This window comes from Cupressus sempervirens, chromosome 2, assembly GCF_028749045.1.
Source record: "Cupressus sempervirens isolate cs-2001-9-10 chromosome 2, ASM2874904v1, whole genome shotgun sequence".
NCBI lineage: Eukaryota > Viridiplantae > Streptophyta > Pinopsida > Cupressales > Cupressaceae > Cupressus > Cupressus sempervirens.
The window spans coordinates 529782701-529926879 of record NC_143119.1 but is presented as its reverse complement, the minus strand read 5'-3'; the positions used below and the strand labels follow the sequence as shown (position 1 = coordinate 529926879).

At 35.3% G+C, this 144179-nt stretch overlaps 4 protein-coding genes across 7 annotated transcripts; all 4 read right to left on the bottom strand.

The window, feature by feature from the left end:
- Positions 1-17849: 17849 nt before the first annotated feature.
- LOC149573291 (uncharacterized) lies at positions 17850-20339 on the bottom strand. Its single transcript, XM_089812127.1, has 7 exons — positions 19806-20339; positions 19542-19675; positions 19382-19451; positions 18993-19263; positions 18798-18894; positions 18358-18700; positions 17850-18060 (listed from the first exon to the last, which is right to left on the bottom strand). Exons 4-6 carry the CDS (start codon positions 19085-19087, stop codon positions 18536-18538), a joined length of 357 nt encoding a protein of 118 aa, XP_089668253.1. The 5' UTR covers positions 19088-19263; positions 19382-19451; positions 19542-19675; positions 19806-20339; the 3' UTR covers positions 17850-18060; positions 18358-18535.
- Positions 20340-28147: 7808 nt separating this feature from the next.
- LOC149573290 (uncharacterized) lies at positions 28148-45053 on the bottom strand. Of its 3 annotated transcripts, XM_089814502.1 has the most exons (7): positions 44906-45053; positions 44517-44632; positions 40802-40853; positions 30029-30090; positions 29142-29927; positions 28670-29046; positions 28148-28577 (listed from the first exon to the last, which is right to left on the bottom strand). In XM_089814502.1, coding segments are annotated over exons 5-7 (498 nt in total). In that variant the 5' UTR covers positions 29262-29927; positions 30029-30090; positions 40802-40853; positions 44517-44632; positions 44906-45053; the 3' UTR covers positions 28148-28576. The 3 variants fall into 3 exon arrangements, with proteins under 3 accessions (XP_089670628.1, XP_089670625.1, XP_089670626.1); XM_089814499.1 differs by having other exon boundaries at positions 28200-29046; XM_089814500.1 differs by lacking the exon at positions 44906-45053 and having other exon boundaries at positions 28200-29046; positions 44517-44654.
- Positions 45054-45725: 672 nt separating this feature from the next.
- LOC149573288 (putative RNA-dependent RNA polymerase 1) lies at positions 45726-133449 on the bottom strand. Of its 2 annotated transcripts, none has more exons than XM_089814497.1 (5): positions 132832-133449; positions 131925-132474; positions 74768-76671; positions 47844-47994; positions 45726-46624 (listed from the first exon to the last, which is right to left on the bottom strand). In XM_089814497.1, exons 2-5 carry the CDS (start codon positions 132444-132446, stop codon positions 45848-45850), a joined length of 3354 nt encoding a protein of 1117 aa, XP_089670623.1. In that variant the 5' UTR covers positions 132447-132474; positions 132832-133449; the 3' UTR covers positions 45726-45847. The 2 variants fall into 2 exon arrangements, with proteins under 2 accessions (XP_089670623.1, XP_089670622.1); XM_089814496.1 differs by having other exon boundaries at positions 131925-132469; positions 132832-133418.
- On the bottom strand, positions 125799-128540 carry LOC149573289 (uncharacterized). The gene is made up of 4 exons (XM_089814498.1): positions 127392-128540; positions 126957-127253; positions 126436-126834; positions 125799-126309 (listed from the first exon to the last, which is right to left on the bottom strand). The coding sequence occupies exons 1-4, from the start codon at positions 128523-128525 to the stop codon at positions 125923-125925; spliced, it is 2217 nt and encodes a 738-aa protein (XP_089670624.1). The 5' UTR covers positions 128526-128540; the 3' UTR covers positions 125799-125922.
- Positions 133450-144179: the final 10730 nt, after the last annotated feature.

Sequence of the window (144179 nt, the reverse complement as noted above, 5' to 3'; positions counted from 1 at the left end):
AAGAGTCAAAATTATTAAAGGTATCTTTAAAATAGTCGACAAAGATTTCAGCTATTTCTTCTGAATTTTCAATTTTCTCACCTTGTGGATTCTTGATCTTTGTCATATTATTATTGTTTCTATTGTAAATAGTGTTGTTATGGAAGAATTTTGTGTTGTGATCTCCTTCTAATAGCTACTTTTCTCTAGATTTTTGTTTCCAGAATATTTCTTCTTTTGCTAGTATTTCTTCTTGTTTTAATAGGTACTCTTTCTCTAGTTGATAAGATTCATTATTCATCCCCTTGGTTATTATTTCTTTGTTTAATTTACTTATTTTTCTTCTATATCTAGTTTTTCTTTGAAGATATTTTTTAATTGCATTTTATTTCATTTTAAAAAAAAATTCTTTGATGCTTTTTAATTTTGAAACTATGCAGAACATTTTTTATCCCTAAAACTATTCTTCCTGCCACCATCCTTTTATCTAGTCCATGAAAGATTTGTCCATAAACCACATCTTTTCACATTTGAATGGATTCCTGCTTCGTTTATTCTTCTCTTTGATTTCTAGCTTTACAGGGAAGTGATTTGAACCTGCCATTGGTAGTATTTATGCATTTACTAATATAAACAGTATGTTAAGCTCACCTTTTAGGAGAAATCTATCCAAACATTCTATGATATAACAAAAGCCTTTCCTTCTATTATTCCATGTATATAAGTCATTGTTGGTGGTTATGTCAATGAGGGAGTCCTTCCGGATCCAGTTTCTAAAGTCTTCCATGGCTCTAGATACTGGACAATTTCCTCCTTGTTTCTCCTCTTTGTTTAAAACAACATTGAAATCTCCTCCTATGATGATGGTTTCATTTGGTTTTGAGTTCATAAATGTGCTGATTTCATTCTAGACAACTGATTTCTCTGATGTTTGAGTGGGCCCATAAACATTTATAATAATAAATTGTATGTTTGATTTTTTACTGGTAGCTCTACTTCCCATCCAATTAGTGTGGGCAGTTATTTCTTCTATATTCACTTTCCGAGAATTCCATATGATTCCTGGTCCTCCTGAAACTCCCTGTGGCTGTTTGAATTTTGATTTCCACTTCCTCAATTTTTGACTTAACTTTATTCCTTCTTCCTTGTTTAATTTTGTTTCTTGTATTAATGTTATGTTTGAATCAAATAAAGTGAGATCACGCTTTAATAAGTGTTTCTTGTTAGGGGCATTTAAGCCCCCAACATTCTAAGTGGTGATTCTCATTGATCCTTGGGAAGGATCTTCCCCTTCCCACTTTGTAGAATATCAAAAATCTTGGTTTGTTCCTTTACCTATCCTATTGCCTCCCTAAGTTCTTTTAGTGATTTCCTTCCTCATTTCTACTTTGTTTTCTCACAATTTGGTGTCTTCATTCCTTCCTAATTTACTAAGATACCTATCCTTTCCAAATTTTGATTCTTTAGCACTTTTTCTACTATTATTGAATCTTCTCTTTCCAGGAAGTCCTTTACTAATATTTCTTTGATTATCATCTTATTGATTTGGTAATCTTTACCTTCTGAGGCTTGGTCTTTCCTTGTTAAGTTTAATTCTTTGTTTTTTTTTCCTTTATTAGAGTTGTCCCCTAAGTCATTCCATATGATTTCCTCTTCCATAAGCATGTTTGTTGGTTCTGGGGATGTTATCCTTGATCCTGATGCTGATTCTGTTCCTTCTCTGATTATTGCAAACATGTCCTTTCCATTGTTAGGTGTTTGCCAAAATTTGTAACTCTTCTTTTTTGTTTTTTTCCTAATTTTGATGTTGCTCCATTGGGTTGAATCTACCACAGGGATGTTGACTTCTTGTTAAGAGGTCCTTAGTCGGTGGGCTTCTTCTTGAATTTTGTCTTTTGGAGAACCTTTTCCTTCATTGTTTCTTTGTTTTGTCTGCTCTCTTTCTAATTTTTCACCAAAGACTTTTGATTGTTCTTATCCTCGGGCTTCAACCTAGTTGCTCCTATTCTTTGATGTTTCCCCTATTTCTAATATTTGCATCCTTTTTCCTTTGTGTTCTTTGTGAACAACTTCCACCAATATGCTTTGATCTGTAAAATCATTTTGTAGTAGAAGGATCTCATGAAATAGCTTGTTTACGTTTTTAATGTTGAATTCCATTTCTTCTACTATCTCTCTTTCCATTTGACAATCCTTGTGCCTTTTAAATTTATCCAATGAGTGCTGATAGTTTATATTTTCCATCCAATCTTTTTCCTTCATTCCTTCTATTTCTGAAATATCTTGTGAGTATTCTTCTTTGTTCTTTGGATTTCTTTTATTTGGGTTTTTAACCTTTTCTACTCCCCTTTGACTTCCTCTGTTATCCTTTGTTATTATAGCTTCTTCTGCATTCCTTCTTTTTCCCATGCCTTTGCTTTCTTTTGCTTTTATACTATCTTTAAGGTTGTTTTTTATATTCATTTTAGTTAAATTTAGATCCTTAATTTTATCTATTTCTCCTAAATATTCTCTAAACAATAAGTTATAAATGGACCTATTGGTTATAATTTTCCTACTTACTATGTTGCTTAGATCTGATTTTACCAAAACCCCAATTTTATTAGATTTAATTTTACTATCCTTGAATCCTATGTGAGAGCCCAAAGATTCACCTATTCTTTTTATTATATTATCCTCTATAAGTTTTGATGGTATGTCTAAGCATTCCATCCATTTAATTGTTTTTATATTTTTAATGTGGTTTTTGTTAAAATTTGGTTACCGTGCTATGAAGTTGATATACTGTCCCTTATAGAAGTGATTATCAGAACCAAGAATTTCAGTTTTATCCTTTGAATTCTAAAAAAGTATGAACTTGTATTTATCTACAAAAGAGATTATGTTACTTACCTTGTCACCTCATTTCTTGGATATGATACTTACCATCTTGATTCTATATTTTGGTGGTTTGTTCCAATACATATAGATGCCCTTTTTTGCATAATCCATCCATCTTCCTTCACTGTGTGAATTACTAATGATTATTTTTTCATTTCTTTTGTTCTTGATTAAAGACCTTAGATTAGGGTTTCTCTCCTCTCTTTGATTGATTGCTACTTGGTGTTTCTTCTAGTGCAGCGGAATGTAAGCCTCCTTTGCTTGGTGGAATGTTGCCTTCCATGGATTATTTTCATGGCTGCTTTTTACTAATTCATGCATTTCCAATGTCTTCCATAATTTTTTTTGGAGCAGGGCCTAAAGGTATTTTATTGGCTTCCAAAATTGCTTTAGGCCGATTTGGATGCCTTGTCTGAACTTGCTTCCTCAGGCTAGGGTTTTGATTAGCCAGAGTCGCATACTTTGTTCTTTTGGAAAACTCCTTTTGAGTTTATATCCTTCTTTTTGTGCCATCTTTGTCTCGTTGTTGCCATCTTTCATTGCATTTTTTCCTATTCTGCACAATCTTTCATCCTTCCTCGCTTTTATAGTTTTCACTCTCGACATTATCCGCATTTCATTTTTCATGTTGTTGGATTATGGTTTCAAACCTATTTGTTCCTATTTTGGTTTTGCATAGTTGATCATCATTCTGAGAGGAAAGGGCTTTGAATTTTTTGTTGGTAATCAAAGGGTCAAATTCCTTCTTCTAATGCTGGCACTTATGGTTGAAAGGATTGAAAGGTTTAAAGTTTCCCTGCAATTTTGTTTTTATCGCCATTTTGCAGAGCAGAGCTATTTATCTAATTTTTGAATGTACATTAATATCATTTAATTACTTTGTAATGATACATTTATATAAATGTTTCCATTTAATATTTGTAGTCCTTATTTGGAAATTATATTTTCTCATGGGAGCCAACAATGGGAGAACTACCATTGGAATATATTTTTCCCAATACTAAGTGTCATGTTGTTGGTGTGAAGAGTCAAAACTCACATAAACCATGGTTAATAGCTCATGTGAGTGAGAGGTAAGGACTTAATCACAAATCATATCTTGGAAAATGTTAGTGTCCAAATAGACATTAACATTTCCATAGTTCACTCATGCAATATGCCTATCATAATTAATATTATTCAACACAACTCGTTGATGTGATGAGGATTGTATCATATGTATGCTTTTCATTTTCAATTAAGTTGAAGTGTTAATATCTCTATGTATATTAATGAGTAAATGATATTGAATAGTGTTATTAATTTATAATAATTATGTAGGATGGTGAGCGTAATTGTTTTCTGATTGGGGAATAGTGTATAGTTCAAGAACCTCAATAGCTATATGACATAGTAGGTAATGATACCTATTTAGAAACATCCAATGAGATGGACAAAAATTTAAAGGTCCAAAATTCACACATCTATTGTGAAATTTGAATGTATCCATCATAATTATACTTTGGTATGTTCACTATTTAGTTTCCTAAGGATCCCATTGAGTGGATAATGATGGAATTAGTAATGTATTCATTAATTGGCATGGTAAGACTTGTGACAAATTGTAGGATTCCAACTTCAAGCTACAAATTAGAGGCCTCAAAGACTTTTGCAGTCAAGCTAAGAGATTTAACACCCACTTCAAGATATAAATGAATTACAACCAAATTTAGAGAGAAAAAAAATTACTCTTGGATTATAATGGAGTTCTTGAGTTTAATCCTTTCTTGAAACAAACTAAATCAATTTCTTGTCTTAGACATTGAGGGTGTATTCTCATAATAGAGAAGTTCATTGAACCACCATTTACTAAACCAATAAGATGATCTGACTTGTATTTATACCAAGCCACATCCAAAACATTAATTTTCATTATCCCTTTCCTCTCTCTAAAATTTAGTAAATCTAGACACAACGTAATGAAGTTCTCCTACTTGGACACTTGGCACATTCTCATTTGTTGAGGATATGGTTGTCGCATCAACATGCTCATCCTATAAACTTGATAAATAACATATGATGATAAAAAACCCTTTTTGAACATTCAATTGTGATGGCCCATCTTCTCAATTGCTTCAAATTCTTTATGTTATAATATTTTCACTTGGCATCTTCTAGATTATGTTGATCTTGTTTTTCCATTGAGCTTGATGAGTCTTTCTTCTTTGTCTTGATATCTTGAATATTTTCTTTATAGTGTTCCTTCATCTTGAACCAAATATTGTCCTTGACTTCATGTCATTTTTTTTCAATATTTTGGAACCATCTATGATCTCAATCTTGATTTCCTTTTATCTTGGTCTTGTACTTTCCATTTGAATCCACATTGGCAAGATCTTGCTTGCACTTGAATTGACTTCAAGATGATAAGATGACAACCTCCTAATGAATAGACTTTATTGCCCAATAATTAAGGTGCCTTTAATGTTTATGCTCTATATCTGATGCAACATTTTGAATAACATACTAAATGAAACCAATCTATTATACAATTATAGAATCTGAGTCCTAAGAGTTTTAATAAAAATGTAATGAAAACAAAAAGATAGCAAGAATATTGAATTTCACAATACCTCTGTCCCCTGATTTCATCTAAATTGACATTTTCAGCAACTAACCCAAATTAAACTATCACAATTAGCTTTTAAAGTAAAATGAAAAATTGAATCTTTACACTAAACTTGGAATTAATTGGTTTTTAAAAGTCTAATTTCCAAATCTAGGTTGATTGTTACTCTGAATGCAAAGGAAATGTTTTGTAAAACTTTCTGATTTTGATAGAATTGCAAAGTGGTTTCTACTGTGAGGCCTCACCCCAACCCATCATAGCATAGATACTATATTTTTATTTTGTTACTTAGGACTAGATATCTCAACATATATTTTTGAGACATGATGGACAGTAAATTTTGATACTTATCCAATGATATTTACCTTGTGATTTCTCATTATGATATGTATTAGGACTTAATTGGCATAGCCAATGAATTAATGGATGTTTAATCAATACTTCATTATTATGATAGAAAATAGAATCATATTGTGATTCAAATGCTTGAATTGATCTTGTTAGGAAAGTTAGTAATATGTAGATTTTTGAGGTTTAATGATTAAATGTTTTATAAGCAAATGATGGGGAACAGGAAGTTAATTATGAAATGTGTTATATGTGAATTGTAGAATAATGAAATCATCATGTATCTTTACATTCATATAAATTTTATATATGAATTTTCATTGGACTATTGATGCTCGAGTTTAGTGTGCAAGAAAGGAAACATGGAAATATAACGGGGAAACAAGGTATAAACACATGTTAATATGACACTGCCAAGGTGAATCTTTAGAAGATTCCTAAACCTCGTTGTGATGTGTTTATTTTTTAAATTTGAGATGTATGTGTGTAGTATGTGTTTCATGATTAGATTCAAAACATGTCATCTGTGATGTGACGTAGTGGAATTTGTGTCTGTCACTTGACACTTGTACTCATTATGTGAAAATGACATATTCTCTTAAGATGGATCATGTGGCCACCTTATCTCAGGTTAAAATCCTTAATTAAGAATTAGAAATATTGCCTTGACTTAGTAAGGGAAACAAAGGTTAACACCATAGGAAATTTGAAATTGGCCTTGACATAGCATTATGAGGGCTAAAAAGTAGCTCCAAGGTGTATTTGTGATGAAAATTAACCTTACCCATGATAATACTTCAAGTTAGGGGGCTAAAATTGACTACTAGAGTGCCTAGAAGACCTAGGAGACCTAAAAATGAATGCATTTTTTATTGAATCCGAAAATGAGAGTTTTATATAGAGGATTGGCCAAACTAGAAACCCACTTACCCACTCTCTAACTTTAGAGACATTTAGGGTTTGGAGGAAGAGGATAAGGAGCTCTACAACAACACATTCCATTTACCATTTCTTGGAGTGAGGATGGTACCCATGATCCATGGTGCTTCTTCATTGCATTGTAGATTTGATATGGTGTACTTATGGTTTTGTGAAGACTCTTATTGTATGTGTGTTGAATGTAAGAAGTTTTATGTGATTTCTTCCTTGAATCTTTTTTTTGTTCATGTTGTTTGTTTGTGTAAAATGGGTGTGAAGCATCACTCACCCTTGGGAGGGAAGATATGCTTGGTTGAAGGGGTTAGTTGGGCTCACTCATGTAGTTGAGAAACTCTCCCATGTGTGGAGATGATTTTGATGTGTTTCAATGGGTATGGACTTCATGATTACTTACATTATTGGGAGGTATAAGGAGGTCTATGAAGAGGAAGACATTGTCAAGCCTTGGAAGGGCATGTTACTTATGAGAATATGTGAATATATGTGATTCATGGATTTGAAATTCTCCTCATGGAGAGAGCTCACCTTCACCCTATATCTTGATTCTATTGTAGAATTTGTGTGAAAGCCTTAGGATGGGTTGTATTGTGTTGTGTTGTGTTGAGATGTGTTGTTATGGTTATGCATGATATGTGAATTTGAAGGTGTGCAACCATTTGTGCCTTGTTTCTCCAAGCTCGGTGGGTAGCCTCCTTGAGGCCTAGGATGGGAGGTGAGCCTCCATGGTTCCCAATTTATGTGTCTCCTTTGTAAGTTTTACTTGATGATTCTTGGAAACATGGAGTTCATGTAGTTTTTCCATTGCATAGGAGAAGAAGACACTATTGTATTTGTGAAGGAAATGGAGAAAAAAACTCCATTTTGATATGTGATTCTATTTGTCTTTGTAAAAGTGTTGTTATTTCTCTTATTATTTTGTCAATATAGAAGTTGTGAATCATCTATGTATTGTAAAAAGGTCTTTCCATTGTGTACATTGATATGATGATTTCACTACCCTATGTTCATGCTTGACAATTGTGTTGGACGGAAGCTTGAGAGGATCATGAAAGAGAATTTCCTTGTATTGATGTTGTTGTTCCATTATCTTGAATATGAATGTATTGAAGAAAAAATAAATAAGCATCATTGTAGACATTAGTAATATGTGAAGAAAACTATCTCTTGAATCATATTATCCTCCATTCTCATAGAAACAATTAGATGCATTTTATGATCAATCTTGACTCATGTATAGATGAAGAATATGAATTCAATAGCCATTTCATTTGTAATTAGATTAAATTCATCAATGGATATCATCAATGAGATCAGAATACTTGATGTTCACGAAGCTGCATGCAAAAGATTTCATTTATGCTTCATAGTAAAGTATCTTGGAACTAAATTTTGAAAGCAATATGATAGTGGTTATGTGCAAAATATCAGATTGCTATATAGAATAGTTATTGGAATGCATTATTCAATGTTACAATATCACTAACTCAATTATAAATAATCATAGAGCATATATGAAGAAAACTAGGCAAATAAGGTCAACTCTAAAAATGAGGCCTATACGTGCATATTCACTTGTTGGAAAATGTATGGCAACTCAAACAAAAGCATCTCCTCAAATACAGTCAATAAAATAATACAATCAGAAGAAAATAAGAATTTCCTTACTAATACCATTATAAAACCATTAACTCACCCATCACAATTATATTAACTCACAAGAAATTAATAAAAAATGAAGGAACCAAGTACAATGTCAACAATTTAATAATAAGGTGAACAAGCAATATATATATATATATATATATATCTCATAAAAAAATTAATATAAAACAGATGAGATGGGAAGTGGTCCCACCACTCCCTCATCCCTTCCCACTCCTCCCACCTACTTTGGTGTTAATTCTTAGAGCCGGCTTATATTAAAGCCATGATGGTTCATGGCTCCTTGTAAGGGATGTAAGGCATGGGTAGTACATAGGACATAGGTACTTGGGAATGTAGGGGGGAAAAGTAGCTAGAAAAAGTAAAGGGGGGCTAAGACTTACAAAAAGGTGGGGTAGATAAAATAGAATATAAATTAGTATATAAAGGTAAAATAATAAATAATAAGTACATGGAATCTATAATAAATTATGGGTAGGATAATTTAAATGAAATATAATGAAAAGGTAGTAAGATAGGTAGATGGATAGTAGGTTAGTGTTGATTATTCTTAGGAAATTTTTAAAAGGGATAGTTGGGTTTTAATGGAAATGTTAATTTATATTTATTAAGGGATTTTTTTTAAAACAAAAAAAAATTAATGTTTAAATATAGATACCAAGGTTTAATTAAGAAATTGGAATAAATTAGGGAGTAGAACTAAAATAAATTTGAAACTAATTTGGTTGGTGTAATAGTTAATTTAGGAAGAGATAAATTCCTTCAATAAATTGTGGTTAGTAGTGATGTAATGAGATGATAGGTTAGTCAGTATTATAGGATATGAATCAATGATTAGTTAGGGTATCAAACCCCGATAATGAAACTAATGAATCATCATCACCATGCAAGGACTAATTGTTAGTTAATAGACATATGTAACAATAATTATAAAAGCAATTTAGAAGTATTTGAAACACGATATACATTAGGTTAAGAACAACATAACCTTACCCCGTAATTTGGATGTAATTTACAAAGGAACTACATTAAACTAATGAATGAAGTTGAAGTATACCCTACCTCTCTGATCGAAATTCAAAACAGTCAACCAATGTCTAAATTTCCATCGTAACTTGTAATCTTAGAATGCAACTGTTTCAAATTAAGTATAACAGTTTACCTTTTAAAAATTAGCCCAACCCAATACAAATCAAATTAACATCACATCATCATTCGACCCCATTGCAAAACATAAAGGTTCCTATAAAAAAAAATTGTGGTATTTTTGCCTTGTAGGTTTCGCGCATGACATTTTGGTATCAGAGCATTTGGTTACAACACTAGGAGCCTAACCCATTACGTCTAACCTATGAATCATAACTTTGTGTAGGATGCCTGCAATCACTCACAATGGTCGTCGAAGGGCTAGAGGTTCTAGAGTAAACCCAACATGTCAAGAGGGGGCAGGATAGGATGTGGGAGGACCCCCACCAAGGAAACCTCCAAATCTTGATCAGGTTTTGAATGCTATCAATAATCTTATTGGGGTAGTGTAGTAGATATTACGACATGTCATTCCACAGCTAAGACAACAGGGTGCGGAGGGGCATGGGGCCGATATCAAGGAGAGAAGTAGGAGTCTCCCACCTAGACTTGTAGAGGATCAGGGGGAAGCATCAGTACACCAGATATAGCCACTCATGCATTAGAGCAAGCACCAGTGAGAGCACCCAGAGATATTGGGGATGGGATTAGGGAGTTACTATGACTCTAGCAACCCATATTCACTGGTACCATAGACAACACATGTGCGGAGGCATGGATACAAAGTTTGTAGAGGTGCTTTGGATTGCGTACCTATTGCAGCATTCTAAAGGCACGACTAGTCATACACCTATTATGAGAGGATGCCTCCAATTGGTGGTAACAGGAGGAGACCATAGGGAGAGTAGATATAGAGACACTTACATAGGAGTCCTTTGTAGACAGATCCAAAGATAGATATTTGTCAGAGCATTTTAGACAAAGGCAGCTTGAGGAGTTCCTATGTGGCTACGATTTTGATATGCATTACATTAAGGGTAAGGAGAATGTGGTGGCAGATGCATTGAGTATGACTTTATGAGCTCACTTCCATGGTTACTGGTACAGATTTGAGGGAGTGTATTATGCACCACCTACCAGAGGATGAATTCTATACAAAAAATTTCCAAATACCCCACTCTTAGAGACCTCTTGAGGGTAAATTTACTGATTATTCATTAGATTCTTAGGGATTATTACGACATAAAGGGTGCATCTATGTACCCTCCACAGGAGACTTGCATGAGTTAATCATTTTGGAGGCTCATTGAGCACCTTATGCAGCACATCCTAGAGTTAAGAATCTTCATGCCAACTTAAGGCAACTATATCATTGGTCGGGTATGAGGATACAAATTTCTAGTATTATAGCTAGATGCCTAGAGTGTCAAAGATTTAAGATAGAACATGGACATCCAGATGGACTCTTGCAGCCCCATGAGATACCTGAGTAGAAATGGGATGCTATTTCCATAGATTTCATTATTGGATTTCTGATTTCTTCTTGTCACCATGATGCCATCATGGTGACAGTTGACACCTTGACCAAAGTTGCCCATTTTTCACCGATTTGGACTAGCTTCACCGCCCCTGTAGTTGCGTAGGTGTTCTTGTGAGATATTGTCAAAATTAATAGCATTCCTCGTAAGATCATCTCAGATAGAGATTCCTTATTTACATCATCCTTTTGGAGAGAATTACAAATAGCATTGGGCACCAGGCTCAACTTCAGTACCGCTCATCATCCTCAGATAGATGGATAGAAAAAGAGGGTTAATCAGATTTTAAAGGATATATTGCAGATGTATGTAATGGATAACCAAGTTAAGTGGGAAGAATACTTGCATCTTGTTGAGTTTGCTTACAATAATGAGCATCATTCTTCCATAGGTATGCCACCCTACCAAGCTTTGTACAACAGACCTTGCAAGACACCCTTGAGTTGGGATAGGATCGAGGACAGAGTATCCATAGGACCACAATTGGTCAAGGAAATGGAACAACAGGTGACATAGATTAGGCAATGACTCAGAGAGGCCCAGGATAGATAGACGAAGTATGCAGATGCTAAGAGGACAAATAGAGAGTACATGGTGGGTGATAGAGTATTCTTGAGGGTGCAACCTCATAAGTGTCCAATCTGTTATGGAAAGGACTTTAAGTTAGCACCTCACTTTGTTGGACCCTTCAAGATTTTGGAGCGTATGGGACTAGTCGCCTATCATCTAGCCCTATCACCTAGCCTATCACATATCCATGATGTATTTCATGTTTCTATATTGCAGAAGTATATTTATGATGAGTCTCACCTCATGGATTGGGATGCCTTGTAGGTGGAGTCAGACAAATAGATAGCCTCGGATCCTATCTGCATATTGGCTCGATAGACCCTCTCACTTTGAGGTAGAGAGTTGGACCAGGTTAGAGTCCAATGGGATTGTTATGATGAGGTCACGACATCATGGGAGGATGCAGCACAGATCAGAGCACAGTACACCTATCTTTTTGATGAACTCTAGGAGGAAGTTCATGCATGGGGGGGAGGATGTGAGGCCTCACCCCAACCCATCATAGCATAGACACTATATTTTTATTTTTTTTACTTAGTATTGTATATCTTAACATATATTTTTGAGACTTGATGGGCAGTAAATTTTGCTACTTATCTGATGATATTTACCTTGTGATTTCCTATTATGATATGTATTAGGACTTAATTAGCATAGTTGATGAATTAATGGATGTTTAATCAGTACTTCATTATTATGATAGAAAATGGAATCATGTTTTAATTCAAATGCTTAAATTGATCTTGTTAGGAAAGTCAGTAATATGCAAATTTTTGAGGTTTAATGATTAAATGTTTTATAAGCAAATGATGGGGAATAGGAAGTTAATTATGAAATATATTATATGTGAATTTTAGAATAATTAAATTATCATGTATTTTTACTTTCATATGTATTTTATATGTGACCTTTCATTGGACTATTGATTCTTGAGTTTAGTGTGCAAAAAAGGAACTATGGAAACATAACGGGAAAACAAGGTATAAAAACATGTTAATATGACACTGCCAAAGTGAATCTTTAGAAGATTCGTAAACCTTGTTGTGATGTTTATTTTGTAAATGTGAGATGTATGTGTGTAGTATGTATTTCATGAGTAGATTCAAACCATGTCATGTGTGATGTGTAGTGGAATTTGTGTGTGTCACTTGACACTTGTACTCGTTATGTGAAAATGACATGTTCTCTTAAGATGGATCATGTAGCCACCTTATCTCAAGTTAAAATCCTTAGTTAAGAATTGGACATATTTCCTTGACTTAGTAAGGGAAACAAAGGTTACCACCATAGGAAATTCGAAATTGGCCTTGACCTAGCATTATGAGGGCTGAAAAGTAGCTCCAAGGTGTATTTTTGATGAAAATAAACCTTACCCATGATAATACTTCAAGTTAGGGAGCTAAAATTGACCACTAGAGTGCCTAGAAGACCTAGGAGACCTAAAAAAGAATGAATTTTTTATTGAATCAGAAAATGGAAGTTTTATATAGAGAATTGGCCAAACTAGAAACCCACTTACCCACTCTCTAACTTTAGAGAAATTTAAGGTTTGGAGGAAGAGGGTAGGGAGCTCTACAACAACTTTCATTTGCCATTTCTTGGAGTGAGGTTGGTACCCATGATCCATGGTGTTTCTTCATTGCATTGTAGATTTGATATGGTGTAATTGTGGTTTTGTGAAGAATCTTGTTGTATGTGTGTTGAATGTGAGAAGTTTTATGTGATTTCTTCCTTGAATCTTGTGTTTGTTCATGTTGTTTGTTTGTGTAAAATGGGTGTGAAGCATCACTCACCCTTGGAAGGGGAGAGATACTTGGGTGAAGGGGTTAGTTGGGCTCACTCATGTAGTTGAGAAACTCTCCCATGCATGGAGATGATTAGATGTGTTTCAATGGGTATGGACTTCATGATTACTTGCATTCTTGGGAGGTATAAGGAGGTGTATGAAGAGGGAAGACATTGTTAAGCCTTGGAAGGGCATGTTACTTATGAGAATATGTGAATATATGTGATTCATGGATTTGAAATTCCCCTCATGGAGAGAGCCCACCTTCACCATATATCTTGATTCTATTGTAGAATCTGTTGCTAGCCTTGGGATGGTTTGTATTGTGTTGTGTTGTGTTGAGATGTGTTGTTATAATTATGCATGATATGTGAGCTTGAAGGTGTGCAACCGTTTGTGCCTTGTTATCCCAAGCTTGTTGGGTGGCCTCCTTGAGGCCTAGGATCGGAGGTGAGCCTCCATGGTTCCCCATTTTTCTATCTCTTTTGCAGGTTTTACTTGATGATTCTTGGAAACTTGGAGTTCATGTAGTCTTTCCATTGCATAGGAGAAGAAGACACTATTGTATTTGTGAATGAAATGGAGAAACAAACTCCATCTTGATATGTGATTCTATTTGTCTTTTTAAAAGTGTTGTTATTGCTATTATTATTTTGTCAATAGAGAAGTTGTGAATCATCTATGTATTGTAAAAAGGTCTTTCCATTGTGTACATTTGATATGGTGATTTCACCACCCTATGTTCATGCTTGACAAGTGTATTGGATGGAAGCTTGAGAGGATCATGAAAGAGAATTTCCTTGTATTGATGTTGTTGTTCCATTATTTTGAATATGAATGTATTGAAGAAAAAAAAATTAAGCATCGTTGTAGACATTAGTAAGATGTGAAGGAAATTATCTCTTGAATCATATTATCCTCCATTCTCATAGAAACAATTAGATGCATTTTATGATCAATCTTGATGCATGTATAGATGAAGAATATGCAATCAATAGCTATTGTATTCGTAATTAGATTAAATTCATCAATGAGATCAAAATACTTGATGTTCACGAAGTTGCATGCAAAAGATTTCATTTATACCTCATAATAAAGGATCTTGGAACTAAATTTTGAAAGCAATATGATAGTGTTTATGTGCAAAACATTAGATTGCTATATAGAATATTTATTGGAATGCATTATTCAATGGTAGAATATCACCAACTCAATTATAAATAATCATAAAGCATATATGAAGAAAACTAGGCAAATAAGTTCAACTATAAAAATGAGGCATGTAGGTGCATATTCACTTGCTCGAAAATGTATGGCAACTCAAACAAAAGCCTCTCCTCAAATAAAGTCAATAAAATAATACATTCAGAATAAAAAAAAAGCATTTCCTTACCAATACCATTATAAAAATCATTAACTCATCCATCACAATTATATTGCCTTACAAGAAGTTAATAAAAAATGAAGGAACCAAGTACAGTGTCAGAAATTTAATAATAAGGTGAACAAACGAAATATATATATATATATATATATATATATATATATATATATATATAACCTCTTAAAAGAGGTGACAGGGGGGGGAGGGGGGTCATAAATATTAGCAAGTACCTTTAGAAAAAGAAGAATTAAAAAAAAATACATTCTCCCTATGTATGGCAGCTAGGTCTTGACTATAAGTCAAATCTCATAAAAAAAAATTAATATAAAAAAGATGAGATGGGAGATGGTCCCACCATTCCCTCATCCCTTCCCACTCCTCCCACCTACCTTGAAATTAATTCTTAGAGTTGGCTTATATTAAATTCATGATGGTTCACACCTCCATGTAAGGGTTGTAAGGCATGGGTAGTACATAGGACATAGGTACTTGGGAATGTAGGGGAAAAAGTAGCTAGAAAAAGTGGGGGGGGGGCGCTAAGACTTAGAAAAAGGTGGCGTAGATAAAATAGAATATAAATTAGCATATAAAGGTAAAATAATAAATAATAAGTACATGTTCTATAATAAATTATGTGTAGGATAATTTAAATGAAATATCATGAAAAGGTAGTATGATAGGTAGATGGGTAGTAGGTTAGTGTTGATTATTCTTAGGAAATTTTTAAAAGGGATAGTTAGGTTTTAATGGAAATGTTAATTTATATTTATTAAGGGATTTTTTATAAAAAAAAAAATAATAATAATTTTTAAATATAGATACCAACTTTTAATTAAGAAATTGGAATAAATTAGGGAGTAGAAGTAAAATAAATTTGAAATTGATTTGGCTGGTGTAAAAGTTAATTTAGGAAGTGATGAATTCTTCAATAAATTGTGGTTAGTAGTGATGCAATGAGATGATAAGTTAGTCAGTATTATAGGATATGAATCAATGATTAGTTAGGGTATCAAACCCCGATATTGAAACTAATGAATCATCATCACCATGCAAGGACTAATCGCTAGTTAATAGACATATGTAGCAATAATTATAAAAGCAATTTAGAAGTATTCAAAACATGATATACATTAGGTTAAGAACAACATAACTTTACCCCATAATTTGGATGTAACTTACAAAGGAACTACATTAAACTAACTAACGAAGTTGAAGTATACCCTACCTCTCTGACCGAAATTCAAAATAGTCAACCAATATATGAATTTCCATTGTAACTCGTAACCTTAGAATGCAACTGATCCACATTAAGTATAACGGTTTACCTTTTAAAAATTAGCCCAACCCAATGCAAATGTAAACTTTATCAAATTAACATCACATCATCATCCAACCTCATTGCAAAACATAAAGGGTCCTAAAAAAAAAATTGTGGTATTTTTGCCTTGTAGGTTTTGGGCATGATAGTTTTACATTAGAGACATCTTTCATTTGATACTCATTGATGTAAAAAAGAAATTTCTTCAACATTGTATGATGATTTGTTGTCATAGAGCTGGCTTCACACTCCAAAATGGTAATTCCCAACCTTCTAAGAGAATCTAACATTGTTTGACCGAAATTGGAGGCAAAGCTCCAATCTAGAAGAAATTTGCAACTAGAGGGATCCTGTTTTATTCTACCCATCCCATTGGTTATCAAACTTGTGATTCTAATGATGAGGTTCTCTAAAATCATAAATATCTAACAAGTCTGCAAACTTGCTAATCTAGTATGGGTTCTTGACTTCAATTGATTTTGGAAAGGCCTACAATATTGTCCAGGTGTGGAAGCTCGACATGCCATTAGTTAGATTTTCATCCAAATTGTATTTGTGGTCTTAAAACAAGGTTTTAAGTGCCTATTTATACTTCCTAGACCATACAAATTAGAGGGCTTCCTTTTAATTATATTTTATTCCTCTTGTTGTTGTGGATTAGAAGCACCAAAGTTTACCTTGTATATGCCTTTGCCTACCTTATTCAATATAATTTCTTCCAAGTCTTTAAAATGATTAGATTCCTACTAGGTTTTTCCCTAACTCTATCTTGAGGGACCATCATATATGTTGCTTCAAATAAGACCAATTTTATCTCATCTTGTTTGTCACAATTAACTTTTACTAATTTTATATCTAAATAACTATCAAGTGCATAAAAAGGATGGTGTGGCATATTCTATCTTTGGTCTACCATTTTCCAAATAATCTTAACCTCTTCCCCATCTTCCCTTGGCCATCAACGCTCTTGTTATTAATAACCTTTATTCTATACTATGATTTTTGACTCAATAGGAACCAAGGGTTGGCACTCATATGAATATTATTATCCTAATACAGTGAGACTATTTGAATTTATTTTTTTAAATTCTAGTTGTCGTCAAAATTTTGACGCCTCTTAGTTGATATTTTGATGACACCTATCGTCGATGGTATGAAACACTTGTCTATACAAATCACATTTGTGTCCATATTTTGACGCGGCCTATTGTCGACTCGTCAAAAATAATTTTGTAAAAAATAATTTTGTAAACATCGATCTTTAGACCACAATGGTTGTCAATAACCATTGCATAATTGTCGAACTTTCAACATTCCGTACTTGTTGTCTAACATTGCCTTGTGACATAGATTAGGATGATTTTCGACAGATTATTCCATCAATAAATAGACAATCATGACCTACATTAAAATTTAGATGAAATTATAACAACGATACTTTTTGACCTTTGAGAGTCAAACTTTTGACCAACACTCATCGAAAAATAGGTCCAAATTTACTATTGATTGGTGCTTAGTTTTGATAGGTTTAGTTTGATATTCACTTGGTTTCGAAAAACCTTTCATATTCTTTAATTAACAAGGCCAACCACGTGAAAGTGGAAGCTCATTTTGGCCTCCCCCCCTATAATCACTCTAAATTTCTTGTTAACATCTAAGTAAATATTTCATTCATTCATTTAAGAACTATATCATTGAATCATTAGAATCACATAACATTCATTAACATAACATATAATTCATTAATACGTATAAACATTCATCAATAATTCATATCAGTCATTATAATCACATTACAATATTCAATAACATGACATAAAATTCATTAATAAGCAACAATCATAAAAAAATCATCAAACAAGATTTTTAACATTCATTTCTTCTTTTGTTTTTTCTTTTGTCAAAGATAAAGGCTAATAGGCACATCGTGACTATCTTCGACATTCTCATGTGGCTCTTATGGATCTAATCTTATGACATGAGGCTTCCTCTTCTTGTTTTGAGCATAAGGTTGATGTGCCCCTGCAATAAGAAATAAATGGGTTTAATTCTAAACATTTTTTAAATGTTATAAGTATTTCATTCATTTAAAGAACATAATAGGTATTTTTCTTTACATGATAGTGCCACATCATCTATTATCACTTTTTTTCATCCCCAACCTCAACATCCTCAACACTAACATCACTCTCAACTCTATCACCATGATGTTCTGTATACTAAAAAATTATCACAAAAAGGTTACACCAATTGCAATTTAAGATGTTAAATTTTATTAATAATTACATAATTAATTTTTAATAGAAATTGAATATGTACCTCTATCATTGTGATGCACATCAAGGCCTTTGTCATGTGTAGGATTTGTGCCTTCATCATCATGAGTAAGATCTGTGTCGGGAGTGGAAGGTTGCAGTGAAATGTCATGCGCATTGTTATCATTGTTCAAAATTAACATCAAATAGATTATTTCTCATGAATTTATCTATTTTAGTTATTATTCATTAGGCCTATTTATCTGTGTTTGAACCAATGCACCAGAATCTAATACATCTCTTTGGCCACTGGAATCTTTGCGGTGGTGGGAAACTGCTACTTTGTAGCCTTGCTTGAAGCTAATTTGTTTGACCTCTTCTATGGGTGCTGGATTAAATTCAATGTGCTGCATTTTTGCATAATATCATCAATATTGAATGAATTTCTTATTTGTAATTTTATATTAAAAAAATTGATACAAAATTTCATTTGCTGCTACTTACAAGTCGTGAATGAATTTTTATATATCCACCAGAGCCAAGATGGTGTTGACCAACCTTATCTTTTCTAGCTTCTGTAGCCTTTGATGTATCTTGCAGCCTATATAGGTAAACTTTGAAATATGTTAGAAATATGTTAGATTATATAAATATAAAGATCATTAATTTGTGCATAATTACAATAATACTACCACATACCTATTTTTGTCGGGTGGAGGTTTAATTCCTTTATCTTTTAGTCTTATCTCTTTTGCATCTTCAATGATTTCATTCCACTCTAGCTTTGGAACCATAGGAGGATACTCGTACTCTGGGTTGACCTTTAGAGCCCTTCTTTATTGGTCTCGTAGTCTTTAAATGTTTGCAAGTTTTTTTAAGAATTTGTACTCTGTTAAAAATATTTTGACCAAAGAGATCCTCTAGAGATTTTATGAGATGATCTTTTAATTCAAGGCCTTTCTCATTCCACCTTTTAACAAAAAACAAAATTGTTAGATAAAAAAATTAGTTCATGTTATGTACCTTAAATATATTACAACAAATGGATGAATGGAAAAATACTCTACCAATTAGATGAAGCTACATACCTTTTCTGTAATGTGGGCCCAAATATCTTCAATGTTAAATCAAATAAAGTTTCATAAAAAAGATTGTTTCCTACAAAATCATCATGGGATCATTAGTCGAAAATGAGTTATGAATAAGTAAACTACAATTACACTCTAAATAATTACAATTTTAAAGTACCCTGAATCTTAGGCAATTTTAATGGAATCATATCTTTCCCAACCATCAACAATGATGCCTCCAATGATCTTGTAGAAGTAATACGGGCTAGTCTAGGAAAGAATGGTAAATTATCACCATTAATTGTATCTGTTCTATCATCATGAGAAAGTGTACTTATCACTACACAGAGTTAATCAATGTCATACTATAATCAAATGAACAAGAAAGTACAAATCAAATCATATTTAACACATAAGAAAATGTAGCAAAACAAGAATTTACTAGCTCTAGTTGATGTAGGCATGGATGTTTGCATGCTCCTTGTTGTTGATCCTGCAGTCGGTGATCTCAACGTGTTAGTCGACCTCATCGAAGGAGGGATATGCATGTTGTCATGACCTAAAAAATAATCATTTATACAATTTATTATCTTTTTTTAAATATAGATTGCAAAAACATGACAACAATAATATAATACTGTCAATAATAATCATGAAGCAAATAATGGTGCAGTTTTGACTATTAATGAACTATAATAGAGAAGCATTAGTGATTTTGATGATAACCCTTCTAATAGTTGAAGATTGAAATTGCATACCTATAGGAGATGCACATGTACCCTCATCAAGTGGAACAACTGGGTAAGGTCTCAAAATATGTTGTAACAACACATACATATTTTGGTTCATGATCCATAAGTTAGTATAAAACATAAAGCTCTATTGAACTATTGTCCTACCTAAAGATTCATTGTTTCTTACTTCCAGACAACGTTCTCTATGACACAATTCATTTCTCATCACCTCTTTCTCTTCAGTTGGATTTGGATCCATCACAAGTGCAAGAATTTCTAGATTGATGCTTTTGAGGCTCTTTTTAGACATGCTTATAGGGTCACTAGTATATGTGATGTCATCATTGCATAATACTGTGTCTGCCATATCAGCAACTAATTGCTCGTGTAATTTGTTGTTTTCCCTTTCCCTAAGCATCAAATTGTGACAAAAATATTAGGAAAAAAATTTAAAAAGTCCAAAACCTTAAGGAAAATAACATAATAATATGACATTCTATAAAATTACACCAATTTTTATACAAAAGGTTAACCTACGCTGAAGAAGGGGTGGGAGCAACATCCCTGCCTCTATCATCTAATGGATCACCATGTCATCATGTGAAAAAGAATATATATAAACATAAGTACAATGAAAGAATAGTCGATTTAGCAAAAAAAATTATCAATAAAATGGTACATTGTATATTGGAGTTTTTAATTGGAAGTAATTAGTTTAAATATTACATATATAGTACTTACAAGTCCCATGATAGTAACTTTCTTTGTATCTATGTGATTCAAATTGTAATCTATTAGTAGCTCTTCCCCTACACTTATTGATTTTATCGCACATACAAAAACATGATTTCCCTCACGTGCCTTGAAAATGCAATTGTGTTGCTTATTAATTGACCTAGGTCGCAAAATAGTGTAGAACTTGATAGAAAATACAAAGAGCTATCTACCAAATAAGTTTTAGAATCTAATTATTTGGTATCTTCTATGTTTTACTAATTGGCATTTTTAGAGAATTTTGGGATTGGAAGTGTTGTCAGTTACTTAAATCATTACCCAAAAGCATAGTTTTACAATACTGAAATTAGATCTCTTCAATACCTTTCTAACAATGTAAGCAGTTTTGAATTTTGGGCACCAATAGAAACTTATGACTCCACCAAGTTGGGGTATCCAATTTCGTAGTTTTCTGGAATTTTGTAATATTGTAGTATTTTTTTTTTCTCCAAGAAACTCTTCACTTTGAATTGGCTGGAATCCTTAGTGTTGGGATTATAGATATATGTATAGAACTCATTTTGTATAAGTTACTGGGGACTTTTGATGCATACAACTCTTACGAGTTTTTCTAATGCCCATTTTGCTCAATATACTCACAGTTTCCACATACCAATTTATTGCAACTGAATTCACCATTGAATTAAGATCACTGAAGGCAGAGAACGAAGAGATGGTATAAGCCAAACAACCCAGTTGAAGCAAGAGTTTGCTGATTTAGATTTGAAAAAGGAAGGAATGAAGGTTTTAATCAAATTTGCAGGTGGCTTTTGTGTTATAGTTGCTTTTGAAGGTGGTCTTGATGTTAGATTCAAAATTTGAAGGTGTTTTATGAAGCCTACGGACTTAGACATGCAGACAATTTTCCCATTCTCTTTCAAATTTAAGGCTTATGTAAAGTTTTTGTGATGGATCAGTTTTACATTAGTTTGTGATGATTTTATCAGCCCCTATGGCTGTCATGTCAATATTATTTCAGCTTCCATTGTTGACATATTAATTCAATTGGTTTGGTATGAGTAATTTCTATTGGAGTTTGTAGTTTTTTACAATTGTTTGAAGCATTTATGTATTGCAGTGTATGTCTAAGAGAGGTTGATAATTTATATAACTGTGGTAATGTGGTGTTGTTAGAGAGTTCATTAAGGTATCTCCATCAGTGGAATTTGTAGCAATTGTTTTGTGGTATGTACAAGGAATCCCCTGCATCAAGAAGAATACTATAATGCTTGTTTTAAGTTTTCAAATTTAAGCCTAGTCAATTGAATGGATTTTGCAAGGTGTGTGTGAAATCAGAGAGAGAGAGAGAGAGAGAGAGAGAGAGATTCCCTTGCATTAGTATAGTTAAATTCACAAAAAACTAGGATTGTTACTAAAGATGTCACTCTTTTTGAGGAGTCACATTACAAAAAATGCAAAGTTCTAGATTTGTCAACTTTGCATGTTACAAAAAAAAAATGGCATTGATCTAACAATTTTTTGATTTTTAATGTCCACATTTTAAACACGCCCAAACAAGAAGCAGAATAATATTGAAGTGTCAAACTTTACTAACAGAATGCATCTTCCATTATTTAAATGAAAAGTTATTGATCAATATTTTACTTATCGGCAATCATCTACCTGACATTTGCAAAATCTACACATAAATGTTGAATAAAAAATTACTGACCACTTCATCGGTGCAACCAAATATAATTATAATTGAAAAACTTCTCCATGACCCAATATCTTACCAATAAAACAAAACTTTATACTTGGTGGTGCTTATTCTAAAAACTTCTTAATAAGCGTAACCCATGGGTCTGAGGATAAATCCACAAAATGAAAGCCCTAGAGCTTTAATATATATAAACCATGTGTATTGACCTAGCCTCCTACTACTCCCACAAGCCCTAAATGTGATTGTTCTAATCCAATGGTAGAAAGGGATTCTTCAAGTCACCACATTATAGATGCGAATATAATCAAAGATGCACTAAAAGACTTGAAATTCTAATAATTTGGCTTATTTAAGAAGTTGTAAATGACACGTGATAAGAAGAAGAGAATTCAAATTTCAAATTATTTTTTATGAGGCATGGTTATTTGGATATGCTACCTAACACAAAGATGATGTGTGTTTTAGGGATATTAAAACCAAATTTGAAGGAGTAAGATAACAAATAAGTTCATCAATACTTTTAGATTTTTGCTTGTTAGCTCACCATGGAATTTATTTTTCTTAACAAGTCAATGGGTTTGCATAGTTTTATTAGAGCTACCTAAAGTAAGGGTTCACCTACCATGTAAATATATTAGGTGGAAGTTTCTTTTTTGTCAGCTCCATTTCTGGACTTTCTTGAGTTTCTCCAATTAGTATATAAGGTGTCTCTTTTATTGGTTTCCCTATGAGTCTATGACCCTTTCCAATAACACTCTGATAATTATGCATTCTATGGGTTCCTCCTACATCCTTCTACAATTAATGTTTGTAGCTAGAGCCAATTGTTCTCATGTTCTTTGTATGGTTAAATGTTAAAACAATTAAGGTCTATTTATTCAACAAAATACATGGCTCATTTTAAATGTTAATAAATATTTAAAGTTATTTTGAAATTTTTAATTTAATTGTCATCATCATTTTATACCTTAAAAATGAGTCTTATTTTGTGAAAAACTATGAAAATTTTATAAGTTATGTAATGTTGTTCAAGATGTTTAAATCCCTAATGAAAGAAGGTTTTCAATGCTCAAAATTTGAACGCACATAACCAAATAGGTTTTGAGTGGTTGAAAAATAACTTGGATAAAAAGTACATCTTAACCTTCCATAAGCAAATATAATATTTTTATGAAAAGAATGCCTCTCCACATTCTAAAAGAAACAAGAAACACTGTTTGAAAGAGAAAACCATGTTTCCTAACATCATTTTTTCAGCAATACGTGTATTTGTCTTTTCACTCCATTGAATATTACGACATTCATTGATCTTGAATGACACTAATACCTATAGTATATGACCAAAATATCAAATCATAGCCTGTGGCTCAACTACTGAAGGTGGGTGTACAAGGTTCCATTATTACTCAATGCATGCCAAGAAATATGCAATTCAAACAGTCCAAAATAATATATGACTACAAAAGAATCTATGTATAGATAATGAATAATTTTTCATTGAATTAATCAAAGTATTATCATTTCAAAATACCTTCCAACAGATGCGCATGAATGGTAAAATAAATCTTTAAAATGGTCATCTATAACAAATTTTTCTTTCAAACAATTGAAACTTCAAAATGAACATTCAATATAGATACATCATCCACTATGATCTTCCATAGTTCAGTAAAAACTAATATTATCCCAAAACTTGTGGTGTTCCTCTAAGGTTCCAAGATAGGATACATTTCTAGAAAATTGATAAGGCAAGGGCACGACAAGGGATGAGGGGAGGAAGCAACACAAATAACTAAAAGCAACTAACGTTCTAATGATAAATACAATGTGCTAAATTTGAAGCTATAATTGGATGCATAGATATTAATGTGATGGTGTAGACATTGCCCATGTATTTTCTCAAATACAATTTAGTTCTACCAAATTTGGTTGAAAAAGATTTGAAATTTCCAAGCAAGTAATCGGTAATGAGCATATATCAAAACACAAAGACATCTTAAGATTTTATGATTGCAAGATATGTATGTTGCAACATGGATTAGAAGGATTCATCAACAAATGAAAGCCCTAGAGCTTTAATATATGTAAGCCACCTGTACTAACCTAGCCTCCTACTCCCACGGGCCCTAAATGTGGTTGTATGTAAGCCACCTGTACTACATTGTGTATACAAAACCCTTCCTTTTCCTTTTCCTTTTCTTCCTTTTCCATTGAAAAAGATTGCCATCACGCCTAGGAACAACACTAAACCCTCCCACCCGCACTTTGCCAGGTGAAAATAAAATGAAGTTTAACTTTTCTTTTTTCCTTTATATCCCGACAACATCGAAATTTCAACAATAAGCTTAAGTGTCATCGAAATTTTGAGTAAAAACTTAACTAAAAACTTAAGTATCGTCATAATTTTGACGTTATCGAGATCATTTTTATTTTTTTAAATGAATTTGACAAGCCAAATTGGCATGTCGTCAAAAATTTAGGTTGAAAATGGAACCCAAAAGTACTAGTGACCCATTTGCATTGATGTCCCTTGTTTAGAGTTTAGGGTAAATACCAAAAGATGTATTATCGTTGTTAATTGTCAATTTTGAAAGGCCAAAACATGGGTTGATCAAAAGTTGAAATTTACATTCCTTGTGATGGGAAGGAGGTATTACACACCCTAAAAATAGCTTAAGCAATTTCCAATGCTTTGCAACACATCTTGTTTTCGTAAGGAGAATCGAAGGATCCCAAATTGAACTAGTAGGTAACCTTTGCAATTCACAGTGGTGAGTCAAAATTTTGGGGAAAATCAAAAAACAAGAAGGGGGAGGATTCAAAATAAATTTTGCCCTCGAAGACCAAGATTTTGCTTAGATTTTCACAAGCATAATCGAGACAATAAAAATCACATTCCAAAGGAGCAATACTTACCTGCCCACAAAAAGAAAAGTTCCACCAAGTGATCATCCTTGCTTGGTTGTAGCCATGCCAAAAAGCCAAAATTCTGAAGCTACTGGATGATGCTAGAGCATTTTGATCATAGATGCGTGTATCCTCTTCTAATCCCAGGCGTGAGTTAGGGTTTTCATTTGTTTCTGTAACGGAAGAGATATCTTGAGCCATCTTTGTTCTTGCAAAACCCCCTAGCAAAATGGTTTGTGCCCCTATAGCAAAGGAGGGCATTTGAGATGGGAGAGGGATGGCCAAGATATTGTCAATCCTCTAAGGGAGGTCTTGATTCATAGGAGCAACTGAAGCAGAAGGATTTCTTTTGCGAAGTCTGGCTTTCTCCCTCCTTTCCTTTCGAGCTATAATGGGGGGCTAAGGTTTCTATGAATCCTTGTCAATTTTAAGTAGGATTTGCGTGCAAAAGCTAAAATCACCTTCTAGCATTTTTTTCCTAATAACTTGAAACCATGCACCATCTAGCAAAGAAAAATTTTGTTTCGAGGTAGGCGAATAAATGGAGATCTTCATCTTCCATTTATGGAGCAAATAGGGGAAGGGGAGGCAAAGGGGTTGTGAACCAACATATGCATCTTCACTATGATATCACCAATTTTCATTTAGACCATAAGCTTCATAAATATAGATTTAAAAAAATGTAATATAAAAATTATTTTATTATATTAGAAGTATAAAAATTAATTAATTTGTTGTTATAACTATAAAATACTAAAAGTTGGTAAGTTTGTATTAGTTAAATTGAACAAGAGCTCTTGTGGGAGCTGGAGTCCCTGCCCTGTAAAGAGTGGGAATTAACAAAAAAATAGACATTGAAGTATGATCTAGTATTTGACAAATAGTAAAAAGATTATAAAAAATCATAATAAAATTATATATTTGAAACATATATATTATAATGATTTCAAAAGAAAATGGAAAAGGATTGTAGATTATTTATTTATTTTTTAATAATAAAAAATTGACAATATGTATTTATATAATTAATGTTATCTATTTTAAAATATAATATATAACATAATATTGTTTTACAAATAAATTGTATTCAACGATAATCATTAAAATATGATTATATTTATGTTTATAACTTGTTTGCGTGTTGCTTTTGTTTTGTAAAATTTATAATAAAAAGATTAAATTTATAGGTTAAAAATGAAGATTACAACATATCTTAATATTACCTTTAATATCTAAAATTTGAATTTAAATTTATTCTAGGATAGTTTATTTTTTATATTTTTTATTGAATCTACAATAACTTAAATGAAAATTGATATTTTTAAAAAAAATTAATTACAAATAAAATTTTATTTATTTAGTTAATTAAATTGTACTAATACTTGCATTAGTATAATTATTAATTGTGTGTAAATGATTTGTTTGATTCTTTTATTTTTGTGTGGAAGTTAAAAAAATAAAATAATAATTTAATACAATTTGTATTATCAAGATAATAATTCATTTAGTATAAATAAACATTAAACAATAATGTAAATTGTATTTTATTTATTATTTGTAATAAGAAACAATTACAATATTTTTATGTATTTTAACTTGACCTGCAAATTCTTAATGTATAATAAATATGTATTAAAACAATTTTATTTATTAATTGCATAAAAACATTAATACAATTGGAGCTTATCATTATGATATATTAAAACTTGCATTTATAGACAACATGACCCAGCCATGAAATTGTAAGCACTCGGCAAGGCTTCACATTTCTAATTAAGAGTCAAGGAAGACAAGTAAATGGAGCATTTTAAAAGAATAAAAAATTTACAGCTTTTCATTCATTGTCAAATTGGATGAAATTTCGGGCATTTGGAGTTAAAAACTCGAACATTTTCATGGAAGAGTACAAGCTGCACTGTATAATTCGTATATGGTGATTCCAAAATTTATAGCAGAAATATGCCTACCAAGGATTGCCGCTCCTGAAAAGAAGTGAAATGTCAAGCTTCTTCACATTAAAGTTGCTGCAAAAATTTCAACAAAGAGAGAGAAGGAAGTTTGGACAGTCTAGTAGAACCATGTCGACTAGCTTTTTCAACTTGCAGATGTCATTGGTGGGCCAAACGCGGCTAGGAATAACATCAGCATAATCAGTAACGCTAACAATGACAGCAATGACTCCAACCAAACCTCTGCAAACTCCCAAGCAAACCTTAGAAGCTTGAGCAGTGTGCCAAAAAAAAAAAAAAAACTTCACAATTGAACAAATCAGAGAAGACCACAAGTATTAAAAACAGCCAACAAAATTGCCGTCTTTAATATGAGCATCAGGAAAAAAAAATCCAGTTTTTTCATTTGTTTGAAGCCATCTTGTGATTTTTCCCACTGAGTTATAGGTATCTTTGAGCAATGCAACAAGGAAGAAGCGGAGAAGAAGCAAATGTCTGAGAAACCTTGTTTTCATAATGCAGTTCCAGATTATGTAATCACTAGAGATATAAAAATTAATGCTGAAGCTATAAATAATTATATGTAGGAAAGAAAAAACAAATACAGAGCCTGTAAGGTCTTTTGATTTGTATTAAAAAAGATATCAGAAATTAAATGGATCTATAAAAGTTTTAATGATGTTTCAGAGTTCGTAATCATTATAATGTAGTTTTGCAAGGACATTCTTTAAAAAAATTTATCATCTGACTATTGCCATACAAATGAAATGAATTGGAAGTAGACTTTATAGAAGTGCAAAGAAACCATAAACCTATAACATAACAGTATACTTGTAGTATATATCAGATCTGGAACGATGTTGCTGAATGAAAAAAAATGAAAGCGTAGAGATTTGTTTCTAATATATTTCTGAGATATCAGAAACAGTTTTGGTGTTTGTAATTGCATAGAACTATTTTTTGTACAGCTATGAAAACAAAAGTGTAATGATGTCTGATATGTCAAGCTGGTTATATTTCATGTTACAAAATTCTTAAGAGTTCTGAGACATCTTCAGATCAACATCTGTTTGGTGCAATGGGTATTTGGACATGGACTGTTGTTGGAACTCATACTCCAGCAACCGAAACAAAATTTGTTTGATACTGTGATCTGTGTTGGGGTTAAGTCCAAGGACCATATTTTTCTTGCAATATGAAAAGTCGAGAAGGTTAGCATTGTAAAAATGAGGTGAAGAGAGTCTGCAAACAGATGGAAATAAGTAGAACATTAGCTTACCATTGTGTTTTCTGTGGTGATTGAGAGATGGAATTGTCGATTGCTAATGTGAATGTGTCATGTATATTGAACTTTCGCATTGTGTAGATGGCTGTAGACATTTCTTGTGTGTACTGGCTGAAGTGGATTCTGGTAAGCTCTGGGAAGTTGTCGTCAAGCAGCTTTCCATGCAGGTAGCAGTCAAGAATGCTATCCTCTGTTTCGATGACACATTGGAGATATGGCTGGAAGTTAAACGTCGTTGTTTTGCCACAGTTGGTGCAATGAACCTCTCCTGTGCTTGTGCTTGTGGATAGCGAGACTGTCTGGTGACATACTGTGCACAGCGGCTGGTATGGTGTTTGGTTGACATTCTTTGTTCTTAGTGTTTCTGTAACCTGATAATGAATAGTAGAAGTGAGTTAATGTATTTTTAGTTTCTAGACTTGTGTACATAAACTGTGCAGTGACTGTTTGTTGTATGGTTGATTACCTGCAGCTTTGTTTCTGTCAGATTTTGGAGTGCTATTTTCATGCATTGATCATTCAGCATATCAATAAATGTTGACTGACATGATCGTAGTATTCCTGATCCTCTTGAACCGCTGCGCATCACATTTTTTAGTAGTAGCAGCAATGGTGTTGGTTTTGTAGATGATTCGTAGATGTCCTGCAGGTTTTTGTACGCATGTCTATGGTTTTGAAAGACTCAGAGCTGCATAAAGTGGAATTTACTTTTGAAATGTATATCTTACAGTTGCAGTGTCAAAAGGCAGCTCTCCATCTCTGATTTGTAACTGAAACTGTTGTGCTGTGTGCTGGTGGGTTGTGACCAGAAACCCAAGCTTCCGATTGGATATGTATTTGGTGACTGTATGAGCTGTGAGATCTTTGTGTCTAGTGCTAGCTTTTGTTGCTTGCATACAGGAATAGTTTTCTGAATCCGAGTTTCTGAAGTCAGCTGTAAGCAGTATTCAATGTCACCTCGTTCGAACTCCGATTTTTGTGTACTTTGAAGTTCTCTATGTGGATGCTTGTACCAGGAGTCAGCCAATGCAAATATTTGTCAATCAATTTGTTCATGATGTTTGCTGTTATGGTCTTTTGACCATCTCTGTCAATCATTTCTATGTGCGCAATTGGTGATCCTTGTTGGCCTGACGATGCTTGTTTGCAAGCTGGTCCATATGTTATGAGTATGTTGCCCTCAAATATGCTTCTTGATTGTGTCATGCAAATATCAAATATGGTTGAAAGTTTGGGTGCTTCTACCTTTTGCCTGCATATAGAAATGTGTTTTTGTCAGAGGTTTGGTGATTGTAATATGTATGTGTTGAAATGTATTTGATCTTGACTGGGATTCTTTGCTAGTATACTTACCTTTTCTGTTTGCTTTCTTCTTGATTGCTTAGTTGTTCTGTGCTATGTTTGCTTTCCATGGTCTACAAGAAATAATCAATAGAATAAAATTAGTAACTTGTACGTTTAGTTGGATGTTTATAGGTGAAAGATGATAAGTAAAAGAAGAAGTTGCATGTTCATTTAATGGTAGGCTTCTTGTGTTTAGAGTGCATATTATGAATTTCTCTGGTGTCATAGTGAAAAGGCTATGTTCTAATGTCCAGTACGTTGATGTTGTAGGCAGTGCATTTCGGCTTTGACTTTGTTGGACAATTTTAGGTTCTGGTGTTGTAGTCTATGAATCAAGTATAATGATTGGATGTCTCTTACATGTGATAATGCAGTATAGACTAGGCCATGCTGGTAGACTCGGTGAGGGTCAAATGCGACTGCATCCATTGTTAGTCCCTGTGCTCTGTAAATAGTTCTTGCACATGCAAGTTGCATTGGTTACTATGAGCGAGTAACGATTTTTGATGTTGTTTTGATCTTTCGAGTTATTCTTGTTATTGGTGTCCATGAGTGTGAGATGGAATCTATGTATAAATTGTGCATTTGTTCTTGGCATACTCTTCCAACACGGGGATCGCAGAACTCTATCCAAATCACATCATGGGGGTGTGTTGTATGGAGTTGGAATATTTCGTCGGCACCATTAACAAGGCCATCTTGTGTGTCGAGGTTTCCTGCAATGAGTTCTATGAGGATGCCTAGTTTTACAAAGATTGTGGTTGGTAGTGTTGTTTTCTCAACTTGGTAGGGGATGATGTCGATTGTTGTGTCTGTATGGTCAATAGCTTCTAGGACATATAGTGTCGTGGGCAAGTAGTCCAAGATCGTTTTGTTGTGCTCGTCAACTGTCGAGTTGCGTTGGAATAGATGGGGCAATGTTGGGTTGTTTGGTCTAGGCTTATAGCATGTTGCATTTATGTATGACATGTCTTCATTGATTTGCTCACATGTCCTAATGCGATTGAAAGTAGATATAAACTGGTCATTTGTTTGTCGCACTACAGTTTTTAGTTCAAAGTATTTGACCATGTCAATCCAAAATCTGTATGAGATAGTCTCATTGTTAATCCTGGGTTCTTCAAATATCCAACTTTCACAAACAGGCTGTGCTTGGTATAGGTCTCCACAAAATATAATGTCTATATTGCCAAACGGTCGAGTTGGTGTGTGTTTTATTTGTCGTAGCCTTTTGTCAATGTTGTACAACATTGTTGCTCCGATCAACGATGTCTCGTCAATTAGTAGAAGCTGTAGTTGGTCGAATTTTTTGCTCAAGCTGTCCAATGTATCGGTATCCAACTATGCTAACTTGTACGAGTTGTACAGGAGGTGGAATATGGAATGTGCAATGTATCCACCAACATTGAATGCAACTTTTCCTGTTGGAGCGACTATGATGCACTTTGGTTTTAGGGGATTGCTATCTAGTTGTTTGTCATATAGTCGTATGAAGGCCTCGTAAAGTACTTTTGCTGTGTATGTTTTGCCAGTTCCTGCACTGCCAGTCAACAACAAATGTGGTTTGTGTGGTGCAAGTCTTTTTGTCATTAGTACTTCTATTTAGTATTGCTTGTTGTTTCTTGTTTAGCTTTCTTTGCATAGCGAAGTATTCTTCAGTTCTTTGTAGAAATGGATGTGCAATTTTTGCAAACAGTGTTGTTGAGGGAGTGTGCTTTACTTTTGTGTTTCGTGTGTGGATGAGGTCAAGCATAATGCCATATTGTTCTTCTGCAATTGATTGATTGCTTAAGCTAATGCAATTGTCAAACATTGTTGTCTGATTTTTTTCTATGTCAATGTCTTTTGCTGCATTGTCTATGTTGCCCCAGCTGTTGTTAGCTTGTGCGTTGTACATTTTTTCTGTATTTTCTATTTCGATTTTCCTACTGTTGAATGCTTCAGCCCATGTATTGTGGTTTGATAGCAGAGTGTTTTCGCTTACTCTAAATGGTACATAATGTCATGTCCCCATTTTTGGTGACAGTTCGATTTAATTAATTTAATTAATCTGGTTGTCTAAAATAATGAATATTTTAAGGACGACTAATTAATTATTTTAATTAAATAAATAAATATTAAAAGATAACTTTATATTTAATAAAGTGACTTGGATTATAAAAATATTTAATAAAGTCACTTGAGGGATGAGATCAAAAATGTTCTAGAAGTCTCTGGAGAGGATGGAGAGAAAAGAATAAATAGGCACCCCGGGGCTCCATTCGAATCAAGCAGTTGATTATCTCTCTTTGATTTTTCAGATTGTGATTCAATCACAAGTGCATTGTGGAACCTAGGGTTTTCGCAATTGTCACAGTTGGCCATTGAGAACGATAACTCTCAATCGGTGCGCAATTTTGAGGGTGTGAAATATCATCTGAATTATTGCAGATTGGAGGTGACATTCAGTCATTTCATCAGGGGCAGAATCTGTGGCTTAAGGCCAAAATTTTGATGGGTCATCTTGAGAATTGATTTTTAGGTTCTAAGCTATTCGCAAAGGGTTGGAGTTCAGCACTTTATCCAAGCAGGATCTGCAGCATTTAATTTGGATTGTCAAAGTGACAGGCAAGACTCCAAATGTTAAATCGAAGTTTATTATGAGGCAGTAATCTTTACAACTTGTGTGTTAGTGTGGAATCAGTAAATGCACAAGAGTCGGATTAGTCATCTGATTTCTGAGATCAGAGGGCAGAGGCGCATTTGGTGTTTTCCAACCGGCATCGATTTCCTTCGCAACCAGTTGTCTCGACTTCCATTTGCATATTGCGATTTGATCCAACATTATTACATTCGAAACACCAAATTAAGGAGAAGAAATCGTATCAGTCCCGCCGGAAGTTCATCATAGCCGACCATATTGCATGCGGGTGCCGTTTAATATTAAATCTCACCAGATCTGACAGGCGGCGATCTCATTGCGAGTTGTGACATCTTATACCGACGATCTCCATAGCGATTAAAACTGAGATGATTGTCTTCAAGGATATATCGCATACTCTGCCGTCTACACGGGTCCAAGGGAGAAGATCTCTGTCTAAGATTGCATAGCAGCCGCCAGGGTTTGAATATGAAATCAATAAACCGCAGATCACAGGACGAATCATCTTAAGGGAATAAGCACACATTGGAGGATTTGCAGGTCGTGTTGCTTGAATAGAGCCCGAACTGATTGGAAATCAGCTAAGTTCGGCATCCACATTGGAGAAAAGGCGCACCATATTGGGTAGTCATATTGCAGTGGCCTCAGCGCTTTCCTAATCTTTCCTCCTTCCCACGGGTTTTTGAGGGATGAAGGATTTCATTCAGTTCTGGATTAGACGCTGGGGACCTAGGAGTTGAAGCAGAGTTTAGAGCCGATCAGTGTTCCAAAGGAAATGCAAGCCTGTGTCTGGAGACCAGTCTTAGGACTAGAAGATTAAATATTGATTCTCCTCTTTGCCAGGTTCAACTAATTAAATAGATTTGCAAATTGTAAATCTTTGCAAGTTTAATTTAGCAAATAAAGTTGGCATCAAGAGTGTTGACATGATTGTCGTAGCTCAGTAAGTAGCTCTTTCAGACAATATTATTACAGTAGCTTCATAGCTTGATTACTAACTGTTTGACGAAACGTCTAACCTTTGGAGTTTTAAGTTTTTTTTGGTGTTAACAAAGCAATAACCTGACGAGGATATTTCAGTGGTATCAGAGCATGTTTGCAAACTATTTGACGAATTGCCACAGTACAATATTGGGATTTAGTGACCTTTATAGCTAGGGTCATTACAGTGGTATCAGAGCGGTTTTCTTGCCATCCTGTGGGGTGAGAACCGACTTACAGGAGTGATCAGCACTCTACTTCAACAAGATGTACAGGTACAACACAAAGTCTCCAAGGACACAATCTTGGACCAGTAATAGACATAGTATTCAGAGTCCGAATTGTGGAAAGTAGGACTATTCAGGCATTCAGGATGAGCTCAGAAAAATCAGACATAACATGTCTGAACTGTTGGTTAAGCACCACCGTATGATTGACAGGCTGTCTGACCCAACTAAGGTAAATAAGTCAACTGGATTTCGATTCGAAAAATCTTCTCGCAAAGCACTAACTAATACAGTGGGCGATGTTACTAAGAACCTTAATGAGGAGTTCGAGAAACAGGTATGCAATCAGCTAGAGGTTTCAGTTCAGCCTCAGGAAGAAGCGGTGAAGGATATTACGCTGATAAATAGTAACTGTCAACTTGGTACTCAAGTTGATACAGTTGTATACAGGCTGCCAAAGGGTGATGTCTCAGGTACTCAGGATGGTTTGGTTGCAACAGGAGCAGTGAGTCCAGATGATGATAAGGATGTTGATGGTGAGATACCAAGTAAAGTTGAGCAAACACTGAGTATCCATGATTTTGCTGAGAGAGAATACCAGGCTCAGTTAGATGCTTCGTCACATAAGGATGAAACTGGCAGTACTTCACATGATTTGTCCAGCCAGCTGAAGGTAAGCAAAGATAGTATTGTGGCTTCTTTATCTCATCATGACAGGATGCGGGAGATGTTAGAAGAGTACATCCAGATGATTCAGTTACAAGGAAGACATAAGGGAGTTCAGGCAAAATCTTCTTGTTGTGACTTACATGCAATTGGTGAAAGAATGGGAACGACGAAGTTGAGCTATTTACATCTTCTATCAGATCGTGACCATCTTCTAAGCCTTGCCAAAGACTATTCAGATGCCTTGAGGAGGAAGGAGGAGGAAGTTGTCAAGCTTTCTTGCGAGCTTGAGGACACTCGAGCAACTTTGGCATTACTGGACTGGGAGAAACATGGAAGTGAGCATGGCATGGAGCTAAGCTTAGTTTCATCTGGCACGTCTGACACTCAGTTTTCTACATTTGACGGATCATATGTGGTGGCTGATAATGATACAAGTTCATTTTGCATTCACATCCAGGATATAAGGACAATGTCAAACAAATATGAGGAGTTAGTTGGTATTGGTCACATTACTCAGGTAAGTAGTTTGCTTGAGTTACCAACTGTTCCTTGTTTACAGATATGGACTAAAGAATGTTTTAGCAGCGTTTGGGATTCAATTGACTGGAGAACACTTAATGGTAGCAATGATTGTTTAAATACTATCATGGACTGGATTAGCAGAATACCCGGTGTTGTCTTTCCTTGTGCCAGCAGAACATCCGATGTTGGTATTAGTTTTTATACACCGGTGTTAGGTTTGGTTCATATATGCAGACGACCATTCTTGCTAAAAGGTGTTGAAGATTTTCCATATTTGGCAGGGTATATTGATGAGTCCCAGGACCGTTTCGGCATTGATAACATCCAGGAGGATGAAGTGAACAGTTTTGAAGATTCAGCTTCCTTGACAAATTCTTTGAGTACAGGGTAGTTTAACAGCAGTACGACAAATTTTGACACTCCGGATGAGGATATGAGTTTTGGAGAGGATTTGCAAGATATGGATGACAATATTCTAGAAACCAGTAACCTTGAAGATACTCCTTTAGACAATGTGACAGAGAAGGTTTGTGGAAGTCAGTTTAGCCAGAGCCATCATGTGATTAGCCAGTTGAAAGTTAGTGAGCGAGACATTACTATCGCTTGTGAGCACTTTGATAATGCTCGTCAGTTGTTGGCTGTTACTGGTTGGGGTACTTCTATGATAGATGAGTCCAGCGGTGGTTATTTTTCTTTGACAGAGATTCATGCCTTGCGTGAAGCTATACGAATTTTGAAGCAGGATTACTTACGATTGGTAGCCGACCGTGATCATCTAGTTGAGTGGGGAAGTACAGCCTATGAGGCACTCTTGGATCGTGAAGAGGAGGTGAGTGAGCTTTCCCAAGAGCTCATAGTGACTACTGAGGCTTTAGAGGACACACGGCGGGATCTACAGAAGTCGCAACTTCAGTTAAAAGAGGTGACCATGGAGTTGGAGCATTTGAGGTCAAAACCAGCCCCAGACCCAGTTCATTTGTCTATTGAGGTGGTTGGTGGTGAGTATACTCCTGCAGTCGTTACTGAGGAGCATGTTGTTGGGACTGACACACATGTTCAGGGTTTGGAAGAAGTTGGTCTTAATGAGTTTGGGATACCGGTAGAGTCAAGTTTTCAGATTGATTCTTCTCAGATAGTTGATAGTGTGGTACAGTTGAGTATGCCACCCTTACAGGAGGACCCGTTGTGGTGTAAAGGGGAGTATGTAAATGTTTCCTCATATAATTTTTACTGCACTGAATCGTTTATGGAGTATTTTTTGGACAGTGCATGTGTTCATTTGGACTCGCATGAAGTGACAGAAGGTGTTCTCATCCATGATACTAGTGTTATTTGCAGATTGGTTGAGAAGATTATAGGGGTCCTTTCTACTATGCTACCTCACAGGGATCTCGAGGAGGGGTTTGTTGAGCAGAGTGCACAGGGACCTATCCAACCTACAGTCACTCGGAGTCAGAGATTGGAGCCATATGTTGATTACCAGTTCAGTGATGATGAGCTAGCAACAGAATTTGGAGGTTCTTACCGGCATTATACAGTAGGGTACGCTCATCATTTCTCTTTTGACACAGAGATAGAAGATTTTATTTCACGCAGATGTAGATTGGCTCCAGTTTCTTACCATCCATTAGGGGATAGATTGGCACCATCTTTTGAAAATAAAATTGGTAGTAGCAAGTTACTCAGCCTGCAGCATCGACACACCTGGAGTAGTTTTTCAGAGATTGGATTTGATGGCAATGATTCAGGTACCTATGGTTGTCATATCTACAATGCAGTTGGGTGCAGGTGTATTTTTGACAAGGGCTTGAGTTTTGATAGAGTTGATGTTTCAGTTGGCTTGAGTTCCGCAGAATGTTTTCTTCTACCGGCATCTACAGTTGGTTTTCAGATGATTTCATCAGAAGTGTCAGTTGTTTGGATGTTGAGTACAGTTTCTCAGTTACTGGTATTGATGATTTCTCCACGGGATTATGATGCGGATTGGGATGATACACAGATTTACATTTGGGATCCAGGCAGACTGATTGGTTCATGGTTCAGCCATTGCTTGGGGACAAGCAATTTCAGGAAGGGCGGACTGTCATGTCCCCATTTTTGCTGACAATTCGATTTAATTAATTTAATTAATCTGGTTGTCTAAAATAATGAATATTTTAAGGACGACTAATTAATTATTTTAATTAAATAAATAAATATTAAAAGATAACTTTATATTTAATAAAGTGACTTGGATTATAAAAATATTTAATAAAGTCACTTGAGGGATAAGATCAAAAATGTTCTAGAAGTCTCTGGAGAGGATGGAGAGAAAAGAATAAATAGGCACCCCGGGGCTCCATTCGAATCAAGCAGTTGATTATCTCTCTTTGATTTTTCAGATTGTGATTCAATCACAGGTGCATTGTGGAACCTAGGGTTTTCGCAATAGTCACAGTTGGCCATTGAGAACGATAACTCTCAATCGGTGCGCAATTTTGAGGGTGTGAAATATCATCTGAATTATTGCAAATTGGAGGTGACATTCAGTCATTTCATCAGGGGCAGACTCTGTGGCTTAAGGCCAAAATTTTGATGGGTCATCTTGAGAATTAATTTTTAGGTTCTAAGCTATTCGCAAAGGGTTGGAGTTCAGCACTTTATCCAAACAGGATCTGCAGCATTTAATTTGGATTGTCAAAGTGACAGGCAAGACTCCAAATGTTAAATCGAAGTTTATTATGAGGCAGTAATCTTTACAACTTGTGTGTTAGTGTGGAATCAGTAAACGCACAAGAGTCGGATTAGTCATCTGATTTCTGAGATCAGAGGGCAGAGGCGCATTTGGTGTTTTCCAACCGGCATCGATTTCCTTCGCAACCAGTTGTCTCGACTTCCATTTGCATATTGCGATTTGATCCAACATTATTACATTCGAAACACCAAATTAAGGAGAAGAAATCGTATCAGTCCCGCCGGAAGTTCATCATAGCCGACCATATTGCATGCGGGTGCCGTTTAATATTAAATCTCACCAGATCTGATAGGCGGCGATCTCATTGCGAGTTGTGACATCTTATACCGACGATCTCCATAGCGATTAAAACTGAGATGATTGTCTCCAAGGATATATCGCATACTCTGCCGTCTACACGGGTCCAAGGGAGAAGATCTCTGTCTAAGATTGCATAGCAGCCGCCAAGGTTTGAATATGAAATCAATAAACCGCAGATCACAAGACGAATCATCTTAAGGGAATAAGCACACATTGGAGGATTTGCAGGTCGTGTTGCTTGAACAGAGCCCGAACTGATTGGAAATCAGCTAAGTTCAGCATCCACATTGGAGAAAAGGCGCACCATATTGAGTAGTCATATTGCAGTGGCCTCAGCGCTTTCCTAATCTGTCCTCCTTCCCACGGGTTTTTGAGGGATGAAGGATTTCATTCAGTTCTAGATTAGACGCTGGGGACCTAGGAGTTGAAGCAGAGTTTAGAGCCGATCAGTGTTCCAAAGGAAATGCAAGCCTGTGTCTGGAGACCAGTCTTAGCACTAGAAGATTAAATATTGATTCTCCTCTTTGCCAGGTTCAACTAATTAAATAGATTTGCAAATTGTAAATCTTTGCAAGTTTAATTTAGCAAATAAAGTTGGCATCAAGAGTGTTGACATAATTGTCGTAGCTCAGTAAGTAGCTCTTTCAGACAATATTATTACAGTAGCTTCATAGCTTGATTACTAACTGTTTGACGAAACGTCTAACCTTTGGAGTTTTAAGTTTTTTTTGGTGTTAACAAAGCAATAACCTGACGGGGATATTTCAGTGGTATCAGAGCATGTTTGCAAACTATTTGACGAATTGCCACAGTACAATATTGGGATTTAGTGACCTTTATAGCTAGGGTCATTACACATAAAGCATCAATTTCTCCCTACAATAGTTTTCGTAGTCAATATGGCAATTGTATTTGACAAAACGTATGATTTGTGGTTTTCTTCTTTTGTGTATTGTGTTTCCCTCGTTGTAATATAGTGATGTGTACTCTGCTAGAGACAAATTGTCTAGTGCCTGTGGCCTTGCTATGTATTTATCAATTGCGGAAGCGTACATTATGTTTTTTAAATTGTCATTCTCTTTTGCTAGTAGTTTTGCAGACTTAAGCATAAAGACTCTACTTTCAAATGGTGCAGTGTTGATGAAAATAGTTCTTCGTGAGGATTTGCGTAATGGCAATGAGAGCACAATATGAACAGCTTGACGAGTGGACATTTGTTGATAGTCAAGGTCTTTGATGGACTATGTGTCGTTGAACCAATGGATGAATGATTCAAATATTGGCTCTTCGTCTATTGGTTGGTCTTCGTCATCTGATTCAGGTTCAACGTAATTCGTTGGTTGCATTTGTTCTTACGTCTTTGTTAGCATTGTTTCCCATTGTTCATTTATGCATACATTATGCCTTATGTACAATGGTGTTTTCTGTAAAGCTCTTAATGCATTCATTATACAAGCAGGCCTAATGTTACCTTGCGCATATGCATTCTCATATTGCAATTTGCATTTCAATCTAACTACAACTATTTTGTTCTCATCTACTTCCCTTGGTAGTACATGTTGGACTTTATCAATATCTACAGGTACGTTTATAATTGTTCCATTCAACCCATATTGTAAACTTTTATAGCCTAGTTGTCGGATCTGTGCAAATGCAATTCGTAAGGAAACAAGTCTTTCTTCTAGTGAAGTTAGCATTTGCACTGCATTTATCTTTTCATTTCGTCGTATGTTCCACGATGAGGCAAAGCATGGACATTTTGCACGTGAAACAGCTTTGGAGCATTCTTTACAAACAAACTGTCCTATTGTAAGCTCTTTTTCTTCATGTTGAAGAGGTAGTGATACAAAAGAGTCAATGCAAGCTTTATCAATTGTCTGTATGTTTTTGCGGAACTACAAGATTTCACGGATCTTGCACGAGTGAATTGGTGTGTCATTTGTGGCAGATAGGTAGCTTTTTATTGATTTAGAAATAATTTCTTCCTTTGAGGTTTTCTTTGTGGTTGTCTTTATTGCAGAGTTCCTTGAATGAATATGTGAGCTTAAACGAATTCTAGTAGTGGGAAGGCGGGTATTTTTTTCGTTCTATTTGATGTATTGTTGGGTCACATTTTTTTGTATTACATGTTTTATTGAACGAAGGGAACGGGGCATTTGTGCATGGATTATTTTTGCTGATGCAAAGTTGGGGTTTTGTTCAATGCTATATCTATATGTTGTTGACAATGTTCCTCTGTTGGTTGTGAACAACTCAAAATCTATGACGGTTGTATTGCTTGCATCCATTAGCTGGTTTTGTGGGTGATTTTGTAGTCAGTGCACTGCTATAAACAGTTATCTTGCTCTATCGACTTTGGTAACGTTACTACAGTATTCTCGCACATCAAGGGTGCATTGTGTGAATTTGTTTTGCTATGTTTCCTACTTCAAAATGCTGTTCATATTTTTTCAGCAACTCAAAAAATTAGATACTCTTCAAACTTCTTGTAGAATTATGGGTTTGATAAACAATAATTTCCAGCAACTTCAATAGTACTATTACTGTAACTATTTGTTTAAGGATCTAATAACTTGATAATGTGCATGAAATCAAATCAATTGTAAACATCTCAGCGTAAACTAGAGATCAATTTTTTTACCTCAATGACATTTATGGAAACAAATACAGTATAAAAGACATGTTTCAGGTAGTTAGAGAATCCTTACTGGTAGTTGAATTTAGTCACTCTTGTACAATGAATTGTTGGTATGTTGTGGTCTGCATAGGAAATGAATTTGAGTTAATGGAAAATGAGACATATGCAAAAGTATTTCAAATGTTAAGATTACAGGAAGCAAGAAGTAATTAAATGCAAAGAAATATAAATATTATATAAGTAAAAATTGTATAAATTTTATTGCAAAACAAAATAGAAAGTAACTTGAGTATTTATGTCATTCACCAATAATCACATCCCTTCATATAATAATAAACTTAGTTAAGATATAATATTATATAATTAATTCATATTTTATAATTTATATCGATATACCTTATATATTCCATATGTGTATTATATTATAATATTTGAATATAATTATTATATCTTTGGGTTCATATATTATACATTATTTTACCAATAATATTTTATAAATAAAATTCATATTATACATTTCAATAAATATACAGGACTCTCATTTGTAAAGGATAAAAATGTTTGAATTAACATTTTGTAAGTTGTTCTATAGATGTGTAACACAATCAATAGTGGTGCATTTCTTGTGGAGGATATCGATTATTATAGAATAACATTAATACATAAATTAATTAAATTTTAGATATAAATTATTAAAAATGACTTAATCAAATACTATTCTATCTAGATCAGCAGTACAAATAGCATGAAAATTTAATTGTTTTATCTTTTAACAGTATCTGTTCGTAAACCTAATATTTAAAAAATTAATATTATTTGATATACTATAAATAGATTATTATAAAATAACAAATAGATTATTATAAAATAACATTAATACATAAATTAATTAAATTTTAAATATAAATTATTGAAAATGACTTAATCAATTACTCTTCTATTTAGATCAATAGTACAAATAGGATGAAAATTTAATTATTTTATCTTTTAATAAAATCTAGAACAGTATCTATTGTTTTATCTTTTAATAAAATATATTCTATTCAAAATTGTTAGAAATATATAAGTTTTTATGTTAGTGAACCATGTGAGAAGGGCAGATACAGGGGGAAAAAACTAATTGACTACTTCAACTCCTAAAATTTTAAAAAAAAATTCTCATTATCACTTGATTTCTAGCAGACACTTAACTGTGTTACAAACATAGATACATTGCCTTCTGTAAGATGTAAACTTGTAACCTCTTTTTCGTCCGAGTTCTCTACCATTAGAACAACACAACTTAGGCTATACAGCCCAATAGGACAGACAATTGTCTCTTTTTCAGCGAAACATAGAATTTATATTTTTCAAATTTAATCTCCTTTTAATCCAATTCTAGAAGTCTCAGAATCCCTGAAACAAATAATAAAAACCTCAAGCAAGCAGTGGAACTTCGCTACTGTTATGGAGATATTTTAGCTACCCAATTTCTCAAAAGTATGAGATCTATTTTGCTAGAAAAGTTCAGAATGATTGCTCATTCACTAATTAATTATAGACGTCAGTTTGTTGACAATGCCAAAACCTAGCTAAGGTAATTTTAAACGGTTCCAATATTAAATTATTTTATTTAAGAATGCACAAAACCTTGCGCCTACCAATTTCCTCAACTAACAGGTTGTTAAGAATGCCAATAGATATTAAAACTAGTTTTACAGCATGCCAAAACTTGAACTAATTATGACACTGTATCAGGAAATTTATACAGTTAACTGGCAAACTGGCAACTGTTTGACAGGTGTATAAGTGTCAATTAGAAATTCCAAAAGCAAGCCAAAGATTTTTAATATTAATATTAATATTTAGTAGCTTCCAATTTAGATCATGTGTGAGCATTTAACATCACACTCTGTGATATAGGAAGTATTACCTAAATGTGTATATTATGTTTATCTATTGACATTATCAATATTAAATTTTAATTTTGGAGTTAAAAAATAATTACTAATAAATAATCTTAATAGTTAATTTTAATTATCCAAAAGCAATTATAAAATTCAAAAAATCATTTTTTTTATGATTTTTCTTTTGTAATATAATTTGTGATTTTTTTATGATTTTTCTTTTGGAATATAATTTGTAGATACAATAATTTGATGGCTTGAAATATTCTAATGATGTATTAGAAAAATGTAAAATATTAATTTTTTTACTATTTTTGAGATGTTCAAGAATTGTATTTTTCTTAATTTAATTATTGTATCACTATCTTTATGAGAGCTATTTTTTATAAATACGATATTATTTTTTAATAAATGTATTAAAAGATGATAATAGAAGTTTGATTTCAATATAAATTATGTTTCATTTTAAACAATAGACAATATGAATTTTAATTATTAAGTGTAAATAAAATTATTTTATTTTATTTTTAATAATAAAATGTAATATGGATAACTTTGATCATTTTTAACAATTTGAGTTCCGAACGAAGGAACATCATTTACTGTGTCAGGTTCTCGATGACACGCCAAGTTAAGGACATGTGGCAATGGCCTTCGAATTTTATCTCATTGATTAAGTATTTTTTTCTTTAAACTAAAAAGGGAAAGGATTGAAAATTTGAAGCCGTACCAAGACCCTTGCGGGCTGTTCATATCGACATCATGACTTCTGTGTAATTGTGTGCCATTGACACACGGATGAAGGATTCTCCCGATTTAAAAGGCTGCAATCTCCTGCAATTTTCTTTTTCCATTTAATTGGCATGCTTTTTTGTAGTCATATGAAGGGTTTCTCTTTGAATACCAACGATTTTTCTATTTTTTCCCCTTTGTGGGTCATGACAGAAACACATATTTTTTTCCTCTATTTGGTTGCTTCACCTATCTCCTCTATCTTTGCTTCACTGGCACTGCAACTCTCTCATTATATGGGCTTCGAAGAACTGATATCTCTTCCTTTTATAATTTTGAATGGCTGAGTCTAGATCTTAGTTTGCTGATCTTTTCCAAAATCTGTTCATATTTTTGACTGATTAGGGTTTTAAAAAAATGGTATCTTTGTTATAAATTATGGCCAGAATTTTTATTTGGATGCTATGTTAATGTTGTCAAATTTTGTAAAACCAAAAACATGTTCTTCTTGTTAATGTTTTGCCAATGCATTCTGCAACTGACGGCTCTTAATTGGCTTATGCTAGATTTTTTATTTCTCACTTGTTTGGCATGCTAATATAATCCACCTAAATATTAGTTTTCTATCTCTGAGATTTTGATTTTGATTTTTTATATCCTGAGTATGTGCTGAAGCAACAATGGGACGTTACTGTTGCATTGCTTTAAGCGCCCTTAATTGTAATTAGTTTGACAAGCCCTGAAGTTCAGTTACGAGCGAGCCAGGGCTAAATTTAAACCCCCCCCCAGTTAGGTTTCCTATCCGCTGATTACTGATTCTGGTATTTAAACGTAACCCTACGGCGTCTTATAAAGAGAGAACAGTTTAAAAACAATCTGCGCCTATATAAATCATAGGTCGCCGGCTTGAATCCCAATCAAGGCATTTTTCTGAGAATTTTTCGGTTTGTTTCTCAATCAATAAAGCTTATGCAAAAAATACATCCAGCCGGGACCTTGGGCTTTTGACGTTTTCACTCATAGGACACGCAAATCAGAATGTACGGAGGCAAGAAGATTTTCAAAAATATATATGCGGAAACAAGGGAAGCAAGGTTTTCATTTCAAACCCTCAAACGGTTGTCAAAGATAAAAGAGAATACACAATTTCCTGAAAGGAGAATGTACCTGCGATATTGAGTCAGGATACAAAATTCTTCACGAGAATCCTAAGGTAGCAGTAAACTCCGTCAATCTCTTGCTGTGACTTCACACTATTCTGATAAACGACGGCCGATGAAAATCTGTTCATGTTCATAATTGTTAAAGCTTCTACAGTTACAACAGTATGATAAAGTGGAAATGACAACGATAAAGCTTAGAGAAAAAATACATGGAGCTGGGACGTTCGGCTTTTGACGTTTTCACTCATAGGAAACCCAAATCAGAATGTACGGAGGAAAGAAGATTTTCGAAAAAAGATATGCAGAAACAAGGAAAGCAGGTTTTCATTTCAAACCTTCAAACGATTCTCAAAGATAAAACAGAATACGCAATTTGCTCAAGGAAGAATGTACCTGTGATATTGAGTCATCATACAAAATTCTTCATCAGAATCCCAAGCTAGCAGTAAACCTCGTCAAACGAAACCCAAACCTGGACAATGCCAAACCTTGTTTCAGACTTCACTTGCCAGTAATTGCTATACACCGTCTAGGCCAGAATGAGGAAAGGATTTTACACCGGGTTGCGATTTCAAGTTCTCCATGTCGGTGCCTTCTAGTGCTGTACTAAAGCCACTGACAAGCTTTAACTGTTCTTCCAGATTTTTGCACGGGCATTTAATGCACAGTAAATGCATGCCTATCTGTCTTATTGTTTTTTTCCCTCAATTTTCGTCTCCAGAAAATCATTTTTAGCTCTGCAAATTAGCTTCTACCCAATCACAAATTACAAAATAACAACCAATAATATAATTATTAAATCAGACTTTAGATTATCCAAGATACAACGCTGCCAAGGTCACGAAAAAAAAATCCAAAACGGGTCATGTGGGAACATTAGTTCCCTGCCCTAATAAGACAGAGACTAATAATACAATTTTTATGAGCTCTAAATAATTATTTAGAAAGGAAATATACAATTTACTATGTAGTACATGAAGTATATCAATTATCATTTTAAATGCCAAGTTGATGTTATAATCCACTTGAACTCTACATTGTTTTGTGGAGAACCGAAGTTTTGGTTTTTAAAACACGTCAAATTAATATCCAGACATTAAGGTTAAGATTTTTATGTTACAACATTTTACGTATGTTTTAATAGATTGTTAAAAAATTCTAAATAAATAAAAAATAATAGTTCAATAAAGCTGACATGCCTCTTCTACATCCATTTATAAAAATAAATTCAAATAAATGAAAAGCCCCATGAGATTTTTGAACAATCCACATGTGCATTCATGTAAATGGTACATCATATCCTTACTGATATTGTATTATGCTACTTCCGACTTCCTACCAGTCCTCACGTTTGATCCGCAATAACTTGTCATATATAACCCATGGGAAACTTATAAAATGCGGGTTGTTCTCATCTTTCCCTTCATAATCGCCGAAGCCCCAATAATCAGGATGATAGGTGACATGGTACCAGGCAGAAGCTTTTGCGTACTTATCATAATTGAAGCTGCTTTCACCATCATCAAACCATGACCTCGCGTCCTTTTTGAGAGCCTTCATTTCTATCATGATGGTTTCTCTCAGATCTCCAAACTTCGAACCACGTAACTTGGACAAGCTGAATATATTTCCACTGACTATTTCTGCTTCGTACTTAACTCCATAATGATACATTAAAGTAGCTAATTTGGTGTCATACCAATTTTTGTACATTAGTGCTTCATCCAGATAGTTTTCATACCCCAATACCTCCAAATCCTCATCATAGGATTTTTGGGCAACTTCCATGGTGAATGAATTTATAAAAAGGGCCTCTGTTGCAACTTTTTTAATTGCCCTGTAAAGTTTGCCAATAATTCGCTTTGATTCATACATGGGTTTATCCTCTTTCTCCATGAAATCAGGGTATTCTTTTGGAGTTAAAGAAGCCGGAATCTGAGCAGGAATGCCAGTTTTAGGAAAATCGACTGCTGTTGAAAAGAGTCGGGCCAACTCTAGACAAATCTCACTCCGAGCCATGTTGGGCTCCTGATCAGCATACACAGTATGCCTATTAGATATTATTCCCAATGTGTCATTTAGCATATAATCTGCAAAGTATTCTTGAATCTCCTGCATCATGAAAGTAACCTTGATTAGGGACAGTCCAAGATATAGTAGCACAGAATCGTATTACAATATATTGACCTTCAAAAACTACCATTTCCTATTACTACAAATGTTACTAAGCTGATATTCCAAAGAAAGGGGACTTTAATGCTTGTGGAGAGTAGTCCCGCATGTTTAAATTTTAGGATAATACATGGCTGCACCCTTTTAAAGGGATCCACAAGCTCGAGTAAAGTTACAGAAACGCATCTACTGATCAGTTCAGCAGAAAGGCCAGAGCATCACAGATTAAAGTACATGAGACCAGAGCATATTTCTTACAACAATCAGCTAAAAATGAAATTTTTGCTTGAATGTTCGACTCCATAGCAAGTGTATGTTAGTTTGGGATTACAATCTGCAAGTCCACTTTGGTGCATACAGGTCAATATCCAACCAATGCACTTAAATTCACCAAGCATGAGCTTCAATGAAACAAAAGGTTTCTAATTGAGACATTCAAAAGGTAAATATAGGGTTGAAAGTTAATCAGTTATCAATATAAAACGCACAGAGCAGGTGAGAGACTGCTAATTATAGTAAATGATGTTTCTGAATTCGATTGTGCACAAGTTTTTAACATCAATGTTTCAAATCACATTCCGTGATCCATCATCGGGGTGAGAAGAGCTGAAGAGGAAATAATGATAATTCTCTATTTTGTCAAGCACAACACTCGAGAACAATTCAAGAGTAAGGACTAAAGAGTTGGAAAGGTATTTTACATCTCATATCCTGTGGTCAAATAGGAACCAGAAGAATCAAAGGAAATGGAACATTGAGCAACCAGAATATAGAAGCCAGAACTCTTATCACACACACTATTATGAAGAAATGTATAAGGTTCTTAGTGAGGCATCACCTCAGCAATCTTTCAGTCGTATAGGGACTTAATGAAGGATGAGACCTTCCACTTGTGCACAAGAAAAGAAAAGCCATCGACTCAAACAAACAGGACAAGAAGGTGAGTTAGACTACACCAACAGCCTCTTTTGCTAAAACGAGCATACTTAATGGTAAAAACCATAAATAAATGTGTTACCAGCTATGCTAAGCTTTAAAAAGAATTAAGGGATGATAATAACAAAAGCACTAATCTGTGAATTCCATGCTTTAAATGTTGAATATAACTGCAAATAATAGCTAGACAAAGATATCTGAAATCTACATGAACCAGTCATACCTCAATTGTCACCTCATGATCCAATTCATCTGCTGGCTTTGCCACATAGTCCATCGGCTGGTCTTGTTGGGGCGGTATAAGAGAATTGTCCCAGCTTACAAAATATTGATCACCATCCAAATCACTGCCTGAACACTCGTCTGGATGGGGTCTGCATACTCAAAAAAGTAATAATGTAAAGCTTTGCCAAGTTTTATCACCTGAAAAATGCTCTGCTGTACAAAAATGAACCACATAAAGCAAAATGGAAATAGAACAAATAGTATAGAAGTTTTCAGATATTTACTCTCTTCCTTCAAGTATTTTGGGTCAAATTATCAATCCAGCAAACAACTCCATGTTGTGAAATTCATATTATGTTCTATGAATATCAGATTTCATGGTATAGATTTTCATGCACAAAATCATGTTCCACCTGACTCTTTAGAAATGCATCATTTCAAGGTATAGATAAACGAAATTTTTACAGGAATTGTATTTTACAAATCAACAGAATCCAGGAGGCCATCCAAAAATCAACTCTCAGATAATATTTGTGATTTCTCTTCACAACACTTCAAGAGTTCTTTACATAATGATTAATTCCTAGTTTGGAAAGCTTATTCTCTTCATTTAAAATTGTGTATCTCATATGAAATGGGATTTCAGACCAGAAGATTCACCTCAGATTCCTAGGTGTCACTTTTCTACTTTCCTTTGTGATAACTGTCACTGTGGTTTTGAGCAATTGATGTTAGGTGCTGCAATCATCCATTGCAAGATATTGTGTAACAGATTCAACACAGAGTCCCTCTGTCCTAAATATCAAGAAGAGTGCTTCACCAGTTTCAGCTAAGGCTCCTATGTCTGAGAGAACAAATTGCAAACTCTGAAAGTACAAATTAGCATTTATGATACTATATAGGTGGTCTGATTCATAGTTCAAAAACTTAACCAAGAAGAACCTGAGCATCCCATTCTTTTGACTAAGCTAGGGAAAAAGTAAATTAAAACGAAATCCACATATACACAAAACAAACTTGAAACATGTTTGAGATAAAGAAAGAATTTATAGAATAAATATGTTTTGGTCATAGTAGCAGTATTTAAAATCAAGAGTTCATAAAACAAAAGACTAAATGTAATTAAAAATTACTTAGAAATTAACTGGGTTACTAAAAACTGCTGAAATTTTTGTTAAAAAAGATGAAGTTTTCCATTTTGTTATCTTGAGCAAAGGAAAGGGGAAAACTCTTCTTTTCCATCTGGCTTTATGTTTGGCATTTTAAAAGATCAGAGTGGAATTCTAGGGACGGCTATGTCCAGCTAAGTCTAGAGGCAAAACCCATCATGTTCCCTAATATATGCAATATATTGTGCCATTGGCCTCTGAGAACACAATGACCTTCTGTTGAATGTCAGTTGTCATAAAAAAAAAAAAGAGCCAACCATTAATGTACCCTTTGATCACTTCACAATCAATTTATGCCGCTTAGAAACTTATTGCTGGAGACAAAATACAAAAAAAAAAGTCAGGCACATTTTTAAAGATCCGTAGCATGTTTTCTTTTCATTAGGTGAGTGTTTGCAAGAACATTTACCAAGCCTGTTTTAAAAACTCAGGATATTGCCAAGAAATTTATGATTTTCCTGCATTGAATTGGCAAGCAAATCCATAGTAAGTTATTTGTAGGCAGGAAACCTCGTGGGTTTGGTGAGAACTTGTGGAGTTTGAAAATTATGGTCTCACTTATTTTATAAGTGAGGGAAGTCATTTTGTCATAACAAATAAATGCGGGATAAAGAATAATAAGATATAGGAAGAATATCATATACGAGAGTGGGTATATAATATGCTCTTTTATCTTTACTAGGTGTGACATTGAAGGAATATTTCATCCTTAAAAGTGCCACCTTTCAAAGATAGCTTCAATTTAAAAAGTAGTGTGACTATGTGGTGATAAAGCTAGCAATTACTGTTAGCATATTATTGAGTATATTCCTAAGGGGGAGATTGTTAGCATGTTGGGGAGATGTTGAGCAATTGGCACTTGGATTAATTGCTTATGTATTGCATTCATGACTTGGTCTGTCATTGATGTCAACATATATGTATTCTGGTATATGACAGACAGAGTTCTAGTACATTGTAGAGGAAGATTTGATTAGCGAGGTTTGGGTATAGCAAGTTAAGCTATGTGGGCTTAGATTTATATTCATGGATGTGTTCAGAATTCAGATGCTACATTTTTATTCGCTTAAGTTGGTATGAAGATTGAAGTGAGTTACAATTGATTTATTGAAGATTGGTTGCAGGCCAGTGTGCAGGAAACAATTTACTGATAATTCAGTTGTATCTGTTACACAAGATGGAATGACGTTATGCAAGCTTAGATTGTAGTTGAAGACATCTTCATGATAGCAGATTCTGGAGATCATTATGTGGAGGTCACTGAAGTGTAACATGTGATATGTTCACAGGCAATCCACTATGCAATTGGAATTTATTTTGGAAGTTGTAAAATGTATTGTAGTGTGTGGAACATTATTGTAATATCATATTGAGGTCCTATATTACTCACTGTATATTGGAAAAGCCCTAAGGCCCTCAATTAGTTATTAGGTCAAGGTATAAAGGAAAGGTCATTTCTTCAGTTGTAAGTGTAATTCATGGTTGTGTGTAAGTGGAATGTGTGTTATGCGAATTCGATCAAAGCAAAGAAGCAGAAGATGTTGAGATTGGTTTGAGAACTTCAAAAAAACTGTGTTGGCAAAGAAGTTGTATTGCTCAGTTCACTACTTGGGATATGTCCTAGGGATTTTTTTTGTGTAATAGTTCTGAAGCATTTTGGATAGTGGATTCAACTATCTTCCTCTCAGCCCCTAATAGGGTTGGAATCTTCTAACAAGGATCCAAAATCTCCTAATCTGTACTAATTGCATTGTAATTGACTCCTAACTGGGTCACATCCTTTCACAAGGAACTTATATACATCATTTTGTGGGCATCATTCTCAAAGGGGTTTTCCCTCTGATCAAGGGTTTCCCTAGTTAACAAATCATTGTGTCATTGTGTGTGTTTTGTCTCATGGCATTGTTCATATTGTTAGTTATTGAAATTGGATTTGATAAGTTAAGTTCAAATTTGATTAAGCATACAACTAATTCACTTCGCACCCCACCCCCTCAATTGTATTGCTGGACTTTACTTTCTAACAATTGATATCAAAGCATTAGGTCTTTGATCAGGAGGTTTAACAGCTAAGGAGATCCATGGCATTCAAGAAAGAAAGTCTGAAGTTTAATGGAAAGAACTATGATAGTTGGAAGGACAAAATAAAGATCACTTGCTATGTGTGGGAATTGACTACTCGATGCTCACAAGGGACAAGAAGACTATGGAAGAAGAAAAAGATCTAAATTCTTGCCCTGTAGAATAGAAGGAACTTTTCATGTACAATATGTATGCAAGGGAAGCATTAATCTCTGCACTTCCAGAAGTAGAATTTGGTGAGGTAAAAGATCTACATCTTGCTCATGACATTTGGACAAGGTTAGAAGCACTATATGAAGGAGATGAACATGCAATTTGTACAATTGGAAAGCTATGATTGAGAATGCAAGAATGCGGGAAGATAAATCAGTAGAGCATTTACATGGAGAATCTCTGAGATTTTTGCAGGATTTAAAGGTTGTAGAGGATCTATGACTGAGATTGAGGTATGTTACAAAATTTTGAGATATTTGACCACCGCTTATGAGAATAAAATCTTAGCTATTGAAGAGATTATACCAGTTATGCCAAACTTTAATAGAGAAACACTGATTAAGAAATTGCAAGCATTTGAGTCAAGATTGCAACAGAATTTACCCAGATTTGAGGCTACTTTTAGAGCTAGTGTACAAAAGGATAAAAGAGTACTAACTAAAAGTGCAAGCACTAGTGGAGATTCTGCAAAGATGTTGTCAAATACAGATGTAGAAGATAAGAAGATTGAGGAAGCTGTTTCATTGGTTGCAAGGAAAGAACCAAGAGGCAAGAAACCTTTTGCATGTTGAACTTATAAAGAATTTGGTCACTTTTCACATCAATGTCCTAAGAGGGAAAAGAAAGTGAAACCTCAAAAAGCCTTACAAATCAAAGATTACAAAAGATTGCTTCTTTGCTGATGAAGATGATGAATTTGATTTTAAAGAGAGAATCTTTCTAGAGAGTGGTGATGAAGATGAAATAGGATTTCTTATTATAAAGAAAGTCCTGTAAAAGAAGAAAAAGCACTTGTATCACATGCAGAAAAGAAAAAGTCTGATAGGATAATAGATAGTGGATGCTCACATCACATGACACGTGATAGAGAAAAGTTTGTTGAATTCAAAAGTTTTGATGGTGGAGTAGTTAGAGTTGGAAATAATACTCTATGTCCTATTAAGAAAAAAGGATCTATTACACCTGATGGTAAAACTAACACTAAGGATGTCTATTTTGTTGATGGATTGAAACATAAACTTTTGAGTGTTGGACAGCTTGTAGGCAAGGAATATCCTTTGCAATTCACTGAAAAGATATGTAGTATCAAAGACAAAGATGGTAAACTAATTGGAACAAGTATAAGAACTAGAGGTAATGTATTTCAATTGAATACTATAGAAATGACTTGTTTGGTTGCTAAAAACGATGATAGTTGGTTATGGCACAAGAGATTTTATCATATAAACTTTGATAACATTGTCAAGATCGGTAACAGTAATGCACTAAGAGACTTGCCAAAGATTATGAAACCTTTTAACATGATTTGCAAGGAAAATGTGATGGCTAAGAAAAAGAAGAATTCATTTCCAAGCAAATTATTCACTGCATCAGATAAATTTGAGATTATTCATACAGATTTGTGCAGTCCTACAAGAACTAAGGCATTCTTTGGTGATTCATTGATAACTTTACAATAATGATGTGGGTAGCGTTTCTTAGAAAGAAATCTAAAGCATTTGAGAAGTTTAAGATATTCAAGACTAGAGTTGAGAATGAATCAGGATTAAAAATTAAATGTTTAAGATTGGATAGAAGAAAATTCACATCAAATCAATTTAACATCTTTTGTGAGGATAATGTAATCAAGAGACAGCTTTCAGCTCCTAAGACACAACAAAATGGGATAGCAAAAAGAAGGAGCAAGTCAGTAAGTGAAGCAGCTAGAGCAATGATGCTTGAAGGAAATGTTCCACATATCAATTGGATAGAAGCGGTTACTAGAAAAGTATACACTATCAACAGAGTTCAAATTAGACGAGGCACTGATAAGACACCTTATGAACTTTGGTTTGAGCAATAGACCTATCGTGAAATACTTTAGAATCTTTGGAAGAAAATGTTATATCAAGAGAGAAGATGACATAGGAAAGATTGAAGGTATATTCTTGATTATTCATTGAAAAGAAAACCATATAGACCTTATAATCAAAGATTGAGAACAGTTGAGAGTGCAAAGGTAAGAGTTGATGAGAAATTCAGGATACAAAAGAGGATACTTGATTATGATTATGACAATAAAGCAAGTACTAGTCAAAGACTTAACAATCAAAATGGACAAAAACAATTCCATGAGATAGATAATGATTTGCAGGTACAGATTGAGGAATCTAGAGATGAACCTGAACAAGAGGCTAGACAAGAGCAAAGGACACCTAAATATGTTGCAAGAAATCATCCTGTAAAACAGATCATTGGCAGCAGAAACAAAGGAGTGATGATAAGGAATAAGGTAAATGACAAGCTATGTTTGAGTTTACAAGTTGAACCTAAGACAACGGATCAAGCATGCAAAGATGAATATTGGATGAAGGCTATGAGAGAACTTGATCAGATTGAAAAGAACAAGACTTGGGAACTGGTCCCTAGATCTAAAGATAAGAATGTTATTGGCACAAAATGGGTATTTAGGAGCAAGATGAATGAACAAGGTGAAGTGGTAAGAAACAAAGCACGGTTGGTATGTAAAGGTTATTTACAACAAGAAGTTGATTTTGAAAAGACTTTTGCCCCTATTGCAAGACTTGAAGCAATAAGAATGTTTTTGGATATGTAACATGGGGAGTCGCACCCTCTCCCAAACCTCAGAATACCCGTCCCCAAGACGTCCCCGCACTGGGTACTTGACTACCCAAGTAACCTCATCTTCATCATTCCACAGCCATGCCGCCACTAGGATGGGTACCTAAATTTCTATTTGAATTTTGATTTTTGAATGTTACGATTGGGTATGTAATATGTTACTATATTGAATGTTCAATTGTTCTAGTTCATTTGTACCCAAGTACCCCCGCCTTCGTCATTCTGCAACCATGCCACCACTGGGATGGGTACCTAAATTTATATCTAAATTTTGAACTTTGAATGTTACTATTGAGTATGTAATATGTTACTATATTAAATGTTCAATGGTTCTAGTTCAAGTTGCAATTTTGTTATATTCAAATATTTTAATTTGATATCTTCTACTAAAACCTCATTTCATAACTAGCATTTCAAGTTCTATATGTATACTATACAACACCCCTCCCTAACCCCTCGTCCCCTGGCTGTCCCCCCTACCATCCCGAAAATAAGGCTTGTTTTCCCCCTATCCAAAAAACTCGTCTCGGCATCTCGTCATCCCGATGTACCAGTGTAACACTGGTTTTTAGCTTATGCATCTAACAAAATTTCAAGGTATATCAGATGGATGTCAAGTTATCATTTTTTAGTGGTGAACTTGAGGAAGAGGTCTACATTGAACAACCTAATGGTTTTCCCCTAACTGAAGAAAAAGACATGGTTTGAAACTAAAAAAGGCACTATATGGATTAAAACAAGCTACTAGAGCATGGTATGTGAGATTGGATAAGCGCTTGATAAGATTGGGATTCAAGAAAGGTAATGCACACAGTAACATGTACTTGAGAAAGAATTCAAATGGTTTGTTAATCATTATAGTATTTGTTGATAATATTATCTTTGTAGCTAATGATGAGGCTAGTGAGAAATTTTTGACGAAATGAAGAATGGATTTGAGATGGGTATGATTGGTAAGAAGAAATATTTTTTGGGATGGCAAATAAGTTAGAATAAGGATTGAATTTTCATATCACGGACTAAGTATCTAAAGGATCTATTGATGAGACTCGGATTGGAGAACTGTAAGCCAATTGGTACACCCATGGTTACAAGTTGCAAATTGTAAAGTAAGGATTTGTTCCTAGTGCAATACAAACAAGGTACAAATCAGTGATAGGAGGATTGCAATATCTAACTCATACGAGACTAGATATAGAAAATGCAGTTGGAATTGTTGTGAGATTTCAAGAAGATCCTAAAGAAACTCACTTAGAAGCAGTAAAATGAATATTTAGATATTTGAAGGGTACATCAAAGTATTGATTATGGTATAATAAATCACATGATTTCCTTTTATGTACATACACTGATGCAGATTGGGCAAGAAATGTGAATGATAGGAATAGTACTCGTTATGGTGCATTCTTCTTGGGAGGAAGATTGGTTTCTTGGCTAAGCAAGAAAAAGTATTGTAGTTCACAAGCTCCAACAGAAGTAGAATATGTAGCAGCAACAAACAGTTGTATTCAGATCGTTTGGATGAAGCAAATGTTGAAGGATATAGGTATTGAATTTCCATAACCTATTATCATTCATTGCGACAACACAAGTACAATAAGCATGTCAAAGAATCCAGTTTTACATTCAAAGACAAAACACATTGCTAGAAAGTATCATTTTTTGAGAGAGTTGTTGAAAAGGAAATAAGATTGGAGTATGTCACTGCAAAGGAACAAATAGCAAATTATCTTTACTAAACCTTTGGCTAAGGATACTTTTGAGTACCTAAGAGGTATGCTTGGGGTAATACCCCAAACTATTTTAGAGTAATTGATGCAAGGATTGCATCAGTCCAATATAATTAGAGCACAATTCATTCTGAACTAGATGCTTGATGCTACTCCTATGGGGGAGCAGTAGTTGTTTTGGACAGAGTTACTGAAGAACTCGTGTAAAGTTTTGACATAACAGTGTATGTTGCCACTTAGCTTTCTACAGATTGTTTTGGAGATGATTATAATAATGAGAGCACTTCAGATTCTTAGATTGGCATTATGGCAGCTTTGTCATTAATGTCAATGGGGGAGAATACTACATGAAAAACTTGTATATAGATGGTATATGAATGGGGGGCAGCAACAATATGGGAAGAATATTTGATGTTAATCGGGGAGTATTCAAATTGAAATTTTGAGATCATTTGGCATTTATGGTTTCTCATCATATGTTGCCATCAATTCCAAAGGGGGAGATTGTTAGCATATTATTGAGTATATTCCAAAGGGGGAGATTGTGAGCATGTTGGGGAGATCGTTGAGTGGTTGGCACTTGGATTAATTTCTTATGTGTTACATTCAAGACTTGGTTTGTCATTGATGTCAATGTATATGTAATATGATAAATGATAGATAGGGTTGCAATATATTGCAAAGGCAGATTTGATCAACGAAGTTTGGGTATCGCAGGTTAAGCTATGCAGGCTTAGATTCATGTTCGTGGATGTGTTCAGATGCTACATCTGTGTTCGCTTTAATTAGTATGAAGACTGAGATGAGTTATAGTTGATTAATTGAAGACTAGTTGCGGGTCAATGTGCAAGAAACATTTTACTAGTAATTAAGTTGTATTTGTTATGCGAGATGGAATGAAGTTAAGCAAGCTTAGATCAGATCATGGTTGAAGACATGTTCATAATAGAAGATCCTAGAGATCATTTTGTGGAGGTCGCTGAGTGTAACGTATGATATGTTCATTAGTAGACAACTGTGCAATTGGGATTTAATTTGGAAGTTGTAAAATGTATCGTAGTGTGTGGAACATTATTGTAATATCATATTGAGGTCCTATATTACTCAATTGTATATTGGGAAAGCCTTCAAGGCCAACTCAATTAGTTATTAGGACAAGGTATAAAGGAAAGGTTGTTTCCTTGGTTGTAAGTGTGATTCGCAATTGTGTGTAAGTGAAATGTTTGTTGTGTGAATTTGATTAGAGCATACAAGCAGATCATGTTGAGATTGGTTTGAGAACATCAAAAAAGTTGTATTAGCAAAGAAGTTGTTGAATTGGTCAGTTCACTACTTGGGATATGTTATCCTAGAGATCTATTTTGTGTAACAACTCTAAAGCAATTTAGATAGTGGATTCAATTGTCTTCCTCTCAGCTCATAGCAGGGTTGAAGTCTCTTAACAAGGATTAATTGCATTGTAATTTACTCCTAACAACATCACATCCTTTCACAAGGAACTTATATATTAGTAAATCATTTTGTGGGCATCATTCCCATTGGGGTTTTCCCTTTGATCAAAGGTTTTCCTAGTTAACAAATCATTGTGTATGTTCTATCTCTTGGCATTGTTCATATTATTGGTTATTGAAGTTGAATTTGATAAGTTAAGTTTAAATTGGATTAAGCATACAACTCATTCATGCCTATCTCCCCTCTCAATGGTATTGATGAACTTTACTTTCTAAGAATTACAAGAGTCAAAAATAAATTTTTAAAAAGCATGTTCTTTCTTTATTTAGGGTTTTTTAATTTATTTTACTCTTGCATATCATTTACAAATATCCCACTCATACAAGCATACAAATGAGACCAATACAAAATCTTTATAAGAAAACACACTAGAAATCACCTACAGAAGACCAAAATTCACAACTTAAAAATCCACTTTATTTAGAAACCATATACACATTAGAAGCCAACTATGGAATACCAAGAGACACAAATTAGAAGTTCAATGTGTTTTGAAATAGTCTTCTAATTCATAATATTTTGAACAAACTTGAGGTTGTCTAAGGAGATGAACAAGATTCTTAAGGGTGCCGAAAATAATCCTCAATCCAATGCACTTAAGAAGAATCGAAAGATAAGTATCAATGCTTGAGAAGGATAGCCATTAAAGTCTCAAAGGGAGTCATCTTAGCTAAACCATGAAATGTGTTCTACCACCGCCACTTGTAGGACTACTCGTCTTGTACACTACATAAAATTCTAACTTTATGAATATGTCCATTAACAAAAGATTTGAAAAGTTTAAGAATGGGATGAGGTGTTGAAATGGGGATGATGTAATTGTTTTCCTCGTTGTTTGATAGGGATTATGCTCTCATATGTATCTTGCTCCTTGTGGTAATTTGATGATAATGCATTTTTAATGGTGGCTAATAGGGTTTTGAGGATTCTTATGATCCAGTTGGCATTTTGCATTTCCTTCCTAGATTGATGTGTTTGAGGCCGTTTTTCCAAGTCATTATAGTATAGACCTCCTAATAGATACATTATGGGGATACATTACAGATTTAGACTCTAGTTGACAAGGACTTGATATTGTTGATTATTTGGATTTGGAACCTATGTTGATGGTGTCATGATGCCTCATGCTTATTTTATGGATTATTGACTTAGATGGTTACTATGGTAATGCAATTCAATACATACCTTCATGTGAATTGTTGAAAAATTGAAGATGAAATTCATATTAAGATGAGAAGCACTCTCATATGGAAACTTAATGGTAGGTCTTAAAAGTGAATTATTATGCAAGTAATTTTATGAGGATATTATGTTGTTAAATTTGTTATGAGCTTTGATTAACTATATGGAAACGTGGATTGGATGTTATATGCTTGATTAAGGTTACTTTCATATACTCTATATGCTTGATCATTGACAAAATTAGAGGAAATTTATTAGTATGATGTGAAACAAATTAAGGTTAATTAGACCCGACGTGTGAAACATGTTTAAGAGAAATTGATATCATTAGGATGTTGTATGATGTTTAGTTTGCATATACCTTATACCAAATTGAATTTCGAATATTGCTCTAATGATGGATGGATTATTGTGAATGCAATTAGGTATGCTTAATGTTGTTACTTGGTTATCTTGATTATATGTGTGATCTTCATGGACTACTAATCTTCGCATTTAGTGTGTAGGAAATTAACCATGAAATTAAAATCGATGAACCAAGGTTTTAGCGTTGGAGATTTCTTCTCAAATTTTAGCAAATTTGTTAATAGAAATTAGGCTTTAGTGTTAACCATGAAAGGGTGTGATATATATTGATGTGTGCATAGCATCTATATAGTGTTGCATATAGGTTGATGGGCAAACTTCAAAATGTGGCATTTTTTTGATAGAATAGTAGAGTAAGACAAATAAATGTATCACTGATGAAGGAATCTAGGACTGATTATATTTTTCTTTGAAATCAATACAAAATTGTGGGTTCATCCCACCTTTACCAATAAAAAATGTTGACATATCAAAAGAGAAAATGCATGACTTTATAGGGAGAACATGTAAAAAAATATTTTAACTAGCACTTTACCCACATAGGAATTTTTACTCGTAGAGCTTGCGTACAATGCTTTAGAGTATCCAATTGTTACATTTCTACCCTTCCACAGTTTGTAGCTTGTTCTATTGTTGTTTACTCTAAGCAATTATATGTTGGGAATGTAAACTGTTGTAAAAAACTTCTCTCCAAAATATGTCTGAAAATCTGGACTCATTAAGCATTGTTCTTACCGTTCCTTGTATAATTCAATTCTTCCTCTCAACCTTTCCATTATTCTATGGAATCCTTGTAGCTATGTATCAGCTCTTGATTCCATTATGTTCACAGAAGTCTGAAATCCTGAAACCTTAAAATCAGTCTAAGTCTGAAATCTTGAAACCCTGAAATTAGGGTATCTTATTACCTATCGACTTAAGAACTACCAAAAGGGTATCCAAATCTTCTTCTAGAACACATCAGACAAGTTGGAAAGCACCCTTTGTTTGGCCGAGTAGGTCTTCCAATGAACCTAGTACGATACTTTAAAAAATCCCAGACAATAGATCTCAAAGAGGTAGTACGAAACTTCACCAATTTTGTACGATAATCTAGATAATACTAGTACAAAACTTTGCTAGTTTTGTACAATAATTTTAAAAGGTGAGTATGATACTTATCGATTATTGTAAGATAATCCAAAAAGAAGTACAACACTAGGATAGCATCATACAGGGATGGAAAATGGTCACCCAAGATACTCATAAAGCCAATCAGTTGACTCATAAGGCAAAGTAGGGTAAGAACCTCCACGCTAGGGAGTACTAGAACCACCAAAGTTGACGAGTGATCACTCGAAAGCATAAAAGAGATCAAATAACCCTAACATACTAGAATGTCAAAATAATAGCATCTATCCATCTAAATCATAGCATCATAAGTAAGACATGAGAAAAAGCATCATACCATCTCAAAAAATGATATCAAAAGAACATAAATCACAAGGAAACATACTTTAGAAACCACATAGAATCCATCAAGCTCTACTCCTAACTAGAAGGCCAATTCTATACATCGATCCCCAATAGTGATATAGGTAGCTAGACCTCCCAACCACGTAGAATCTAGAGGCCCACTCATTTCGTATTAATGGAGATAGTGATCTGACAATGCAGTACAATAGGTCCTAGTCATACACTCTATGGGTTAACTATGCAAGGACTCTAGTGGAGTGTAAGTCACTTAGAATCAAGAAGCCCAAGCTATAAATGGTGTAGAAACAAAAACCCCTCAAGAGATCGTCGCATTGTGCCCTCCCACCGAATTCTGTAGAAGATTGGCTATCGTTTGAACCATAGTTATGGGACTCGGACTCGCCTCTGACTCGGAAAGTCAAAATCCGACTCGGACTTGGCTAGAACTCGAAAAATCGAAAAATCCATGAAATTCAAATATTTTTAAAGATTTCAAGGTTTTTTCATGCATCATTTAGTCAATTAACATCAAATACACAATAATTGAGATAAATAGAAACTACTTAACACTCATACACAATTTTGCATAGATCACATAAGTATAACAACGAATTTCTGAAGGAAAAAAAACTAAATAACATAATATAAAGTTAAACATAGTATCACTGTCAAATGTCTACAATATATAAAATTCATGGAATCAAAAGTTTAAAACATATTCAAAATATCAGCTAGAGTGTAGAAGGCTAAGGTTCGTAGTAGCCTATGCCCTCCTACGAATATGCCTAAGATAAGTTGTGGAAGACTCAGATATTGAGAAATATGTTTATTACAGCTTATGTGCGCATTGTAGACAACAACATGGTTCTCAAGTATGTCTATCAATTTGCTTGGCGAAACACAACCTTTAACGATAAAAGTCTTTTAATAACAATTATAGTTGACTTACAAATTTTTGCCAAGCAAATGATCAAGGACATAGCCAGCAACACATATACACGTAAGTCTGGAAGTTTAAAACTTTATGTACAACACTAGAGAGTTCTAAAATTCATGAAGAAGTCAAAACAAAAAAAAAGGAAAAACTCATATACATCATTATAGAATTCTAACACAAATATATGTAAATCTGAAAATATTTGTACAACATTATTGAACTCTACAATGCTGAAAGCGACTTCTTCATAATGAAACCTAGATAGTAACCAATATTGGCAGTGAGCCCCACATCATTTTTAGAATTAATGTACACTAAAAAAAAAAGACCTTCCAAAAATCTCTATCTTTTTAAAAAATAGAAAAAAAATTTAAAGAAAAAAAGATCGGGAGTCTTGGGCTCGGGACTCAGCGAGTCCCTGGACTCGGCAAGTCCTTCGACTCTGCCACGACTCGGTTGAGTCCAAGTCCAGAGTCTGATTCCAAAGGCCATGTGCCTCAGAAAGGCTGCCTCTACCTCAGACTCGCACAATCCCAGAGCAGTGGTTTGAACACACTGTCCTTATACTAGCTCCCTTGGGGTGCACAGCTACCATCCAAATGGGTAGATCACATATCTAAAGTACATTTTACTATCCCTTATTAATTTTGGTTATCACTTGTTAGAACCTCTTCATGTTACCATGTCGGCCACTTTCGGGTTGGGGTACACGACAGAAGCCACTCCATACATCTACCCCACACACTTATGCTCATCACACAATAAGTGCCCATAGGTAATACAATTTCCCAGCCCAACCCCCAAATGAATTACATCTCATCTGACCTATTTCCAAGAGTTCAAGTCTCGTAAAATCCCGTCCCACAACCATCCACACTAAATTAGTGCTAAATAAGGGTTGGATAAGAAAACAAGAAACACTAAATGTAAAAACACACTCAACCAAGCATATTGTTAGGAGTACAAATTCAACACAAATCCTAATGAAGACAAAAAAACCATGGTTGAATTGAAAACCTAGCATTTATTCTAAATCTACAACCAAAATCAATGCCAAGAAGTACTGAAGAGAGCCATGTGGCATGCAAAACGAGGCAATGCAAAAATCACTCAAAATGAAGGTTGTCAGAAATTGAAAAATTAAAACTAATTATCCAAATGGTTGCCAATCTCCCAAAACTCAAATATAAAAATCTAGTTCCAAGCTCGTATGCAAAAATAGTCGGCATAACAACTCAAAACTTACAAATTTCGAAGTTAGAACCCCCCAATTCCTCACACGCGCCCAACCAAGCCAAATAAATGTACAAAAATGGAGGGGAACACTAGTTCTCAACCTCTAACCCTATAGCAATAAAAAATAAATGCTAAAATGGGCCAAAACTATTAAAACGGAAAAGCCCTACCTCACAGCCAAAAGGGCAGACACAAAAACTGACGCTAGAAAATAGAAGAGGTGCAAAAGTCGACAAAATTCTTGGCAAAAAAAGAGTTTCGAGCTCCGAAATCAATTATCCTATTCTCATGGTGATCCCACAACCACAACTCACCCAACGAACAAATCACTAAAAATATCACAAGGGATTTTGGAGGATTTTCTCCAAAAGTCCTAAATTAAAATGTTAGAAGTGAGAATAATCTCACTTTTAGCCAATATAAGCACTTTTTACAAAGTGAAATATAAATTAGATTAATTAAAGAATCTAATTTTCTCCCTTGACCCAAATAAATCTGGCAATCCCAATTGCTTGGGAATTAACTATGGCCAATTAATCGATAAAAGAAATTAATTTAAATCAATTGTAAAATTACCTTCAATTACTTAAATTGCAAATCTTAATAACTTCCATGACTACTGTGGATTCCTAAATGCACAGACACGCTCACAAGTCTAATTAAAAATGTATAATGAATCCCAAATTTTACCAATTAACTAGAGGGTTTATTATTATAATTAACAGAGATACGTCACCCATACATGGACAACATTGGATCAGTATGAACAACTAAATCACTAACTCAATGTGCCAATGTCGAGGATATTAGTCCTGCACAATAAACAACCCAGTCAATTGTAAATGCATGATAATAATATATCTGAAGCAACAGTGTGTAAAATCGCGTAAATAATCATTTAATTAATCTCATTAAAATAATTTATTTAAATCATTTATTTGCAACATAATAAAAGTTTACAACAAGAATGATATCAATATCTATACCACAAACACATCAACTATAATCCAATAAAGTCCATCATATATCCATAAACAAGGTTTATATTTGAATACAAAACAACCAAATATCATCATAAAGCATCTCAAATGCACATAAACATGAATATCATAAAGTATCACCGAGCAAAATAGGTCATGGTACAAAATGCAAACACGGGAGGCACTGTAGGAACACTTGAGTGCTAGAATTCTAGAGTGCTTGGGCGTATGAATCATGGATCATGAATGCTTGTGGATTTCTTGATATGGTATGAGATGAGAAATGGAGCAAATGGAAGGGTTTATATAGAGCTCAAAATGGACTAAGTCCCACAAGTCGACTTGCCTAGAAATTAACACCCCACATGTTCCTACACACGGGACCCAAAGAGGAACCCAAAATAGGTCCCAATAAAGGGTGCATTGCGTCCTTGATTGGTCAAGGGCTCACTACGCCCCTGACAAATAGGTCCTGGAGCCTCTAGGATCCTTTTGGGATCCCAAAATTGGTCCCAAATCTCCAAAATTAGATGCAAAGTTTGAGATATAGTCGTTACAGTGCAAGGGGCAGATTCCAACTGGATAAATGAAAGAAAGGGAGAACTTAGGAGGATAGATCCTACATCAAGCTTAACACTAAATATGATTTTTAAAGAGGATCTATTAGGTTTTATCCCAATTCCACCTAGGATGAAGGACATAAAAGGGAAGAAGGAATGAAAGATGCAAGGAGCTTAATGATATCGGATTAAATAGGTGCTAAACCTTCACTAAATTGGACTCCGTCCAGTTTAAGATGGTACAGAACTGGTTAAGGAGATGAAGGAGATTTTCTCATAATCTAGTAATCTAAATAGTAAGACATGTGTTCTTACGAATTCCGCTATAGTGATCAATACCAAAATTGCAGAAGTTGATGTTGACATGGCTACACTTGTGAGCCAACTTGACCCTATCACTTCATCTATGATGGAACACATAGCCAAGATTGGGGAGTTTTCACTGAGAGAGAGAATTGGGAGCAGAATAAGATCATATTAGAATACAATTAATTACAAGGTATGTTAACACCCCATGTGGACATTATGCAAGTACACTTAAAGAATGTTGAAAAGCTAATTGGTAATATCGGAGATGAGTGTTGTTGACAACATGGAGGAACTTGCAGCTGATCTTAATGGTCAAATCATTGCACTTACTAGACTGCAGAAGTCATAGGAACTTCTGTTAACTGGTGCAAAGGAAAGTTCAAGATTGTTTTTGACAAATCATGAAGAGGTGAGCGTTTGTATAGACCATTTTTTCTATAGTCTTTGGCATTATTGCCAAAAAAGCGAGAGAACGTCATTTAGAAAAACAGGGAAACATATAGGAAGGAGTAACAGACTATGTACAAAGGAGGAGATCGATAGAAATAGAAATTAAGGGGTAGTTATAAACTTTTGGAGTATTAACTATTATGAACAACAATTGGTAAGGGAGCACAGACAGTTTGGAGTTTTGATTTTTTTTCCATTAATGCCAATGGGGGGAGAATTTTGGTTGGAAACTCGTAATAAGGTTATTGATGACGAATTTGGAGTGTATGGTTGTCATTGCTAGAAAACATTGTATAGGTAAAGAAATTATTGTGTACTTAGACATTTTTTAATGCCATAACCAAGTCTCCTTTGTGTCATAAAACATTTTTCTCCCTTGATCTCGCTAGCATCAAAATTTACTAGGCAAGATTACCTACTGTAGCTCACGTACAAATTGGAATACTATGCCCACATGTTTTCTACTACCATGGATTTTTTCAATACATTTTCCATTCGAATAAGAAAATGTTAATCTATAGATAAACAACTACAATAGGGACTTCTTTGGCTTAGAAATTTCATGGCATTTTCTCTACCTTCATTATTGCCTTGGGTGCCTAAGATTGAGAATTTCTTCTCTCTTTTTGATTGGCATGAACTACAAACCTTTGAAGAACTAATTTTCCCTACCTATGCATGTATCTTGTAGTGAACATTGCAATGGTCATTTTGAGACGGATATTGATCCTTGATTTAACCATGTAAAAGCTTTACAACAAATAGTGCAACACCTTTGTAATACCTTCACCCTCTGCTTGATTTATATTATTTGTAGGACTCCCACAAACAAAATTTGAACCTTTATCATACAAATTTGCAAATTAAAGTGGAGAATGAAATATTACACACTATCCAAACTCCTCCCCACTAAGTTCTCATGCCCTCATGCCTAAAAATAGCATATCACACACATTATTGCCATATAAATCATCTGATTGGTTATCTTGATGGAATTGACTAGTGTTTAGAACTTCTCTATATCATAAAGTAATGCACCATTTAGCTACTAGATTGTAGTGAACAATTATTGGCATGTAAAGATCACTCAAATTCTGGTGTAGCAAGGCTGATGCAGCCAAGATCAAAGAATCCCCAAGGGAGATGTCTAATCTTCCAACAAGAGTAAGCAGCAGCAAAAATGTACAAATAAACTCAAAAATAATGAACACAATATGGAAGAATATCACTAGATTATCATCAAATTGGCCTGCAAATGCAATTTATAGATTCAAGATGTCAAGATCCAAAACTAGCCTTCCAACTATTCTCCTCTCATTCCACTCCCTCTCTAAAACAAAGACTACTAACCTACTTATATACAAAATCGTCAGCCACAAGTCGACTTATCCAATCATTCATTTCCAAGACAAAGGAAATGCGTTACAATAGGTAAGTAAAGACCCAAATCATAAGAACAATCCTCAAATGAATATATCATTCTATGCGAACATGCAAGAGAGTCGCTGAAACGTATTAGAACATAAAACAATGTGCCAAAACACATTACATTCCATGAATCTCCATTGCAAGCCGCACCTTGCAACTTGGTCATTAGAAGAGGAAAGCCAGATGTAAAAACCCTAACTGGCTTCTAGTTTGAATGTTGATGCACAACTTATGTTTTTTGACATTTTATGAATTTTATAAATCCTTCATAGAAAATGTATCAACAACTTCAAGAAATTTAATATGCCAATATGAGAAATCAGATTGTAAATGGAAATAAAAACCACAATGCACTTTATTTGCTATTATCATCAATCAGAATTACATATTATTAAATGGCACCTAGATTGCAATATATATTTGACAGGCCATCTCACCAAATTGCCCTCTTACTGTCCACGTTAGCTTCTTATTGCCAATACCCAGCTGTATACACTTGTGTCTTCAATATAGAAGGTTGTGAGAAGAATGGCGTGCAAAGCTGATGCTGAAACGTGGCTTCCAAATACTTCACACAGAGCTGCTGGAGTGTAACACAAGGCCAGAATTCTGATCGCAGCCACTGCTGGTAATTATTGCAGCCCACAACAGTCATTTACTGGCCCCCCAAATCTGATTATAGCACCCAGATAATTAATACCAGCCCTGAATTTTTAACGGCATGCCTCCTAACAGGTAACACAAGTTTGTACTACTATCTACAGGCCCTGTAGGATAGATCGCAGGCTGCCAAACTCAATCCTTCAGTATTAACCAGCTTTCCAATACCCAGATATGCAGATAAAATAAACCCTCAAAGTCTCACAATAACAGTCCTCCAAGAAACAGTAACATAGTAATGGAAGACACTAAATTATTTCTCAAAACTTATAAATCCAATCTCCCAATCACTGGAAAATCACAAATAGGAGATTTAACCAATGAAACCACTATACATCAGCAGTGACTTCAAACAATCTTCAGAAACTCAGAGACCCTTATACTTCAGCAAGGGCTCATAATTCAAAACTCAGGAAAAAGCCACAAAGGAAACAAAAACAAATATATATTCAAGTGTGATTTTCCCCATGAAATGAGCTCTCATTTATTATCTTTTATTGGCCCCCAAAGTTTCCTAAAAACCTCCCCTTCAGAAATTGTGGAAGTTTCCCAAAAGAACTCAACACTAGAAACTTTCCAACACACTTTTTATAAATATCACTTAATGTCATTATTACAACAATATAAATATTATTATAATAATGCAACTTAATTATTAAAAAATAAATAAGAGCTCATGCAATTATTAACTTAATTTACTGTAGGTGGCAACCAACCATCGAAGCCACCCACTGCACTGCCAAAAATAGCAACTGCCAAAAATAGACCTACTAAAAATAGTAAATCTACAGCTGGTACCCCCAAAACACCCTATCAACTCACAAGGGTCGCTATGATGAGCTAACTCCATCAACTACATAGATCTGCCAAAAACAAGGACATTACACCAGAATAGGATCGGACCAACCTTAAGATAACTTCATCTAGAAAAATCAAAACACCATGTGAAGACACCATAAGTATTGCATGAGAAAACGATCCCACTGGATCTATTCTCAAGCTAAAACAACAAAAAAACTGCCCAAATGAATAGTAAAAAAATAAATTGAAAGGAAATATTTTTGGGTGATGCGAAATTGTCAATGACCCAAGGATGCTTCTGCATCAGACACCTCAAGTAAATAGAAGATGTTCCATAAAAGGAATTTATGAACATCTGACAGGATTCAAAATGTAGATACCATGAACATTCTTCACCCACTTGTCTTCTCCATCCAAAGAACAAGAACTACTTCAATTCTCCACATGATCATTACTACTAATGTTTATGCAAGTGTTCAACAAATCTCTAGTAGAATAACCTCCTCCATCGGGCATTCCATCACTACTACTACTGCTATAACCTTTGCTCTGATCAAACTTACTAAACCATTTATCTTTGTCTCTACCATTACTGCGATTACCAATTAGTGTTTGTTTCATCGCTCCACCTTTGAAATCATTCAACATGTCAGTGCATGGACCTAATTGTCATATTGTAGAAATCCTCGGTGTAATCTTTTACCGTCAAATCTTTTTGCATCTGATTTTGTAACTTCTTAAACAATTCAAGTTCATAATCCTCTGATATGAACTTATCTTGAAGTCTAGAAACTATAACCCTTCATCTAGTTATCATATGTTCTCAATAATCTTCTCTTTGTTTCTACAATTCTTTCTACCATAAGGCAACATGACTCTTCAAATTAGTCTGTGCTAACTTAACCTTATATGGATCCCTATCATCTTCACACTCAAAGTAATATTTTAGTTAATTAATCCAATCTATCAATTCCTCCAAATGTAAAGAACCAGAAAAGCATACAACATTGATTCTATGACTTACCCATTTGTGTCATAGCTCAACAATCTTTCCTCTTGAATAGGAATTTCAAATTTAGTTGTCTCAAGATCCAGTTGCTTCTTCAAATTCATCTTCGATCTTAGGGTTTCTCCTAGGCCTAACTAAAACATTTTGAATCTCATTCCTTATCACATTTCTAATTTCCTCTATCATTTTCTCATCTTCTAGGATTCAGTCTTCTAGGCGACATGTTTACCAAGATGCCAATCTTCAATTCCTCAGGTTCAGCAATCTAATCACAAGTGTTGATTTTCCTTATCCAATCCAACAATCAACCAACACAAACAATCTTCCTCAAGCACTTAGGTCTATCCAGTAATCAAAAAAACTTATCAAATTCACTAGGCTTCACAATTGCAGGTCAAATCCAATCTTCTGTCGCCCCACAACTAGGTTCCCAAGTGTGATCATCAACCTTCCAATTGTGAATCCTTCTTTTGCCACCTTCCACAAGCCTCTGGTTAATGTGGATCAAAACATCAACTTTTGTCATTCCACAACAACAAGGGGATGCAAGCCAAACACGCAATTCCAAGTACTTGCGTTCACTAACAACACCAACAAAACCTGCTCTAATACCACTTGATGCAACGAAGATCGAAGAATCCCCAAGGGAGATGTCTAACCTTGCAGCAAGAGTAAGCAACAGCAGAAATGCTCAATTATTCTCAAGATCTGAAACTAGCCTTCCAATTATTCTCCTCTCAATCCACTCACTCTCTAAAACAAAGTCTACAGTCCTACTTATATACAAGATCACCAACCACAAGTTGGCTTATCCAATCATTAATTTCCAAAACAAAGGAAATGTGATACAACAGATAGGTCAAGACCCAAATCATAAACATAATCCCCAAATGAACACATTGTGTTGTGCAAACATACAAGAGGGTCAATGAAACGTATTACGATATAGAACAATGCGCCAACACGCATCGCATGTTGTGAATTTCCATCGCAAGCTGCACCTCGCCAACCTAGTTGTTAGAATAGAAAAGCCGAAATAAGAACACACCAATCATAAGATAACTTCATCTTGAAACATCAGAACACCATGCAAAGCTAGAATAGGAAGTTCACAATGTCTAGACCATGCCATAAGGATCAAATAAGAAAACGAGCCCATTGTATCAATTGCAAAATAGAACAATACAAGAACTGCCCAATTGACTAGTAAACAAATAAACCTAAAGAAAATATTTCTGGGTGGTGCAAGATCACCAATGACCCAAGAATGCTCCTACATCAAAGGCATAGGGATTCCTTATTATGAAGCAATTAGAAAATATTTACTTGTTACTAACAAAGACTGGGAGGTCAATTTATACAAGAGACTGAATGATGTTTCAGTAGGAAACACTCGTAAAGAATAGAAACATTTTATTCTAGAAACATAAAACTAAATATTAGAAAAATTCTAATATTTACACGAGATTACAATAGATAACCATTAGATACTAAATAGAGATAATAGAAACTATCTATTATCGTAATATTCCTTTCTTTAAATAATCAACAATCCTCTATAATGGCTTCAATGAGAAGCTTTAAAATCCATGACTTATCAAATTCAAACAACTATGAAAATGAACAAAATGGAAAATCCAAGTAAATTTGCCTCCCTCAACAACACTATTCTATTACAAAACTTTTTTTTCACCACACTTTGGTAACTATTAGAGAGGCTTTGACACCATGAAAGGAGATTAAAGCACAAAGAAACATAGAAGTTACACTAAATGTTAAGTTTCCAGGATCTGCTGCAAATGTAATGGCATTGCCTTGTAATCAGGTATATGTTTTCCATATGCAACATCCTCTCATTTATATTGAGCATGGGTGAATGAATAGACATGTCTATTCAATAAACAGATAATTAATAATACAAACTTAATTATGTTATATATATATATATATATATATATATATATATATATATATCAATCAAATAGTAAGCTTATATCTCACATAATAATATATCTCATATATAATTATATGAATAACCATAGAGTTATCCAACAGAAGCTACCAAACATTAACACTCCCTCTTAGCAAGGGAGGATAAACACAAAACAAATATTACACCATTGGTAATATAAGAATATCTCAGAAGTTTTCCACAATTTAATATTGCATACGATATCAAGAGTATTGATCTCCAGAATATCAACATATGATATTCATCAATTACTCAAACAAAGGGTAAGATATCACATTTGATATCAAGAGTCTTGATCTGCCAGAATATTGACATCCAATATTCATCAAGTACTCAAAAAAATTTTAGATATCACATTTGATATCAAGAGTCTTGATCTCCCAAAATATTGACATCCAATATTCATCAAGTACTCAAAAACAAGGTTTAGATATCACATTTGATATCAAGAGTATTGGCCTCCCAGAATATTAATGATATTCACCACTTACTCAAAACGTTTAGATATCACATTTGATATCAAGAGTATTGCACTCCCAGAATATCAAAGATATTCACCACTTACTCAAACCGTTTAGATATCACATTTGATATCAAGAGTATTGGCCTCCCAGAATATCAATGATATTCACCAAGTACTCTAAGAGTAATGGCCTCCCAGAATGTTGAGATGCAAGACATTCACCATTTACTCAATTTATTTCATCTCATTATACAAGTTGATTGTAAGATCGTCACCTTACGACTTCTCCCAAATACAAGTGATGATCATTTGGAAGTCGCCACTTCCTCATGATATACATAGGGGATAGGCCCATATAAATGTCACATGGTGACAGTCCTCTTGACTGTGACAACTTATTAATCATTAGAGAAACCATCTCAGCATGGTCTACTCCCTCTTAATCAATAAGGGTGGGTTCACTAAAGGTTAACCAAATCGCATCCTCAATCTTCTCCCTCTGAATCTTAATCTCCCTCTTTTTCCTGCAAGAACATTCTCAAAGGAAAAGATCCAAGGCAAATAACTCATAGAAAAAATCAAATAAGAATATTAGTAGCTTTATCTTATTCTTGATACTAACAACAATATATCTCATTAATATATTTAGAAATTCACAATGTTCTATACATATTCATAAAGTAATTCTACTCCTATCTATATATATATAATATTATTTATATCTCATAATAACATTAGAATTTAAAATTCAAAATTTAATATTATACTAATCTTCAAACTACCATACCTTTCCAAGGTAGTGGCTATAGTCACTCCATATATTGGCAAGCTTGGTCAAAATTTCTACTATGTCCCATCATACTCCACATCAAACGAAGTCTTTTCCATGTGTTTGCGGGATGCACCAATAGAGTGTTGATGTTTCAACTTTTAATATCTTCCTCTGCTTTGCTTGTAAATCATTGTCAATTTAAGCCCCCTTAATCGTAATTGATTTTACTAAATTCTACATTTATCGCTGATTCAAATGAATGACTTTCTCTAGAATTGACACGTTTGTGCTAGTAATTTGGTTCTACGTCAAGTAGGGCTCACACACGAAAATCATAGTTGCTAGTAACAAATGGAGAAAATTCCTCCTAGGAGATAGCACGATACTCCAAAATTTTAAGCTACATATTTGATAATCCATTCAAAAACATGATAATAATTCATTACAAAGTAGCTCATGACACCAGTTCAAAGAGGCACAATATCCACAAATACAATATCTTAATTCATAATAGGAGTGTTATCTCATTTCACTAATCTAATTTGAATTGCCATGATGTTGCGACACATTTGATACACCAAAGATATAGGTATTTGAATGCATCGTTAGGAACAATATCATCGGCTGGTCAAATTGAATCATGAACGTCATTGTTATCGTAGAGGCTCAATTCACTGCAGAACATTGCCTCTGAGTTCCCCGTCCATAGCATGAGCCTCCAATACCAAGCATTAATTTATTTTCCACTAATGAGGGTAGTCTTTAAGCATGTTTCTCACTTGCAGGAACCAATCGAGCCAATGAAAGGTCTCTTACCTTTTATTGAATTCATTCTAAGACCTTTTCTTGTCGGGGTATCTTAATGTGCTCTTAGATATTTTCCAATGTTTATGTGGAAGACGAAAGCTTACGACATATTTTGTGTAGTGAAAAAGGCAAGAAATTTACAATAGACAATACACTACAAGCTCGAGCAAGGAATTTTGCATGCCTTGGTGTATCTTCATCACACTTATGATCTGTTGGGACATTACTTGCAATAATGTCTTACTGGAATCCTCCATGGAACCTTGTGTTTCTAACTTTGGTACAGTTGAACTTCTCAACATCAATTCTTCCACAAACAAGTCTGAGCATTCCTTGGTCTTAGCAACTTCTCAGGGGTTTTCACAGCCAAAGTGACATCAAAATTTTCTTCTTCCATACATCTACAGTAGGCTCTGATACCATGTTAAGTTTCCAAGATCTGCTGCAAATGTAATGGCATTGCCTTGTAATCAGGTATATGTTTTCCATATGCAACATCCTCTCATTTATATTGAGCATGGGTGAATGAATAGAAATGTCTATTCAATAAATAGATAATTAATAATACAAACTTAATTATGTTATATATATCTCAAATAATAAGCTTATATCTCACATAATAATATATCTCATATATAATTATATGAATAACCATAGAGTTATCCGACAGAAGCTACCAAACATTAACACTAAACACAAAATAATAAGTGTTTCTTATTTTCAATCAAATACATTACATATTCATAGGATTCTCATATCCTATTTCATAGGAAACTCCCACAAACAGTTTTCCCAAATAAACTGAGTTGTTTATTATCCTATTCAAAAACATTCATAGCACTTACGTATTAATTTACTCAACAAACCTAATTATTTTATGCATCCTATTATGCAATATTCCTAACATCACAACAGGGAATTAAATAATCTGCTAAACCCATATGAACTCCCCCAGTTTCCTTTTATACTTTGGAAGTGTTGATCCAAAATTGCAAAGCCTTCAACATCACAACCTAAAAGACACTCTAGACCTCATAGCTGAATTTTTGTTGGGGTACTTGTTATTTAGTAGTTACTAGTGACTTTCTAAGAATGAAAATCTTAGATACAGACATTGAAATAAAATTTATAAAATTTTGGACTGTTGTTTGATATGTTAATGAAAAATATAGCAAGTGATTTTAAAATGAGATTTATGATATTTTGATCAAGTGACCTAAGAGCAGAAGCTCTCATGGCCATACCACCGCATCTTTGAACATGACCTGATATTTAAGTATCATGTCTGATAATCAATACCATGTTGTAATCAGTCATTGTAAGTAGGCCTCCTTTGGGTCCTAATCGGAGATAAGATCTAGTGAGATATCTTGGAAAACACAAAATACCACCAGAAATTATAGGAAAGTACTAGGTTGAAATGGACACCAGATTTAGAAAATGGAGGAAAACATTCCTCTACCTTGAGGATGCTTTACCATCTTCATTGGTGCCAAAAGTGATTTTGGATGGCATCCATGTTTAAGATAATCTTTTGTATGCAATCAGTGATATTTTATGTGTAAAGAAACTAACAATATATTTCTGCCAATAAGTCCCACCCAATTAGTTACATTGTACAAGAGGAATACTATGTAGATTGATCTATCAATAGTTTCTGCCAAGCAGTAACACATCATATTTGTGTAATCAACAAGACTCTGGATAGAGAGCTAATTAAAACTGATTTAAATAAGTCTGCAAACAACAATTGTTTGAATATAAATGCAGGTTAAGTTCATGTTTGGATGTGAAAGCATATTAATCATAGAAGAGCAGCCAAAACCATCTTTGACAATGGCATCTTAAAAAGTTCCAAAACAGCAATGCTCAAATACATTCCAAAACAGCAACATTCAAATACATATTGAGAAATTAGGTTGTCTTGCTTAGCGGGATCTATAACCAATGAACGTTTGCAAAATCATCCAAAGCACACATAAATTGCTGAATAAAATCTGGTGTTTGTTGAATCATAATAATTTCAGCTATTGATAAATTGCTTAAATATTAACTTGAGTTATATAAGAGGAATTTTAATGTTACCATACTATCAGTTAATGTGAAAGTGTTGGTGTATGTAAAACAAGATAGAACAGAATACAGAGAAAAACAAACAACTCCTGTTAAATCTGTATCAAGTAAAAGCAAGGAATTTATATACTTACCTTTGACCTTGTTGTGGGAAAACAACACAGTCAACCATGTGAGCGAGATTGGGGTTGTCAACTGCTGATAGAACTCGTAAATCACCTGGGTGAAGGCATGGGTTTTTTGCAACTATCACTTTCCCTTCAATTGTCCTAGTTCCAGTATCACTGCCCCATTGTTGAGCTGCATGAAGGCCTGTATCATGAAATTGATTGACTCCTGGTGTGTGAGAAACTTGAATAAATACTTCACCATATTTTAATGTTCTACTCTCATCCAGGCAGCCCATCAAGCATGCTCCCTTTGGAACAAAAATGCGTGCCTTGCATCTTAATTCAAAGAGTTTAGATGCTCGAAATGCATGAAGAATCATTGACAAGTATGGCTCGGAATTAGGCAAATATCCAGCTGAAAGCATCCTTAAAAGGACGTTATGAGAATCACCCACGTGCATGACACGCAGGACTTCCAGGGCCATGTCTCTATTAGACAAAATTTCATCTAAATTTCTGACTGCTTCTTCCTGCATCTTCTCAAAGTTCTGATCCCTGACCCCCAATGTAGCCAAAAGAGTTATTACTTGCCGATTCAAATAGCATGGCCTGAATTTTGTCCAAGACAGAACATCAAGATTGCTATTGTTTGACTCATATTTATTCATGCTTGGCCGCAGAGAGAGTTTATATGGAGATCGAGGATCTACTGCTACAACACCTTTGTAACCACCGATCCTTATCTGAAATGCAGAGGGTACATAATCACAATTACACTTGGCAGCTACCTGTTTTGCCAGGGACAAGGATATCTTCCCAATTCCATCTGAAAAATTATATCTTTTACCTTCACTCTGAACCAAAATGTCTGGAATATCTTCAATTTCATGTGGATAAACATGAAGTGTTTCTGTAGAAGAGCTAAAGGATTGTCCCATTCTTGCTGCACATTTGGCGACATTTTTAATTGCTAAAAAGTCACCCATCCATTCTCGGATACTCTCAGCATTAACCTCTTCAGTTGAAGCAAAGAACCACACAGAACTTTCCCGTAATTGACTAGTTGAAAAAGCAAGAAAGTCAAATTTCTTACTCCCTATCACAATACCTTCCTTCAAAACTGAGAGGACACGTTTGTATAGTTTTGTAGATTTTCCTACACCATTCTGTAATTTCTGAGATAAATCAGTTGAGTACAGTCTATTCCCATTCTCATCAATAAAGGTTACACGGAGAAAGTTATTAATGTATTTAGCATACTCCCGTGTCACACGGTTGGACACATTAATTTCTGGTCCAAAAAAGTAAACTTTTGAGGGTGTTACTTGTACTCGGTAAACATACATCAAGCCATTGTCCAGAGAAGCCTCAAATAAACCAGTGTGCGTCCTGAATTTTTTAAATTTTTTTAAATTTTCATACTCCTTCTTAATTAGCTTCACCGGATCATAGCATGTGTTTCTCAAACTACCAATTTTCACAAGAGCCATGTTTATATGGACATAAGGTATCCATTGAGGGTGTAACAAATAGAAGAATTCGCTGCTAAGGCTTGGCCCACTGAGCAATCCACTCTGAACAAATGAATTCACTTGGAACAGTATTTCAAAAGGCACATTTAATCCCACGGGAGGACTTAAAATTGGCACCAATCTTGGAGAAGAAAATGAAGTACCTGAGACTAGGGAGAGCCTCTCAGTCTCTGCAATTTCTTTATAATGAGCAAAATTCTCTCGAATTTGAGAAATGTTACTGCCATGTGGTAGTGCAAAGCATAGTGATGATGACTGGCCTATGCTATAAAACGAGGTGAAGTCTGTGGTTCTTACCCATGTATCACTGCTGTCCTTGTAAAAGACAAGTTTCTCATCCGTACCATTACTAGAACATGCTTCATCCTTGTAATATATCTTTGGAGCACAAAGCAACTGTCACGAGATAATTGTATAAGATGACTAAACATTAAAATGAAAACACACAACTGACAACACTTGCAACATAACACCCTCTCCCTTATTATAAGTATAAAAAGAAAGACCATGGGCATTCATCAATGTCCGCCGACCCATGCAAAATCTATTTAAAGTAAAACTGATAGGCAATATACAAATTTAAATCTCAGGTACTTACATAATTAAGAATTTTGTTCAAAATACAAATGATTACATTTATTTTAAAAAATTGCAAAGCACTCTCTATAAGTATTAAGGACAGGTTAGGGATTAGAAAAATATTAATTTGCTCATTTGCTTGGCTTCTAGCATTTTTTTTAGATTAATCACAAGCTTGATTTGTTGAGAACTTAAGAACAAAAAAGCCAATATGATTACTCTTGAAACATTATTCTGATTATGTATCAATCTCAGTTCAAAAGATTGAGTTTAATAATAACCGGTGATTTAGTATATTAATAATTTAATACAAAGTTCATATTTTCTTGCTTATTTGGTTTTGTACTGAAGATTTTTCATGAAAGGACATTTGTAATTATAGCAACCCAAAGATTTCTATTTCCTCTAAGATTGGCATTTGTATCACACAGCACGGTACTTTTTCTTACTACAGAAGCAAGAAGACTAACAAATTATATTTATGTCTGAAAGAATAAAGTAGCTTAAAAGGAGCTCAAAATTGCATTCATCTATAATATAACATACTGGGTTAGAAAAAATCCTACAAACTGAAAAGGTGACTAGGATTGAACTAAATTACAAGTCCTTGTACTGGACAGGGTTCGGCTTGACCCATTCAGTTCATAGGTTCAGTCCAGAAAGAGGGATTGGATTTGTCCATAGAAAGCATAGAAAAATCAGAAACATAGATGTATGTGAAGCAATGACTACCACACACAGCATCATACTGCTAGGGTTGAAGAATACTAAAGGGGGAGGGGACTGAATCAGTATTCTAGCTCTTTAATTAACCTTAAACCGATTCACAAATACCATATAAAGAAAATAGAAAGTAAACCGCAACACAACAAAAAAGCAACGCAAGAACTCGTAACACCACTATTTTTTCGTCGAAACCCTCTTAAGGGAAAGACCACGGTGGGAGTTGTGACCCATGAAATTACTCTACAACAGTAATTATCCCGGTTAAAGGATTTAGTAATGATGAACACTGTTCAAGGTTTATAGAAATGCACAAGGCATTAGGTACTTGCCAGAAGCATGCTGCTCTATGACAGTATTAGGGCTACAACCCAATCAGATATAAACTATGGGCAACAACCCAATTATGAACTGTAGAGTAGCATCTCCTATGCTAGACCAGCTCTGATGAGCTTTCGCTCTGTATACTGTCCATCGCATAACAAATTCTGCTGCGATCCTCAAATAAATCACATAACACACCACATCAACAATCCTATATGTCATATTATCCATCACAAAGCAAAACTCGATCATATATATACCCACTCAAAACATTTGAACGTTTCATAGTTGTCTGCTAAGTCCCAAACAAACATGTAAAACAATCTTCTTTACTCAATCAATTTATCAATCCATATTATGCTAAACAAAAGGTAAGCTCTCCATAGTCAGCTCAAACATAATCAATAATCAAAACAATTCCTCTTACCAATATTCAAGTCCAACTGATGAAATCTTTTCATCTCTGTTTTGTTCCTGACCAAGATTGTGAATCTAATACTCAGACATGAATATCTTTTGAATTCTGAAACTCCAAGACTTGCAATCGTAGAATTAAATCCTTATAACTGCCTCAATACAGTATCCACAATTGCATAGCATTATTCTGTTCCATTTGTATGTACCGATTCATTTACTGTACCTATATACTGCTCTCTATTCCACACTTGGCTGATTTCAATCAACTCTGCATTTGGTAAGTCAAAATTCATTGTCATGATCAAGAGAAATGTATGTAGTTGTCATCAATGACAACATACCATCCATTGCAAAAAATATCTTGCCAACAATCTCCCCCTTTGGCATTGATGGCAACTAGTGAAAAAATGACTAAGTCCAGTCAATATGCCAAGAAACAAAATCATATTCACAACAATACTCACCCTTTCAGTATGCATAACCAGGCTTGCAATTGCACTCCAGACTCTGTTCAGTTACAAAGACTGAGTTTCCAAGCCATAAGACAAAACCAAATATGACTAGTAATGCTGCAGCCAAAAAGCATTTGTACGAAACAAGATCTCCTTGACTGTATAGTTTCAACAGCGAGAGACATGCTAGCTAATGAGGGGAAAAATGTCCTCACAACCCTTGCATATAATCACCAACAATATCTAAAGAAGTTTTAATTCCCAATTAGCATTTGATAATCTTCAGCATCACAGAAAAAACCAAGCTTTCCCTTAGTCGTTTTCTCCTCATGCAACATAAAGAACCAATACAGATCTAGCCTTGACAAATTCAAGAAACCTCAAGACCATGTATTTCATTGGTGTCAAGATTTTCAACTTGAATGGATTTCATCCTCCAGCCTGTGAGAAATAACCTTCAGAATTTCACTAGACTTCTTAATATTTCCAAGCATATTTTAAATGAGAACTATCACATCTTTTTAAACTTTCTCATTAGTATTTTCCTCCCATTTGACCAATGCCCTGGGATAAATCATTTTCCGTTAAAATAAAATTTCCCATTTGATGCAATAGAAATAATTTATGACATAAAGTGACTTTTTTTATTAAAATGTAATCTAATATCACTTTATATAATAAACTATATAAAATCTTCGGGCATTAAAATAAAATGTCAAATGATTTTGGAGAACTATGTGATAGCTCATTGGAATCAAGTCCTATACTCGGATGCCAAAAATAGTAAACCCTCATGAATTACTACAATAAAGTATCTGGAAACCCTGTTGAACCAACTCCTATTGACCTGTAAATGGAATTGCCTAGGTAAAATCTCTTTCTGATCTCCCCAAAGTCTCGGTTAGCCTTTGAGGCCACGATGGAAATGGCTAATGACATGTCATCTCACAATTGGCTAGAATTCAGACATCACATAAATAAACAGTATTACACCCTTTTTACAGCTTATGTCTTTGATGTGTTATACAATAAGGGGACCAATTTATTTAAAATTAAACAACAGGTTTGCAACCAGCAAGAAGGAAGAGCACCAAAAAGATCAAAAGTCCATTTGGGGAGGCCATAAGATTGCATTGGGAGCATTAAGGAGTCAATAACAACACTCCTCAACTCATTTGCAAGAGGTAAGTGTTGATTTTGTTTTTGCATCTTAGTGTATTATTCATTTTTTGTTGAACTTTTTTAATTTTCATTTGCAAATCTTGAATGTTTTTAGTTTTAGTAAATTGCAAAGTGGGCTCTGTTGTTTTGTTTATTAGTTTGAAACTTTGAGGTCTTACTTGAATTTTCTTATTACAACAACCTTAACTTTCATTTATCACAATGGGTAAGAAAGATGAACGTTGGAAATATACTGAAGACTTCCTGGAAGAATAAAATTTCAAACAAAATGTATGTTTTGTAAAGATATAAATTCTGGTGGTATATATAGATTCAAATACCACATTGTTGCTATACCTGGACATGATATTAAAATTTGCACTCAACAAGCTGTTGAGGCAAAATACTTGTTTAGTGGCATTAGAAAAATATGAACAAGATAAATTAAATAAGAAAAGGCAACTTGAAGGGTTAAGGGCTATTGGCTCCCATTCTTCCATAGCCGCATCAACATCCGCATCCGTAGGTTGTGTTGGAGAGGATTCTTCCAGGCCTCCTTTTCATCCTAGTTCTAATGCTCGTGCTAGTGTTGATGCTAGTGCTAGTCGTTCTTATACTAAGATTGAGTCCTACCTATTGCAACCTAGAGTACAGAAGAACAGATTGGATAGTTACTTTGTGCCTTGCACTACTCATGGCTCACAACCCATGCTTGAGGGCATGAGTTTGAACAAGGAGATTCATGATGCTGTCAGAAAAGAAATTTACAAATTTTGGTACTTTTGCAACATTCCATTTATTGTAGCCAGGTAATTGATTCTTTTTTATTTGTTTTCTTTAAGGTTAAAGTAAAATTTTAATTATATCTACTTGTTTTATAATTCATTGATTAATCATAGATTCACTTTACAAGCTTACATAATGATCTGCCATCTAAATTTCTAATCATAATCTATTTGTTGCAGGGCTCCTTGTTGGAAAAACATGATAGATGTGGTTGCTATTTGTGGTCCGGGGTTTAAAGCCCCAACTAAGGCTGAGTTGAGTGGATACCTCTTAGATGAAATGGTACAGAATATGAAGGTTGAGCTTAAGGACCACCGAATGGAGTGGATCAAAAAGGGTTGCACCATCATGACTAATGGTTGGACGCATAGGACGAATAGAACACTCCTCAATTCCTTGTTTCCTGTGGAGGTGATTGATCATTCTACTTTCGTACATACATTGTGAACTATGAATCGTGATTGAATAATTCAAATTTTGATTTGTTGATTACTAATTTGTTGATAATCCATGATAATTCATTGTTTTGTAGGATAAACCATGTTCCTCAAATTCATTGATGCTTCCGCTCATATAAAAAATGCCACATACTTATGTGAGGTTATTAAAGAAGTCATAGCAAAGGTGGGGGAACAAAAAGTGGTGCTAGTGGTGACGGATAGTGCAGCAAGTTATGTTGTTGTAGGTAAACTTTAAACTTTTCAAGTTTTAAAAATAAATTTATTTGGATTTTGAACTTTTTCTAATTCTAAGTTTCCTAACATGTTAGAATTTCTAATTAATTTAAAATTGTTGTAGGTAAACTTTTGATGGAGAGGCACCCCACAATCATTCATTCGTCCTTAGCAAAATGAGGGACTACATAGGAGGTAGGGAGTTAGCTCGTCCAGGCATCACGAGGTTTGCCTCGAATTTCATCACTACAATCCTTGTTGACATCAAGGCCAAAATTGAGGAGCATGTTTGTTGGGCGGGAGTGAATTACATCTTCCTATGCTACGACTACTGCAGGGGTAGATGTGGTGAAGTGAATCTTTAATGAGGATGGTTTTTGGAAACCTGCTAAAGAAATCTTTGAAGTAAATTTCTTACAATTTAACATTTAGTATTTAGTATTTAATATTTATTATTTAATTGTTTAATGATTTAGTTTTACTTTTAGTTTTATATTTAAGTTTTGACTCAAATGTTCTTTTTACACTATATGCAGGTCACTGAGTCCCTTGTATCTCTCCTACGAACTGCTGATGGGGAGAAGCCCTCTATGGGCTACATATATGAGGGCATGGATAGGGCCAACAAGGCCATTAGAGCCCAGTATGCAGGAGTGCAGGAAAAGTATGCCCCTATTTGAGAGATCACTGATAGAAGATGGCAGAATCAGCTCCACTGACCCATCCATGCAGCAACTTATTATTTGAATGCGGCATTCCATTTTTGTACTAACTTCAAGGTGAATAAGGAGGTTCTCATTGGCCTATGTACAGTGATCCAGAGGTTGAGTAGTGATGAGGATAGCACAGCTGCAACCATTGCGCTAGACAAATTCAATGGTAAAGAAGGGCCAATTTTCTCTAGTAGGATGGCCATAGATGTCTGAACAACAATACAACTAGGTAAAGATAATATATTCTTGAATCTTAAATTTATGGCTTATAAGTTGTGCATTTTAATTTTTAATTTTGTAATTTTAAAGTTGTAAATGAGACCTTTTTTTTTGTTTTCCCTTATTTCAAATAGATGGTGGTAAATGTTTGGGCCCACAACCCCAAAATTTCAAAAAATTACCATCCTTATTCTGAGTCAGCCAAGCAGCACTTTTGAATGTGAGCGCAGTTGGTCCATGTTCGAGCATATCCACTCGAAGAGGTGAAATAGGTTGTCTGTGCAGAGATTAAATGATCTTGTCTTTGTTTATTACAACCTCTGTCTTAGTATCAGACAAATTTTGGGCGCTAACTCCTCTCTGATCATTTTGGAAGAGATTGATCTAGAATCAGAGTGGCTCACTAAGGTTGTGGATCCAGTCTTCACTAAGGAAGACCATGAGTGGGTTGACTAGGTAGATAGAGAGGTTGAGGCTCTGGCCATGGTAGAGTAGGCAGCTAGAGCACGTTTAGGCACTAGTAGATGCACACGCGCATGCACAGACACAAGCCCTAGTGATGTTGTTCGTGAGCCCATCTTACATGCGGGGTCTATGGCTTAGCAATCCTCTAAGACCTACCTTAGACAGGATACTCAAAGGCTGAGGCTGAGGCTACGGCTGCGACCGAGCTTGAGGATGATGATGAGGCTTGAGCTAGAGCCTTGTTTTTTCATTTTGCTTACAAATACTGATAGACATATGTTTCATGGGTCTTCATCTTAGATTCTTACATACATTTATGATTTGATATCTTATGGATCTTCATCTTACATACACTATGATTTGAATCATTATAATCCAATGATTTCTGTTTACTTCAGCTACAACCTACAATTTAAATTTTACGTGTAACATACTTACGTATGTGATGGATTTATCATTTATATTCCTTGTTTATGTATGTTAACTTCTATTTGATGATGTTATAGTGTGTTTAAGTTATACTCAATAAAGAGTGCATGAAATAAGCTTCAAATCGTTAAAATCTCTAAATTTCAAGGGTTTTTTAAATTTGTCGATTCGTGGCTGATTTGATTTTGATTCATGGCCGATTCGTGATTTGATTCGGCCTTGCCAATTCCGATCCGATTCCGATTCTCGTTACTTTGATTTAAATACCTCCCACGTAGCTATATTCTAGCAACAATAAAGTTAAATATTTAAAATTAACTCTATAAAATAACTTTAGCAATGCATAATAAATCACATCAACTATAATATAATTATTTTGTCAATATTAGACATTTACCATCGATATGCCAACATTAGTGAAGGTATTGACCATGCCCAAATGACTTATTATAAATAGTAAGTATACCCAAAATTGTACACAGACACCTTTAAATGATCTGCAATTGAAATTGTCGAGGCCAAATGGCCTCAAAATCCCTGAAGTGTCCTAGTTAGCCTACAAAACCATGGGAAAATAGGCTAAAACAGCATCATGTTAAAAGTGTTAGAAAGGGGACATTATAGGGTTTGAGTGTTGAGAATGTATCTAATACATGTACCCATTATCTCTTTGTTATCTTTCCACTTCCATCAAAGGTTGGTAGGGAAACTTAATTTGTCCTCTAGGTCTCATGTCTTGCCTTTCAAAATGCTACCTAGCCTTGTTTTTTGCTGATTCAGATTCATTAATTGCTTTACATCAGCTAGAAGATTCTTGTATTCATCATAGGCCACCATAACATCAACTTTTAATCAGTTTCTTCCTCTACCTCTGGAATTGCTTCTCTTTCATTTTTTGGCAAATATATATGATGTATTGGTCGATCCAACCTTGTATTTGTTGTCTTATCAAGATTAGAAGTTGGTCTATATTGATTTTCACATCCGGCATCACTTTTGGTGTGCTTGCTATTAGACCTTAATTTTGTATGATCCACTCTAAGCTTATCCATGGCTGTAATCATACAATCCTGAAACTGCTGTAACATTTTTTGGTGTTGTTGGGCAAAGGTGGTCAAGAAATCATTAACATGACTATTTAAATCCCTTGGTGAGCTTTCTGCCCTTCTTACCCCCATTCCTCCAGGAATTGAGTTATCCTCAACTTTTTCCTCTTGTTCCTGTTGTTTAGCTTTCCACTTGGTGTCGTACCTGTGTGGACCAATGTCTCAAGGGTTCATAGAATCAATTCAAACTCATGCATTGTTTTTCGCTGAAAGTTGCCATCTGATTCATATGCAATAATTTAATCTGTTATGCAACTGTAAATTATGACATGCAACCTCAAAGTTGTCATTTGCTGGCAAGACTCTGCTCTATTACCACTAAGATGAACTTCCCTAGTTCCTACAGAGATTTATAAGTTCATTTCAAAAATCAAATGCTTGCGCTGTTTGTAAATGTAATCATTAATATCAGTCATAATAAAGTTGCAATGAAGTACGAACAGAAATCATAATCGAATTCTAAACTATTTGCGACAATTAACAATGAATTTATTACTGATTTATTTGTGGTTGCCAGCAAAATATTTTGACCAAACAGCATTATTCAAAACATATTAACATACTTCACATTTTGAGTCATAAAGTAATCAGAAAACAAGCTTTCACCGGTTTACCCCGAGTACAAGGTAAAGATTCTATTTTTGTTGTGGTTGATAGAATGACAAAATCTGCACATTTCTTTGCTATCACTACAGAGTTCAAAGCAGTTCAGATTGCTGACTTATTTTTCAAGGAGGTGTTCCACCTACATGGTTTGCCAAGGAACATCATTCGCAACAGAGATAGCAGATTTCTGAGCATCTTCTAAAAAGAATTGTTCAGATTAATAAGTACAGATTTGAACCACAGCACCAACTATCATCCACAAACAGATGGGCAAACATAAATTGTGAACAAATGGGTTGAAGGCTATCTTCGCAATTATGTGGCTGGGCATCAAAAGGCTTGGATCCAATGGTTGTATCTAGAAGAATATTGTTACAACACAACATATCATATGTTTATTGGTATGACTTCATTCAAGGTTTTATATGGATACAATGTTGTATCTTTTGTTGATCTTGCTTTTGCCCATAGTAATGTACCCAAAGCCTAGAATTGGCTCTAGGAAAATTGGGATATTTTAAAAGCCCTCAAGGAAAACTTACAATCTGCACAAAATTTTAAAAAATCAATGCAAACAGGAAACATACAGAACATAGTTTTGATGAAGGTGAGTTGGTGTATCTCAAGCTACAACCATATAGACAATCTTCACTCAAAGGTAGTGGAGCTGAAAATTTGAAACCCCGTTTCTATGGACCCTATCAAATTGTCAGAAAAATTATTGCAGTTGCTTATGAATTAAACTTACCTGAGGGTAGTCGAATTCATAATGTTTTCCATGTCTCTTGCCTCAAGGAGGCTTTAGGCAACAGGTGATAGTGTCTGAAAAATTGCCACCTTTAGATTCAGAAGTCAAGTTAGAAACCATACTAGAGAAGGTTCTAGATGTTTGTGAAAGGCAGTTGCATAATCGCTCCATCAAAGAATATCTTATATAGTGGAAAAATTTGCCAATAGATGATAGGACATGGGAAGGCGAACAAGTACTCCAACATCCAAGTCTTCAGTTGCTTGTGGGCAAGCAACATGAGGGAGGGAGATTTGTAATGTCCCTCCAAGACTGTCTTTTTGAAGTCAAATATATATATTATATACTATATCCTATTAATTATTGTTGATGTATAGATTAGTTGAAGAGTTATTTATAACTCTTATAATTATTCTTATGTTATATTATATATAAGATATTTGATAATCATATATATATATATATATATATATATATATATTGTTATTCTAAATATAAATTATGACATAAGTTATAATTTCATATCTATTCATATTATATAAAACTGACTAATAACTATGGGGTGTCATTTTATATTAATCTCGATATAATATCGGGTGCTTGTATTAGTTTCATTTACGCTCGCTTAGTTCCTTATATGACTCGGGCGCAAGTTTTATATTAATGAAATTTTATAAGCTGTGTCTTATCCCGACAAAATAACAGTCACGTCTAATAGACGTGACTCAAATATGAGTCACGGCTATTAGTCGTGACTTCTTTTCATCTGCCCGCATATATATATATATCTGCAATCTCCCTTGCTTTAGGATATACAATGAACACATAAAGACACAAGTCTTCCAGTATATCTAGAGCAGCAAATACTTCACTCACATCCTTCAATATATTGCAGAGCGTCGAATCTTCATACCACTTTCAGTCTTATATCACATTCTTGTCTTGAATTGCTATTCTGAATAATATTAGTATTCAGTCTTATACTTCAACATAGTATCAGAGCCAAGTTAAGAAGGTGATCTTGATCAGATTTATTAGTGCAATCAAGTTCTCTTAAAATCTACATCTGTCAAAATGGTGAACGGTATGAGACTAGAAGATAGACTCGAAGGTGATTCAGATTTTGCAGGATGGAAATTGAGAATGAAGTTAACCTTGAAAGAGAATGGTTTGAAACAATTAATTGAAAAATCCGAACCACTAATCAAAGGAAGTAATGAATTGGAAAAATGGGAAAATGATAACACCAAAGCCATGAAGCTGATTGTGGACGGTGTTAGGAACCATTTACTTCCAATCATCTCAGAGCTAGACACAGCACATGAAATGTTTAAAGCACTTCAAGAAATGTTTGAGATAAACAATACCACTAGAATTCTAACTCTAAAGGACAATCTCTCCAACATTAAGATGAATAAAGGAGAAACCGTCTCTACATATTTCATGAGGATAACAGAACTAAGGAACCAACTTTCTACGATTGGTCATATCTATGATGAGAAAGAATTAACCATGATTGCTCTAAAGGGACTGCCATCATCATGGAAGACTTTTAGACAAGGAGTATGTGCTCATTCCAAGATTCCTAAGCTTGCTCGATTAAAGGCTGATTGCATACAAGAGGAGGGCATGTTAATGTCCCTAGATGACACTTCCATTGGATGTGATGTTCAGGCTCTCACAACCCAAGTCGATAAAAAGAAGATACCCAAATTCAAAGGAAAAAGGAAACATATGGATTACTCTAAAATACAGTGCTTTAGATGTGACAACTATGGTCACTTAGCATCTCATTGCCCTGATAGACTAAAACATCAGGCATCCTTTGCCAGAGTCAGCAATTCTGATATAGATCCAGAAAGACGCCCATTCTAAAGAACTTCAAATATCCTTAACACATATGAAATAATAGGATTCAGAGGGAGTTCTCTATTATCTTATCATCTTCATGAAATAGAAAAATAAATGTAAATTGTTTTTTTAAATGAATTTAGCTTGGTAATAATTTTTGAGATAGAGTCTCAAAATACCAACTTATTGTAATATATTTTTTAAATAAAATTCACATTTATTTGTTTCTACATACTCTTGAAGAGTTATGTACCTTGATCTTTTCCTTCGAGAATGTTCTTGTAAGAAAAAGAGGGAGATTAAGATCCAGAGTGAGGCTTACATTTTAGGAAACATTAAAAGAGAGGGAGAAGATAGAGGATATGATTAAATCAACCTTCAGTGATCTACATCATATTGATTCAGAGGGAATAAACCATGTTGTGATGGATTCTTCGGAAATTAATAAATTGTAGTAATCAAGAGGACTATAATTCATATATACCTTGTGACTATGTGATGGGCCTAACCCCAGTGTACATCATGAGGAAGTGACGACTTCCAAATGATCAGCACTTGAAACTGTAGAAGTTATTGAAAGGTGACGATCTTACAATAACTTAAATTTTCTATTATGATAGATATCTTATGATATCTATGAAGATCATGATAGATTATACCTTGCATGATGGATATTTATATGGTAACATTATGAGAATGCGTGTGCACATACCTTATAAATATTTTGAGTATATGGTGAATGTTATGTAAATTTGATGTTCTAGAGGCCATTACATAGAGTACGTGGTGAATATTATACGACTTGATATTCTGGAGGCCATTACTCTCAGTACTTGGTGAATATCTTGCATCTCATTTTCGAGACCGCTACTCAAAGAGTATTTGGTGAATATCATATGTTGATATTCTATAGACTAATACTCAAATATGATTTTATAATGGTGAATATCATATGTTGATGTTATGCAGACCATTACCTTATTGAATACATGGTAAACATCAAGTGTTGATATTCTGAAGACCATTACTTAGAGTACTTGCTGATCATCATTAAATTGATGTTTCTGATAGGCCATTGCTCTTGAGAGCTTGGTGAATATCATGTGATTGATATTCTGATAAGCCAAATCTCATATTGCTGTCATATATAAGTTGATTATATTAATCTTTGACATTACATAATAGAAGTCTTCTGATCAAAGACCTCTTATGTGTGTTTATCTTACTAATCTAAGAGGGAGTGTTGATGTATAGATTAGTTGAAGAGTTATTTATAACTCTTATAATTATTCTTATGTTATATTATATATAAGATATTTGATAAATATATATATATATATATATATATATATATATATATATATATATATATATATATATATATATTGTTATTCTAAATATAAATTATGACATAAGTTATAATTTCATATCTATTCATATTATATAAAACTGACTAATAACTATGGGGTGTCAGTTTATATTAATCTCGATATAATATCGGGTGCTTGTATTAGTTTCATTTACGCTCGCTTAGTTCCTTATATGACTCGGGCGCAAGTTTTATATTAATGAAATTTTCTGAGCCGTGTCTTATCCCAACTTAATAACAGTCACATCTAATAGTCGTGACTCAAATATGAGTCACGGCTATTAGTCGTGACTTCTTTTCATCTGCCCGCATATATATATCTCCAATCTCCCTTGCTTCAGGATATACAGTGAACACATAAAGACACAAGTCTTCCAGTATATCTAGAGCAGCAAATACTTCACTCACATCCTTCAGTATATTGCAGAGCATCGAATCTTCATACCACTTTCAGTCTTATATCACATTCTTGTCTTGAATTGTTATTCTGAATAATATTAGTATTCAGTCTTATACTTCAACAATTATTTTATATTAGCCTCAACTTCATAAACTAATATTAATTAATTAATAATGAGAATTAATAAATAATAGCATTTTGGCAGTTCTACGGGAATGAATTAGTTTTGGAAGTTTATAGGAATATGTCTCTAATTTAAATCAGCGTTTTGGAGATGGGAAGGCATAGAAGAATGGAGAATTTATCAATTCTTTGGTCATATATTACATAACGTGACAGGAACATCCTCCTTTCGTTAGCTCTTGGTGACTGGCCTAATGGAGAAATTGCAGAGTTTTGGAATTGCATTGTATTCGTGGTTCCAAAGTTGGTGCAAGTTTCATAGCATAGAAGGTTCAGCGTCGGGTCCATAAACGGAAGTTGGTACGGAAATTGGAAGGGGTTGTACTAGTTGGCAATTAAACAACCTTGGCTCTATAATCGAACAAATCTAGCGGCTCTTATTTTGTCACTTAGTGGCAGAGGATTTGTCATTATCTGTGCAACAAGATAAATATATATTTCCAATTGGAGAACAGAATTTATGGAATAAACTAGTGTTCGGGAATACTAGTCATTGTGAGGCATCTTTTCATTGGAAACAGTCGCGTCCTGCAAAGAAGATAAGGAAACATATTTTGTCCTATCAAACAGTATTATATTTGGCTAAAAGACAGAGTTTGCATTGTGTGTATTTGACAGATCCTCCTATTGTTTACAGTGCAACCATCGGGTGTGACTGGTAATTAATTCAATCAGGTGACAAGGAAATCATTGTGAACAACAAACATGGCAGGATTATTCCATGAAGTGGACGTGTTTGCTTCCTTCATTAGCAGCAGAAGAAATTGTGTCAAAAGTATTCCTAACGTAAGAGTTCCAGGTGCATACTATCAATTTGTTGTGACATAGATGTGATGTTCTTTCTGCATAATATTACGATTCTCAATATTATTTAATCAAAAAGTTGCCGTATATAATATATCCAGAATTCAATAGTTGATGTGCAAATATTATGAATTTCAATTGAAATTAATAAGCAACCCAGCGTTCAGACAAGGGAATTTATAACCCCTACAATATTAAAACTAAGATTTACATTCCAAATTTGATTCTTAAAAGAACACAGAATCTTACTTTGAGCATTTACGCACTATGGGTTAGGTGGTATTAGGACTTTTGGTAACAAAAGCGCAGTGGGCAAGGCCCCAAATAACCTAGGTATCCCTATTGTTTTACAAAAACAACATATTAAGCAAAAAATATATAGATATCAAGAGGTCAATCTGACAATTAAATGAGGAGGGCACATGAAAACAAAGAAAATACAAGAGTGGTACAACTAAAGATTTAAGTGGGTTATTTTCAATTACAAATACTGCCAAATGAATTTTTATGGTGGTCTACCCTCAGGAATGGATAGAAAAGATATATGAGAGCAGGGACCTCAATCAATAGGAGTCAAACTATTTATGGAAAGGTGGATCCCTTAATGTGATCCATAGAACTATGAGATTAAGAAGCAACCCATATGGATCAGAATGTACAACCTGCCAGTGGAATAATGGACAGTGATATTTTACCAAAAATAGGAAAGAAAATAGGGAATTCTCAAGAATCAGAAGTGATCATGATAGATGAGAAGAACGGGAATTATGCTAGGTTATGCCCCAATACTCACCCATTCGCATCAGTTCCTCACAAAATTGAAATCCACATGGACTGGGGTATTTGGAAACAGAAAGTTGAAAGGGAAAACCATTCACAATCAAACCCTGCAGAAGTCAGCAATGGAAAAGAATCTCAAGATCCTTCAGAGGATAATAATGAAGTCAAAACAGACACAAGAGATAAGCAGATTGAACAAGAAAATAACAAGGAACAAACAAATCGAAGTCCACAGAATGAGTCGTCGAATAAGAAACAAGAAATAATGAACACTAAGGAACAGACATAATCAGGGGACACCAATCAGGAGGAAAAACAAGACACACTGTGACAAAGAGAAGAAGAGAAAGGCCAGGCAGTAATAATTGGGTCATTAGTTCCAAGGTTAAAGCAAATTGGCTTTTCTGTAAACCCAGCAACCGCCAGGAAGGATGAAGAACAGTTGTCAATTGAGGACAAAGCAGGTGAGGCCTTGATAGGATAAAGTGAGAAGGGAAAAAACATATGGGGAAAGGTCACAAATGAGTCGGATTCTGAACAGGAGGATGATATGGAAAATGGACAAGCAAACATCTTGGATGAACTAAACATTAAACAAACCCCCTCACAGCTAAAAAAAAGTGCCTAATAACAAAACAAAACAAAAAAGGTCAATCTAACAAGGCTAGATTGGCACTGGCAGCAAATGCCAAAGGACAGATGAAACCAAGAAACAGGAAGGGTTGTGCCCTTCCTGAGGAACAATGAAGCTTATCACCTAGAGGCTAGAACGCTAGGGGCATTAATGCCCCTAGCAAATGGCACTTGATCAAACGCCAATTAGATTTAAACAAAACAGATGTTGTACTATTACAGGAGACAAAATAGGACAAGGAATAAGTGGAAAGAGAACAAGTGTATGGAAACAATGAGAGGGGTTACTTGTGGAGTCCATTGAGGCATCAGGAGGCAATAGGATAATCTGGAACCCTATCACTGCTACCTGTTAATTGATTAGAAGAAGCCAGTTCTATGTTGAGTTAAAACAAGGAAGTATTGGTAGTTAATGTCTGTGGACCAATTTCAACACTAGCCAAGAGAATCTTAATGAAGGAGATCAAATTTGACTGGACACCGAAAATGATGCACCTATCATAATTGGTGGTGATTTAAATGCGACATTGGATACTTGGAAAAACAAAGAGGTTTACAGAACTTATCAAGAGTACAACAGGAACTCCAAGCATATTTAGACAACAACCACCTAAGAGAGATAGTATCCAAAAATGACAGGTTCACCTAGACTATTAGAAGGAAAGATTTTACCAGTGTAGCATTAAAACTGGATTGGTTCTTCATATCTGGTAGATGGGATGATAATCAAGACTTATTTGAGTCAACAATACTACCATACACTGGGTCAGACCATTTTCCTCTGCAATTATTGATCAGTGCAATTTATCCCAAAGGTGGGGTCCCCTTCATATTTGAGAACATGTGGCTAAGGGATGCATCTTAATATGACTTGGTGAAAGTATAGTGGAATGAATTCATAATGGGAATAAGTCCAAAATGTTTCAGTTTAGTCAAAAGCTCTTGCATGCTAAAAATAAACTCAAAGAATGGAATCAGGACAACTTCAAGAATATCTTCAAAGAAAAAGCTCAAGTAAAAGAGGAACTAAGCAATCTCAATGCGAGAATAATTAACTGTGGGATGAGACAAGAAGAATTTGAATTAGAACAAAAGTTAAAATCAGAGCTGACAAAAATGATGAATAGGGAAGAGTTGTACTGGAGATGGAAGTCAAGAGAAAATTGGCTTAAGGAGGGACATAGAAACACCATGTACTTCCATAAAACAACATTGGCAAAATAGTGGTACACTACTTCCAAGAGATTTTCAATCAGATGACAGAAGACAATGAACAGGAAAGGGAAGAATATTTGAGTCACATTTCAACCCTAATTAGTGAAGAAGAAAATAGCAAGATCTTTAAAGTCATCAGTTTGGAGGAAACTAAGAAAGCAGCCTTTCAATTAGGGGCAGATAGCCCTGGGACCATATGGCTTTCCTGCAAATTTCTATTAGATTTTTTGGACATCATTGGCGGTGACTTACACAAAGTTGTTGAAGAGTTCATAAGGAGAATGGCAATGCTTGGAACCTTCAATCCCACCTTCATAGTGCTTTTTCCCAAGAAGGAGGAAGTGCAAACTTTAGTACCTACCCCAATTTTCTTTCAGTTTTACTACCAAGCACTTTTAGGCCAGTCTTCATGTTATGTTATTTGATGTAGTGGTACTTGGGTACCTGGTTAGTTGATATCTTCATGTTTTGATCATATATTTGATGAGCTACTTCGTACTTGAGATATTTCATGTGTGTTGAGGTTTTCACACCATCACCCCAAAACTTTGGGGACCCCCTTTTTTTGGTCATATGGGCAAAAAATTTTGAAGTTGTCCAAAAAATTTTGATCTTAGAAAATTTTACGTCTTGGACACCTTTAGGCTAGGAGAGAGGAGATTAGGTTTATTTTTCACCTGGTTTTAAGCTTGATTTTCCAGAATGACCAATTTCATCCTTAGGCCGAACAAATTTCAAAGAACAACACTTGGCACGATAAAATTGTAAACTTTGTACTTAGACGATTTTTTTAAAAAATTTGGATATAGTTGCGTAAATTTGAATAATATTCAAAAAATGAAATTTTTGTTAGATTTGGGTTTTTTTTGGAAAATCTTGAATTTTTTCAGTGAAAAAAAAATTTATTTTGTGATGGTGAAATCAAATTGGAAAATCGATTTTAGATTCTAGAGAAATAATTTATTTCAGTTAAAAAATAAAATTGCATGGCAAAATCGATTTTGGATTAAATTGCAAAAAAAAATTGGCATTAAATGGGTTAATTTTGCCTTGAAGATTTTAAAGTCTTTAAAGAAATTAGTAATTTAAAATTGAAAAAATCAATTTTGGCTTGTCAAATCCGATTTTTAATGATATATTAATTACTAAATCGTCATTAAATGAAAACGTTTAGCATCTCCAAGGCTTTCTTAATTTTATTTTTGAAATTTTGGTCTAATCGGCAATTTAATAATGCAAATCTCATTGTGGCAAAACTAATTTTTGGCTTATCATTTAATTGGAACCAGATTGTGCACTAATTAATGTTTCTTGTTTTTTTTCCTCTCCTAGGTGCAAATCAGCCAGCTAGGGAAGGCAAGTGAATTGGGTATAAGAAGAATCTCATTCCCCTTGTCTCCTCATTCTTCCATCTTCCTCTTCCATGCTTGGAGTAGCTCTTCCTTTTTGGACGATTTTTGGCGAAGGGGCAGACTAACATACAAGAGCAGCTCTTCTTCCTTGACATTTTTTATGGGGCAGTTCTTGCTGATTTTTATAAGGCAGATCTGATTTTCCTTGCCCTAGATGATTCTTGATTGATGTCTGATTTGCATTGAGAGCTGCAAATTTTGTGGAGCTGCGATTTTTTTGGAGCCGAATTTTGTGGAGCCGAAATATGTGGTAGTCTGATTTTCTTGAGGAGCTTCAATTTTGCGTCAAATCTAGACAGTATTATTTGGCAAAGGAAATAGGTGATTAAAGTCTGATTTTTTTGGCACATGCATGGGCAATTTCAAGTGGGCAGAATTCTGATTTCTTCAGCTAGGGCATCAATATTTGCAAGGGGCTTGAATTTCTTAGGTCTGATCCGAACTTCAAAGAAGACCCGGCCATTGGTAAAGGTAAATTCAATTCATATAGAGTTGAAAGTGGTTCTTAAGCGGATTTCATTCTTTTGTTCTTGTCTAGTTTTGCTTCTCTTGGTTCTTGCATTCATCATCCACCACTTCATCATCCCATCCTAGGTTGAAGATTGGAGATTGATAAGTGTAGAATCTATGATAGGTCACTTGGAGAGGCAGAAATAAGCTAGACCACCCTAGGAATGAAGTTGGGAGATATAAGTGTAGTCCATCCTAAGGCAACGAAGAGACAGAAATAAGTGGTAGTCCCACCCCTAGGTTGAAAATTGGAGATTGATAAGTGTAGTGATAAGACTTGGCGAGGCAGAAATATGTGTAGAATCCATTGATAGAAAGAAGGTTGGAGATCGAGCAAGGTAGTCTATATCACTTAGAATGAAAGGGCAGAAATAAATGTTTAGGATGGTAGATGTTAGTGCAAGCAAGAACCCTAAGGGAACAAATACTAAGAAAGACAAAGAGGATATGATGCCCAAAACAACAATCTTTTCGAAAATGAAGCGAATAACCGATACCAATGTCGGTACAGTAAACATGATACAGGTAAAAGACAGACTAAAGGGAGGACAATCCCCCATAGGAAAGAAGATTTACAAAAGTAGAATTGGCTACACGAAGGCAAGAAGGGAGTCACTAGATCATCAAGGCTCACTGTGGCAGATTTCAAATCAGAGTATGGTGACCTCATTGGGCTGCTCAACGGAGTCATGGGCGTCTCACAAGGTATGCAATTTGAGAATTGGATGTACTTCTTTATTGATGAAATTGCAAATGGAAAGGACAAATTTGATTGGGCTAGAATTATAAGTGAAAATCTAGAATTACAACTTAGGGTAGTGCAAAACTAGAAGCAATTCCACATGGGGTTCTAGTCCTTCTATTTGATTGCAAGCTGACAAAGGTTGAAGTGCGAGCTTTGGTGAAGAATGAAATCGGGTGAAGGGAAAATTCGATTGAAGATTAAGATTCAAGAAGCCCCATAATTTCAAGAAAGAGCAGATTAGTGGAAGTGGTTTGAAAATATTTGAGGCTAGGCAAGGCTTGGCTATTCATGCAAACCAAATTCGAAAAGGAAGGTTAGGAAAGACCAAGAAGGTTAAGGAAGGCAAGGATAATGGGGGAGGTTAAGTTCGATTTCAAGGTAATGGCCAAGAGCAAGGCTCTCAAGTTGCAAAGAAGTTCACATCCAGGGAAGCCATCGAGGCCAAGGCAAGATTACCCCAAGTGCATGAAGACCTCATCCTTTCAAGGTCAGAACATCAAGTACAAGCAAGTGCGAGTGGTGATGAAAAAGTTTCTAAGGACAAGCTCAAGCATCCAAGGCTTCACCTTATCTCAAGGATTGAATAAATTTATAAGATAAGGTTGATGAGGTGGCACTTTCATGTGCATGCAATCAAATCATGCCAAGTGTCCTATGTCCTCATTGGTTGGCAAATTATTGTAATTTTCTCATTGGCCCACAAAGTTGGTACCCTCATGTAATTGGTTGAATAATGGTAACCCTAATTAGGGTTTGTAAGATATAATCTTGGCCCTTGATTTTGCCTCTTAATCTCGGCCATTCATTGTAATTTGGAGCCTCTATATAAGGCCATTTTGCTCTCATTTGTGGAGTTATGTTGAAGAAAATTGTTGCAAAGATAATGCCAAAAAATCGCTTTTCTTTCTCATTCTTGTGACTTGCATGGTGATTAAGAACAATTGGTATTGTTGCATGGTTTCTACTTCCACTAATTAGAATAAGATTTTCATTTTAAAGTTGCTAAAATAGATTTCATTCCAAGTTGCTAAGTAAGATTAAGAGTAGATGGATAGTTGCACGGTAGCATTAGTGGATGTTTGATAGAGATCAATAACTAGGCCACTAGCATCCTAGCGGCTTGTTGGGAAACCTTCTATGGTAAACTAGTTTATTTTCCTTTGAATCATTGCATCTATGGAGGTGGAGCCACTGGTTAACTTTCATTAGATTCGATCACCATCCATTTGCTAATCTTTCCATTCATAGGAGTAGGAGTAGAATAGAAAGTAGTTAGAAGTTGGAGTTTTGAAGAGGAAAGTTAGAAAGGCGCAAGTCATAAGAACATTCACCCTCCATCACCATCACCTTCTCCATCAACATCATCTAGCACTCATACCGAATCACCATTACCATCATCCCAAAATCCAAGTTGTCCTTGAAGGAATAACATAAGCCCGCCTATGTGATTACCAGCAAATCACATCAATATACTGAGTTAGTATCCACAGGTGTAAGGAACATTGGAGTTATTCTCATGTCCCATGAGTATTAACTTTTCAAGAGAGGAATTGTGTGTTTGATACTCCATATCAGATATTCAATTGCTAATATGTTATGTGGTATAAAAACTAACATCAACAATGTGTTATTATGATTCATAGTTATTCATGTGATGGTGTTTAAATGCTTTTATTTAATGAATTACAGTTAGATTCATTATGATGTTCTATATAGATTGTGGATACTTATGCCACACTTACATGTGTATGTTGTACATGTTTGTTTTCTACTTTTGATTGATATATTTGATGTGGTTGAGTGACAGAGTCATAATCACCTACGAGTCGAGATCTACACGATGTACCACTCCCCACCATTGCCTGTTTAGTTTAGATATATATGTGTATATGTACATGCTCGGCTTTTATGTAGGTTGCAAGTATCGGGCATCAACTTCCCTGAATTGTCAAGATGAGCGTGTCCTATTGCAATATCTCAATGGTAAAAGAGGGGAGATAATTTGCAAGTCCAAATCCCAAACACGAGTTTAATTTGTCCTAAGGTGAGGGACAAGTATCTATTTACTCTACCCATCTAAATTCGTCAAGATGACATGAATTCGAGAACTTAAGCCTTGAGTTTAATTTTCATGCTTTGCCTGTTTGTCGAGTTCTTTAGAGTATGTGGTGTACTTTGTGGCTTCAAGTGTAATTAGACAGTCGAGAATTAATTAAATAAATAATTTAATGGAAAATTTAGAAAGGAAAATATTATTAAATATTTTAATTAATTGAGAACTAATTAAATAAAAGAGTTAAAATTAAAAGTCTAATCTTGGAATTAATAAAGGTAAACTTGGCGTAATTATGATTATTGAATTCGACATGACTATAAAATTAGAAGTTGTTTTAAAATAACGAGATTCATAAATTATTTGGAGTTAAGATAATAATATTAATCTCTAAAAGCATCTTGCAAAATTAAAACAAGTGGGAATTATAAAATAAAGTATTATTTTATTAAAAGGCACTAAGTGTGCATGAAAGATTTAATTAAAATAAAATAATAAGAAAATTAATAAAGTGAGAGGCCATTTGGAAAACAAAAACCCTAACTAGGGTTAGAGGCCTTTAATAGATAATTCTAGCTCATTTCTCCACACCCAAGTTTGGAGGAGCAACTCGCGAATTGAAGGATGAATATTTCTCTGTGGGCTTTTGGAGACGAGAATTTCGTGAGCACAAAGGATCACTGGGTTGTTAGCATCAAATTGAGGTATGATTCGTAGAAAATTCATTTTATAAAATCTCTCGGAAAAAAGACTTGTCTTCTTCATGCTTGCAAGAACGGAAATTTACTGTGTAGATCTATGAGAATTTACATGATATTGTTTCCATGAATCTGGTTAAGGAATCAAAAACCCTTGTTTGGAAAATTATTGCTCTTCATTATTGAAACATCTGTGAGGGAAAAAACATAAACAATATTCAAACCCTTATTAGAAAAGCTCGAACTGAGAAAACGAATTCATGGGTAGGGTTTGCAAAAAATGGGAAAGGATTGTAATTTTATAAATTCAACTGGTTAAATATCTTTCCTTCATCATATATATGATTGGAAATTTTATAAAAAGAGAATATACTTATACACACCACGGTCATAAATTTATTACTGTGGTGGTAATTCGTATTTTTACTAGTAACGTAAACTAGTTTTTTTTGGTACCATTTTTTTATTAAAAAAAATCTTAAATAAAACAAACAATTATTTTTTGAGGGCAGGCCACCACCCCCACCCCCTACGTTGCGGGCCAAAGGCAGAGTTCAATCCACCCAAGGCAGCTGCCTTTACGGCAGCGAATCCCTTAAACGGGACTTTTTTTAATAAAGTTTCTTTCATAATAGTTTACCAACATGGAAAACTATGAACACAAAAATTCTAACTTCCACTCAAATCGAACCTTATGAAATTATATCCAAGACTACATGGCTCAAAAACTACACATGATTAAATGTCTTTATGATGTTATGTTTTTATCTTGTGATGGGTTTTGGGGAAACCTTGTAGATGGCCAAATAGGAATGTTTACCAAAGGTGGGAAGTTGAGTTTTTCTTTCCAGTGACTTATGTCCGGTTTGATTTTTAATGAGTTTCTGTGATGGGATTCAGTTATGTTATGTAAGCTCATGTGTTGTGACTTTCTTGATGTAACCTATTGAGGTTTTGATTTATGATCTATTTGTGATACCAGTTGCTCGTATAGAACTGATATAATTATGGTGATTTTATGAGATGCATTTCTATGAGCTTCGAGTAGGTTATCTATATGTATGTTGGGAAGTGGTTTGCAATGGAGGTCGGAGCCCTAAAGAGGTCGCCAAGAGTAGTCTTAATAAGTGAGAATAATTTCATTAATGGGGTTAAAATGAAATAACAAGAGTCGCTTTGTTGCCTCGCCCATGCCTCAAGTGCTAGTACACACTGGGATTGGAGTAGAGAGGATGCTTGGTTCGGACCTTGCCTCATCGACATGCCTTGTCTATAAGAAAGGATACTGATGCCACATATAGTCACTAGGGAGGCGGAGTCCTAAGAGACTATCAGGTTAACCTTAGAGTTGACTCATGTGATGTCTTGTTTGCCTCTGAAATTAGATGTTACCTTGTGTACTTAGTACCTTTGAGATAGAATGCTTTTAGGATTCAATGACTTAGATTCTTGTTGTGACTTTTGGATTGCTATCCATTTGGGACTTGAGATTATCTCCTCAACACGGTGGGAGTGGGGCCACTAAGGTTCCACGAGGTCGACTAGTAGTGATTCTTTTGCCATTATGATCCGACAGTTGGACATCGATGTTGGATGTAGCTTGTTGCAAATGTTCTATTCTTCTTACCTGATGATTATGTTGTATGATCATACCTTGATATTTTGTACGTCAGTTATTTCAGATCCTAAGGGATGATGTATCTTATCATGGTGTATATTATTTTAGCATCTCATAGCCTACAGCTAAGTCACAAGGTTCGAGTTCGAGTTTGACAACTATGAAGTTCAGATGAAGTTCGACAAGTCAAAATAATCAAAAAAAATTGACATTAAATTTGCCTTATGTGATTTCCCAAAAAAATAAAATTATATGTTATTTATTATTATATGTTTATGAATTTCATGCGAAGAACTTTTAAATTCCTTAGTCACTTGCGGACAAGCTCTAACACTAAATCATTTAATATTTATTTTAAAGACATTAAAACCAGATATAGGAATAGTTATTTTAAATTCTATAATGCAAATAAATAAATAATAAATTCCACTTTAATGAACTACAAACTAAATAAATTTATTAAATTTTTTAATATTATTTTAAACATCATATCAATTTAAAAAATAAAAATAAAGCTGCTAAAGTATAATAGTTTAAATCATAAAAAATATAATAATAAACTCTATTATGAAAATTAAATAAATATTAAATTCTACTTTAATTAACTTCACAATAAATAATTTTATTAGACTTAAAAAGAAAGAAAGAAATATTTATTTTAAACGCAAAATTATATATTAGAAACAAAATAAAACTACTAAACTATAATAATTTAAAATCATAAAATAAAAGTATAATAATCACTTAATTTGATTAAAAATAATAAAATAATTGTAATAAATAATTAAAAATTTAATAAGCAACCATACTAAATAATAATAACAAAGATTTAATATTTATGTATTATTAAATAAATATGAACTAAATTAATAAAACTAACTAACTTAATAACAATTAAAAAGCAAAATATAAGATTGATATGTTCTAATATTTGATAAATAATATAAACTTAATAACACTAATAAATTAATAATAATAAAAATTCAAAACTATTATTAAACCGAAAATTAAATACTCTCAAACCTTAAAAGTATTACTAAATCTATAATTAAATAATCATGACCAAGCTGGGATATGAAAATTTGCTCGCAGGATTGCCGGAGATTTCGTAGGTTATGTAGGAGACACTAAAAGCAAAGGTTGCAGAAGAATTTAAAACCTACGACTCACAACTCACGGCAACTCGCAATGATTTTCAGGCAATGACCATTCAAGTAGAATGGCAAATAATTTCTACCACAGTTTGCCCTAGCTATGGAGTTAACAAACGCATCTATATATTCAATTTTTTATTGAAAATCTTAGAAAAACGGTTGTTAAGTAGCCACACGAATTTATGACAAATTCACTCGAATTTTTTGAAAAAAAATTAAGTTCGCGGAATTTTGAACTTGGAGCCGAAAATTCAGCAAACCTTGTGACTTAGCCCTGCGGCATGTGCAATGGATTAGTATGCACCTTATGTACTTTTATATCCTTTCATACTATTTTTACAAATGTGATTATTCTATGACATGGACTTCATTTATTTATTGAATCTAAACTTAATAAAACTTATGTATGTGATTCAACGTTATGGAATCTTTGAGAGATATAACTGCATTGTTTTATTTATGTATGTATGTGATGTGTATTTGAGTTATTGCTTCCGCATTATTATCACTTGTATGTTTTAATCTTTAAAAAAAATTGTTTAGTAAACTTAGCATCATTATAGGTTAATTTCTCTTGAGTTCCCTAGCGGGGTGTTACATCTACTATAAGAGCTCAAGTTTCTACACTGGGAACTTTGGGCATATTGTGCGCCCACTAGATGACAAGTAGACAACTTGTAACCAAACTTAAACAAACAACATTTATCAATTACAAATTCGGAAACAACATGAATAATACACTTATCAAAACAAAAACATAGAAAAATGGCAAAACTAGAGGAGGAACTCATAACACTTGTTTTCAAAACAACTATTCGTGTGATTTTGCTTTATGATGCCATGCATGTGTTTGATTTTAGTATGTTGGTTTTTTCGCTTGAATGTTATAGGAGGATGGTGACCGAGACTAGATCGGTTGTGAGGGGTCGTAGATTAGGCCGAGGTAGAGGTTGAGGAAGGGGCAAGCATCAGAGCCCTCATGTGACTAATCGTGAGAGGAGGAGAACAGTGGAGAGCAACATGCTAACTCAAAGGAGCCCAATACTAGGCAGATGTTGCATACTATCTTAGAGTGCCTACCCCCTCAAAAGGGAATTGATCAGGAGGAATCACATCATCTGGGAATGATGAGAGGCATAGATCCAAGAGCCCTAAAGGGATCACTCTAACGATAGGCAAGGGTCTATCAAGGCCACCCAAGGAATGACCTAATGTAGGCTAAGATTAAGCCTTTCACAGGAGAAGACACTGGTTACAATATGGAGAACTGGCTGACTGCTTTGGACAGATGCTTTGTTATGCGAGACTTTGACACTAATGTCAAAGTAAGATGTCATTACTCACTTGGATATCTTTGCAGCCAACTGGTGGAAAATAGAGGAGAAGAAACTCAAACTGGACATGAAGACTGTCACATGGGAGTTCTTTCTTGAAACTGTCATGATTGCTTTTTACCAGAGCAATGGCGCCAACAAAGGGCAGATAAGTTTCACAACCTGAGGAAGTATACCATGACTGTGGTGGAGTACAAGTGCAAGTTCTTTGAGCTCATGCCATATGCAAGGATCAATGACAGTTCACAACTAATGGTACAACACTTTATTCGTGGACCAAACAACCGTATCATTAGGGGCATAAAGGTATCCCAGCCCAAGACCCTTAAGGATGCGGTTCATCAGGCTATACTTCTGGAGCAGAACATCACTTTGGGACATGGCGGTTTTGTGGGAGCACCTGTTAGTGCACATGCACCTTTAGGATCTAGGGACACACAAAATCAAGGGGCAGCTAGCAATAGGAAGCTTCCTTTCTCTAGAGACAACCAAGGGCAGCAACAATAGAGGGGATCTTTTCAGCCAACTAGAGTGGTGGTGATGGTTCCAACTCTCGGAACTTCCGTAACTCTCAACGCAATCAATTCAGTCAACCTGCACGGAGTACCCACTCTTTTGCAAGCAAGGGCAGCCATCAGCAATCCAATGCACCTTCAACTGGTAGAGGTTCAAGCAAAGGTACAGAATTTTTATCATGTGGAAAGTTCGAGCACAGTGCTACCAACTGCCCGCAACGTGCTTCACAGTATTCTGGACAAAGACCCGTAGCATTTGATTCTATAGTGGGTGATGCAAGGAGATCACATAGAGTCTTTGTAGCAGTAGATCACCGCCAAGAAGATCATCAAGGTACCATTGTTGAGACTACAAGAGCTATCATAGGTACACCTCTTTCTATTTTATTTGGTTCTGGTGCTACAGACTCTTTCATATCACCTTCTATAGGAGCCAAGTGCAAGCTTGAGGTGGTTAAGTAGGATATAGGTTGGCAAGTGGAACTAGCTTCAAGAGCCAAGGTAGCCACGTATTCTCTAGTGCATCAATGTGAGTTGGACCTAGGAGGGTTCACAACTATAGTAGACCTCTGAGTTATTCCCCTCGAATCTTATGATGTGGTGTTGGATGTGGATTTATTAGGGGTGCACGGAGCTAGCATTAATTGTAGGAGGAAGATCATTAGGTGCAAGGATGACGAGGGTGAGGATACAGAGATTGTAGGCATCCAAACCCATATCCCTTCGCATGATTTCCATGATGCAGCTTAGGCAGAGCATCGAAAAGGGCTGTCATGTGTTCGCCATTATTATGAGCGAACTAGAAGGGAAAGAGGAACCTAAGGATAAGACCCTAGACCACCCCATATTGCAGGAGTTTATTGATGTCTTTCCTAACGAGATTCCAGGTATGCCACCAAAGAGGGACATTGACCTCATGTTATATGTAGGGATCAGTGACAGTTCACCACACATGGTACAACACTTTATTCGTGGACTGAACAACCGTATCATTAGGGTGTGAATGTATTCCAGCCCAAGACCCTTAGGGATGTGGTTCATTAGGCTATACTTGTGGATCAGAACATCAATTTGGGACATGGCAATTTTGTGGGGGCACATGTGCCTTTAGGATCTAGGGACAAGCAATAATAGGAATCCTCCTTTCTCCAAAGGCAGCAAGGGCAATAACAACAGAGGGGATCTTTTCAGCCAACTTAGAGCGATGGCGGTGGTTCCAACGCTCAGATTTTTTGTAACTCTCACGCAATTAGTTCAGTTAGCTTGCATAGAGTACCCACTCTTTTGTAAACAAGGGCAGCCATCAGCAATTCAGTACACCTTCGGCTGGCAGAGGTTCAAGCAGAGGTACAAGATCTTTCCCATGTGGAAAGTTTGGGCACATTGCTGCCAACTACCCACACATGCTTCACAGTATTCTGGACAGAGACCTGCAACATTTGATCCTATAGTGGATGATGCGAGAAGATCACATAGAGTCTTTGCAGCAGTAGATCACTACAAGCAGATCGCTAGGGTACCGTTGTTGAGACTACACGAGCTATCAAAGGTACACCTCTTTCTATTTTATTTGATTCTGGTGCTACAGACTCTTTCATATCACCTTCTATAGTAGCCAAGTGCAAGCTTGAGGCGGTTAGGCAGGACATAGGTTAGCAAGTGGACTTAACTTCAAGAGCCAAGGTAGCCACAAATTCTCTAGTGCATCAATGTGAGTTGGACCCAGAAGGGTTCACAACTATAGTAGACCTTTGAGTTATTCCCCTCGGATCTTATGATGTGGTGTTGGGTGTGGATTGGTTAGGGGTGCACAGAGCTAGCATTAACTATAGGAGGAAGATCATTAGGTGCAAGGATGAGGAGGGTAAAGACACAGGGATTGAAAGCATCCAAAGACCCATATCCCTTTGCATGATTTCCGCAATGTAGCTTAGGTGAAGCATCTGAAAGGGTTGTCAAGTGTTCGCCATTATTGTGAGCGAACTAGAAGAGGAAGAGGAACCTAAGGATAAGACCCTAGACCACCCCATATTGCAGGAGTTTACTGATGTCTTTCCTAGCGAGTTTCCAAGTATGCCACCAAAGAGGGACATTGATTTTCGCATTGATCTCATTCCAAGAGCAGACCTATATCTAAAGCCCCTTATTGGATGACTACTCAAGAGTTGAGTGAGTTGCGACTGCAACTAGAGGACCTCTTACCTAAAGGTTGCATTAGACTGAGTGTTTCTCCATGGGGAGCACTTGTGCTCTTTGTGAACAAGGATGGATCGTTATGCTTGTGTATTGACTATAGCCAGTTGAACAAGATGACAACTAAGAATAGATACCCCTTGCCAAGGATCGATGATTTATTTGACCAGAATAAGGGAGTTAAGGTGTTCTCTAAGATTGATCTTAAGTCAAGGTACCAATAGTTACGCATTCATGATGCAAGCATCCATAGGTCAACTTTCCATACTCAGCATGGCCATTATGAGTGTATAGTGGTTCCATTTGGTTTGACGAATACTCCATCAGTATTCATGTGCTTGATGAACGGAGTATTCCATTCTTAACTTGATCGATTTGCACTTGTGTTCTTGAATAATATATTGATTTATTCTGAATCCCAAGAGGAACATGAGGAGCATCTTTGTTTAGTACTTCAGTGCCTTAGAGACAATTAGTTGTATGCCAATGCAACAAAGGGTGAATTCTTCCAATCCAAGGTACAGTATTTGGGGCATGTTATTTCAGGAGATGGTATCTCAGTGGATCTCGCAAAGATCCAGGCTATGGTGGAGTGGCCTGAACCCACTAATGTTTTTGAGATTCGTAGCTTCATGGCTTTGGCTGGATACTACTGCAGATTCATCAAGAACTTTTCCAGAGTTGCTTATCCTATCACTTCCCTCTAGAGAAAGGGGAAGAAGTTTGTCTAGACAAAGAAGTGCCAGGAGGCTTTTCGGAAGCTGAAGGAGCTTTTGACTAGAGCACCTCTTCTAGCAGTACCTAATCCAATAGGTGATTTCATGGTGTGCATTGATGCTTCCCTAGAAGGGATTGGGGTAGTCCTTATGTAGGAAGGATGGGTGATTGTGTATGAGTCTCGCAAGCTCATGGATCATGAGCTGAACTATCCCATTCACGATCTTGAGTTAGCAGCAATTGTTCATGTCTTAGTGAGATGAAGACCTTTCTTGTTGGGGCATCGTTTTGAGCTTCATAGCGATCATCACAGTTTACAGTATATCTTCATACAACCCAATATGAATGCTAGGCAAAGGCATTAGATGGAGCTTTTGTGTGAGTATGACTTCGAGTTGAAGTATATTCAGGTGAGATATAACGTAGTAGTTGACGCTTTGAGTTGCAATAGACATGAGATTTCAACGCTGACTCTTAGTGTTAATTTGAGGGGTCGTATGCATAAGACACTTCCTATAGATACATGGTATCAGGAAATGAGCGCAGAGATTGACTCAGGCAGACCTTTGGGGGGTAGATTTTCTAGTTATGTTTTGGAGTCAGACGGTTTTTTGCGTCATGCAGGGAGGATTTATGTACCACCGTTGGATGATCTTCGTACATTAATCCTATCCAAGACCCATTGTGCACCTTACTCATCACACCCAAGTGTCAAGAAGATGCATGCAGACTTGTAAAGGTTGTATCATTGGACTAGCATGAAGCGTTACCACCAATTTTGTGGCTAGGTGTCTTGAGTGTCAAATGGTTAAGGCAAAACACCAGCATCCTGCAGGGCTTCTTCAGCCTAATCTCATTCTTTCATGGAAGTGGGATATTACTTCTATTAGTGTTACCACCAATTTTGTGGCTAGGTGTCTTGAGTGTCAAAGGATTAAGGCAAAACACTAGCATCTTGCAGGGCTTCTCCAGCCTAATCTCATTCTTTCATTGAAGTAAAATATTACTTCTATGGACTTCATCATGGGATTACCTATGACTCCTCATCAACATGATGCTATCATGGTTACTGTGGATTGGTTGACTAAGGTGGCACACTTTTCATTGATGAAGTCATCTTATACAGCGGCTTCAATAGCCAAAGTCTTTATGTGTTGTAGTGTGAGATTGCATGGTATTCCCCAAAAGATCATTTCAAATAGGGATCCTATATTCACATCCGCATTTTGGACTTCCTTGCAGCACAATCTTAGCGAGCAGCTGAAGTTCAACTCAACATATCATCCTAAGATAGATGGACAAACAGAGAGAGTGAATCAGGTTCTAGAGAATATGTTGAGGATGGCTGTCATGGACCGACGGACTCTTTAGGAGGGCTATCTATACCTATTAGAGTTTGGATATAATAATGGATATCATAGTTCGATTAGGATGGCACCTTTTCAAGCATTGTATGGTTGTCCTTGTCATACACCTTTGAGCTGGGATAGTCTAGACGATCGCATCTTGTTGGGTCCTAAGATGCTTCAAGATATGGAGCAATAGGTAGCGTACATTCATGAGCACATGTCTACAACAAATAATAGACAAAAGTATGCAGATGTTCACTAGATGGATAAGCAATTTGCTGCTGGAAAGAAGGTATTCTTGAGAGTGTGTCCCTGGAAGAGTCTCATCCATTATGGAAAGGGCTCAAAGCTAGCACCTCAAATTGTGAGGTTGTTTGAGATTCTTGAGAGGATAGGTCCAGTTGCCTTCCGTCTTGCATTGTCGCCCAGCTTGGCTCGTATTCATAACATTTTCCATGTTTATGTTCTTAGAAATTATATTCCTAATGTGGTACATGTTCTTGATTGGAATGTGTTACAAGTAGAGGACAGGGAGCTGACTTTGGAGCCTGTGCACATTCTGCAGTGGTGAGAGTTGACCTTCAGGGGTTAGGCCAAAGAGGAGGTAAGGGTCCAATGGGACCCTACTAACGAGTCATCAACTGCTTGGGAGGATGCAGCGGATTGCACGATTTATATCCATAGTTGTTAATATGCTTCCAGAAGTAAGCCTAATTTTAGAGGGGGAGAATGTAGTGCCTACACCAATTCGCTTTCAGTTTTATTGCAAACCACTTTTAGGCCAATTTTCATGTTATGTTATTTGATGTAGTAGTACTTGGTTACCTGGTTAGTTGATACTATCTTCATGTTTGGATCATATATTTGATGAGCTACTTCGTACTTGAGATATTTAATGTGTTAGTATGATTCATAGTTATTCATGTAATGATGTTCAAATGCTTTTATCGACTAAATTATAGTTAGATTCATGATGATGTTTTATATAGATTGTGGATACTTGCCCCATACTTACATTTTAATGGTGTACATGTTTGTTTTCTACTTCTATTGACATATCTGATGTGGTTGAGGGAGAGAGTTGTAGTCACCTATGAGTCAGGATCTACGCAATGTACTACTCCCCGCCATTATCTGTTTAGTTTATATATATATGCTCCGCCTTTATGCAAGTTGCAGGTACCGAGCATCGACTTCCCTAAATTGTCAAGATAAGTGTGCCCTATCGCAGTATCTTTATGGTACAAGAAAGGAGATAGTTTTCAAGTCCAAATCCCAAACCCTAATCTATTTTTTCCTATGGTGAGGGACAAGTACCTGTTTACTCTACCCTTATGAATTTGTCAAGGTGATGTGAATTCGAGAACTTAAGCCTTGAGTTTGATTTTCATGATTTTCATGTTTGTCGAGTTATTTTGAGCATGTGGTGTACTTTGTGGCTTCAAGTGTAATTCAACAACCAAGAGAATTAATTAAGTAAATAATTTAATGAAAAATTTTAGGAAGGGAAATATTATTGTAATATATTTAATTAATTGAGAATTAATTAAATAAAAGAGTTAGAATTAAAAGACTTAATTAAAAGTCTAATCTTGGAATTAATAGCAATTAAAATTGTTGAAGTTAAACTAGGCATAATTATGTTTATTTAATTTGACATGACTATAAGATTAGATGTTGATTTTAAATAAGGAGATTTATGTATTATTTGGAGTTAAAATGGTATTATTGTTCTCTGAAAGCATCTTGCTAAATTTAAATAATTGGGAATTATAAAATAAAGTATTATTTTATTAAAAGGGCACTAAGTGTGCATGAAAGATTGAAGTAAAATAAAATAATAAGAAAATTAATAAAGCAAGAGGCCATTTGGAAAACAAAAATCCTAAATAGAGTTAGAGGCCTTTAATAGAGAATTTTAGCTCATTTATCCACACCCAAATTTGGAGGAGCAACTTGAGAATTGAAAGAAAAAAATTTCTCTGTGGGCTTTTGGAGCCGAGAATTTCGTGAGCACAAATGATCACCTAGTTGTTAGCATCAGGTTGTAGGATTCGTAGAAAATCTATTTTAGAAAATCTCTCGGGAAAAAAACTTGTCTTCTTCATGCCTACAACAATGTTAATTTACTGTGGTAGATTTATGAGGATTTACATGATATTGTTGCCATGAATCTAGTTGAAGAATTGAAAACCCTTATTTGGAAAATGATTGTTTTCGTTATTGAAACCTCTGTGAGGAAAAAAATAAACAAAATTGAAACCCTTCATAGAAAAGCTCGAACTTAGAAAACGAATTCATAGGTAGCGTTTGCAAAAAATGGGAAAGAATTGTTATTTTATAAATTCAACTAGTTAAATATCTTTCCTCTATCAGATCTATGATTGGAAAATTTATACAAATAGAATATACTTATGCACACCACAGTAATAAATTTCTTATTGTGGTGGTAATTCGTATTTTTACAAGTAATGTAAACTGGTTTTTTTTGGCACTGTATTTTTTATTTATAAAAGTATATAAACAATTTGTTTGGATGGCAAGCCACCACCTTCACCCCCTTGCGTTGTCGGCAAAAGGCGTTGCGCAGTCTGCCCAAGGCAGCAGCATTGCCTTTACAGCAGTGAATCCCTTAAAAGGGACTTTTTTTTAATAAAGTTTTTTTTTATTCTTTAAAAATAATGATTTCTTTAATTTTTTATTTTTATTTTTAAATTGTACTTATATAATTTATATTTAGTTTAGTTTTAATTAAATTTTAATTATAATTTAATAGTTTTAAATTTAGTTGTTATTAAATTGAATTTAATATAATTTAAATATGGAGCAACTACGGTATGCCCCTTCTATTCTCTGTATAATATAGGACCCTTGGTCCCGAACAAGACTAGAGGTTTTCTTTCTTCGTTCTTTCCTACCAATGCCTGTTTGAACGGAGATTTCATATTTGTATTGTTAATATAATCTATAGGGCTTCGGCCTTTTACTGATAAAATATATATAATTTAAATATGATTATTATTTTAAAATTACTATATTGCGATTTAAAATATTGTTGAATGCCAATTTTTATTTAATGTTTTAATGAAGAAATTTTTCATATAAGTATAATTATTATTAAAAATTATTATTATGCTCAAATAAATGCATAGTTTATTTGGGAAACTTGGACACTTAAATAATGAGAATGAAACTGATATTTAGATCAAACTAAATTTGGGAAAGCAACCAACTGGGAAAACTATGAACACAAAAACTCTAACTTTTACTCAAATCGAAACTTATGAAATTATATCGAAGACTACATGATTGAAAAACTACACATTATTAAATGTCTTTATGATGTGTTTTTATCTTGTGATAGGTTTTGGGGAAACCTTGGCCTAATTATCAGAGGCGAGGAGTTGAGTTTTTGATTTTTTATGAGTTCCTATGATGAGATCCAATTCTGTTATGTAAGCTTGTGTGTTGTGACTTTCTTGATGTAACCTATGAGGTTTTGATTTATTATCTATTTGTGATACCAGTTGCTCATATAGAATTGATATCGTTATGGTGATTTTATAAGATGCATTTCTATAAGCTTAAGGTAGGTTATCTATGTGTATGTTGGGAAGTGGCTTGCAATGGGGGTCAGAGCCCTAACGAGGCTACCAAGGGAGCTCATCGTAAGTAGTCTTAATAAGTGATAATATTTTCATTAATGGGGTTAGAATGAATTAACAAGAGGCAGTTTGTTGCCTTGCCCATGCCTCGAGTTCTAGGACAGGCTAGGATGGGAGTAGAGAGGATGCTTGTGTGAGGCCTCGCCCCGACCCATCCTAGCATCGATGATACATTATTATTTTGATACTCATGACTCGATACGTCAGAACATTATTTGATGCACTGAACATTATTATGATATTTATGATGTGTGATGCTTTACTTTTAGATATTTGATTTCGTCATTTAATGTTTTACGAACATGTATGATGATAAAGTAAATGAATGCAAAACTAACACTTTGATTTTGCAATTCTAATGGTCGAAAATATGAGTAGAATTAGATAAATAATTGATCATTAGAAAAATGGATGTTTTAATTTATATGATTTTTCTGATACGTAAATTACATAATGCATGTGATTTCTTGAACCTACTGATGTGTGCAATGAGTGTGTAGGACATGTAGCCGAGAAACCTAAAGGAAAGACAGAATTGAACCTCTTATTTAAATGTGCTATCCTTGCATTGTCTATCTTTAAAAGGTTGTTATTTGATTTTATTATTCTCCTAGCTTTTATTTGTTCCTATTAAGTCTTTAAGGCTTAAAATTATTAAATTTAAGTGCCCTAGGGGTAAGGGTATGGATGGGGAGTACTTTCCACCCCCTTAGCCCCTTAGTTTGACTTTTAGGGTCACTCAAAAGCCCTATTTTTGATGGATTGCGAAAATTGATTGTCATCTATTTGAGCTGTACTCAAAACTCCATCTTGAGTTACTTGAAGTCTAGTTGAGTTAGGGATCATACTTAGAGGATTTTGGGAGTAGTTTTGGTGTTGTTACCCAATCTCTCGTCTTAGTGAAAGTTGGAAGATTGAAGGAAGAAAAGGGAAAAGCTCTTCTCAACTTACCATTTTGCCATAACATTTTGTGAAGGTAGGAGTTCTTCACTCCTTTGGCTTTGTTCTTCATGTTTTCCATGCTCGAATTTTGCATAAAGTTTTGTGTTGTTCTTGTTTTTGCTTGCTTGTGTGTTGGGATGGATTTGGAGGGATTTTTGCTTGTTCTTGACGCATTCTTATGTTTGTCTTGATGATTTGTTTTTTAGGGGATTTCATGGGGATTGTTTTGGCATTACTCACCCTTGGATAGGGAAGAAGTGGCCATATACGGGGGTAGGGCCTTAGTTGGACCTCAATGGTGTAGAGTCTCCTCTCATGGTGAGAGGACGGAAAGAGGGTAGGGTGTATGGGCCCCTACTTGTCATCACATGCCTTGTTTGATATTGTGAATTCTTGAATATGGAAAGGAATAAAAATCCTTGTGGTATTAGCCTCGAAAGGGCCTTGTAGAAGAACGGAAGTTCTTGAAGTTTTAGCCTCGAAAGGGCTATGTTATGGCATGGTGATTGACGTCTCCCATTGGGAAAATCCACCTCCCCCCTAGTCAGGTTCTATGTTTGGACCTATTGTGCAAAACCGGGTTAGGGTGCATGCTTGAATTGCTCTTGATATTGTGATGTTCACCTCGGATCAGCTCTTGTCTTCTCCTTGTATTTCCTTGAAGTTTTGAAGGTATTGGAAGAGAGTACTTGGGCAGGATTTTGAAGAGATTTCATTTGAATTGTAATATTATGTAAATTGTATTTTAAATTTTGAGGTATTGGCAAAGACATTGGGTTTTCTTACTGGTTCTTTCCCGATGGAGCCTTGAACCAGGATGAATAATAGAGAAAGAAAAGGATTAAGAAAACCTCCTTGTATTGCTATCATGTGATTTCAAATTTTGAGTATGTTGTGAGAAAATAGATTGATAGATAATGTCTTTGAATTATGAATTTTCAAAGTTCAATTATGTTAATGAAGAGTAACTTGATATGGTGAAGCTTCCAATTTGATGTATAAGCATTAAGATGAAATAAAAATCCTACATTGTGTACTCAAAATTATCTCTCCTTGTTAAGTCTCATAATGAACAAAATCAATTTGATTAAGAGATTATGTACTTCCTTGAATTCAAAAAAAAAGGATCATACACCTTGTTGTATAATGATTAATAAAACATAAATTATAGGAGAGAGGGAGAAAATATAACCTTTTACACATCCTTGTTAGTATGCTTGTTCATTGAAAATCAATGTTGTAAATAGGTTAGTATTCATTCCTAATATAACCAAAAAGTATAAAACATGCCAACACTTAGTCAAAATTGGCTTCGAAAAAAAAAAAAAAAAAAAACCTCCAGGTGTTAAAACCCTCTCTGGCAAATGTATGGGGAAGTTTTTAATTCTCCCATGTCACAGAGAATATTCCCTGAGATATTCTTCTTTGAATTGCAATAAAAAAAACATTGCTAATTCATTAAACAATATAACTTAATAAATTCGAATATAAAATATCTAAATATATATGTTAATGCCTTTTAAATTCCACATCTCAACTATAAAACTTTTGGGCATTAAACTCCATGTTGCTTAGAGATATGGGCAAGGTACAGATCGATTCATATATTAAATTTAAAACAAAAAATAAATCTAAGTCCCCAACCACCTGCCAGCAAGTTCAAGGGTCGAATCATGATAAGGGGAGGGCAAGCAAATGATTAAAATATTAATATTAATTAAATCTTTTTATACTATTCTCCCCACTTCATGCTATGACCCTGCATTGACTTGGAAGGCAAGAGAAAGTTTTTTTTTTTAAATAAAACAGACTAAGTAATGCCTTAGCCAAGTCGCAGGCCCCCTGCGTGATCATTTCCCCCACGCAAGCAGGTGTGGACAGACCTGCCTGCACAAGCCTTGGGCAGCGCGTGACAGGCCTATGGGAAGGGGTAGGTGGGTCTAGGGATAGGGGGGGTAATTTTAATGTTTATATTGTTATTTGTCTTTTTAATTTTTTTGTGTTGTGTAGTTTATTTAATATTATATTTATTTTGTAGTTTTATGATAGTTAGGATTTAAATACTAGTTTAATTTTAATTAAGAATGTTAAGTATATATTTTTTTGTTAATTAGTAAGAAGTTGATAATGTTAGTTAGTAGGTAGTTATAAGATAGTTAGTAATTGTTTGTTAGTTTTTAAATGTATGTTAATTTAAATTAGGATTAGTTTGTTATTATTAATTTGATCAGTAGTATTTTATATTTTTTAGAAAGTACCTAGTATTCAATGTTAGTGTATTAGATATTTTATATGTTTAAGCATTAAATTGTAATTAGATTTGCAAGAAGATTTAAACAAGTCCTTTTGAAAATTTAGTTTGGTATTATATGTTGCATAATTGTAGTATCTTAGTATGAAATCTAGGTAGGTAAAGATGTTTGGTTAAGTTATAGATTGTTTATATTTTAAATTAAGAATGGCATTAATCTATAAACTAGTTTAGTAATTTTGATGGTATTAGGAGTAATGATATTAATACTAAATAGTGATTTAGATATTAGAATATTAAAATTTGTATTAATAAAAAAAAAAAGTTTTAACTTGAAATTAGCATACTTAAATTTAAATAATTTTAGTGTTTTGCTAATTAGTCTTCATAATTGTGAGTTAATTGGAGTTACCTTAATATTGGCGTTTTAATGATTGAACTAGAATTTCATAATAGATTAGAATAGAGTTTTAGATTTACTTAACGATCAAATTGAAATAAGTCTAGCATTCATTTTAATTATAAATGATAGATTAATAAATTTGATCGATATAAGCATGTTAGAGGGAATTTTAAAGTTAGTTTGGACTTGGGAATTAAAGTTTAAGAACATAGTTAGTAGGTGTGGAATAGTTGAATTTATATTGATCTCCTTACGAAAATGATCAAACCGAGTTGTAACCTTTTTATCATCGTTGACGAACTTGCATCTAGTCTCGGAGTACCTATGATTATCCGAATTTTAAACTGCTCGAACAATTAGTTCCAGTTCAATTAAACACCTAAACCTTGTCGACTGTATTATCTTATCGAATCATAGTTCTTATATTTTAAAAAAAAAAATTGTGTGCGTTTTTGCTCTCTTATATTTTGGGCGTGACAGCTTGGTTACGACCTTGCCTCATCAACATGCCTTGTCTATAAGAAATGATATTGATGCCATATAGAGTCACTAGGGGACCGGAGTCCTAAGAGATTGCCAAAGTAACCTTAGAGTTGACTCATGTGATGACACTTGCCCATATGCATATTAGGTTTCCTACGTGTCTTGTTTGCCTTTGGGATTAGATGTTACAATGTGTGCTTAGTACCTTTGAGATAGAGTGCTTACAAGATTCAGTGACTTGGATTCTTGTTGTGACTTTTGGATTGCTATCCGTTTGGGACTTGAGATTATCTCCTCATGTAATGTCCCCATTTTAGCAGTTGACCAAGTATGTGTGCGTTAGCCTTGTTCTACATGGTCCCGAGGGCTAACGAAGGGTTTAATGGGATCTTGGAGTGTTTTGGCCTAGTCATTTCCAGTTTGGGCCAAAACGAAGTTGATTTACTCAGTTTCAGGCATACTTACTATTTTTAGTAAGTTGGCAGGACACAGTGCAGGTCAATTTTGGTGATTGGATTCGATACTCCTCGGTGAGAGCTTTCCGATGAGCTATCACTCACATTATTTGGAGTCCGATTGCTAATACATTTTAATGCCTGAAGTTTTATTAAAGTAACGTCTAATTTAATTGTAAAATATTAAAGTGTTACTTTAATATTTATTTTATGGTGATGTGTACCCAAGGGAGACATAAGGGGTATTTTAATATATGTTTTATATTACACATCTTTATCTCACATTGCCCATATGAGTTGAGCGGACCCGTGGGAATAGAATAAAAGGAAGCATTTGTAGCTTCATTACACAGGTTGAATATGAGAAGAAATTGGTGTGTGAGTTGCAGCTTTGTTCTTGGCATTTGAGGACGTCTATCCTCTCTTGTAACATTCTAGACGTCATTCCCTTGGGGTTTGGCCTTTGGAATTCTTTCTTATTGGCTTCATTATCAGGCAGTTTAGTTGCATTCCCGGCTACAGGCAGATTTGATATTTTGCTCATATCTTCTTCACTACTTGTCCGACGCTTATACCGCTTGGAGGGAATGGTATTATGAAGGTAGTGGACTGATTGGAGGACAAAGTATTGTAGCAGCAAGTTCATAAGCATGGGCTGGAGTATTATGACAATATTGCTGAAGTAATTAAGTTATCAGGGGTTTTAAGAAGTTGAATGCAAACTGTTTGACATAATTCCTTTCAGCAATTTGGTTTAGTTAGTTGGGACATCCAAGAGGTGCCCATTACAGTGGTATCAGAGCTATAAGTCCTGCCATCCTGTGGAGGTCTTATAGGGAATTTGGAATAGCCGGAGAGAGGGAAAAAGTAAGTAAAAAACACAGGCAAAGCATTTATGTTTGAGCATGCGACAGGGGTCTTATAATTTCCGCGATACCAGAGCAAGACAAAATAGGATTTCAGACTTGCAAAGCAAACAGTCTAGTACATCCGTGCAGGGGGACATTGAATTCAACCATACAGACACAGAGGAGATATTCTGTGATCAGGACAATAATATGGGTGATCGACATGACAGGAATACAGGATTAGGCAGAGGCAGAAATGCTGGTCCAAATCAGGGGGAGGTACTGTTCCGACAGTTACTGGATACATTAGAGCAGGGGCAGCATATGCAGCAGGAGCAGAATAGGCGAATGGACATGATGTTGCAGCTCATGGCTAGACAGATGGGTGTCAATATTAATCCAGGTGATGCCAACAACAGAAACAATAACAACGAGGGAAACAATAACAACGGGGGAAACAATAACCATGAAGGCCAAGGCAACAACAATGGTCCTGAGAATAACATTAATGGTAATAATGGACACGGCAACAATGGGAATGAGGCTGATAACTTTAGACACGTTGCACGCCCAGCACGGACTGCAAGCTCGAGACCTCTTCTACCCACTTTTCCACCCAGAGATCCGGTTCATCCAGTAAACGAACCGCAGATTACCGAGTTACAGGATCAGTTCAGGAGGGACTGGGAGGCTAGTGGACCAGAGTTTCAGGCAGATATTTCTCTTAGAGATTATATGGACTTGAGGATGAGACACATGCCTAAAGCAGGAGGGAGGAATCAAAACTTTGAGCTGAGGAAGAAAGTTGGAAAACTTTCTTTACCTTATTATGATGCTTCAGGGAAGATGACTGCACGAGCTTGGGTGCAGAAGGTAGATACATACTTGCAGCTTAATCCTATGCCTGAGGAGGAGGCTATCAAGTATGCGGCTATGCACTTGGATGGCGTTGCACATGAATGGTGGCATCATGGCATGGTGACTTTGGGGCATAATCAGATTACATCCTATGAGGAATTCACCGAAACATTGATTGGGAGATTTGACACTAAGGATCCCGAGTTACATTTCAAGGAGCTAGCACAGTTAAAACAGTCAGGTTCTGTGGATGCTTACATTGCCGAGTTTCAGCACTTGTCTGTACTTGTTACTGATATCTCTCCTAGGAGATTGGTGGTGTTATTTTGTGATGGTCTTGCTGATCCATTACGAGGTTGGGTGAAGGGACATGATCCACTCACGTTAGCTGAAGCAACTAAAAAGGCACGAGATTTAGCCCCTTCGGTATACAAAGGAAAAAACCATTCAACAGATTCTTCCTACCGCAAGGACAAAGACAAAAAATCATTTCAGAAAGAGTATAGCAAACCCAAAGAAGGATCAAAAGGACTAGACAATGAAACCTTGAATGAACTTCGAAAGAAGAAGCTGTGCTTCCATTGTAGAGAGCCTTTGGACTTATCTCATAAATGTTCTCTCAAGGCTAAGGCAAATCAAATGGAGTATTTTTCAGCAGAAGAGTCAGAGTCAGAAGGGGAGGATCAGCACTCCGATTCAGATGAGGGTAACACTATAGAGGAGAGCAACATTCCTAAGGATGATAGATCGTTGGCACGCTTGACAGGGGCCCAAAAGGCAATCACATTTAAGGTCAAGGGTACTATCCAGGGGCAGAAAGTGATATCTCTTATTGACACTGGGGCTACACATAACTTCATAGATGCACAGTTGGTAGCCAGGAGAGGCTTACAGACAGAGGAGCATGATGGGTTTAGAGTCATGGTGACTAACGGTGATAAGTTATTATGAACTCGGAAGATATCTAATCTTCGCATCAGGTTTGGAGATGGCTACGAGTTGGAGGATGAGTTCTATGTTGTGGACATGGGAGATTATGATGTCATCCTCGGCATGACATGGATGGCTTCACTAGTTGAGTTCACACTCAATCTAGCGAAATTGGAGATGAGATTCCAGCATGAGGGCAGAACCGTGGTACTTAGAGGGCTTTCAGATGGAGGTTGCAGAGTAGTGTCCTTGAGGAGAATGCAGAGACTTTTTCGTCATGATGACATAGAGTGGGCGGCAGAGTGCCACATTATGCCAACTTCACCAGAGCCACAAGAAAAGAGTCATCCACTAGATGTCCAGAAGATACTTGATAGACACGCTAAAGTATTTAGCGATATTCCTCATGGGGTTCCTCCTGACAGAGGGATGGAACATGTTATTGAGCTCGAGGAGGGAGCCAAACCAGTTATGATTACTCCCTATCGTCATCCTAAGAAACACAAGGATGAGATAGAGAAGGCGATTAAGGATTTGTTGGAAATGGGGCATATCAGGCCCAGTAAGAGCCCTTTTGCTTCAGCAGTAGTATTGGTAAAGAAGAAGGATGGGACGATGCGCATGTGCATCGATTACAGGGCACTGAATAAGAAAACAATTAAAAACAGGTATCCCATTCCTAGGATTGATGAGCTGATTGATGAGTTGTATGGGGCATGCTTCTTCACCAAAATTGATTTGCGATCCGGATACCATCAGATCAGGATGAGAGCAAAGGACATTGAGAAAACAGTCTTCCGATGTCACTATGGCCACTTTGAGTTCATGGTTATGCCATTTGGTCTAACCAATGCACCTGCTACATTTCAAAGTTGTATGAACCAGGTATTCAAGAAGCAACTGAGGAGATTTGTCTTGATCTTCTTTGATGACATCTTGGTCTTCAGTAAGACCTGGGAGGAGCACTTACATCATCTAGAGGAGGTGTTATCTATTCTGGAGAGAGAGTCATTGTATGCCAAGGAATCTAAATGTGAGTTTGGCATGACTGAGCTCCTTTACCTGGGGCATATCATTAGTGCAGATGGCGTTCGGGTTGATCCCGAAAAGATTAGAGCTATTGTAGAATGGCCTACTCCCACAAACCTTACACAGCTTAAGGGATTCTTTGGTTTATGTGGTTTTTATAGGAGGTTTGTTAAGGGATTCTCACAGATTGCTACACCCTTGACAGATCTTACCAAGAAAGGAGCCTTCATGTGGACAGGGGCAGCACAGAGGTGTTTTGAGCATTTCAAGCAGGTAATGTCTTCATGTCCAGTTCTAGCTCTACCGGATTTCACGAAGCCTTTTGAACATCATTGTGATGCATCAGGTGATGGGATTGGAGCAGTATTGATGCAGGAGAAGCATCCCATTGCATTCGAGAGTAGGAAGCTCCGAGGAGTTGAGAAAAGTTATTCTGTCTATGACCGGGAGATGTTGGCCATAATGCATGCATTGGCCAAATTTCGATCATATTTGGTAGGTGGACGTTTTGTGATCAAGACTGATCACAACAGTATTAAATACTTCATGAGCCAACGTGATCTTAATGACCGGCAACAAAAATGGGTGACTAAATTGCAGGCTTATGACTTTGACATAGAGTTTGTCAAAGGTAAGAAAAATGTGGTGGCTGATGCCTTATCTCGGAGACCTCACTTATGTGCTCTGGCAGAGATTTCAGGAGATTGGAGAGATCGGATTATAGCAGAGTATGTCGGAGATGCTTAGGCTTCTGGATTGATTTCAGGTACCATACAGGATGATCGCTATGAGGTGATAGATGGATTGATCAGAGTTCAGGACAGGGTTTATTTGATTCCGTCATCACATTTGAGAGAGGCGATACTGAAGGCATTTCATGATGCACCCACAGCTGGACATCCGGGGGTCTTCAAGACCTACAGGCAGATCCGAGAGCGGTTTTCATGGAAAGGGCTCAAGGATGATGTTCAGAGGTATGTCAGGGAGTGTGTGGTTTGTCAACAGAATAAGGGAGAACACACATTTCTTGTAGGTTTATTACAGCCCTTGCCCATTCCTGATAGGAAATGGGAAAGTATTTCGATGGACTTCATCACTGGTTTACCACGAGTGCAGGGAAGGGATTGCATCTATGTGGTGGTGGACCGCTTGACGAAGTTTGCTCACTTCATTGCTATTCCGTCCACTTACACAGCAGCACAGGTGACAGATCTTTTCTTTAGAGAGATATTCAGGTTACATGGGTTGCCCAGATTCATTGTCAGCGACCGGGATAGTAAGTTTATGAGTGTTTTTTGGCAAGAGTTGTTTAGGTTGTGTGGTACAGATCTTACACCTAGCACTAGTTATCATCCGCAAACAGATGGGCAAACAGAGATTGTGAATAAATGGGCGGAAGGATATTTGAGGAACTATGTAACTACACAACAAAAGGCTTGGATCAGATGGTTGCATATGGGAGAGTATTGTTATAACACCACTTATCATATGTCCATCAAGATGACTCCTTTCATGGCACTCTATGGTTATGAAGCACCTAGCTTCATGGATTTAGTTTTGGGGGACAGTAGAGTGCCCAAAGCCAAAAACTTATTGCAGGATAGTCAGGACATCCTGAAAGTGCTCAAAGAGAATATACAACAGGCCCAGAATCAACAGAAATTGTATGCTGATCAGCACCGAATAGAGCGCAGTTTCGAGGTAGGGGATATGGTTTACTTGAGGCTACAACCATATAGACAGTCATCGCTCAAGAAGAGCAGAGCTGAAAAGTTGAAACCTAGATTTTATGGTCCCTACAGGGTGATTCGCAAAGTGGGCAAAGTCGCCTATGAGCTTGAGCTTCCAGAGGGCAATCGAGTGCACAATGTGTTTCATGTGTCTAGGCTTAAGAAAGCCATTGGTCAGAGTGTAGTGCCTTCTGCAGATTTACCCCCTTTGGATGAGGAGGGGAAGCTTGTGTTAGTACCTGAGGCTATTCTGGATACCAGAGAGAGGAAGCTTAGAAATAGGATAGTGAAGGAATATTTGGTCAGACGGAAAGATCTGCCGGAGGAAGATTCTACATGGGAGAGTGAGCAGGTTATTCAGCAGGCTGGACTAAGATTGCTTGAGGACAAGCAATTTCAAGGGGGGCGGACTGTAATGTCCCCATTTTAGCAGTTGACCAAGTGTGTGTGCGTTAGCCTTGTTCTACATGGTCCTGAGGGCTAACGAAGGGTTTAATGGGATCTTGGAGTGTTTTGGCCTAGTCATTTCCAGTTTGGACCAAAACGAAGTTGATTTACTCAGTTTCAGGCATACTTACTATTTTTAGTAAGTCGGCAAGACACAGTGCAGGTCAATTTTGGTGATTGGATTCGATACTCCTCGGTGAGAGCTTTCCGATGAGCTATCACTCTCATTATTCGGAGTCTGATTGCTAATACATTTTAATGCCTGAAGTTTTATTAAAGTAACGTCTAATTTAATTGTAAAATATTAAAGTGTTACTTTAATATTTATTTTATGGTGATGTGTACCCAAAGGAGACATAAGGGGTATTTTAATATATGTTTTATATTACATATCTTTATCCCACATTGCCCATATGAGTTGAGCAGAACCGTGGGAATAGAATAAAAGGAAGCATTTGTAGCTTCATTAGACAGGTTGAATATGAGAAGAAATTGGTGTGTGAGTTGCAGCTTTGTTCTTGGCATTTGAGGACGTCTATCCTCTCTTGTAACATTCTAGACGTCATTCCCTTGGGGTTTGGCCTTTGGAATTCTTTCTTATTGGCTTCATTATCAGGCAGTTTAGTTGCATTTCCGGCTACAGGCAGATTTGATATTTTGCTCATATCTTCTTCACTACTTGTCCGACGCTTATACCACTTGGAGGGAATGGTATTATGAAGGTAGTGGACTGATTGGAGGACAAAGTATTGTAGCAGCAAGTTCGTAAGCATGGGCTGGAGTATTATGACAATATTGCTGAAGTAATTAAGTTATCAGGGGTTTTAAGAAGTTGAATGCAAACTGTTTGACATAATTCCTTTCAGCAATTTGGTTTAGTTAGTTGGGACATCCAAGGGGTGCCCATTACACCTCAGCACGGTGGGAGTGGGACCACTTAGGTTCCACAAGGTTGGGTGGTAGTGATTCTTTTGCCATTGTGATCTGACAATTGGGCACCGATTTTGGATATACCTTGTTGCAAATGTTTTATTCTTCTTATCTGATGATTATGTTGTATGTTCATACCCTTATATTGTGTACTTCATTTATTTCAGATCCTACAAGATGATGTATCTTATCATGATGTGTATCCTTTTAGCATTTCATACCTTGCGGCATGTGCAATGGATGAGTATGCACCTTATGTACTTGTATATCTTTTCATATGATTTTTGCACATGTAGTTATTCTATGACATGGACTTTGTATTTAATGAATCTAAACTTAATAAAACTTATGTGTGTGATTCAACGTTATGGAACCCTTGAGAGATGTAACTATATTGTTTTATTTATGTATGTATGTGATGTGTATTTGAGTTATTGCTTCCGCATTATTACCACTTGTATGTTATAATCTTTCGGAAAAAAAATTGTTTAGCAAACTTAGCATCATTATAGGTTAATTTCTCTTGGGTTCCGTAGTGGGGGGTTACACAGATCATGGCGGATTTCAGGCCCATTGCATTATGCAATACAGTCTACAAGATAATTGCTAAGATCATAGCTAATATGCTAAAAATTGTTCTAAACAAAATCATCTCTGAAGAACAAAGTGGCTTATCTTCGGGTATATCAATTATTACAGGAATCATAATTGCACACGAGGCCATCCATTCATCTAGCAAGTCTAGAAGCCTGAATATGGTAATCAAGTTGGATATACTTAAGGTAATGACCTTGTGGACAGACTATTTCTGATAAAATTCTTGCAAAAAATTGGCTTTGAAGAGGGATGTCAACTGGATTGCTAGCTGCGTTTCAAATCCAAGATTTTCAGTCTTGGCTAATGCGATCGCCCAAGGCTTCTTTGATTCCACAAAGGGGATCCATCAAGGTGACCCACTTTCCACATTCCTATTCATCATAATGGTGGAGGAATGAGGAAGAACCATCCAGCATTACAAATCAGACGGTCAATGGAAAGGAAATGAGATATGCCCAGGTTTGGAGGCTGCAAGACATCAGCAATTTGCAGATGATATGAACCCTTTTGGAAGTGCATTAAGAGTAGAAACCAGAATCATCAAGGACACACTGGATGGCTACACAAAGAAGTCCGGACAAATAATCAACTGGAAAACATCAGAGGTCTTTTTTCTCAATGTTCAACTGAGCCTACGGAGAGACATTGGAAGAATTCTGGATCTCAAAATTGCAAATCTACTTGGGAAATTCCTTGGGTTACCACTATTTAAGGGAATCAATAAGAAATGCTACCAAAAAAATCTAATAACTAGCTATAACAAGAAGATGGAACTTTGGAAGGGTAAATGGCTATCCTTGGCTAGAACAATCTTAATATTGAAATCAATATTAACAGTTTTTCCCATCTATTATATGAAATGCATGAGAATTCCAAAAGCAGTGGAAGATATATATTAACACAAGTCATGAGAAAAAAATTCTAGAGTGATCCAGAGGAAAATCATAAAATAGCTCTATTATCATGGAAAAAGATTTGCAAGCCCTTTGGAGCCAAAGGGCCAGGAGTAAGGCAGTTGTATAACATGAACCTTGCTATGGGAGAAAAATTGGTCTGAAATATGTTTTGAAAGAGCAAACGAAGGTTAGTCCAAATTTTGACGGAAAAATTTCTAGACTTGGATGAGTTTATCAGAATACTCAACACATTGGATCCTCCAAATGGATCATCAATCTAATCCTTCATCCTCAAATGCAAGATAATCATCATCAAACACATAACTTGAGAAGTCAACAATGGACCATATGATCAATTCTGGGAGAAACAGGAAGGCCACCCAGCACTTTGTTCTTTACCAGATCTCTAAAACATCATAGAAGAAACAACCAGAAGGTGAGGGAAACAGCTTATGCAGAAAATAGCAATGGCAAATAGGAATGGAAGAGGAAGTCCCTTGATGAATTGCAAGCCCTTGTAGAACAAAAGACAAAGCTACTTAGGATTTAAGAAGCAAGAGGCATCGTATGAATGACACTAAGCGATGAAATTAGATGATGTGCATCAAAAGACGGGGAATACAAAGTTAAAATAGACTACAGGGTGAAAGAGACAGCAGCCGAATATCATCTATGACCAAAAGAGATTCTATGGTGCAAATCTTGCTCACCCCGGGCTGATGCCTTTTCCTAATTAGCAATTCAGCGTCACATCCTCATGCAAGACAGTCTAAACAAAATTGGGATAATCAAATCAAGCAGATGTCCATTATGTAAACAGAAAGACAAGGATGTAAACAACTTATTGCTCTCATGCCCTTTCGCGGAAAGCTACTGGGAACACTTTCTCCAAATACCAATGCCTAGAAACCTAATGGAGTGGTTCTAACTTCTACATGTAGCCAAAGTGTGCTCAAAGAAACCTGTTCAAGAGCTTATGGCAAGTTATTCCCTCAACGGTTGTGTGGGAACTATGGAAAGAGTGCAGCAGAAGAATTTTCAAGTGGGGATCAATGCCAAGGGCAAAATTGATAAACAAAACAGAGGCAGCCATAATAGAGTTAGTCAATACAGAAAAAGAAAGAGAACACCAAAAAATAATGTCTTCACCACACAGGGTAACATTATGACAAAAACATTCAAGAGACTCACCGTTCCCACCCTAGTAGGTAACACTAATCTCACTTGGAAGAAGAAGTTGTGCGAAGAAAAGTTTGCTGGAAAGCCTCGAAGGTCGATTTGATGAAGGTAAATTTTGATGGAGCAGCATGAGACAACCCTGGTCCCAATGGGATAGGATGTGTGGTCAGAGATGAATTCAAAACTACCTTGGCAAAGCATATGGAGTATATTAGAGTTGCCACAAACAGCCAGACGGAGTTCAGAGTGGCACTTCATAGATTAGAATTGGGAATAGAATGTGGAGCCAAAATTATACACCTTGAAGGAGATTCGATGATCACAGTTAACCCCATTAAGCAAAACTCTACCCCTGACTGGAGATTGAACGCATAAGGGAGAAGATGGAGGAACTGGAGGAATTCAAAATCAGCCATATATATCGTAGAGGCAACTTGACAACAGATGAACTGGCAAAAAGAGCCATCAGGGTACGTAAGGTCATTTGAACCACGAAAACCTTGCTTGGATCAAAATAAGGAAAGGGGGGAAAGGGAGGAACAGTGAATAGGAATTTGGCGTAAGTAGTAGTAATGAATCTTCCTAAGTTGCCGATTCGGGTTCGGGGACGGGTTCGGGTTCGGGGTTCAGTTCGTGGGTTCGGGCAATTTTTTTTTCCCCATTTGGGTTCGTGGGTGGGTTCGTTAGTGTGTATATATATATATATATATATATATATATATATATATATGCAAAAAAAATATAAACTCATATAGTTGTAAAAGTAAAACTAAGTCATTCCATAGTATGAATATATCAATGTTACTTGATTATTGATCAATGCCAAATGTCAAAGATAAACATTAAATACTCACTCATTAATCTATGCTAATGTTGTAAATAAAATCATACATTGAATTACTAAAATGCAAAATGGAATTTCAAAACATAGACTACTTCATCAGATTGATAGATAATAAATTATGACTTAATAAAGTTTGAAACTGTGAAACATAGTGATAAATCATAAATGACTCAATGAGTCAATGACAAATGTTTAAACATAGTTTATCAAAGATGCAAATGCCCTTCAAGGGTCAAATGGGTCATCAAAATATGAGGGATCAATGGCTTCATCCTCATCTATATCATTGACATTTTCCACATCATTGGAGCCCAAACCGGTTCCACTAGCCCCAGATGCAGCCACATCCTCCTCCTCGTCCTCCTCAACATCTAGCAAGGCAATTCTAGATATATCTTGGACAGTCATATCCAAGTTAGAAGTCTCAGGTAGTACATCCCACAACTTCTCTGGTCCCTTCTTATATCCTGGATCCTTGCGTGATAAGAGGCGCCAGTTGTTGTGAATAAATACCAAGTCCTCTGCTTTCTTTGAACCCAACCGGTTACGCTTCACTGAGTGGATAAAGGAGTATGTACTCCAATTCCGCTCAGCAGCAGAAGAGCTTGCAACCTAGAGAGACAACCAACAAATTTTAAAAAATTAGCTAAGTAATTTTACAATACAATAGGAATTTAAGAGTGCTAATTCGACAAGCTAAGTAGCCATAAGAAAAGGAAAAAAAACTTAAATACATACTTGTGACAAGATCTTAATGGCAAGAGGTTGGAGGTACAGGTAACTTTCCCCATGTAAGTACCACCATCCAATGGCATCCAATTTACTTTGGTCATTGATTGCATCAGGCTCTGCATTTTTGCTTGAGACAAAATCAACAAACTCTCTCCTAACATTTGATGCCACATCAGGATCACTAAAGAGCCTGTTAAGTGCCCTCTTATACCCAGCAGCAACTTCAGGATCTCTATATGGTGCCACTCTACCAGGAATCGCAAGTATCTCACTGCTATAATATCTAGGAGAAAGTGCATATGCCAAGAGGTGCAAAGGTGTAGTCATCTTGTTCCAACGATGTAGAACAATTTTCTCCACCTTAGTGTACAAGGTATCAGGATCCTGCTCTCTCCTCTGAATGACCTGGGATGTCAAATGATGTACATGTAAGTTATCTTGATGTAGTGTTAATAACTTAATTAAAATCAAAAATCAAAATCTCTCAATAAACAAGGATAAAGTATTGTATAAAAATTTAAACTTACTGATTTCATTCTTTCTAGCATAGAGTCCATGGCATCATATATGTTTCCCAAACAAGGCTCATCCGTGTCGGCATACCGAAGCATAGACATGATGGGCTCGGTGAGTTCTAATGCATATTCCACCCTATTCCAAAAATTATCACTCAAGATCAAATCCTTTACAGTTTTGGCCTTTTCTGTATCAGTTTGCTTCCATCCACCCCATTTGTTGCTAATAACCATTTGACCCAATGCCTCTTTCACCCTCACAAGTCGTCTAAGGACGATTGTGTGTGAAGCAAACCTTGTTTCAGCAACCTATTACCATGTTAATTCAAATTGTAAGTTAATATGATAAGTTGATAACACAAAAATTTAAGAATATGTATTAAATTTTGTAAAGTATGACACAAAAATTAATATGATAAATGAAGCTAAATAAAGTTTAAAATTTACCTTCAATAATTCCAAGCGGGAGAAAGTTCTGAAAATTGCTTGTGACATATGGTGGTTTGTCACAAACATTTGGATCTGCTCACCCTCCTCATACACATTTTTCATCCATTCAATTTGGCTGCCCATTGTTTTCATCACCAAGTTCAAGGTGTGGACAGTGCATGGTGTCCAAAAGATATGCTCATATCGTGCTTCTACCAAAGCACCTGCAGCCTTACAAACTTTAGCATTGTCCGTTATTACTTGGACAACATTGTCAACTCCCACGGACTCTATGGATTCAATGAGAAGTTGGGCAATAAAATTTGCATCCTTTACTTGCCCTTCACAATCAACCGCCTTCAAAAACATTGCCCCCTTGGGGCAAACAGCAATCACATTTATTAAAGGACGGTTTTTGCAATCTTTCCATCCATCAGAGACAATGCTCACCCCCGTTTGGATCCAAGAATCTCTTATTGGTTTGAGGAGGTTTTCTACATTCTTTCTCTCCTTATGCAATATGGTGGTTCTCAACTTTTCATATCCAGGGGATTGGTAACCATGAGGTGCATCATTTATTGCTTTCACCATCTCTCTCCAATAAGGGGATCTCACTAGATTGAATGAAACACCATTTGTAATGAGGCAACGCCCAACCTTTATGTCAGCAATTTCTCTCTTGTCATTTTCAAATGCCGTATCTAATGGGCCTCTCTTGCGGGATGCGGGTGTTTCTATTTCATCTTCATCCATAGATGGGGTAGGTAGGAAGGGATGTGGTTTACTAATTGTTTGAGAGGGTGGTGTTGGTGGTATTTGCTTTGACTTATCTTTTTTTACCTTTGACACTAATCTATCAGCCTCTTCTTGTTCTTTTAACATGCCTGCTATTTGAGGAGCTGACAACCCTTTTTTACCTCCCTCTGGGGGCCCCTCACACATTGAAATCCCTTGACCTGGTGGACCTATCAAATGATGTTTAACCCGGAAATAGGAGCTTCTATATTGGTTTTGGCAAAAATTGCATTTCCATATATACCCTCCCCCACCAGCACATTGCTCAATTCTTGTTGTATACTTCCACAAAGGAGAGCCTTTATCAATTTTAAATCTTTGGGATCCCACCCCACCCACTGAACCCTGACTACTCATTCTTGGATTCTTGCAATCTATAAAAACAAATTTAAAAAAATATTTCAAAACTTATACAAAACTTGATAAAAATTTAGAACAATAAATATAAAAAATTTAAAAAACTAAAAACAAACTATGAAAGAAGCAAAAGGAAGGATCAAATGCATACCTGGAACACTCAACACTGATTATTTGAAGGATTTGAAACTCCACAAATAATCTCTACAACCTTCTCTTCAAACTTGCAAAATGGCCACACCAAAATGAGAGAGCAAAATGACAAAGCAAATGAGAGATTAGATGAATGAAATGCATCTAATAGGCCTTACTTTAGGGTTTGGCAAAAAAAATAATGAAAAAAACATTATTTTATTGCTTTTTTGGGCCACTTTTTGGCCCCACCTGCCGCGGGTCCGCCCGGATTCGCCCGGGTCCGCGACCGGTCCGGGCAGGGTCCGCATTTTGGCCTGCGGGTCCTCCCGGGTCCGTGCAAGCACGGACCCGGGAGGACCCGCAGGCCAAAATGCGGACCCTGCCCGGACCGGTCGCGAACCCGGGCTCGGATCCGGACCCGAATGAATCCGGACCCGGACCCGAGCTCCAGGGTGCGAATCCGGTAACTTAGGAATCTTCTAGTATGAAATGACAGACATTCTTCACATCAAGAGAACACACAAATCAACGACAAAAGAGGTGGTTGATAGTTAATATGTGGTACACAAGTAGCATGACAATTGACAGCTTGAAGGAAATGTAATTTTGAAGTACATGGGGAATTACACTCATTAGAGATTTGTGTGGGCAATTGTACCATATCATTAATGGCATGTGTATCTTAAGATACAATGGATAGATATGGGGAAGAGGTGGCAAAAAACTAGCTTGAAATGGGCCCATGCCAGGGAATAAAGAATGATGTTTGGTACTGGAAAGTACACTTGAAAAAGTAATTTGATGGTAGTTGTGCCATATCATTTATGGTAAGTTCGTGTGGCAAGATAGGGAGAAAGATTTGATGCATCTCGACAGATGGAGAAGGGCTATTTAACAAGAGAAACTACCAGTAGTAAGTCACCACTTTGGACCCGAAAACATACCACCTGGAACGATTGACATGCCAATATGCCTAGAGACAACAAAGAGCATGGTGTATTTCTTCAGAGAGATAACGGAAAGGCAATTATTGTGGATGATTTATGTGGAGTATTCATTGGTGCTTCATGTAGTAAAGGAAATCCTTGACCGTGGGTCTGTGGACTTACCACAGGCACTGTGTCAATACGGACATTACAGCCATGTTTTTGGCATTTGCACTATGTAGAGGGGTGTTGAAGCCAAAGGCAAAGAATTTGGGCCACAGGGAAGATTGGCGCTGTATTGGATAATGTAGACAGTAAGAACATGATCCTTGTGTTGCAGCAGTACTATTTGGGGGAAGGATGTGGGTATAAAGGGGAAATCAGAAAATTCCCCCCCATCATCTCTATGGAGCTGGATGAGCTGACGGCACGGTTGAGTGACAAGGATAGGAACCTTGAATTCCTACAGCATCTGGCAGCTGCCCTACCACCAACAACGAAGGAATGGTTGCATATATTCAAATCACAGCAAGGATTCTTGGTTCTGAGTGACACTGATGATGAGGATGAGGATGAGGATGAGGATGAGGGACTGGAGAAAACAATGCTGCATGACAGTGGTGAAGACTGGAGACCGGATGACTCAAGGGTTGTAGAGGAGCTAGCCAATGGCCCAGGCCACAGGATGTGCAAGGATGACTGTCCAGTGAAGGCTCGAGCAGGCAGAAAAGAGACATTTGGCAATTGACCCAAGGAGTCCCTTGTTCACAGGGCTTTGAGGCCCCCTAGGAAAGAAGAAGAGAAGGACAAGGTAAGTCCTCTGTGTCTAGTTGTTGTGATGCTTTTTTTTATGTAAAGAATTTTGTCTATATGTAAAGGGGTGAGTAGTATTTACATCGAATGGTTTATGACAGTGTATAAGGGTTGTAGGTTTGATGCTGGCAGCAGCAATTTTGCCAGGTTAAGATCGGCAAATAGAACTCAGTAATGCAATCAGATTTTGTATGAAGTTATCTAAACTTTGTAATACTTTCCTTTGAAATAAAATAAAGGGTGCTGGCCCACCCAGCTATTAAATTACCAAAAAGAGAAATCATTGACAAGGTCTGCCTGCCGCTTTAGAACAACACAAAGAGTAGTGTGGATGCTGATCTTGACTAAGCATTCATTCCATCAGACTACCAAAAAAACGAAAAGAGTTCATAAAAGGTGGTCAACATGCATAGTTTGTTTGAGGTTGACAAGATCAAGCAAATGGCGGATTTCTTGACTAAGATCCATATCAGAAGATTGGAAATGGAAAGAAATAAGGAATCTGTTTAACACATTCTGCTGGTCCCATAGACTGCTGTGGTCTCATGAATGTCATTAAAATCGAATTCATCCATTCATAAAGCATGACCTGACATCAAATTATTGGGAACACCGAGCAAACCTTTTTTCACAGACTTTACCATTAAATGTGTGGATACATTGAATCTAAGCACATTGCCCAAATAGTTGGACGAAACTGCATTGTCCATGGATGCGGGAAGGTCTGTTTAACCCAGGAGTGATCTTCCCGCTTAGGAAAAAAAGATTGGCAGGGCCTAGTGCCTAAGGGTTCACCCACTTACCCCAGAAAGGTTGGGTATGAACAATTACAATTATGGGGTGGTAAGCATGCCACAAAACATTGTCATTATTACCAGCATCGTAACAACTGACAAGAGTTAGATTTACTGAATGTAAAGAACACGGGGGTGGTAGTAGCTGTGCATAATTTTGAAATTTTCTTTATTGATTGAAACATAATTCTAATATCTTCGAGGCAATGTCTGTGCTCTCTCCTCGTCCATTTTTAGAATTCCTTCAAGTCATTTACTCACTGTTCCACTGCTATATTCATTAACACATTACTAGTGCATTATAGAAAGATATTATATTCATCCATGCAAATTGATAAAGAGATATTGTATTTATCCATGCAAAATGAAGGCTAGACTCTAAAACAAGAGCACAGACCTTAGAATTGTTCAATTTCATAAGCCGATAAAGCGTGAATCTGCGGAAACGCGTATTATATTCTTCACCCCCAAGGAATACTATGTACTCATATTTTTCAGAAAGAAATATTCCTTAGTAGTAAAGCAATGCAAGTACTGAAAAGTCGGGTGAGATATGGGGTTTTGTTGTGTGACAAAGGAACTCGCTATATGTCTCCATGTATAACTTAACACTTGATATGGTAACAATCATAAGCATCATGATTTTAGCGCGGCTACAGGATGTATATACTAAAGTATGCATACCCTATAACCGCAAAAAAAGAAGGGGAGAGAAATCCTGAAGAGCAAACCTGAATCAAAAGAATCTTCGAACCACTTGCATAACGGAGATGTAGATGACGAATATCTCTAAAGGCAAGCTCCAACTTGTAATCAATATATCGCTCACTGAGAAAGATGCTTAGCTTCCTGATATCAAATCCAAACTCCACGGCAACGGAATTACCAGAATTCCAAAGAAAAGAGAATACATTCTGCGATATTAAATTACCCAAGTAAAGCTTCCCTTCCTCAATACGAGTTGGCATGGATTTTGCCTTCGCTACTATGTCTCTCTCCAGATACTGAGATGTTAATTTATTCTGACCGACTGTAATAAGACCTCCGCTTGCCAATCCCCGGACTAGCTTTGCTAAATCGGGGCTTGCAAATTGCACATGAGCATACATCCTCGACTTGTTTGATTTCGGTGTCCTCAGCTTACATGCGATAACTGTCCCCTTCCCAGTAATTTCTTCCAGCAGTTCAACGAGCCCTTTTGGATCTTGTACTACTGGTAGATTTGATAGTTGAATGCTCCGGCTGCTATCCATGGCTAAGCTCCCAATAATTACGGCTACACTAAAATGACCACAATCAGAGACATACACTATAATATGTAATCACAATAACTAATGTAAAAGCATATTGATCTCTGAGAAATTTCTGATATTTGGTATATGATCCCATCATGTGAAAGTTAATTGCTGACGAATTATAATTGGCACTCGGATAACTATGAAGCAGCTAGACAACAGAAGTGATCTCTGAATGCAAACTAATCTTGAGCTGAACCTACAAGGATGAGCAAGTACGCAGTTCTTCAATTCACAAATTAAGCCGAAGTAAAGAAGATGCATGCGCCATTAAATCCTTAAAAACTATATCAGCTCAGTCTTGGCCCAGTTTAACTAATCACTTAGGAGAACAGCTACTTACAAGTGGGTTCTACTGTAGCTGCAAATATCTCGCCTTGTCAAATTTGAGATCTCGAGAGCTTTGTCACATTTCACTCAAACCCATTTACAGGCTTATGTTTACCACATTTTCGATGCCAAATTTCAATAATTCTGCCTTGTCAAACTCAAGATCTCCACAGCTTTGTCATCTGTCACTCAAACCCATTTATCAAGCTTATGTTTTCCCCAGTTTCTGGTATCACATTTCATAAAATTCGTTCTTCTAGCCCAAGAATTGTATATATAATATTTAGTAATATACACATCGTGGACTGCTTTTGGGGCCGAATCTAACTGAAGAAAGCTCGAGGGTACTTCCTTTGTGACAGAATTTGTTTAGTGTGTTCACTTTATCTCCATTATCAGCCTGTAAGAAACACTAAATGTCATAATCAGCGACAGCACAATGTGAGAAAATCCAAACCTACGCGTCTCATGACATCACAGACTAAGACGACCATGGTAAAGTCTGCAACAATGAATTGTTGCACTGTGAACTCCGCATACAAGGATTGCCATTGGCTGTCTGGCTTATGTACCTTTCGGCCCCTTGAAATGGCGGGACACAGAAATTTCCGTTGAGCTCTCCTCCTCTTGTCAAATAAAAATAGGGGAGAGGACCTGATACTTGAACACCCTAACTAACTTTGCGCTTATCAAAATCTTACGTAAAAATTTCATATTTTTTCAATTTTTTAAAGTAACTTATTTGGCAAGTCGTCTATTTATAACTAAGGTTTTATGTCCACATCACCCATTATGATGCCACATCAACATGCTTTTTGCCAAGTTGTCTAAAACAGCCCTAAAAAAAAGTAAGACCAATAGTTATGCATAAAGAGTACCCATAGTTGAACTGTTGATGTGGCATCACATCATTGGTTAATTTTTATAACTAAGAGTACATTTTATTCAATTTTGGGTAGTTAACATTGTACTAACAACTTTAAAGTCACAAGTATTGGTACAATGTTGTCAAAAAAAAAAATTGGACATTAAGTCAGTAAGTGTGAACAACTCCATTCACAACTATTAGAACGTGCTCAAGTATTGAATCCTCTCCCCTACATAGAAAGGGTCGTGGGGTCCTCAGAATGCATAATATGAAAGTGTTGTTAATTCGATTGCACGAGTTTTCTAGGTCTCTAGAATTTAGATTTTGATTGGTCTTGAGGGGAGGCTTGTTTTCATAAGTTTATAGGGAAAAGGTACCATGATGTTTTTAAATTAAAAGCTACGAATTGAAAACTTCACCTTGTTTTGTTTGAATTGAAATCTTCCTCTTAAGCTTGGGGGATCTATATTAATCGTTGTTTACACTATTTTGAAAAATATAATCCATCTAAATCTAATTATAAAAGTATGGTAAGGATGAGTAGACACTTAAATTTATTCATATTTAATCAAAGGTGACTTTGATGAACTTATTTAATTTTTTTATCTTATTTTTATTTCATTAATTAAATAAATGTATTTTTTATTTAAGTAATATTTTTTTACTGTTGTTCATGTCTATTTAATTATAGCCTTTAAATTTTTATATATAAATGAGAATCGAAAGTTGTCATTATGCAATAAATGTCTCTTTCACATGCCTAATTAAGATCTTCTCTAGATTAATTGAATCTAAACACTATTCAAAATTCAAGCTAACTTTTCATTTCATTTATGCATTTCAAACTAAATCTCTTAAATAAAGATGTCATAATGCATTCTGAAATCTAACCTAATCCTTCATGTGACACTTCTAGTCTTCCTCATGATTATAACATTGAGCCTAACCCTAATCTTTAATAAATCTTACAATCTATCATGAATCTATCATAGTGATTAGTTTTGCCTCTTGAGAATTCCTTTTTTAGAGATCTCTAGCTCCATTTTGATATATTTCTTTAGCATACTATTATGGTATCCTTTCTATCTCCCAAAAATTTTAAGCATATCATCATATTGTTGGGTTGATGAGCAACCATATACAATCTACCAACATAACATATCATTTAATATTTTCAGGTTTGCATGTATTTGGCTTGAATAGGCTAAATTTTAAGCATTTTTAAGTTGTCTTTTACATACAATAGATTTTGGAGATCCTGACATAATTGGATTTGATTGGGTATGGACAGATTTAAGTTGTCTAAATTTTTTGCCTTTTTAAGATGATGGGGATTAGGGCTAGGCAAAAATTTGTAGTCATGTTACAAATCTAAGATGAAAAATAGGGGTTTGTTTTAGGGATGGATTAAGGTAATCTAGTTTTGGGGATGGACTAAAGTAAAATTCTTATGTAAATAACCTAAATTAAAAGATTTTGTTTGAAATGGATGGATAAGAAGAAAATTTAGTTTGAGTTTGAGAAAAATGATCTTAGTCAAAATGTGAAAGGCACACTTGTCACATGATGGCAATTTTAGATTATGGTCCATGTGACAAGTTTAAGGGTTAGGATTAAATGAATACAATTTTTTATCAAATCAGAGGCTAAGATAAATTAATTAAATAGATAAATAATATTTAATTGATTAATGGCTTAGAATAGGATGGGATAAATAATAGCTCAATTAATTAAGTAATTAATTAATTAATGAAGTTGAGGAAAGCTCAACCCACATGTCCAAAGAATCACTTGCATGCAAACACTAACCACAGAAAGAGAGGAGCAAAGCTATGGAGGCTTGAATTCACATATCCACAAAAGATGAGATATTCTTGATGTGCAGAAGATAAATTGCAATTGTATTGAATGAATATGTTATAAAGAGATATCCATTCTTATAAAAGGAGATAAAAACCTTAATAGGTAATTAACCTAGGTCATGTGATAATAATAAATAAAAAAATTAATTATTATATACCCAAAATTTAGCTTAAGTGAACTAGAGATAATAAGTCACTTAATAATTAAATCTAAATTATTTAATTAATGAGGAAATACTTTGTTTGGTGTGTTCACTTTATCTCCATTGTCAGCTTGTAAGAAACACTAAATGTCATAATCAGCAACAACACAATGTGAGAAAATCCAAATCTACGCATCTCATAACATCACAAGACTAAGAGGACCATGGTAAAGTCTACAATAATGAATTGTTACATTGTGAACTCTGGATACAAGGATTGCCATTGGCTATCTAGCTTATGTACCTTTCAACCCTTTGAAATGGTGAGACTCCGAAATTTTTGTTGAGCTCTCCTCCATCAAAAGAAAATACATAAAAATGAGGGGTGGTGGGGTCCTCGGGATGCATAATAAGAAAATGTTGTTAATTCGATTGCACAAGTTTTCTAGGTCTCTAAAATTTAGATTTTTATTGGTCTTGAGGGGAGGCTTCTTTTCATAAATTTATGGGGAAAAGGTACCATGATGTTGTTTAATTAAAAGTTGCATTTAATTAAAAGCTACGAATTGAAATCTTTCCCTTATTTTGTTTGAATTGAAATCTGCCTTTTAAGCTTGGGGGGTCTATATTAACAGTTGTTTTACACTATTTTGAAAAATACAGTCCATTTACATCTAACTATAAAAGTATGGTAAGGATGAGTAAACACCTAAATTTATTCATATTTAATCAAAGGGGACTTTGATGAAATAAATATTTATTACTTATTTAATTTTTTTATCTTATTTTTATTTCATTAATTAAATAAATGTATTTTTTTGGTTTGAGGAGTTTATTAATTATCAAAAAAATGGCAAGTAGAGCGAAAAGCAGAAAAGTGAAGAATGTGAAAACTTTCCGTTCAAAAGTAGAATATCATTATAATCACATAAAGGCAAATCCTAATAAATTAGGGCTTTCAAAATTATGCTCTAAGTTGCTACCAACTAGCAGATTAAGGAAGACCGTACTCGGAAGCAAATAGGTGTCGGTACCTTTGGTAGACGATTTTCAAACAACTTCAATCTTTGTAGTAAAGACCTCAAACTCCTCCAACACATTAGATGGCTTGCAAGATGCGGAGGCAAGAAATGTTTAGGATTGCGTCGCTAATATGAAAATCAATGACCATGGCAAACTCACCCATTCTCATCAGTTTCTGGGCAATGGATTTCCTTTGATCCACTCTACTTTCAACTTAGATAAGAAGATTTATTCTTTTAACCTAACTAAATATGCAAATTCCAATCTTAACCCTATCTATATCCAACAGACAAATTTTTCCATCAAACCATCTATTGGTCAATCCCTCCCTGTTCAAGGATCCCTAACTTCTAACATTGTGGCAGCTTATGTCCCTCCTCATCATAGGGAGTCACTTTTTCAGCCCTCTCTTTAGCCTCCGACTTCTCCCCTTTTATCGCATAGCCCCCCTCAATCAGATCTTAGAGATGAGGTTTTAATCATAAACGACCAAGACAGTGAAGATTGTTGGCAAGAATGCTAGGAGGTCTAATTGTTTGCTTTATGGAACGGCCCTAAAGCAGAGTTGCATAACCTAATTGGCTAGCTGAAGGATTATTGTGGCTATCAGGTAGGTATTTCTCACTATACTGATAGAGTAGTTTATATTCATTGTAGTGAGGAGGCTGTGAAAAAAGACTTTCTTTACAATTATGATTGTTTTTTCAAAGGTCATGTGATCAAATTCTTTGAATGGATACCTAATTGTAATGAAGACAACTTAGAATTTTTAATACCTACCTGGTTTTCAATAAAACTATCCCCCTAAAGTTAAAACAAATAGGTATTGTCAAAAGGATAGGATGCTCGATGGGAGACCTGATTGGACTAGATGCCTCCTTTGAGTGTTGTAATAACATTAAACTCTTAATCAAATATCAAGCAAACAATATGACTCTCAAACCAATCAAAAACATCACTAATAAATCGATATCCAAACTAAATTTTCAAAGGTATGAAGGCAAAGTTACAGAGATTATTAGGCTTGATGATGAGTGGAAATTTTCCTTTAAAATATAGCAAGCTACATTAGATCTCAATGTCTCCTTCCTCATGATCAGAATAAGGCATTAGAGAATGAAGCAAGAGGAGTGCTTAGCCAAGGAAGATGTTCTAACAATCACAAAAAAGCACTCAGGAAATGAACTGGCAGAAAAGTCAAATAAGGCTACAAGAGAAAATATCAATAGCCACACACTCCAAATCAATGAAAATCAGAAGGAAAGAATTCTGATATCACAAGAGAATAGCAAAGGAAGTCTCTAATTGGAAGTATCCAAAAACATAGATAAGATCAAAGACAAATTGCACTCACTAGATATGGTGGAGCAGAAAGATTGCAGCCACAATTCAAAAAAGTCCCCCAAATCAGACAAGCGGTCTAAAATATAGAGCATAATAGTTAACAACAAAAAATCTAGAAGGAAAGAAAAGAAAGTTAAAGAAAGGAAAGGTCCTGTGAAATCAACCGATGAATAGAAGAATTTGGAATTAGAAAATAACATGGTGGGAGACAAGAGCACAGACAATTTACTCAGAGATATTGATGAAATGGAATACTCATCCACATAAGGAGGAGCCTCAGTTAATAGTAAGACTAAACATATTAAAGACAATTTGAATGCACAAAGGCAATAGGCTAAAGAGCCATCTTTGGTGATTTTAAATTCTGACAAGAAGATTCCGAAATGGTTAACCAAATTCTGGCAGATTCCTACCCCAAAAAGAGAGTCTCCCAAAGACAATCTTAAAATAAGAATTTTAGAAAGAATTAGGTCTAAAGATATCCCAGTGCTAGACTTCCAGGATTTTTTAAACAAGGAGCTGGAGGAGAACAAAGACTTTGAAGTAGAAGCTTTAAAACAGGATGATAAGGAAAATATAGAAAGACTCTTAGAGGAACTGATCCGGGTATTTGATTTCAAAAATGAAGACAAATGCAGTATTTCACAGAAAGAAGAACTCTTGCAAAAAGTACTATAGTTAGGAGGAGATAATTATACTTTTGAAGATCTCAGAAGGGATCTTTTATCTTTTGAAGAAGAAAACAAGCCAAACAAAGACACTGATGACTTGGTAGCCAAAAAGCCATGTGAGGTTGAGGATAGAGTCACCATGGACCACCAAAGTTTAACAGAACAGATACTACAAGAGTTAGTTAATGAAGAAAAGGAGATTATGGAAAGCAATCAAACAGAAATAGTTAAAGGTGCATAAGAGAATTTGGAATAGTTGGGGATAATAATAAACTAGGAATGGGTCAAATCCCCTAATTATGACAAAACAAAACCCAAAAGAGGAAGAAAATCACTCAAGGAACTCAGAGAAACGGATGGTCAAGATGTGAGCAGCAAAAAATTAGTTAACTTTTTAACATAGGGAAGGGGAAGATCCTTCCCAAGGATCCATGAATATCACCACGTGGAATGCTAGGGGCTTAAATGCCCCTAGTAAAAAAAGATTACTAAAACAAAATATAAAATTATTTGAATCAGAAATTATTTTATTACAGGAAACAAAACTAAATAAGATAGAAAGTATTAAATTAGGTAAGAAGTTAGGCAATTGGAATATTTCTTTGCAAGAATCTGTAGGTGCCTCTGGGGGTTCAGGGTTTATATGGAATCACAGAAAAGTAACCTTGGATATTTTAAGTATGAGTAATAATTAGATTAGTGGTACAATCAAGAGCTTGATATCCAACCTCAAGTTTATTCTAATTAATATTTATGGTCCTACCAGCAATATAGAGAAAAAAGTAGTATGGGAAGAAATCAACCAATTCATGAAGAATCATCAAAATAATCTAATATTGCTAGGAGGAGATTTTAATACTATTTTAAATTTAAATGAAAAAATAGGGGGTTCTCAACAGATTCCTCAATCTTCTAAAGATTTTTTTAAAATGGTGTGACCTCCATAATATGAAAGATATCCCATTTAAGAATGGGAATTTTACATGGAATAACAAGTGGAAGAATTTTACATAAATAGTAGAAAAATTAGATAGGTTTTTCATTAAAGGAGACCTAGATGTTAATAATTAAAATTTTCAATCTATGATTCTACCAATTGCTGGTTCTGACCATTTTCCAATTAGAATTGAATTTTTTGAGCCTCGCAAACCTATTAGGAGCTCTTTTAAATGCGAAAAAAATGTGGTTTTTAGATTCTAATTTTTTAGATAATATTAAGGTGTGGTGATCACAAGGTAATTTTGAAGGGTCTAGAATGTTTATTTTTGTGTCTAAAATGAAGATGCTCAAAGAAAATATTCTTAGATGGAATAAAAATCATTTCAACAACATCTTTAAAGAAAAATTGGACATCGAAGAGAGATTAAAGGAATTAAACTTAGAAGTCATTAAGAAAAGAATGAATAATGATAGGTACCTTTTAGAAAAAGAATTGTTCGCGAAACAAGAGGATATACTAACCAAAGAGGATATGTTTTGGAGATAAAAATCTCAAGAAAGGTATCTAGAAGAGGGAGATCGGAACACTAAATTTTTCCATAACTCTACCCTCTACAATAGAACCAAAAGTAGAATATTGAGTATTAGAAATCAATTGGGTATCTTAACTGACAAACCAAATGAAATTTTAGAAATCTTTGTGGATTACTTTCAGAAAAAATTAAATAATCTTGAAGGGTCAAACAAAGAAGCTCAAACCAACTTGCTTGAACTGATCCCTAAATTGGTTACAGTAGAGGACAATAAAGCATTAAATAAACCTATAACATTAGAAGAAGTAAGATCGGTCATTTTTAATATGAATCCTGACAAATCACTAGGTCCAAATGGATTCCAAGCATTTTTTTATCAGAAACATTGGGACATTATTGGTATAGATCTCTAGAATGCAATGAAGCTTCTAGGAAGGGTGGATCCCTACTATCCAAAATTAACTATACCTTTCTTACTCTAATCCCCAAAAAGTCAGAGCTTGAGAATTTGGGAGACTTCAGGCCCATTATGCTTTGTAATACCATTTATAATTTTTTAACAAAAATTCTAGCAAACAAACTAAAACTAATCCTTCCAAAGATTGTCTCCAAGGAACAAACAAGTTTTGTTTTGAGTAGATCTATTCTAGATGGCATTCTTATCATTCAATAAATTATCCACTAGGCCCAAAAAAATTAAGAGGCATGTATGTTTATGAAGCTTGACATTCAAAAAGCCTATGACATGGTGGATTGGTGATTCCTTTGTAAAACACTAGAAGCATTCAGTTTCTCCCACCAATGGATAAATCTTATCTTCAAATGTATCTCCTCTACCAAAATTTATGTTCTTATTAATGGATCTCCCGAAGGATTTTTTGACATTTCGAGGGGTATAAGATAAGGAGATCCATTATCTTCGTTCCTATATATTATCATGGCTAAAGCCTTTAGGAGATCTATTACTAGGGCTCATAACAAACAGGAGATTAAAGGTATTACCATCACTAGGAATATCCCTAATATAACTCACCAACAATATGCAGACGACCCAAATCTGCCAGGCGAAAGTACAGTGAAAGAGGTGATTGCTTTAAAATCTATCATAGAGAGTCACATGAATGTTTCCGGCCAGAGAGTGAATGTTTCAAAATCAGAGATATATTTTATTAATACAGATCCTAAGGTGGAAAAACAAATCTGCTACATTATGGGAAATAAAATAGGTTTCTTCCCATGCAAGTACCTTGGCATTGAGTTAGAAAAGGGTGTGAAGTCTAGTAAGGTTTGGTATAATATACTAGAGAAATTGGAAGCCAAGATTGGTTGTTAGAAAGCTAAGTGGCTCACGAGCTGGTAAGAGTACCAAGATAAGCTTGGTGTTGTTGGCCATTTCTACATACCCGCTTTCTTGCCTCCCTCTCCCCAAGCATCTTCATCATAAGTTAGAGGCTAAACTTAGGAATTTTTAATGGAATGATTGTGAGGAATCCAAAAAATTGGCCCTCATTAAATGGGACAACATTTGCAAACCTAAGGAATGCGAAGGATTAGAAATTAAGAATTTACAATGGCAAAATGAAGCTCTAGGGGCTAAATTAATATGGCATCTCTATACAGAAAGAGAGCATAAATGGGTCAAGATTATGTATAATAAATAATTGAAGGCAGAAGACCCTATCTTAATTTTCAGGATGAAGACCCTTCTTAAAGGATCAAAAAGTTGGAACTTTATGGTTAAATGTGGCCACCTTGTGGGCAAATACCTTACATGGGATGTTGGAAAGGGGGATGAAGCCCTTTTTTAGGAAGATTACCGGGATGGGCACCCTCCAATAGACAACAATCTAATCCTAGGAGACTTCAAAGAGAAATTAATTAATCTATGGGGTAGCAAAGTAAGTGACTACAAAACAAAGATCACTGCGGAAGGATATCCAAGATGGATTTGGAAACCTTTGAAAGAAGTAGAGACTAATCCTGCCGCTATAAGGGCATATGAAAAGATCATTCAAGACAGGAAAGTTAAGCAGCTTGAGAGGAATGACAAGCTCATTTGGGCAGCATCAAATGATGGTAAGTATAGTGTGAAAAACATATACAAAGTGCTGATAAATTCAAAGAGATAGGATGAAGTGGAAATCCCACTCAAACTTTGTTGGGACCCTGCCTGTTTGCCGAAGTTAGGATTCTTCTTATGGTTGACATTTTAAAATAGGATTATGTCAGCAGATAGACTTTGTAAATTAGGTTTTGAAGGTCCTTTGAGGTGTGTTCTTTGTAAGCATGACAATGAAGATGTTGATCATCTACTATACAGTTGCCCATACTCTCGAGTCTATTGGGAATGACTTAGACAAAGGTTAAGCTAGTATTCTCTGTTTCCTAAATTATTATCTAACTTGCTCAAAGGTTGTCCCACAAATCTATGCAAGGGCATCTATAGTAAACTTTTGAATATTTGTCCTTCTATCCTTGTGTGGGAAGTCTGGAAAGAAAGGAATAGAAGAATCTTTTGTGGTATAGAGTTGAAATCAGAAGAGTTAGTCCAAAAAATAGAAGCTAGCGTAGTTGAAACAACTAACTCACATCTTAAGAAAATGAGAATAAAAGAAGGCTCCTTCTCTATTTGAGATGGCCAAATTAAAAAAGTTTGGCCTAAATTGATTAATCCTTGTCTCGTCTACTTGAAGAAAAGTAAGGAGGCAAGGGAAACATGTAAATGGACTCCTCCATCGAAGGATTGGGTAAAGCTTAATTTTGACGAGGCAACAAGAGGAAATCTAGGGATAGCAGGAGCTGGGTGTATCCTCAATAATAATATAGGCTAGTGGCTTGCTAAAAAAGCCAAGCCTATCAGCCCTACGTCTAATAACTTGGCAGAGCTTGAAGCACTGGAAGAAGGTCTGAAGCTTTGTCAATTTTTAAGATTATCTAGAATCTTCATCGAAGGCAATTCTTAGACTGTATTAAATGCAATAAGGAACATAGCTACTCCATATTGGGTTCTCAATTCCAAGCTAGAAGAAGTTATTAATCTTCTTGATAGGTTTGAAGATATTAGGATTGGCCATATCTTTCAAGAAGGAAACCAGAAGGCAGATCTTTTGGCTAAAAAAGGAGTTGATGGAATTATCCTCTTGGTATTCAAAGATGGGCTTTAAATTCTAACTTTTAGTTTTTTTCCATAGTTTTATGATTAAGGTAAGGTTACCTAGTACCTCCATTAAAAATGAATAAGGATAGCTAGATAAGGTTTACCACATATAAGGATAAGTTGAAGGGGGGCATTAATAAACTTTAATACATTTTACTTTTTAATATCCCATGGGTAATATAGTAGATAGGTGGCTAAGGTTTCAATCTTTTTAGTCATCATGGAATGAAAATAAACTCTTAGGGTTCTTCTCATATGTTATCATATATTTGGATTAACAGATCATGATTAGGACTGAATAAGATATTGAGGCTTTGTTGCTCCTTTATTGATGTATGCATTGACATTTAGTAGAAGATTGTTCAAATCATAATTCTTAGGTGACGTTAAGTTTCCTAATCATTACTGGATAGTTGAGGGTTTTCTAGAAACTTTGTGGTGTCTTTTTCTCCATAACTCAAAGTGCCCTGTCTTTGTTATTCGGCTTGAACTTAGAAATGGACACCATGGATTTCTAAGGCAACATAAAACTTGAAAGATGGAATCATATTCTCTAGCAAGTTGACATGATGACTTGGATTGCAATCAGTAGGGCAATTGGTGAAGGCCTCTTTGATTATGAATACACCTGGGGGATGAACAACAACATTATCGACACTTTCATCAGATGCATGGCCAAAAACTGAGATCTCCAAATGAGCCATTGTAAGACTTTGCTTGAATATTTTTTATTCCACCTGGTGTTAAGGAATAATAGAAATCATTATGAGCCTGGTTGAAAATTTATGTGTGCCCCTACCTGAGATGTATATGAATCATCC

Bases quoted from the DNA above. Each gene is read 5' to 3' on its own strand.
- LOC149573291 (XM_089812127.1), bottom strand. From the start codon at position 19,087: ATGGTTCCAAAGCTAGAGTGGAATGAAATCATTGAAGATGCAAAAGAG. The intron at 18,895-18,992 runs GTATGTGGTAGT...TTACCTATATAG, and splicing joins CCTCCACCCGACAAAAATAG to GCTGCAAGATACATCAAAGG. The intron at 18,701-18,797 runs GTAAGTAGCAGC...GCAAAAATGCAG, and splicing joins TAAAAATTCATTCACGACTT to CACATTGAATTTAATCCAGC.
- LOC149573290 (XM_089814499.1), bottom strand. From the start codon at position 29,261: ATGCGCAGCGGTTCAAGAGGATCAGGAATACTACGATCATGTCAGTCA. The intron at 29,047-29,141 runs GTAATCAACCAT...ATTCATTATCAG, and splicing joins TGACAGAAACAAAGCTGCAG to GTTACAGAAACACTAAGAAC.
- LOC149573289 (XM_089814498.1), bottom strand. From the start codon at position 128,525: ATGAGTAGTCAGGGTTCAGTGGGTGGGGTGGGATCCCAAAGATTTAAA. The intron at 127,254-127,391 runs GTAAATTTTAAA...ACATGGTAATAG, and splicing joins CCCGCTTGGAATTATTGAAG to GTTGCTGAAACAAGGTTTGC. The intron at 126,835-126,956 runs GTAAGTTTAAAT...TTGACATCCCAG, and splicing joins TGCTAGAAAGAATGAAATCA to GTCATTCAGAGGAGAGAGCA.
- LOC149573288 (XM_089814497.1), bottom strand. From the start codon at position 132,446: ATGGATAGCAGCCGGAGCATTCAACTATCAAATCTACCAGTAGTACAA. The intron at 76,672-131,924 runs GTTTGCTCTTCA...ATCTCGTGACAG, and splicing joins CGAAGATTCTTTTGATTCAG to TTGCTTTGTGCTCCAAAGAT. The intron at 46,625-47,843 runs GTATGACTGGTT...TTCATGATGCAG, and splicing joins ATCATGAGGTGACAATTGAG to GAGATTCAAGAATACTTTGC.